Source organism: Miscanthus floridulus, chromosome 10 (assembly GCF_019320115.1).
Source record: "Miscanthus floridulus cultivar M001 chromosome 10, ASM1932011v1, whole genome shotgun sequence".
NCBI classification, from domain to species: Eukaryota; Viridiplantae; Streptophyta; class Magnoliopsida; order Poales; family Poaceae; genus Miscanthus; species Miscanthus floridulus.
Window position 1 is genome coordinate 101170239 of NC_089589.1, and position 140065 is coordinate 101310303.

At 44.6% G+C, this 140065-nt stretch overlaps 5 protein-coding genes, 1 long non-coding RNA gene, 1 other non-coding gene and 2 pseudogenes across 14 annotated transcripts; 6 read left to right on the top strand and 3 right to left on the bottom strand.

Moving 5' to 3' along the window:
• LOC136489147 (uncharacterized) overlaps positions 1-5238 on the top strand; it is a 14447-nt pseudogene extending 9209 nt beyond the window's left edge.
• A 40065-nt stretch (positions 5239-45303) lies between these two features.
• Positions 45304-45410, top strand: LOC136490324 (small nucleolar RNA R71). Its single transcript, XR_010767613.1, has one exon. It is a non-coding gene; the product is annotated as a small nucleolar RNA R71 (small nucleolar RNA).
• A 1767-nt stretch (positions 45411-47177) lies between these two features.
• On the bottom strand, positions 47178-52380 carry LOC136486912 (uncharacterized). Of its 4 annotated transcripts, XR_010767045.1 has the most exons (8): positions 52019-52377; positions 51664-51848; positions 51480-51570; positions 51034-51138; positions 50854-50931; positions 50375-50545; positions 48374-48442; positions 47338-47404 (listed from the first exon to the last, which is right to left on the bottom strand). XR_010767045.1 is itself a non-coding variant. In XM_066483979.1 (7 exons), the coding sequence occupies exons 3-7, from the start codon at positions 51546-51548 to the stop codon at positions 47363-47365; spliced, it is 363 nt and encodes a 120-aa protein (XP_066340076.1). In that variant the 5' UTR covers positions 51549-51570; positions 51664-51818; positions 52019-52380; the 3' UTR covers positions 47178-47362. The 4 variants fall into 4 exon arrangements, 3 of the variants coding, with proteins under 3 accessions (XP_066340076.1, XP_066340075.1, XP_066340074.1); XM_066483979.1 differs by lacking the exon at positions 50375-50545 and having other exon boundaries at positions 47178-47404; positions 51664-51818; positions 52019-52380; XM_066483978.1 differs by lacking the exon at positions 50375-50545 and having other exon boundaries at positions 47178-47404; positions 51664-51821; positions 52019-52380.
• Positions 52381-52434: 54 nt separating this feature from the next.
• LOC136486909 (uncharacterized) lies at positions 52435-68495 on the top strand. Of its 2 annotated transcripts, XM_066483973.1 has the most exons (16): positions 52435-52908; positions 52998-53081; positions 53872-54012; positions 54099-54169; positions 54606-54699; positions 61008-61085; positions 62383-62449; positions 62914-62999; positions 63979-64029; positions 64296-64343; positions 65303-65423; positions 66674-66854; positions 67415-67552; positions 67650-67762; positions 67847-67915; positions 67993-68495. In XM_066483973.1, the coding sequence occupies exons 1-16, from the start codon at positions 52555-52557 to the stop codon at positions 68097-68099; spliced, it is 1803 nt and encodes a 600-aa protein (XP_066340070.1). In that variant the 5' UTR covers positions 52435-52554; the 3' UTR covers positions 68100-68495. The 2 variants fall into 2 exon arrangements, with proteins under 2 accessions (XP_066340070.1, XP_066340071.1); XM_066483974.1 differs by lacking the exon at positions 64296-64343.
• A 134-nt stretch (positions 68496-68629) lies between these two features.
• LOC136486910 (uncharacterized) lies at positions 68630-71821 on the bottom strand. Of its 2 annotated transcripts, none has more exons than XM_066483976.1 (9): positions 71499-71821; positions 71303-71362; positions 71128-71196; positions 70937-71029; positions 70553-70657; positions 70375-70452; positions 69650-69775; positions 68927-69020; positions 68630-68842 (listed from the first exon to the last, which is right to left on the bottom strand). In XM_066483976.1, the coding sequence occupies exons 1-9, from the start codon at positions 71676-71678 to the stop codon at positions 68652-68654; spliced, it is 996 nt and encodes a 331-aa protein (XP_066340073.1). In that variant the 5' UTR covers positions 71679-71821; the 3' UTR covers positions 68630-68651. The 2 variants fall into 2 exon arrangements, with proteins under 2 accessions (XP_066340073.1, XP_066340072.1); XM_066483975.1 differs by having other exon boundaries at positions 68630-68857.
• A 6050-nt stretch (positions 71822-77871) lies between these two features.
• Positions 77872-80383, top strand: LOC136489148 (uncharacterized; annotated as a pseudogene).
• Positions 80384-81343: 960 nt separating this feature from the next.
• On the bottom strand, positions 81344-89718 carry LOC136486913 (uncharacterized). 3 transcript variants are annotated; one of them, XM_066483982.1, is made up of 9 exons: positions 89532-89718; positions 89374-89445; positions 89202-89276; positions 88057-88140; positions 87850-87919; positions 87685-87776; positions 82052-82093; positions 81832-81912; positions 81344-81744 (listed from the first exon to the last, which is right to left on the bottom strand). In XM_066483982.1, the coding sequence occupies exons 1-9, from the start codon at positions 89574-89576 to the stop codon at positions 81667-81669; spliced, it is 639 nt and encodes a 212-aa protein (XP_066340079.1). In that variant the 5' UTR covers positions 89577-89718; the 3' UTR covers positions 81344-81666. The 3 variants fall into 3 exon arrangements, with proteins under 3 accessions (XP_066340079.1, XP_066340078.1, XP_066340077.1); XM_066483981.1 differs by having other exon boundaries at positions 87850-87903; positions 88023-88140; XM_066483980.1 differs by having other exon boundaries at positions 87850-87930; positions 88023-88140.
• Positions 89719-108377: 18659 nt separating this feature from the next.
• Positions 108378-109988, top strand: LOC136485195 (uncharacterized). Its single transcript, XR_010766356.1, has 3 exons — positions 108378-108491; positions 108651-108744; positions 109874-109988. It is a non-coding gene; the product is annotated as an uncharacterized lncRNA (long non-coding RNA).
• A 7629-nt stretch (positions 109989-117617) lies between these two features.
• On the top strand, positions 117618-123984 carry LOC136485196 (probable protein S-acyltransferase 23). The gene is given in 14 exon segments (XM_066482123.1): positions 117618-118166; positions 118313-118327; positions 118329-118454; positions 119430-119542; positions 119898-119977; positions 120293-120456; positions 120745-120874; positions 120961-121060; positions 121423-121471; positions 121825-121902; positions 122124-122222; positions 122721-122799; positions 122875-123023; positions 123380-123984. Coding segments are annotated over 14 exon segments (1650 nt in total). The 5' UTR covers positions 117618-117893; the 3' UTR covers positions 123575-123984.
• The last annotated feature ends 16081 nt before the right edge of the window (positions 123985-140065 follow it).

Here is a 140065-nt window from a genome sequence, read left to right on the forward strand (position 1 = left end):
AAACGGCCCGAACTTGTCTAAATCGATGTCTCTGCGCCTTGTGTCACCATCCGGTTCCTGATTACGCGCACCCCCACCGATAAATCTACCATCGCGGGATACCCCTCGGTGGACTGCCGACGATATTCTGTCGACACTCTCTCTCTCTCTCTCTCTCTCTCTCTCTCTCTCTCTCTCTCTCTCTCTCTCTCTCTCTCTCTCTCTCTCTCTCTCTCTCTCTCTCTCTCTCTGTGGCATCACAGTGGCGTCACTTATGCTTTTACATGTCTGAATTTGAGTATGATGTGAACTATCTGCCTTGGCATTTTTGTGACAATAGCTAAACCTGTTGCAGCAACTGACGACCAGGGAGGTTTTGACGATGGAATTTTGTTATGGACACAAGGTAAATGATTAATCCTTATGCTAACTTATGTATACAAATACTATGTTTGTGCATCATTTATCTATCACTATTCACTAGGTTTATTGTGGAATTTATAGAATTTCATCATGCAATTGCTTGGTTGCTTACCCATCTAAACCATGTGCCAAAATATCGAAAACAAGACATATTCCATTACTTAAAAGATTATGGAGGAAAAATACAGGGAGGTCAGCCTGAAGAGAAGGAAAAGAAGAAGCAATCTGAAATTACTTACTACTCCCTTTTGTTCTTCTGTTGTGACAGGTTAATGACTTGGACTTCCTGCTGAAAACAGATATTAGTCCTACAAAGGTTTAGCTTGACTCTGACATTAATGTATTTTTATGTCATGAATCATTTGGTTGAAGGCTTTTTTGTGTGTGTATACATATACATATTATAAAGGGCGTACACAGTGCAGAGAGCTCCCGCTCTGTGCGGGGTCTTGGGAAGGGTGTTAGTGGCAAGCCTTACCCTCGCCTGTGCAATGCGAGGAGACCGTGACTTGAACCCGCGGTCTCCTCGCATTGCACAGGCGAGGGTAAGGCTTGCCACTAACATACATATTATAAATATGGCAAAAAATCTTGACGTTAATGTATTTTTCTATCTAAATGTTTTCATCAAAGGCTTTCTTGTGTGTATAGACATTACAAATTTGGCAAAAAAATATAGCCAAGTTCATAAACTCACTAGATTCAGGCTCTCTAGTCAGCCGTCATTAAATTTGTTGAGTTCACCCACCAGCACCAGCTGGTTCACCAGAAGACAGAAGCTTGACCTGCTGAGGAAAGGGCGTAGAATATGTCAACACTCTCTGTCACTAAGGTCCCTCATGCCGGTTAGACTGGGAGAAATGGTCTGCAATTGTTCCTTTTATAAAATTGTGTTAGCCAAGTACTAAACCAGGGTCTTTTCTCTAGTACCATGCACCAACCCACCCAAAATCTAAAGTTTGTTGAGGAAAGGTGTGGACTGGTGGTGCACAAATGTAAGAAATGAAATACTACTTTTTTAATTCTGTAGTTGTCCTTATCATCATTCTGATTAACTTCGGCCAGTATGTATAGCATTGATGTTGCTACCATACACTCCTTGTGATGATAACTTGTACTGCTTGTTGCTTAACCACACATTTGGTTGCATGTTTGGAACGCCATATGGATTTTCATCCTTTGTGGCATCGAAAAAGGGGGGTGCTATTTTTTTTTGTATTCTTTTACATAAGAATATTAACACTTATATCAATAAAATGCATAGTCATTAATCAGGACTGTATTACCTGAAAACATGACACCATCTAAGTTCTAAACTATGCACAGGCATTTTTTTCTTATATTTTGTCATTCATTTCTGTAACTTAATGTTACCTATGTCTCTTTGTACTTGGTACAAAAAAATTTCACCTGCCTTTGTATCTTCCAGGTAGCTAAGGCTTTGATTGAACTCTTTGGTGAAATGATATTTGTTCATGGTTTTGTTCACGGTGATCCACATCCTGGAAATATATTAGTTTCTCCTCAAGGCCATGGGAAATTTTCACTAGGTACTCATTTTGCTCCTGAACATTGTATTGTTATACTTACCTATAATCATTAGACACTTAAATATTAAAAGCAATAACACTGTACATGCTATAAACAGTAATGAAGAAATACTAGCATTGAAGAAGGTGGTTACCCCTCATTATATTTCTGCTCTTCTGGAATTAACACATGAAACTCCCTTCAAACTTTTGATTGTCATGGGACTATCTATACCCAGAAGATTTTGTCAGGGTAGTCAGTAGTGCTACTTATCCCATGCAGTCATGTGGAAATGTTTGCATAAAAATTACTTTCCTTAAATACCTATGGGAAAATTTCACCCCAGGCCCCAGTTAGGTTTCTTGTCCATGTTGCTTCTCCTGCCCGTAACGGCTAAATCAATCAGTCCAAACTGGTCAATTCATAAATAGGAGATATCAAAATATATGTTTTCTTCGATGGATTGACTCTGAAGGGCAAATTTTTATTACCACTTAGACTTGAATGTTACTAAAAATGCTGTGAGTTGGGTTTTCACTGGTTTATGTGGGCCGAAATAAAAATTGGCATCGCCTAGTTTTGCTGCACTTGTTGTCATAACCATCGTGCTGGTTCACTTATAACTGGTTTCAGAAACCTCAAATGTAATTGCCATATTAATTAATAACACTAAGATACAAAAGTAGGAAAACTAGACATAATGATAAATGTATCTGGTACAATGTTTTCAAGTCGTCTAGTCGACTCTGGTCGCCATGGGACCGACCAGACGATTAGTCGCGATTAGTCATCGACCAGAACGATAAGTCGAGTCTGGTCTAGGCAGTAGGCACACCTACCATCATTGGAGGAAGAGCTCATCTTCGTGAGCTAGGGGGGAGCAGAGGCGCAGAGCCAGGGAAGAGCTTCACCAAGAGGCGTGCTGGCTAGGGAAGAGAAGCAGAGAAGAGAGAAAGAGCAGAGCAGCAGCAGCCGTCACGCACAGGAGCAAAGAAGAGAGAAAGACCAGAGCAACAACAGCCATCACGCACAGGAGAGGAGAAGAGAGAAAGAGCAGAGCAGCAGCAGCCGTCACGCACAGGAGCAAAGAAGAGAGAAAGACCAAAGCAGCAGCAGCAGCCGTCACGCACAGGAGAGGAGAAGAGAGAAAGAGCAGAGCAGCAGCAGCCGTCACGCACCGGAGAGAATGAGAGATGGGAACCCTAGAGACTTGGCCTCCTGTATATATATTACAGACCCTAGTGGGCCAAATTGGCAATCCAACTACTCACCTGGAAGCCCAGTCAGGCAAGCCCAAAGAAGGCAGTGCCCAGCCTGATCGTGCAACCCCCTGGTCGGACGACTAATCGTGATTAGTCGTCGATAGTCGGACGACCAGGTTTCTAGTCGAGCTAATCGAGTCGAAGTCTCTAATCGAGGTCATGGTACCAACCAGACCGACTAATCGTGATTAATCGTGATTAATCGGATGACTTGAAAACATTGATCTGGTACCGTCGAATATGAATTCCACTTGTTTCTTTTGTTTCTCGTACTTCATTGATATAGTACTCATAAGGGCCTGGTCGAGCCATACATTAAAATGAACTAATTTGCCTTGACAACTAAATATTTCAAATTTGATTCTTCTGGAATCCCCAGCGATTGCAAATAACAACCTGGGCAATGAGGCATTGCTCTTTTTGGAGCAGAGCCCTCTTCCTGCTTTTGAAAAGACGCATATTTAGTTCTTGATAAATTCTTTTGAATCCTTATAAGGGGGCTGATAGGAGGCTAAGGGACTAAAGCTCCCAAAAAGCAGTACCAGGCATTTGTTCTTGTGGAAGCATCTTGTTCACCACTGGATGCTATCTTTATTATGGGGTTGGCTTTTGTAGTTCTGTTGGATCATGGAATTTATAGAGAATTGGACCAAAAGTTCAGGTTGTATTATTGTCAGCTATGGAAGGCACTGATATTGTTGGATGCGAACAAAATTCTGGAGTTAGGTGAACAGTTTGGTGTTGGCAAATATGCAAAGTACTTTCCTGTAATATTCACAGGGAGAACTATAGAAAGGTAAAGGTTTATTTCTCTTATATATACCATGACACACTAATCATTATCATTCAGCAATAAATATTAGAAAGTTTGTCTCATCAGCATTCATAGGGCATCGTTCTTGAGACAGGAATGAAAAATGATAAGCTCATGCTACACAGTTTAATTCTTATTGCTAGTGAAGCCAATGCACACATATCCAAATGGGTAGAACTTATTTTAATCAGTTGTAAACAATGTTCAAATTTAGTTTCAAATAGGACTGCATAAAGGAAAAATGAATCAGTATCGGTTATTTTTTCATTATTGTATTTAGTATTATACTGTATGTGAATGGATGGAGTCTGCACTGTCTGTTCCACTAAACTATTGAACTAGAATTAACTTCCGTAGAACTTTCTATGATTCCTAGTTTGATCCAAAAAAATTTCCTATGTATGGCTTCTGTGTGATTATTTTGATGTGAAACTTATGCATCCTCGGTGTACCTCGTGTGCTTGTAGCTGTTGTGACAATCTATTTCCTGATTCCTGAGTGAACTATGTTTGCCATGATTATCAGCAAGTCAGCTCTTGGCACACAAATGTCTGGTGACGAGCAGAGGCGTTTGAAAGAGGAATTAAACTCTCTAGGAATGGATGATATATCTTCATTTATGGAATCCTTGCCACTGGACTTTTATGTCATACTGCGAACAGAGTAAGGAAATTGTTGGCAGAGCACATCACGTTATTGCTGTTAACTTCACTCTCGGGGCACCACCAGACTATTATAAAATATTTTATCTCAATTCCAGCGGACTATTGAGGTCCATTTTAGGGAAGCTTGGGTCACCACGCCATGTTCGGCTTCTCACTTATGCAAAATGTGCTATACGCGTGGCCTTGAGAAACAGCCCAAAATGGAGTCTGGTATGTCTTAAGTCAACTGAAAATAGTATTTATCATCTTCCTATCCTAGCTTACAGCCTGTTAAAGTCTTGGAGATGTTCAATTGTGTTCAGGTGCAATCAGCCGTATGTTCTTGAGTGTCAAAACAAATGTCAGCTATCTCCGTCTGAGAGTAATTATTGGTGAGTAACGACACCATCACTACCATAATGTTTCAAGTTTGTATAGCACTCTTAACATGTTTGCTAACTAAAAACTGCTCTCAGAAATAGTGGGATTTTTAGCGAAAGCAAATGATGCCAAGCATAAGGTCGTGAACAAACTCAGACAGATGTTCCAGGAGACCAGTCAAGGTTTTCATCTCCTTATTATGTGAAATCAAGGGTTCGAGGAAGGTGGGGAAAGTTGAAAGTACGTCAGGAGTCGAATCAGAACTGTAATTGGCCTGAACAAACTCAGACAGATGTTCCAGGAGATCAGTCATCTCCTTATTATGTGAAATCAAGGGTTGAGGAAGGTGGGGAAAGTTGAAAGTACGTCAGGAGTCGAATCAGAACTGTAATTGGCCTGTTGCAACTTGTAAATTGGAGGTTGTGCTGTGTCAAGGAGTCAAATCACAACTGTAACATCCCAGATGTTAAAAAGCAGCTAAAACTTGATCATGAGCATCATCAAGCATAATCACTAAGTATCATGTCATGTATGCACTCCATGTTTCATTTATAGTATTGTTATGTTGCATATATGATGTTTCATATGTTACATGAAATGATGTCAATGTTAACGAGTAAGAAATTTGGTGAATTTATATATGTGAATTTGCTTAAACAAATAAAATTTGGTTAAAATGAACTTTGTGGTTTAAAGTATGCTCTTAAATGTGGAATCAAAAAGTGATGATGTTTCCATATCAAATATGTTTAATTTGGAGCCCCAAAGATTGGATTCAAGGTTGATTTTCTAACTTGGCCATTTTTGCCCGTCCTTCAAAATCAATTATGAAGTTCAATTTTTTGGGTATTTATTAAATAAATTTTCATAAATAAAAGTTGTTCAACTTTTGTTGCATTGCTTGGTGTGATACTTGATCTTTGTTAATGTGCTATTGCTTGTTAAGCTTCATTGATGTTTAGCCTTTAATTAATTGCTAAAAGATGCTAACTGAAACAGTTTCAAACCCTGACTGAAAAGTTCAGAGTTGTAGTTTCAATCTACCTTTGATCTCTAGCTTAGATCTTCTAATCCAGTTAGATTTAGAGGTTGGGGCTTAAAGCAATGTTGGAGATCACAACAAGATGAGCAACTTTTATTTCTGGAGATCATTGAGTTGCTATGTGGATTTCGGAGAAAATGGAAGAAGAGGGGTTGTCAGACTGCTATAGTGTTGTCGCCGGTAACAGCCTGCCTATCGCCGCAGCCGCCGAATGGTTGCGCCGCCCTCGTGCGCGTAGACACGCAGGTGCTTCCCCTGACGCGTCACAAGCAAGATCTAGAGATCCAGATGCTTCGCCCTCGCCTATACCTTGCCCAGTCGGTCGTCGTCTCATCTTTCTCTTCTTCCCGCCATCGTCGAGCACCTCCACTTCGTTGGCGATTGCTCCGTCGTCGCTCGCCCACCGCTCAATTGCTTTAGCCACCGTGTTCGCCTCATCCTCGGCCTTCGTTTGCACTTGGTTGCCAAACCGCTACCGGCCGGAATCATAGTGCCGTGATTCTCACCGTCAGTGCCAATCTCACCGCTGTGACTAAACCTCACCGTGGCCAAGCCACTCGGGTGAGCCTATCGCCGAGCCGTTTCGCGTACCAGCCCCGTCTTGTTGCCCTTTTGCTCATCGGCTCGTCGGTTTTAGCTGTAGGAGCCCAGACGCACCGGAACGCCATCGTCTTCATCTGTTCATGTCGTCGGAGCCGCCATCACCATCGACAACGCCGCCTGCTCCGTCTCTGCTTTGACTGTCAGAATGCGCAAGTCACGGTGAGCACCTCGGACGCGTAGAAGCCCTTAGCTAGGCCGATTAGAGCCAGGCTTGGCTGGAGCGCCGCCACGCTGGCGTGCTCTGCTCTGCCGTGCCGCCATGGCCGCGGGCAAGCTCGTCCCAAGCCCTAATCCACCCAACCAACCCCTTGGGCGGGTTCGTGAGGTCACGGAGAGTACGTAGGAGAAAACCCCATCACCGGAGTCATCACCGCCGGCCGTTGCCGCCTCGTCGGAGCGCCGCCGTGCCGCCAGAATCGTCGTCGTGGTTGCTGCCGTGCTCAATCCGATCGACCGTCACCGTCAGAAGATGCGCGTGGGAGAGAGGAGCACGCCGGAGTAGTCCGCGTCGCCGGGGACCTCGCCATTGGCGAGGTACCCGCTGATCAACGGCCGCCACATCGTGGTCAGCGCGAGAGTGACCCCAGGCCCGGCTGTCAGAGAGAGGGTGTAGGGAGAGGGTTGGTGGGAAAAGGATTTCAATCCTTTTTCTTTTTTCAGAAAATGCTAAATAGTGTTGATTCTTGTTTAATTCATAATAAATTATAGGAATGTAATAAAATTATGAAAATTTTTGTGTAAGCTTATCTTTGTATGTTCTATCTAGGAAAAATATGAAATGGTGAAAATCAATAGTTTTTGCATGCTTTAAAACTACATCTTTTAATTAATAAATGGGCCTTGCATGATTTTATTAGGCTTAAATATTAATCCTTTAATCATGAAACTTTTTGTCTATGATATACCTAGACCTATCTTCACAAAAAGTTTGGAACTGTTTTGATGAATGTAACTTGGTTAATTAATTCAAGTATGCTTAAATGCCTTTTCCATAATTAATAATTATTAAAATGAATTAGATAAATGCTAAAATGACTTTGGTGTGTTTTGGGCATTGAATAAAGACCTTGGAACACCCAAACCCTGCTGTTCCTTGCAACTTGATTAATTTCTTGATATGCTCATAATTAACTTATTCAAAATAATAATTAGAGTGGTCTAAGTAAATGTTGGATAACACAAGTTTGTTAATGGATGAGTGTAATTAAGTCATGTGATGCTCTTTTGCTTACACTAGCTTAAGTGGAATAGGGCTGAACTATGTTGATAATTGTTGGAGTCTTTGAGTGGCTGTTGACGGTCGTTAACATCAATCATAAACCGTCAACATAACTTGTATAAATGCATAAAATGATCACTAATATAGGTTTAGGGTTTTAAACTAATAGATTCCATAAGTTTTGGTGAATCTGTGTTTTCAGTAGGGTTTATCTAGAAACCGTCAAGGTGGACCCAAACGTCAGACTTAATCGCGCTTAACTACGACGTAAACAACTCTAGAAAGTTCCAGAGGACACCACACCGATGAAGACTGCGAGAGGCTTCTAGGTGGGGGCCTAGGCCGGCCGGCCTATGGGGCCACCTGTCAGCCTCCGCCTCGCTACGTCGGTTCTCCACCGCCTTAAAGATTGCATCTATGGCGTTTATTCAAGTCAGTTTAATCCGAGGGTCCATAATTGATGCTACCCCCTATATATATAGCCATGTATCCCCCCTCCCCGGAGACATCCTGGAAACCCTAATTCATGTCTCTCATTCAGATCAACACACACCAGGAGGAATAGGTCTAGAACTTTCCAATGTAGTAGATTAGTAGCTCGGGAGGGAGGGTCGAGTTGGGATCATACTCAAGTTTCGGATCTAGTCTTGGAGGCTCGGTAAAGCATTGTATCTTCACTTCTACATCATGTAAGACTTATTATCAATTCATCATATTCCTATCTACATGGCTATGCTTACTTTTAATATGTATCTTGCTTAGTTGAGGTTATCATTACTTTTGTGTGCGGGTTCAAAGAACCCTTAGCCTGCTAGTTTACCATGGCTGGGTTAGGTAGCACAGCCATGTGTAAGCATGGTGCTTATACGATGCTCTGCCTATGAGTACACCCTGTTCTCTGGTTGTATGGTAGCAGTGGGAGGTGACATCCCCATCTATCCTTCGTAGTCCATACCAAATTGAGCAGGTTCTTAAATTATAGGACCATAGTCGTGTCAGTAGAGTTATCTTTTGAGGATGCTCTACTACCTAAGCGGCGTCCCGAAGTGCACAAAAGTAGTGTTGGTGCAGAAAGTGACCAACACGTAAATATTTGTAGTTTTGCCGTATGTTGTGATCGAAGGTGGCCTAGCACTCAATGACACAGGGTTTATACTGGTTCAGGCAATGTGCTTACATCCAGTTTGAGTCGATCAGTGACTTTATTTCTGAGCCCAGGTGCTCGAAGTTTGCAGTGGGTTACAAACGAGAAGAAGAAAGATGGGGGTACAAGAGGTCCGGTTAGACTCTAGTCAGAGGGGCCGAGAGTGACGGGAGCTCCACTATGTTCTATGTGTTCGAGCGTGTGCTCAAGGTTTGAACCCGGTGGTTCTGTCATTGTGTACTAGTGAACTTGATCAATCTGAATCAACCTATCTGTTGGAAGAGAGCGCATCCCCTTTTATAGATGAAGGGGATGGCCTTACAAGTGAGAGGGAGAGAGTACATTTGCTGCTAAGTCTTGCTACCCATGCCAGTGGGTACAAGATGATGGTAGGCACCCACAATACTGTTGAATGTCAGATGCACGTGGGAGGTTGCGTCGTCTTCTTTAGGTATGGTAGATGTCGGTACCTGATATATTGTTGATGCCGAGAGGCATGCAAGGGGTTTTACCATGTTCGCTTGGCATGTCAAATGCCAGCACCCACAACACTATAGATGCCTCAGAGGCACGTGGGGGAGCCTTACCGTATTTGTCTGGTATGGGAGTTGATGGCACCCACAACACTGTAGGGGAAAATGTCGGTGCCTACAACACTGCTTGTGTTCTGTCATGCCAGGGAGGTCGTAGGGTACTGTCCTGCAGGTGTACATGGTATGATCCTTGGTATTGCGGTTGACTTGAGTGCGCTGCCTTACTTTCTCCATCTGTTTCCTAGTCCTTACCGAGTGGGCGTCCCCGGTCGGTTGGTCCTAGTCAGCTCTGATTGCGCTAGTTGGAGAGGAGTTGTAAGCAGGGGTTCGGCGCATCCTCGGTCGGAGAAGTAGGTCGGAGTCGGAAGTGGTGTTTGGCCAGGCCTTCTGGTCAGAGAGGCCGTTCGGAGGCGGGCTGGAGACCAAAGCGAGCTCTTTGGTCGGAGAGGTGGGCTAAAGTCGGAAGCGGGCACCGTTCCTCCTTGGCCAGGCCTTCCGATCAGATATTGGATCATCCTTCTGGCCCGTCGCCTAGGTATTTGGGTCGGCCCATGAGTTGTGCATTTGCTCGCAACATCGTCTGTTGGGCCGAGCCTTTGTTGGGAAGCCGGTCCATGAGGGACCCCAGGTTTATAAACCTGACATGAGCCCCCGAGTCCCCAGGCAATTCGGGTAGAATCATCTGGGGGATTTTTGTCTCGACGGCAGGTGCGCGCGAGCGCACCCATGGGTGTCGCCCCCGAGCCCCCAGTCGATTCAGGTAGAATCATCTGGGGGGTTTTCGTGTTGCCAGAGGGGGACATTTCATTTTGTCAGCGTGTGCGCGCAAGCGCACCCACGGGTGTAGCCCCCGAGCCCCCAGATGTTTCGGGTAGGGTCGCCTGGGGTTTTTTTTGTCAGCGGGCATGTGTGCGTGTATTTTACTCGAGGCAGAGTTGTCAACCAAGGTGCCGTGCACAGCCGAGGTGGTTTTTTAGGGATCCCCGCGCAGTCGAGGTAGTTAGTTTAGGGATCGGGCGAGACGGAGCTCGCAGATCCTAGCGTTGGTGCAGCCCGCGCAGCTAAGGCAGTTTAGTTTTAGGGATCAGACGAGACAGAGCTCGTGGATCCTAGCGTCGGTGCACGCCGTGGGATCGGGCGAGTCAGAGTCGATCCTGGCTTTGGTGTAGCCCGTGTGGCCAAGGCAGTTAGTTTAGGGATCGGGCGAGGCGGAGCTCGTGGATCCTGGCGTGGGTGCGCGCCGTGGGATCAGGCGAGTTGGAGTCATGGATCCTAGCGTCGGTGCAGCCCGCATAGCCGAGGTAGTCAGTTTAGGGATCAGGCAAGGTGGAGCTCATGGATCCTGACGTCGGTGCAGCCTGCGCAGCCGAGGAAGTTAGTTTAGGGATCGAACGAGACGGAGCTCGCGGATCCTGGCGTCGATGTGCGCTGTGGGATCGAGCGAGTCAGAGTCATGGATCCTGGCGTCGATGCAGCCTGCACAGCCGAGGCAGTTAGTTTTAGGTGTCTTGGGCCCCTGAGCCCCGTTTGAGCTTAGTAGCTGTCGATTTTGAGTTTTGTGCGTTATCCCATCCTCGGTTTCTCACAACTAGAGGGGCTGAGTTTTGTCGCTTGCCTTGATCGCTCGGGCTCGAGTGACGCGCTCGGTGAGGTCGCTAATGGGTATGATCGAGTGGAATTCGGGTCCGTCGTTCATGACGAGGTCGGCATAGCCCTCTTATGACATTTCACTGCTCCTTTACCTACAAATCGATAGATGCCTGGGTCATTCCGGAGGCTGACCCGGGTGGCCCGTTGGCCTCCCCTTGATGGAGATTCTATGGGTTTAGCTAGAGGTTTAGGATCGAACGAGAAGGTTAAGATGACCCTGTCCGCTTCGAGGCAGACTGGGCGAGGGTCGCATGGGGTTCATCCGCATTTTCTCCCCTGGCTCTATTTGATGCGAGGCGGCCTCGAGCCCTTTGTGGGCAGGCCTTTGAATCCCCGGTCGGTCATTGCTCATGTTGATTGAGGCAACTGCCGCTTCATGATGCAACATAGAGCATTGTGATGCATTTCGCCGCACGTGCGATGCCTTAGTTCCCGAGCCCCCAGGCGATTCGGGCCTGAATTGTCTGGGGGGCTCGGGCGTATGGAAGAATGCGTGTATGAACGTATGAATGATTATATAAAGAAATAGCGGAGGTCGGTAGTGTTACCTTGATGACTCGAGTGATGGGGTTTGAAGAGCTCCAATCGGAAATGTCCGACCGGGACCCGTGCTCGTCGTTCGTGACGGAGTCGGCATGGCCTACAAGGGGCATCCCTTTGCTCCTTACCTGTCTCTTGGTGTTTTCCTGAGCCGTTCGATCGACTTAGAAAGCCCGATGGTCTCTCCTGGTGGAGATCCCGTTGTTTGGGTTTTTCCAAGTCCCGCCTGGGGAGGCGGAGAGCCGCCTGTGTGTGGTGGCGCTTTGGTTCTTGCTCCCGGTGTACGGTAGTGGTGGGCCATACCTAGGCCATGTCCTGTCTGATCAGGCGTCGTTCCATCGGGCAGGACGCGTCTCATCGGTCAGGGCGCGTCCCATTGTATCCCATCTGCATTAAATGGGGAAGGGAGAGGGTTTTTTGCCCCCGTCGTTTCACCTTTCCCCGATCGTCGCGCCTTCCCCAACTACTGCGCCCTTTTCTTTAAGTAGGAGAAGGGAGAGGGCTTTCGCCCCGTTCCTTCACCTATTGTTGTCGTAGCTCCTCGTCGTGCTCCCGTGTGAGCGCGGGGGTCTCCGCATGAGGGTCTGGAGGGGTGTGATTCTGCAAGGACTCTGCTACCACCGGTGGCTGTCCCGGAGCGTCCACCATAGCGCACTCCCAGGACGGACGGTGGCTAGGCGCCACATCGCCGATGCTAGAGCCATCACTCTCAACATCATCATCCATGAGGTCGAGGAAATAGGTGGGAGCATAGCTTGCCATCCCCATGAATTTGGACGTGAGAGGGGGCGGCACCGGCATCCTTCGAAGCCCCCGGGCATATGCATTAATGGGGGATGCAAGGCCATAGGGGAACTGGTCGCATGGCGGTCGCGGCGGGGACAACAGGGTCCCTCCAGATAATCTGTGGAAAATAGAGAATAGCAAGTAAATAATAGCATGTACATTATTCACACTGGGGTTTGAGCAAAGAGTTTGCTCGTAATGAAGCGTAGGCGCCTTGTCGTTGAAGTCGTCATGTGTCCCGGAGCTGATGGAGGGTGCCCCTCCGACGGGTACCGGAATGAGTGCCTCCTCGCGGAGGTGTAGTACGCCGAGCTGGTCGGCGATGAAGTCCAGGCTTCCAAAGAGGAAGGCCTGGGATGGCTCGAAGACAGGTGGAACCCGCATCCCAACAGGTGGGAGTGCGGAAAACTCCAGTGAGCCGAAGCGAGTCGTATCACTTGAGCCTACCATTGCGAATGTGGCAAAAAAGTGGGCCATCTGATGACCAAAAGTGTTGAACGTACAGCGTCTTCCCCACGGACGGCGCCAACTGTCGGTGCAGAAAGTGACCAACACGTAAATATTTGTAGTTTTACCATACGTTATGATCGGAGGTGGCCTAGCACTCAATGACACAGGGTTTATACTGGTTCATGCAACATGCTCTACGTCCAGTTTGAGTTAGTCGGTGACTTTATTCCTGAGCCCAGGTGCTCGAAGTTTGTAGTGGGGTTACAAACGAGAAGGAGAAAGATGGGAGGTCCGGTCGGACTCTGGTTAGAGGGGCCGAGAGTGATGGGAGCTCCGCTATGTGCTATGTGTTCGAGTGTGTGCTCAAGGTTTGAACCTAGTGGTTCTGTCGTTGTGTACTAGTGAACTTGATCGATCTGAATCAACCTATCTGTTGGAAGAGAGCGCATCATCTTTTATAGATGAAGGGGATGACCTTACAAGTGAGAGGGAGAGAGTACATTTGATGCTAAGTCTTGCTGCCCACGCTGGTGGGTACAAGATGATGGTAGGTGCCCACAATACTGTTGATTGTCAGATGCACGTGGGAGGTTGCGTCGTCTTCTTCAGGTATGGCAGATGTCGATACCTGCTATACTATTGATGCCGAGAGGCATGCAAGGGGTTTTACCATGTTCGCCTACCACGATAAATGCCGGCACCCACAACACTGTCGATGCCTCAGAGGGTGGTCGTAGGGTACTATCCTACAGGTGTATAGGGTACGATCCTTGGTATTGTGGTTGACTTGAGTGCGCTGCATTACTTTCTCCGTCCGTTTCCTGGTCGTTACCGAGCGGGCGTCCCCGGTCGGTTGGTCCCAGTCGGCTCTGATTGCGCTAATTGGAGAGGAGTTGTAAGTAGGGGTTCGGCGTATCCCCGGTCGGAGAAGCGGGTTGGAGTCGGAAGTGGTGTTTGGCCAAGCCTTCCAGTCGGAGAGGCCATCCGGAGGCGGGCTAGAGACTGAAGCGAGCACTTCAGTCAGAGAGGTGGGCCGGAGTCAGAAGCGGGCGTCGTTCCTCCTCAGCTAGGCCTTTCGGTTGGAGATTGGATTATCATTCTGGCCTGTCGTCTAGGTATTTGGGTCAGCCCATGAGTTGCGCATTTGCTCGCAACGTCGTCTGTTGGGCCGAGCCTTTATTGGGAAGCCGGTCCATGAGGGACCCTGGGTTTATGAATCCGACAAGTAGAGTTAGTCTTAGCTACAGTTAGGTGTATATATATACTTCGACCATGTAATAGGAATGTCATAGGAATCTACCTCACCCGTTATTCTTCTGAGTTAACTAGTTTATAGTATCTTAGTGATCTATCCCCTGAGTGTCATTATGCTTAATTCTTATCATTACATTCACCCCTGCTTTAGCTATGCTGGTATGTTGACTAATAGACATTCCTTTGTAATCCAATAAATCTTTATTCCATTGTTTCCCTATGATAAAATATAAATAACGATACCTGGAATACTCCCGATAAAATGCTACAATAGTATTCTGTGCGCTTGCGGAATACTTCATATTCTATTTGCACTTATAAATACCAACAGTGGCATATGTAGATGCTCTCTTGTTGTTTAACCACTAGAAAGCATATGCTTATGCAAGTTTCCACCCTTTTTCTTAAGCTTTACTTGAAAGAAGGTTAAACATGTTGCGTGTTAGCTTTGACATGATGAGTAGCTATGTAATGGTGGTTTATAATCCTTGTAATTAGTTACTCATACATGATCTTGTTACTGGATCAAGTAATTACTTGGTTTCACTATTATGCTGAAATGGCGGCATGAGCAGTACCTGCTAAGTGGTTGTTTTCATAATAATAATCATGTTTTCTATGAATGTGTTGATACAAAAGTTGTAGATGACTTCCATATCTTTCTTGTCCTAGAATTTCATGATTTTAGGCCTGCTGGTTTAAGAGTAATAGATTTTACAAAATCCCTGTCAGTTTCTGTTTACTTTCTATACAGATCTGAAAGGTGTTGCTTTATGACTTAGTTAACCTTTGAATCTTCTTTTAGTAAGATTTCTAAAATGTTAAGGATCACAACTTTTGGTGGCCTAGAACTCTAGTTGTAGTTGTTTGAAGTTTAATGTCTGAATCTGTCCAAATCTGGACAGAAATGCTTGCTTATATTGTTTGACCATGCTAACTATGGAATTAGCTCTTTATGATAATAAGAAAGTTCTTGGTAATTTCATTAGATTTTCAGAAAGTCTAGGATCACCTTTGCTGGATGTCTAGGTCTTCAGTTGTGGTTGTTAGAAGTAGCTGTCGTGCTGCTGTCCTGAATCTGTGTGTACCTAGAGTTGATTGTTTAGCTCGCTCTTGCTTAAGTGTTATTGGAGTATCTTAAGGCTTCATTAGTGTTAATTTAGTACACCTAAGTTATCTTGTAATTGTTCTGTTAATGTTGAGCAAGTCATTAACTAGTGAATGGTCATGTTTGCATGATGTGTTAAAATGCTTTGTGAAGCGTAACCTTAGTTGTACCGCGAAGAAAAGTTGTAATCAACTTTCTTAGTTTGTTAAAGATCTGTTATGCACTTGTATGTCTCTCATCATGCATCATGGCATGTATTTCATCATGTTAAGCATACATCATTTATTACGTGTAGTGCATATGAGAGTGAGAAGATTTGTGTTGATCAAGTTTCGGAGAAGGTTCATCCACCAGTGGTGTTGGTGTCAAGTCTAACTACTAGATCTGTGTGTGGAAACTAACCTTCTCTGCAAACGCAGGCAAGCCCCAAAGCATAAACACTTCTCTAGTATTTACAAATCTTTATTACACCTTAAGTCTTGTGAGATGTGCATTAAGTAATTAGAAGTTGGTCGAATACCGTTGCTGCATGATTACCTTGATATTCAGGTATCCTTAGTTGTACCCTGTTAGTATGAATAGTTTGATACCTCTTATACTTAGTAATGCTTAGACGTCGGTAGAAGTTGAATGATGGTTGCATCATTTGCATGGGGTAGGTTTTACCTTGCTTTTCTCAACTCTGGTTATGGGTTGTGAAATCCCATGGATATGATAATGTTAAATTGAGACCGGGCGGGTGGCTTGCATCGAGAATGGAGTCTCAATGTAGTGCCTCCGTCTGTGTCGATTGAGGACCGTACCGTTGTAGACCTATCGTGTTTGAGACCTTGCAGTACTGGCCACATACTTCGGTAAGTTTGATACCTCGGCTATTCCATTATGTGAAAAGACAACTACACACTAGGCGTGGGAGATGGTGAGAGTAGCATGTACACATCCTATGAATCCACCAGGAGTGGCGCAGGTAGGTGGAGTACTGTGCTCTCGGGTAGCGCAGACCGGTTCACATTTTGGAGGATCCAAGTAAAGGTTGATATATGTAGGTTTGGGACCGGACCTTGACTTGCATATGTCGTGTGGTAAGGAAACCCTAGCTGGGCCTAATCGATTCGAATCTTGTTCTCCTCAGTTATGGAGACTCGATCCCCCGATCTACATCATAGTTAATCTATGAAACATGGTTACTTATGGATATGAGATGAATATGAGATGAGATGCTTAAAGAAGTGATTGAGATAGATTAGGTGTAAATTGGATACTACTAATGACTTAATACCCAGCTAAAACATTGAAAGTAAGGATCCACTTGTAGTAAGCTTTTCTAGAAAGGTTACTTCTTGCTTCAAACTTACCTTTGAGCCTTCATGCCTTGGAGTCTTTTCTTTTAGCTAGGTAAGACTTGTCGAGTACCATCAAGTACACAGGGTTTGTTAACCCCGTTGTAGGATTTGAATTGAGCTGCTAATCGAGATCATGTCAGTGAGCTCGACATGATCTGGTTGTCTCTCCTACCTTAGATGTTTTACCTAAGTTGCTTCTATAGTTCTACTCACCATTTGAACTCAAGTTAAGTTATGACTTGAACATGTTATGTAAACTATTGTTATTAGTATTCCGCACTCTAATGTAAGATATTTTTGTACCAAATATTGTAATGTTGTGGTAACTCCATGTTGATCATGTATGAGTTGTAAAACGTGGATGTTTTGGGGTTCCCCGAGGACACCCGATAGACTACCTAAATTATCTGGCTCTCGTGTGCAGCAGTTAGAGGTCTTTAAGACAATGATAGGCACATGTGGGCCATATAATTGGGTGGTTCTACCACAATGACTACTAGTATTACTAGTACATCCCATAGATCAAGGGTCAAGGTGGGCATGCAGGATCTGTTCCACGTCCACCTTCGCTAAGACGACGGGTGTACGGTGATGATCCACCTCCAAAGGGGAACTGGTGGGTGAGAGACCATGCCGATGAGAGGTCCGTCTGTCGGTGGAGGATTATCGGAGTGGAAGGCCTCTGGGCCTCCCCATCGGTAGATGACCTCGTTGGCTCCGCCATGGTCCTAGCAGGAGGCATCAGCAGCGCAGTAGGATGGAAGGCAAAAGTTTGGGATGGAATTAGGAGCTCTAGAGAGAAAAGGCAACAGGTGTATAACCTTCCCTCTCGCCCCTTGTATCTATTGCTTTAGTTTGGGGGCCGTCGACCATCCCATGACCGAGGCGTTTGCGTGGGTGGGAGGTGGGGCTTCGCCCCGTCATGTCAATGCGATGGGCCAGAAGGCGATGTCCCTTGCTGTAATAGGCTGCAGACGCCACCCACACGTGCACGCCTGTGAGGGAATGCAGGAGCACGTCATCCGGGTAGTCAAGATTTCAGACGGTCGGACCTTGTGTGATCCTATGAAGTATAAAAATTCTGAATAAAAATAATCTTTGATGCATGGTTCTTGTAAGTTCAACAAATCTTTTCAAATACACAAAAATAAGATGAGTTGGGTTCAACACAAATCAAAGCCACTCATGACTACTACTACAACTGATACAAATTGACCGAGTGCACTCCGTAGGCAATAGTTTTACTCATAGCTCTATATTGTATAGTGTCTGATGAGATGAAATGTGCCGCATTGGACTTTCTTACGAGCGCAGTAAAATATTAGAGTGAAGTGAATGCGGTAGGAAAGCTGGACACAACAAGTGAATCGAGAAAAAGAGCTTCCAACATGCTTGAGACTTGAATGCTTGGTGCAGTTGTGATAGGTCTTTTCTGTACTTATTTGATTCCAATCCAAGCAATCATAGCAGTCGAGGGGCAGACTGAAGAGTGAAGAGTGAGATGTGTCTAGCTCGGTCAGATTTGTTCTATCGGCGGTAAAGTCACCGTGAGTTAATTCCCAACTACTTGCATCACTATTACTTGCACTTCTCTATCTTCGGTTGGCCTATTTAACCCGGGTCTAGATGCACCTGTTGGGCTCAATCCACACACTCTTGAATCCACACACTCATGAGGCAATCATCTTTCTTCATCACCTAGAGGTGCTTTGTCTTCCTCCTTGCACCTCTCATGGCCTGGAGCCCGTGAGAGGTTCAAGATGGAGATAAAGCACCTCACATGGATGCTAGTGTTTGGAGAAGGCCTTCAAGATTGGGTGCTTTAGATTCCATAATCTTGTTGCATTTGAGCATTGAGATGCAGATATGCATCCCTCGATCCTCAGAGGTAGCAAGATTATGGAATATAAAGCACCTCACTGAGATGCGGGTGCAAGTTTTGCGAGGTGCTCCTTCTCCATCCTTTGCGAGGTGTTGCTGTTGAACAGGAGGTTGGCTTTTATGATTGCATATCTTCTTGTAGATCTTGTGTTAACAGAGGATCTGTAATCATCTGGTTCTCTCCTATTCGAGGGCTCCATACTCGATTGGGGGTGCTTCAAGTTTGCTAGGTGCTCGTTCTTCAAGATTGGGTGCTTAGAGCATCTCCAAGAGTACCCAATATTTTCTTCCCATAAACATGAAGATTTATAACTCCTAATAAAGTATTACAAGGAATAAAGAAGGCAATCTCCAAGAGTTTCTAATAATTAGCCAATTAGTTGTGTTATTAGTCCATACCTATTTGTATGGTAGACGTAGCATCCTGCCAGAGTTCATCCGCAAACCTTACTACCTTCCCTATGTTCCTTTGTTCTTAGAAAATTAGCAGAGGAGTAAACAAAGTCCATTTGATGTATGTCACATTGCATGGTGCACTAAAGTCCTGCCCGTGTTGTTTCTCAGCGGCCGAACAATCGTACGTGCCGACCCAGATTTAAAAATAGGGTCCAAACTTAAAATTATAAACGACACAGTAACAGACATCATAGGAAAATGAGGAAAAACAAGACTTGCTCGTATGAACTCTGTAGAAAGAAATCTACAGTGAAAAGCAACCAACATGGGCTAGACCATGCTCAACAGAGTTTAACCCACCTAATACAAAGTGCAGCAAAAGTTCACACAGACATGCAAATAAGAGTTTACATATTTGCAAGGGCGTCCCACAGATCAAACCTAGTCATGACTACTAGTACTACTAATGCGTGTAACACCCTAGGTGTAAAGCATCACTAAAACTTGGTCATGTCATCATCATGCATGTTAATCATCTATGAGTAGCTAACCATGCCTTACATTAACTAAAAATTAATATTTATTTTATAGAAATGTTATGCATGTGTGATGCTTGAGTTAAAAACTTAAAATTTCTTTTAAGGTACTTTGTGGCCTCCTACTTTCGAATTTCACTAAAATACTTGAAGTTATGCTCTAATAAACTTTGAGGTACAAAGTAGGTGCTTTACACTAGTGACAAGTATGAAGCATGAATTCAAGTTCAAACCCTTAAAAATGGAGCCCCAAATTTGGATTCAAAACATGGATTTCAGCACTTAGCCATATTTGGTTAAGTATTGAAAATCAGTATTTGATTCACTTTTGTGGGAATTATTAAAATGAATTTTATAAATAAACTGGTTCAAACAGTAGCATCATTTTGAAGTATGAAATGTGTACTTTACAATGGTGTCATTGGTTGATTTGTGTGATCACTAATTAATCACCAATTAATTCACAAACATCCCTAATCTAATAGCTTTGTAAAACCCTAACTAAAGATCCGTCAGTTTAGAGCTTGTTTCTTTTTCCCTCTATTTTTGGATCCCTATCTCTTGATCCAGATAGAATTAGGTGATGATGCCAAAAGCAAAGATGAAGATGATAGTTAGATGAACAACTTTTGTTTTTGGAGCCAATAGAGTTCATGTTTGGAATCGAGAGATCAAGGGAGAAGAAAGGGGCGGTTTCAGTCATGAATAGTGCACTGACATCACCTGCCTGTCTGTCTGCTTCACCTGCTTGCCGCCGATAACCGCTGCCCTCGCGCCGTGTCTCCACGCGTGGAAACACACCTGCTTGTGGTGGCATCATGAGGCAGCTGCTAGCCTCGCTAGGACGCTTCACCTGTTCTCACCTCACTATTTTGAACCGAGCCGGCCATCTTCTTCCTCCGTCCTCCCTTTGTTCCGCCATTCCATCGAAGGAGCTTGCCGAGCAATTCACCATGACCGACGCACCTCCGCCCAATTGCTCATGCGCGTAGCTCCACTTCATCCTTATGCACCTCCCTAAATCACTCAAGCCACCTCTTGATGCCGGAGTTGGCCGCACGACCCATCTCCACCACGGTGGCTCACCAACGCCGTCGAGGTCACCCTCATCATCGCTAGTCTATTCTAGGGCATCTCCCTCCTTTCTTTCTTTCATTTTGGGTTGCTCTTGAGGCTGTGATGCTCACTGTCCTTATATATGGGCATGCAGCCTAAGCCCATCAGCCTAGCACGAGGCCCATTTTTTTAGCCTAGCCCAAGCATGGCCTAGCCTGGTGGCCAGCAGGCCTAGGCTAACATGTCCTGAGGCAATAGGCTATGCCTGGGCCTTACCCTAGGCCGATGGGCTAGCATGGCATGGCCTGATCCATAGCGCAAGGCTCAGTGGCACTCCTTTCCACCACACTCCCATCCCCTAAACCCTAACTCTGTGTCGCACCCCCTTCCCCTCCCACCACGCCACGTGCCACACTCCCTTCCCCTCCCCTCGCGCAAACACAGCCACTCCTGATGCCGCACTCGCTCCTCCCCTCCACCACGCTAGCGTGGCCCCCGACACCATCAAGAGCTGGAGGCCACCTCCTCTGCGCCTCCTGCACCACCGGGCGCCTTCTCCATTCCTCCAGCACCAGCCTCAAGCATGCCGGCAGCCGCCCTCCTCCATGCCCTTGCATCCTCCCCTCCTCTTCCTGCCTCATGTGGGAGCAAGCTCGGCAGTGGCTCCCTTCCTACCTCGGCGATGTCTGCGGTGGTGGCTTGCCTAGGTAGAACAATGGCAAGCCGGTGACTACGCCCTGGTGACCCAACACCCATCTATCCACGCCTCCTTCCTCGGCTCTGAGGGCTATCTCATGCGGCGTTGGCCTCCTCCCAACCTCCCGTCGAGCGCGTGGCCAGCTTTGAGCAGTGGTTGTCTCCTCCTCCACGTGGTCATGGCGTCCTTTGTTTCCCTTTCCCTGCTGAAGCAGGCTGTGGGCTGGCCCGGCTAGCTAGCCCGGCCATGCTTTTTGGTCCCGCACAGCACAAAAAGCAGCCTAGAGGGCCATGCCTAGGCCATCGGCTAGGCACGAATCCTAGGGAGGCACGGCCCAGTGGCACACTGGGCCCAGCCATGCCATGTCTAGCATGGGTCCATGCCATGCCGGGCCAGCCCGTTGCCATATATAACTGTCCTCGCCATTTGCCCTATAGAGTAGCTGATGCACTAGAATGCCGCTTCGTTGCCAGCTCATGCCGCCATCATCACCATCACCATCGATGACCTAGCTCCACCACCTCCCTAGGTCAACCAGTTACCATTTTCAAGTCATGGCGAGCTTCTCATGCTAAGACCACCGTTTGTTTAGAGTCTACCAAGCCCGTGTGGCCAGAAACATTACTATGCCGGTGTGCTCTACCATGCCAAGCTGCCACGGTCACGGTCATGTGAGTAGTTAGCCCATGCATCCTCGATTGACCCCTCGGGCATGTTCGCGTGAATGTGTGGAGTGCACTGGTGGCCTTTGTGTCACTGGGGATCATGCCATTGGGCTGGTCCACCGTACCGGAGCTTCGCCATGCTGCCATGGCCAACAACGTGGATGCTACCTTGCCATAGTTGATCGACCATCACCATCAGGGAGTTCACGAGGTCAAGAGGGATGTGTAGGGCTAGTTGGTGTCATCAGAACCGCAGTCGACGACCTTAGCCACCGTGCTGGAATGCTGCCGACCCGTCGGAGTTGCCGTCGTGCTCGCCGTCGTGCACCAGATGACCAACCCGTACCACTAGGGTGTGCGCTATAGCAGAACCATCCAATTTATAAGAGCACAAGTACAATAGCAGCCCACAAGCGGTCGCACTATCATACTTGAGCCTAGATAAACCCGGTAGTAAGTCGAGTACCACAAAGGGTCTTGATTCAACCAACATACAACCAAGATCGTACATGATTCAACATACATGTCATACGTTACATAAAGTTCACAAATACAGTTCTATACATCAGAGTATGATTAAAAGTTATTACAAACCAAGTTTAGGTAAAATAGTAGCGGAAGCAAATAAAGTTTGAAACCAACATCTGTCATCACTGTTCAAATATAGTGCCAGCTCATGATCACATTTCCACAAAAGCATAAGAGAGGAATTAACGAGAGATGCCTTGCCTAGGGCCCTACTCCTTGTCCATGGCTGGACAGAAGCAATTCTTACAGTAACCATGATACATCATATTATCTTCAATAATGGGAAATAAACCCTAAGTACAAGAAGGTACTCAGCTAGACTTACCCGTCATAAACCTAAAATAAAGTGACTTCAAGGATCATGCAAGGCTTTATAAGTGGAGCTAGCTTGACAACATTTTGCATAGAAAGCCACTAATTCAACTATACCTTTTATAATTCACTCATCAAGTTAATTATAGTTATTCATCTCTAGATTAGCAACTAACATATGCCAAACATGTGGTATATTATTTAGTAGCATAACAATAATAACCATAGCCGGTGTAGTAATTCCATGTTCTTCATAACCATCATTCCATAATATAGTTACTACGATGCTGGAGCTAGCCAAGTTTCTCACTATCCGGGAGAGACGATGATTCAAATCAAGTTCAACCAGCTAGGAATTTATTCCTAACATAAACCTAGGCAGACCAGATCAACAGTCACCTTTGGTACAACTCAGGTCCACATTTCGCGGGTTCGATCAGCGCCGCACAATCAGGGATGACCAGCTGCCAGAACGTTTAGGCCCGACCTACCCTTGGGCTCACGTCTGGCTCCCCGCACATCCTTACTACCATCTAGAGTGCACACTCTTATAGAATAGGGCGCCGCCTGAGTTGAGCTACTTGGCTTTGCGGTAGGAATGAGTTATCCGGCCAGCTAAGTGAGAGGCATGCGTTCAATCTCAACAGAAGTTCCAACAACAGTACGGTCCTTAATGGGCACAGACGGAATCACATGAGCCAACCTACGCATAGACTTCATCCGACCTCCAGTTACATTACCCCATGGTTCTTTTCCATGATAGCAAATATAGCCAACCATGCTCTGGTATCCACATATATCTCATAGGTGACAGGAAATCACCCGACTTCTATCGGTCTAAGCATGGCTAAGCATATATTTGATCCTAGACCTACATAGGGTTAAAGGTATATTTATCTAGACAAGGTAGTTCTATGCATCAAGTGTTTCCAAATCAACTCTTATAACCTAATGCATCAAACATAAAGGACTCAAGTGATATTTTGTAAAACATGGGAGACTTAGAATGCTCCGGGGCTTGCCTTTGATAAAGGAAGTTGGCCTGCGATCCAGTACTCGGGTAAGAACTCAAGAGTTTGCTCCTCTCCTTTTGGAGCTACGGCCTAAGGTGCCTCCTGTTGTTTCTCTTCTTCTTCATTGAATTCCAATAGAGTGATCCCCTCGAACGATCCTATATGCATGAGCATAAAACAAGATATCACGAATGCATATATAATGGCATGTATAATATGATATGATGTGATGAATGCATCCTCATAAGTGTTCTCAGCAGCATTGCATTATGGTTATAACAATTTAGATTTTCTTTTACTGAGTAGGTACATATCTTTTCTCTAGTAACTTAAACAAACACTTATGTAAATTATTTTCTAGACTACAAGACAGCAGCCACTTGTTTTGATCGTAACTGGAGTTATACACATCTAAATAATATGGTTGTGGACATTCTGAAAATATTATCAAATTTCCTACAACTTTATTTTAATATTCTTAATGTGATTCAGCAATTATCTAGGTCAAACAATTCATTCTTTCAGATCTGTCTAGAAAGCAAGCATTTCTAACAATAGACTTCTAACAGCTATAATTCTCAAACCATAAGGCCTATGACTATGAAAATTTAACATAAAGTAGATAAGTAAGTTATCTATGACTTTGTTATTAACAAGTTTTACAGAAAAGATCATTATCATCATGAAATCATCATCACAATAGAAACGACACAGACAGTCATCTACTTGAATTATAAAGCAATAATTAACTAGTTGCCTATAAACAAATACTTCTAAGCCTCACTAATAGTATAAACAGATTATATGCATCACACACGCCACAAAAAAATCATGGTTATGCCTAACTAATTTATTTATATTTATTTATTAATTTCCTTAGATAATAAGGCGATTTACAGAGTAAATATTTCTAGTGCTCAATAAATTCCTAGAAAATTACAGTAGCTTACACATGACCCTAATAGTCTACTGTACAAATTTCATGCAATTTGGACAAGTATAGCTACCTCTACAAAAATGACAAGTTACATATACTTATTTTAGCAAAAATAGTTTAGCATAGTAAAAAGTGTCAAACAACATATTTCATATTTTTCTTACTTTCATCCTAGCATAAGAATACTGTGTAAAAATTTGCATGATCATATGTTATGTATTTTTACCCCATTTATTTTCACTAGAAACTAGCAATTAATTAAGATTAAATAGGAAGACCATATTTCCAGTATGCTTATTGTAGATTTAATATTTTCCTAGCTAGAACATATCAACACAAGACTAGCAAAATTTGAATCACAATTTTATCACTTTCCTAGCTCAAGTTATGCATTTTACAAGATATAAACTACTTTAAAAGCACTTATCTTGCTCAATTTAATTCTCCCAAAAAAATACCCTAAATAGTAGATTTCATATTTTTTATCAAATAGTACTCTTCAAGATGAATCCAACAAAATATGGTTCACCCTATTTGGATACTCCTAGCTCTAGATATAATTTTTGCAAGTTAGCAACAACTAGCTCGCCGACGAGCATGGCAGCTCGGCGGCAGCGCGCGGTGGTGCTCCGGGCATCCCCGATGATGGCATGGCCAGGCGAGCATGACTATGACATCTACAAACCCTAGGGAAGATCTATGGCATGGATTAGGTCAAGGTGGAGCGGTGACGAAGCATGGCAGCAAGCACGGTGATGTTCCGGCGGGAAAGGTGGCGCAAGCGTGCATCCATCTTCCCCACGAGCTTCGCCATTCTAAGGCTAAACCCTAATGCCTAACTACGAGAGAGAACAGCAACCAGACAGACACAACCACGGTGACATGCATGGTGGCGATGCTCTCGGCTCACGGCGATGTGGCTTGCGTTCCAGCAGTGGCCACGCGGTAGCGGCTCAATGAGCTACAGCTTTAGCTTCTAGGATCTACGATGAATATGAATCATGAATCAAGAGAGAGAGAGATTGGAGGAGCAGTGGATAGGGCTGGCCATGGTAGCTCGGAGCTCGGCGGTGCTCCGTGGCCATGGCGGCGATGGCAATGGCCCATAGACCTTTACCTTGGCTCGAACTAAGGCAATGGCAGGTCGGCGAGGTGGAGGAGGTGGTGGTGGAGCTGTGGGTGAGACGTAGTGGATGGTTGTGTGGTGGTGGCAACGAGCAAGCTCGGCGGAGGTACGGCGGCAATGGTGCGGTGCTCGGCTTACTTTGGTGAGTGAAGAAGAGGTAGAGAGTGAGTGAGTGTGGTGGCTTCACCTCCCTTTTCTCCCCCTGTTGGCCCGACCAGCTTGGCCGACGCCGGTGTGCTACTGCCATGCAACGTGCGTGGCCTAGGCATGGTCGGCCATGATGGCCGGCGATTGGAATCGGCTAAGTCTGATTTAGTTGACTGATAGCACTACTTCGTGCCTCTATATCTTCTAATCCAGTTTGAGTTAGCAAAATTGGTATTAGTGAAAGTTGTAGAGCTACATGAGTACTACAAGATTGATTAAAGGAGTTTTGTCTAAATTGCCATGGTTGTCAAACTATAAGGCTTCTACCGGTCTAAGCATGGCTAAGCATATATTCGATCCTAGACCTACACAGGGTTAAAGGTATATTTATCTAGACAAGATAGTTCTATGCATCAAGTGTTTCCAATTCAACTCTTATAACCTAATGCATCAAATATAAAGGACTCAAGTGATATTTTGTAAAACATGGGAGACTTAGAATGCTCTGGGGCTTGCCTTTGATAAAGGAAGTTGGCCTACGATCCAGTACTCGGGTAAGAATTCAAGAGTTTCCTAGCTAGAGCATGTCAACAAATGACCAGCAAAATTGGAATCACAATTTTATCACTTTCTTAGCTCAAGTTATGCATTTTACAAGATATAAACTACTTTAAAAGCATTTATCTTGCTCAATTTAATTCTCCTAAAAAAATACCCTAAATAGTATATTTCATATTTTTATCAAATAGTACTCTTCAAGATGAATCTAACAAAATTTGGTGCACTCCATTTGGATACTCCTAGCTCAAGATATAATTTTTGCAAGCTAGCAACAAAATCTATGAAAAATAAATAAAGAAAAATAAATTTCCACTCGGGCGCTACAGCTAGGTGCACCCGGTCCATACACCCACGGTGACTGACAGCGGGGGCCCATGGTCAACTTGGCCCCACACGCCAGTGAGACAGAGCAGAGCACCGGCTTGACCATCGAAAAGCTCATTGACGGCGAGGTCACCGGCGACGCGGTCGGCACCCACATGTTCCCCATCCTATTCCGCACCTACAGGTACCCTCAATTTGCTCAAAGGATCACTAGAGCTAGCTTGCCGGTGAGCATGGCGGCTCGGCGGTGGCGCGCGTTGATGCTCTGAGCATCCCCGGCGATGGCATGGCCAGGCGAGCGCGGCTATAGCATCTACAAACCCTAGCAAAGCTCTACGACATGGATTAGGTCAAGGTGGAGCAGTGGCGAAGCTTGGTCACGTGCATGGTAGCACGGCGGCACAAGCACGGCGGTGGCACGGTGATGTTCCAGCGAGAAAGGTGATGCAAGCATGCATCCATCTTACCCATGAGCCTCGCCATCCTAAGGCTAAACCCTAACGCCTAACTGCGAGAGAGAATGGTGACTGGACAGGCACGGCCACGGTGACGTGCATGGCGGCGGTGCTCTCAGCTCACGGCGGTGTGGCTCGCATTCCGGTACTAGCGATGTTGTAGCAGCTCAATGAGCTACAGTGATAGCTTCTAGGACATATGATGAAGATGAATCAAGAGATAGAGAGATTGGAGGAGCGGCGGCGCTCCGTGGCCATGGTGGCGACGGTAATGGCCCATAGACCTTTACCTTGGCTCGAACTAAGGCAATGGTGGGTCAGCGAGGTGGAGGAGGTGGTGGTGGAGCTATGGGCGAGACGTAGTGGATGGTGGTGTGGTGGTGGTAGCGAGCAAGCTCGGCGGAGGTGCGGCAGCAATGGCGCGGTGCTCGGCTTGCTATGGCGGGTGAAGGAGAGGCAGAGAGAGGGTGAGAGAGCAAGAGTGAGTGAGCGTGGTGGCTTCGCCTCCCTTTTCTCCCCCTGCTTGCCCAACCAGCTAGGCAAACGCCGGTGTGCTGCTGCCACGTGGCGCGCGCGACCTGGGCATGGTCGGCCACGAAGTTCGATTCAGTTCACTGATAGTGCTACTTCGTGTCTCTATATCTCCTAATCCAGTTCAAGTTAGCAAAATTGGTATTAGTGAAAGTTGTAGAGCTACATGACTACTAAAAGATTGATTAAAGGAGTTTTGTCTAAATCGCCATGGTTTTCAAACTATAAGGCTCCAAAGTGGGCTACATTGAAACTAAAAACAGCTTCAAGATAGCGAAATTTTAAGTTTTGAAAACAACATTTTGTTGATACTTGTGAGCTCTATTTGACCATGTTAGACACTGAATTAGATCATGACCCTTAAATAAAGTTTGTTACCCATGATGTGAACTACAACTTTTATTTAGATCTCACAGCCATGCAAATACTCTAAACTACTGTTCAACTTTGGTCCAACTAGTATCATGAAAATGGCATTCCAAATGAAACCAACACTTAGAAGCAAATTTGGTCTATGTCATGAATATAAACATTATTCCATTTACCATTCTAGATGTGTCTAAGGTGTTTTCATGACCTCACAACCATTTCATACATTGGTCATACATGATTACAAGCATATGTAAGTATATAAGCAATATCACATGTGATAAAGAGAAGGTAAATGAAATGAAACTTCATATGCTCATGCTCATGAATGCTTAGACGATGCTTGTGCTCATAAAATGCCAATGCCAAATGCAATGCTTAACACTGGGGTGTTACATGCACGATGACGAGAGGAATGTAATGGAGTAGGTCTCATCAGCGGCGAGCTCACCGTCGGCGAGCACCCGTCGGTCAACGGTCGTTAGCGCTGCGATCAGCGCGGGTGCATTGTGTGCGGTTGACCAGGCCCGGCTGTCAGTCATAGAGGGTGAGAGTGAAGCGGGTAAGGAAGGATTTTTATCCTTTTCGTTTTTTTCTAAAAATGCTAATAAACCCTAAAATTTGATTAATTCATAACTAAATAAATAAAGCTAATAAAATAATGAAAATTTGTGTGTAAGCTTGTTACCTTGTGTTTGAGCAGAGAAAAATATGAGTTGGTGGAAATCAGTATTTTTGCTAGGTTTAAAAATTACCTCTTTTAATTAATAAATGAACCTTCCATGATTTTTATAGGTTAAAAAGAATTATCCAAAAATTATGAAATTATTTATATATGCTTTACATGCTAAAATCAACCTTCACAAAAAGTTTGGTCCTATTTTGATGGAAATAATTTGTTCACTTAATTTGGATGCCTTTTTATGGATTAATAAAAATACAAAAATGATTTCCTTAAATCATTAAAATAAATTGAGTGAACTTTGAGATTGATTGTGGACCTTGGAACACTCACACTTTGTTGTTCCATGGCAATTACTTACATGATTGTGTTCTCATGATTAACATGTTAATAATAAATAACAATATTGTTTAGTGAGTAATTAATCCAATTGTTTACTGAAGCAAAGTTATACTTAAGTTAAATTAATCTTATTAATCATCTTGATGCCTATGTAGCACTTCATCATTCTAAAGCAAGCATAATTATTTATGTTTAGTGAACGAGAGTGGTGACCCTTGTGTTGAGCAAGTCCAAGAGAAGGGTTTTCACTCTGTGGAGGTTGGGTCCGAGGGCTGTGTTGTTTCAGAGATATCTAACAACCCCGACACCGCAGGCAAGCCCCGGAGCATATAACCACTTTCTTGTGTTTTACAAATGTTATTTACATAAGTCTTATGTTTGTTGCATTAAGTACTATAGGAGTTCATTGATCACCAATTGCTGCATTACCTGCCTTGTTATTCTTATACCATACCTTGTTGCCTTTTTAGTATCATAGTCTAGTTATGCTTAGTCATGCTAGACGATAAGAGCTGAGCAACAAAGTAAGTTTCACACGTTCTTACCCAGGGAATGCCCTATGGTTAGATCATAATCATGATTTTAATTTGAGACCAGGCGGAATCTTGGCTTGCGTCAAGTTTGAGGCTCAACATAGTGCCCTGCCTATGTCAATTGAGGACCGATCATTGTAGGCCCGCTTTTGATCATGACTTGTAGTACTGGCCACATGCTCTGGTAAGCCAAACACCCTAGCTATTCCATTATGTGAAAGGCCAATCGCGTACTAGGAGAGAGATGGTGAGAGTAGCGTGTACACATCCTATGAATCCACTAGGAGTGGCGCAGGGAGGTGGAGTACTATGCACTCAGGTAGCGCTGGACCCGTTCATGTTTTGGAGGATCCAAGTGAGGGTTGACATCTGTAGGTTCGGGGCTGGCCCTAAACCTACATATGTCATGTGGTAAGGAAACTCTAGCTGGGCCAAATCGATTCGAATCGCCGCTGCTTCTCAGAGAAGGAGACTCCATCAACTGCCCTGTATCATAATTAATAAATGAAACATTAGTTATCTAATCATGATATGAGATTGTTAAAGAAGTGATTGCTTTAGATTAGGTGCAAATGAGAAACTCATAATTACTTAACTGGAGCTAAAACGTTGAAAGTAAGGATCAATCATTAGTAAGCTTTTTTGCAAAAAGTTAATCTTGATTCTTGCTTCAGACTTACCTTGATTCCCCATAAGACTGCATATCCTTGGAGTCTTTCCTTTTCGTCGATTAAGCCTTGTTGAGTAACTTTGTACTCAAGGTTTGTTAAACCCTTGTTGCAGGTGAGCCTCATGAGCAGTTAGCCTTTTGCCCCTACTGCATGGCGGTTCTGGAGGAGGAGTCCCAGCAGTAGAGCTGTTGTTGTCGTGCACCCTTGGGCGGGGTGAACTTCTTTTGATTGTAGTATAAAGTGGTACATGTTTTGCTACCCCAATGCCTGCATGGCTAAAACTTATGGTTTGTAATAACTTAATAACTGGTTTGTAAACTTATGGTATTGTAAGACTTTTGCCACATACTCTGATGTAATATATTTGTATATTTGTACAACTGTTGTAATACTGCAATGCTTTCTGTAATGGATCCTGCTCGAGAGAATAAATGTGGATAATTCATGTTTCCCGAGGACACCCGACAGACTACCAGAGTTGTCTGGCTCTCATGTGTAGTAGTCAAAAGTCTAAAGGACAATGACAAGCATATGTGGACCATGTAACTTGGGTGGTTCTACCACAATACGTCCCACAGATCAAGGGTCCAGGTGGGCATGCAGGATCTGCTCCACATTCAGCTTCACTAAGATGTCGTTGGCGGCTGGTCGGAGGCTCTCAATGAGATCATCGATCTCATTGTCATCCAATCCTAGCGGAAAACCCTGCTCTACCACCTGAACGTTCACCGCTTCACAAAACTGAAGCTGGGAAGCGGCCAGCGCCATGGCAGACGCTTGACGAATGCCTTCGGACACCATAGCCGCCTTGTCTTCTCGTGCCTGGGTGGCTTCCTGCTAGGCCACGACAAGTGTGGCATGCACGCCCACCAAGTCACCGCACAGCATGTCGGCGTGTATCCTGGATGCACACAACAATGCTCGGACCTTGTGGTAATGCTTCAATAACTTATGATATTTTTTATCGCCTGAACATTCGCCCACTTTAGAACTAGAGGGCTATTCAGGGATAGACGGGCTCGGTGTCAGCGAACAGCGATGGGAAGACTCTCTGGCACCACCGATGGGAAGCCCCATGATGGGGGTGGCACCACCATGTAGGAATCGTTGCACAATGCAAGACAAGTTCAAGCCCAGATGATAAAGGGGAGAGCAATCAGATTTAGTAGGCAAACGATTAACCAATCTAACTGGTGCTGCATGGCACAGAATCACTGGTGGCTGCCCCCATCGGTGATCCAGCCCTGGTTCGTCGCCTATGCATGATGCCAGGCAATCTTCTTATCGACTGTGTATGTCCCATGTGGACGGCGGTTGGCCCAAGTGAGGACATGCTCCCTAACGACATATTGTGTCCAACCATAGGGCACACTCTCTAGGCAAAGGGGACAGACCAGCAACCCATAGCAATTGGTGTGTATCATCATCTTCCAGCGCTCGGGGATAGGAGTTGCGTACCCATGTCGATGATCGTCCTCCGAGTGCATCGTAATGCAACCCGGAGAGCACTTGGACATGTCCTTGGTGGATGCCAAGCGGGAGCACGAGGATACATGAGACCCACTCATGACGTGGGCCAGCAAGAAGAGTGGAGTCCACACAGCCTGTGACAACAACGAAGTGGAGCGCACTGGGACTGCTGATGGTGAGGGAACCACCAGTGCCACTGGCGCCAGTGTCATCATTGAGGGCGATGGGGAGAGCAATGGTAGTCTAGGAGACGACGGGTGGGATCACGACGAGAACACTGGTCTCCCACAACTGGACGTCAACGCCGCCTCCATCGACACCAAAGCAAGGCGCACCATTGGCCCCACCTCCTCCTAAGAGGGGAGAACCAGTATACTGGAGGAAGTGGGGACTAGAACTAGGCGACCCTTCGTCGAGTAGCGCTTCATGGTCACGACCTTAGTGGCAAGCTACGGGGAGGCGGAGCTCGAGACTTTGTGAGGCGAGGCGAGGGTTTTTGCACAATGCAAGGTGGAATCAAACAATGGGAGTGAGGCCAGGCTTTATGTATACACAGGGCGGAATTTCTGTATGCTGTGAAGTATATAGGCTTTATGATACATAGGGCGACACTTTACGGATCAAGATTCTTGATTAAGCTCATTGTCAGGTTCGATATAAAATGTTGTTCTATTTGCATGATTCGGTGAGATCTTTTGTGATGTTTTGGATTGTACTCGTGTGATTGCATTCGCGCAAATTAGATAAGATTATGTTCAAATTGGTGTGATCTTTTATGTCATAGTTGTTGTTACTATTTCCTTTAAAGTTAGTCAAACTTAAAATTGTAAACGACATAGTAACAAGCATAACAGGAAAAAGAGGAAAAACTACAGAGGATGTTGTCCGAAGCGTTCAAATGTACAGAGGCCCAACTTTCTTACGCGTGCAGGGGTGCATGCTCATACGGAAAAAATACGATCAGCACCAGTAGACTTTGAACAACGAAATACATATATAGTTGATGTTATTGCCAAATTAAAATAAAGTCACCAACCAGATATATATACATAGATGTTTAACCTACCACACTGATCTGAATAACTTATAGCACTCCCGTGAGATCCTACACTTCTTGCTGCAGAACCTAACCCACATGTTGTAATACCCAAAAAAAAAGGAAAGATAGGGAAGGGGAGGCCTGCTAAAGGCCCAGCCAGCCAGCCCCTCCTTCACTCATGCCCCCTCCTTCCTCCTGACCGACCCTCCCCTCTTCCTCACGTTCTTCCTCTCTCCCTCCTCCTCCCATGGCTGCCTACCTTTGAATCCAAGCTCTGCAGCGCCAAACCCTTGGGGGGATCTAGCAAAAACGGATCGGGGATGTCAAGAGGAGCAAGAAGAGGTGCGTCTTCCATGGAGATTAGTCCTTTCCCCATCTCTTCCTGCTGCCCTAGGTTTGGGGAATATCCAAGGTGAGGTGAATCCACTTTAAAACTGTTAATTGAGGTGCTTAGATGTTTCTTGGTCATGGGGATTAGTGGGTTTGTGGGGGAATCACCATTTAGATGTCAACCTAGGGTCTGTTGTCCTGGAGCTCGAGCAGTGCTGCTGTTCATGTGGTTTAGTTGACCTAAACGATTTTTCCTCAACAAGTTGATAATATGGAAGTTATAGAGGACCTTCAGATCTGTTTGCCTGTGAAATTTCATGATCTGAGCCCAGATGGTTTGAGAGAGATGAATTTTCTAAGCTAGCTGCTATTTTCTGACAAAAATCTGGACAGAGCTGGATCTAGCCGGATTTGAAGAACCTTAGAGGATTTATATGACTTTACAAATTATAGGAGACTTGTAGCATTTTTCATTAGCTTTCCATATTGGTAAAGATCATGGCTTTTGGATAAGAGGAACTCTAGATATAGATTTTTGAAGTTAGAGGTACTGTTTTCTCTGCAGAATGTTCAGTTATTCTTTGCTCATTCATTGGGCCACCTTGCTGACCCTATCTGCAAATGTGAGAAATATGAGAGTTGTAGACCATGAGATGATTTGCAATCTGGCCAAATTTCATAATTTTTGGACAAATGGATATGGAGTTATAAAAATGTGAAGTCTGCTGTCTCAATTGTTAGACAAATTCTGAAGCCTGTTTTCAACTGCCAATTAGGCCATCTTTTAAGCATGATAAAAATATAATCTCTTCATGAAAGTTGTAGGCCTTGTTGTGTAGATCCCCAAAGTGTATTTGTTTGCTATCATAGCCTTAATAGATTAAAAGATACAAAAAGATGAAGCAGCAGTGCTGCTGTTGGCTGAATTTCCAGAGTGTTGTCAGGCCTTGTTTGTGGGGGTTTTTCCGAGCATAGGAAGCATTTGTTTGCTGTTTATATACATCTTTGGTACTGCTGCAAACTGAAAAACATGTATGTTCAGGTGGAGTCACTTTGAGACGCAACTAGCGTCCGTTTTCATCGTCGGTAAAGGCAAGTGAATGTAGCTGTTGTGTTGCTACCACTTTAACATGCTATCTTTACTGCCTCCACTTATAAAATGCAGCACACATACTTATATGTGGTAATCTGAAAAACATACATGATGCTCATAGTTATGGCAGAAGTATAAATATGATGTTACTAGTACAGCTATGTAGTGGGTGTATTCCTTTTTAATTCGACATGGCTGCATAGATAAATGAAATGTTCAATGGATGATGGTTTTTGAACTCATGGTTGAGGCTGATAGTATATTGCACATGTGGCACATACTTGGTAATTTAAACTATCTCATGATTCTTTTACTATAGACGAAGTCTATGGAATCCTTAGTGGCTTAATAGCTGATGGATTTGTTATAGCATTATGTTGATCTTGGTGTTTGAAAACATCTGTGGCATTATGCTACTTTTTGTCTCCTAGGGCTAACACGTGCGGACCAAATGAAGTTTTGGGTTATGAGTAAGGTCAGAAGTAGTTTCTAGAAGTCTTTGGGTATATGTGTGTTCAAACTTAAGAATTAAGTTACGGGCTGACTAGCACTATTTTAGAAGTTCCTTTTTAAATATGATATACATGGTTTGGGCTTAGATTACAGATTTGGTGCTTTACTCCATATTTAAAAAGATAATACTTACATTCTATCCTATACCTGTTAAAATGAAGGAGACCCATAGATAACATGATATGGAGAATGATTTCGTTGATACTTGGCATACATGAGATTCTATAATTCAATCATGGTTGATACTATTTATGTTGAGTAAGCTCTTTATGCATCTCTCCGTATGTATTATCATGGCTTGTTCTCTTGTCATTATGGAGTATGTGGTATTTGGATTCTGGAGATGGCATTTATATTGTGGCATTGCATCACATTGCATTGCATGTCATTTGGAGTTATGTCGCGATCCTATGGTTGCGACCGTACCGGTACAGCATCGTCATAACGATGCAGCTTCATACCTTGTTGGGTATGAAGGCAGGAGTTCATATGCATGCATATGCATACATCATCATTTATTAGGTGCCGATACAACTTCACACCTTAATAGGTGTGAAGGCAGGAGTTCATGTGCATTGATATATAATTCGGAATGTTTTGGATGTGGGATGTGATGAAGTTACCTTGTGCCGACATACACTGGGATGTTACTTATGGGATTTCGAATATATCGTATGTGAGCTTCTTGCCATTCGCATATTTGTTATGTATGGATATTTGAAATATTGGCGTGATAGAGTTGCAATGACTAACATGATAAGCGATGCTTCTCTATGGTGATGTGTATTATGGTATGGCCTATGGACTGTGGAGATATTATATGTGTTGTTGCAGTGCATTCCTATGGGCTTCAATGCCATTGCAAATGTTATTCCATTTTTTTAGGTATATGTTCTGTATTAGGTATATGTTCTGTATTTATGCTACCTATATTTTTAGTTGTTATGGAGGCCTATATGCTATGGCTTTTGAGGGTTGTTAACTATTGTTCTACATGGACCTTATATCAATTGTTATGGTAACTATTGTACAGACTAATGTTGTTTTTGCCATTGCCATGATCGCATAATTCTTGGTATATCAAGTAGATTGGTGGAGATGTTAATACTTGTTACTTTATCGAATGATTGGTTAATCTAATGTGGTTTAAATAGCCTGTTGAAGTAGTTCGCTTGCTGATATTATTCAATCTCACTCTTGTTTTCCCCTCCCCAGGTTGTCTTTTGATGCTAGCATGGAGGGAAGTGGGTTAGTTGCACTACATACACTTTCACGGGATCCTACATAATGCTAAGATGTGTTCTTTTAAGTTTATGAGATGTGAGTATCCTTATTCATGTTTGTTTAAGTCGAGTAGTTGTTATGTTAGAGAACCACGCTTGATAATCTATCTATTTGTTGCTTCCGCGTTGGGCTGGTTTCAAGGTATTTGCTGCCGAAATTTTCTAGTTCGGCATTTTGTGGTGTAGTTGTGTAGCATCCTTGGGTTGCGTGGCACCTGGGGTGTTACAGTTGGTACCAGAGCGGGTTTTAGATTCTTAGTGAAATAAGGCTTAATTCGACACACTTGCACATGTAGGATGGGTTGGGTTTGCATAATTGCTTGTCACCTTCTTTCTTTAAGGGTATGATGAGTTTCTATCATGATACTTTACTCTTTGATATGGTTGGTTGGTATGGATTATTGTTTTGAATTCTTGGTGTAGTAGCATACACTTTTGATACATGGCATTATTATTTTGCATTGACTGTCTTATATGCCCATGACTATGGTATTATATGTTATTGGTACCTTAATTCGGAATGCATGGTTGCCACTTATATGCGTCATTGCTTTCGCTTGTAATATAATATAATTATTGTCAGTCTTGAATTTATCCTGCAGTACGTTTTTGTGGTTGTTTAACATCAATGTGTTGTCTTACTCGATGGTGGAGCGTTCTTGTGGGTTGAGAAGTTTTGTAGACCTTGTGGTTTGAAGGACCCTAGAAGTTTGAAAGATTAGAGAATGTATAGTTTGGCAATGCAGATGGGTTGAGTGGAGGGCCCCCACAATACTCTTTTCTGCATTGTTGAGTGAGGGTTGTCTGAGTGTTAGGGTTGCGATCCAACAATCCATGTTTGAAGTTAATAGTTGGGTGACGGGTGGACTGGCCCCCATGCCGTGCATTCTAACTATTTTCTTCGATATATCGGAGTGGTGGATCGTTGGTGCCTTGTCCTGTAGGTTGGAGTGACGATGTTTTAGTATGACCTTTGCATGGTGTAAGGCCTGCCAATCACAAAGTTGAATTAAGAGGATCCATGTTGAGTTTTGGGAGGTTACAAGTGTTAGATATATCTGTGATGTTGTGGAGTTTGCGCTTGTTGCCTCAAACCTAATTAGAGCATAAGAGCTTGCTTTTTAGGTGCCTTCTTGAAGTGTTTGACTGGGTCCGTGGTGGCTATGTAGTGTTCTTTAGCATGCTTGGTTACTCCTAGTGTCCTTAAAGGTCATGATTTGGTTCTATGTGTTTCTTGGGATATGTAGTCAGAGTGGTTTGCATGATATAGGAATCATGGTGGAGTTTTTTGATAATCGGGTGCTTTCTGAGGATTCCTTTTGGGATGATCTAATTGTGGGTTGATGTAGGCTTGATCTTGCCTTACAAAAAAATATATCTAAGGTGTTGTTTGGTTGGTTCCATGTTGTTTAGTTGACCTTTGTCATGTGTGCATTCTTTATGGCATTAACAATCAAGTTAGCAGGACTTATTTGTTGAGAGGGTTCTAAGGTTAAATGAGTTCATGTTTTTAGCTTATAGTCGATTGGGTCATAGTAAAGATGGTTATGGCTTCTTGTTTGAGGGTTTTCGTCATGCTATAACTCGTGATCCTTATTTTATCTTCATGTTACCTACATGGCTCTCTTAGAGCCTACAAGTGAATGTGGTGTGTGGTTTGTAGTTACCATGTTGAAGCTAGTTCATGTGGCAGAACCAAGTTGTTGCTAAGTGATGGTTAGACCAAGGAGTCTAGTTAGATCATTTGTTTCGATTGGAGTTCTGTCTTGAGTTTTGTCGCTTTAGCTAAATCAATTCTTGAGGTGCAATTATGGTGTGGTGGTATGCTATGAGTAGTTGTGCATGAGTTTGTTGGATCATGCTAAGGGGGAGAGTTAAGTGCCCTCTTAAAGTTATGCTAGAATCTGTGGGCATTTTAGCTCGTATTCTTCTTTCTTTTGGAAGTTTAAAGGAAGTATGAAAGATGGATTTGATGAAAGGGTTGCTTTGAAGTCAGTTATAATAGTAGGGGTTTACTTTCTATATGAATTTCTGTGCCCTACATGGGTTCTCATGCATTTTGGTATATTAACAGAGTTTTGGCCTTTTGAGGCTAGTGTTTGGCGTGGAATATTGTTCTTGGTGTGTTTGAGGTATTCTATCCCTATGATATTAATTCATCTTAGGAATAAGGGTGCTCGGTGCAATGTTTTGGAGTAATCATGGAATGCTTTAAAGATTTAAAGTTTTGGTAGACAATTAAGTTCAAGCATGGACCCATGTTCTTGAGTGGTGGTGCCACATGGGGTACCTTGGATGCTTTAACAATATCTTCTCTATTCACGTTTTTGAGTGGTAGAATGTCACACCCAATTTTAAGGATAAAATAGGGTGCAAATTCTTATGTGCGCCCAAAGATCAGTCACACACATAAGCCGATAAATTATGAGTAGTATCATCACCAATGTTTATTACATCACGAATAAAACAGAGTTATTACATAAGTATAGCGGAAATAATAAAAAGATCTCTCGCGGAAGCTCCAATTCACAGGGACGCCGACTAGCTGACCACAAGTCTAGTAGTCCTCAGGAAAATCATCATACCCAAAGTCATCTGTTACCCATCCGGGATTTTTATCCATATAACGAAAATGAACAAGTGTAAGTACATGTCGTACTCAACAAGAGTAACACGGGGTTCATGAGGCTAAAAAGGCTAGACACAAGCTTAACAGCGGTCAGCTTTTAGTTGTCACAATTTTAGCTTATGAGTAGCATCAAGGTGTTTCAGTCCCCAAAGTAGAACACATGATCAAATGTAAACATGAGTAATGAATAGCATAAACAGATATTACTTAGTGATCATCTATTCCATAAATGTTCCAAGGCTGCTCGTGACCGTGAGCACGGCTGATATACCAGTTTTACACTCTGCAGAGGTTGTACACTTTCACTGTGAGTCATGATTCCCATATGCCCGGGTTTATAACTCCCAAAACACTTCCAAGGTGAGCAGGCAAGGGTCACTATGAAGCCTTTCAAAGGTTCGTCTAACAAGTTAGGGCCGCTAGGTTTCTGTGGCCTACGAATGTAGAGCTCCTCTTCCGATAGGCACAATGACACGCAGCCTATACACTGACGGACAGAGGCCGCACTACATCCAACCCGGAACACACCCCTCTTGCGCCATAAAGGTAACCACTAACAAGCTAGAAAAGGTCCTCATACTGAGCCAAAGCCAGAGCCATGTAGCTCTCGCAGCTGTACTGTAAGTCCTGGATGATCACTTACAGATAAGTCCTTAGGGAGAGGAATATGAAGCATTTAGAAAGTAGCTAAACACTCCAGCCCCCTGTTTCCATGTTGCTAAAAAGTCATATTTTGTGTTTATTGCATATACCATTAGTCAAGTTACAAGATCATGGTTTAACTGAGCTCTAGCAAAGCTACCCATAGGCATTACCCATAGGTGACAAGGCAATAGTCCAATTCTAGGAAATTCCTATCAAGACGACACATGCAACATGATTTTAATGATTTAAAGTGAATAGGAAACAAGGATGATCCCATGCTATACTTGCCTTGAGCAACGTACTCCTGCTAGTCCTGCTCGTCAAAGTCATACCCTTGATCTTCCGAGAACTGCTCACCGTCTATACTCGATAACCACAGCAACATACAAGCATCCAGGAGCAATCATGCAAAGCAACCAAGGCTACAGATTAGAACAGTACACCAACAACAAAGAATCAAGATGAAAAGTTTGGAAAACGAATCTACGTCTCGCTATGAACACACAGACGCGAAGATCACAAAAATCGGATCTAAAACGGAAAAGTTATGATTTATACAAGATTTCCTATAGACAAATAATAGATTAGATCCGGAGTGAAGTACCAATTTTGAAGCTATAGGACACATCTGAGAAGAACAAGCAAAATCATGCAAAAGTGAAGTACCACCAGGCTACAGGATCTTGCTCCTATGTTGTCTAGCTACAAAAATTTGTAAGAGATGGTTGTGTTTTATTGTTAATCTTGCCTTTGTATAAATATAAACCGAAACTCATGTGCAATGTAAACAGAAGGAGAACAAGAGAAAGGCAGCAGAACATGATCAAGGACTTGAAGAAGAAAATGGTCCACCTAATGAAGATGTTAATGCTATGGAAGTCTTCAGGGACTTCCAAACCATTAGGAAAAAAGGGCCTAAGCGATGCTGCAAGAGCAGCAATTGTAAGTACCTTCTTTTGCTTCCCTTGAAATCTACTGAAGCCATTGCCATAAAAGAAGGAAACATAGTAGGAGCCTAGTGTTATGGAAATCTACTAAAATCTATTGAAGCTTATGTAATCTCTATCAGCAGTAGGCTGGGGAAGACGTACGCATTACTTGTTATGAATCAATCTCTTGGGTTTTCAATTGAAGTCCTCTTACAATATCTGTAACCTAATGTTTTACTGATTGAATTTCACAGGAAGCTATGAAAATTATGCAAGCAGAACCTATTGCTGATGGGCAGCAACCAATGACTAGTGCTAATGTTGTTTGTAAGGTCCTCTACATCTATCAGGGCAAGACCCCACCTAGGGAAGCGGCAACAACTTTTTTTGAAGAATGCTGGTATCCAAACAAGCTCCACTAGAATAGAGACATCGAAGGAGAGAATGCTTCGGGAACAACTTGCTGCTAAGCAGGAAAGTTTCGCTGCCCTCGCCGATTAAGTGGATGAACTGAATAGGAAGACAGAAAAGACTGAAAGGGAGCTTGAGGAATACAAGAAACAGCAACAGAAGGTGTACAATAATCTCTGTGAGCTACACGCTTCAGCTCTTCTGGTAACTCTCGGTCTTTAACTCCTGCAGCTTGATGCAGTGAACATTTGTGGTTTGATGTGTGGACTCATGTGCCGGCTTGATGTGTGGACTCGTATGCCGGTTTGATGTGGTGATACTTTGTCAGTGGTTCACTGCTGACGTGTGAAATGTTAATTGTTGTTATTTGATTACCAGGCCAAATAGTTGTGTAGTCAGTCTGTGCAGTAGTGATGATCTCGAATTACTTCTATGATGAATTGATTGTACTCCACACGGTAGAACCAGGACAGGCCACGTGATCAAATAAAAATGCGACACGTGGACGAACTAGTGCATGACACGTGCAATAGCCGGGACTCGACATGTGGGCTATTAAAATCTAACACGTGGAAGGAAGTCGTGAAGCCATGTGGCTGAATAAAAATACAAAATATGGACGAACAACGCCGTGACTCATGGTTGAATAAGAAATGGCCACGTGGAAAAATACAAATACGACACATGGTCCAATGAATAAGTGACACGTGATCCAACCGCAACATGACACGTGTGATAATAGAAAACTAATATGTGGAACAACATAGACCTGACGTGTGGTCTAGTAAGAACCTAATACGTGTAAGAACCAGAGATGGCCACGTTGTGCAATAAGAAGGTGACACGTACCCGAACCATCATCAATGCAACCGGCTATAGCATGTACACGTGGACTATAGCATGTACACATAGAAAGCATCTGCAACAGAAGCGTCCACAAGCGTGGTAGCCCCTGCCATGCATGCCAAAACAGTTCTATGACGGTCTATTTTCCGTCCTAGATCAAGAAACTTCTATGATGATTTTGTCATATCCATCATAGATGTGCAAGTGTGACGCGACTTCTATGACGAACCATTTTTCGTCATAAATTTGTCGTAAAACTGAAATTATGATGAATTTAGCTCCTTCAGTGACGAAATCTATTCGTCATAGAAGTGGATATTTCTAGTAGTGTCATAACTTGTATCAACTTAGAAAAGGAGCATGCATTTGCAACCCATAAGTTTTTAAGTTTTTAGGATGAGATATTTTTAGCCAGCAAACTTAAATCTTGGAAAATACTAAGTTACAGCCTAGGCACAGATAAATTATAGACAGAGCAACTATTCATCATTTCAACATAGGAGAAACTAAACATTCTTAAAACACATATGAGAGTGGAATTCATATTTTTGTTGTTTTTATAATATTTCATTTTTTTGGTTTTTTATTATTCAATTTTTTTAAACGCTAATAATTGAATAAATACAGAAAATAATTGCGAAAATTAAAAATGCGAAAAAGATACGAGGTACCTCTGCGGGGTCCTCCCCCAAGCTAGCTCATGGCCTATGGTCCGAGATTGTATCCCATGGACTGCTAGTAGGCCACCTGTGTATCATGTTGTTGCTTCAGTAGCGCATTAATTTGCACAAACTGTTGCTGTTGTTGAAGCTACCACTAAGTCGAATCCTGCACGTGAGTGTTAAGCGTGTTTTGGATCTCACCTATGCGGATCTCCAATCCTCCGAGGCAAGTGTTGATGCCGTCCAATTCCTGATGATCTAAAGTAGATTGTCATGGATGGATGGGTGGTGGTAACCCCTCGGAGTTGGACGAATGTTGCGTCCATGCTATGGTGTCGGCTTCTCGCCATCCTGACCCTCCAGCCTCTTGTTGCTATGGGGTGTGATCCTAGCCCGGCTGGTACCTAGGTGTGAACCCAGGCGTCTGCATAGCTAGGAACCACTCCGCATGATACGCCTAAGGCACAAGTGGTGTCGATATTGGCGGTGGCTGCTGAGAGCTGCCAGCTTCGTTCCTAGTCCTGCTCCTTGTTGCCCTGCGAGAAACAGAACTCCTGCGTGCTTCCTCTTGTTCGATAAGAGCGAAGGTTAGCTCTGAGGACTTATACAAAGAGACTTCCGGGTTAGGTAACGAAATCTCGTTTGTATACCCCGGGAAGAAAAACGTAAGGTTTCCTGCATCATCTTATTTCAAATGGTGCCCATGCATCAAGTAGTGCTCATTAATACTGATGCGTGGAGTAGAGATGTATGTTACATCTTGTCCATCCAATGCACCAATACTAGTGAAAATACGAGTCACAAGGAACGTGCAAGAGATAGATGTGGAAGCCTTGAATGTTTGTAACCAATATTTAAACATTTCTTTTACATGAGCAACTTTAATCTTTTTAAGCATGGCATAGAGCAGTTGCATTTTAGCATGATAAACAAATCTTATGTCTTGTCTAGCAAACAAAGCCATGGCAATCCAACGATGCATGAACCTTAAAGTAGGATGATGAATATTCATATTTTGAGGTTGAAACTTGCTAACTACATTTTAACCCGAAATTACTCTCCAAAATTCATGGTGATTAAAACCTTTGAGAGCATGATCTAAGTCAATTGAGCATTTTGTACTAAATCCTAAGTGAGAACTGAGATTTCTCCATGTAAGATAATATTCTTGCTCAAAAAGATGGAAAGTAATCCCATTCTCAATTTCTTGTAAAGAGCATAAAAACTGGATCGTCAGGAGGCGAGAACCTTGCTCCCCAATGGGAGCAACGTTCTCCCATCCAACGGCTTTCCAGACGATGGCGAATTCGGTGTCCATACCTATCTTTTTGAGGAGATCGGGGTGGTATGCCAGCGTGTGGATGAACTCGCGGTTCTTGAAGAGGTTGTATGCCTACATCTCCCGTTCTCCCTCCAAATCAAGGTGGTGATCGTCATTGCCTTCCTCCATCGGTTGCTCTTGCTCTTGCTCTTCTGTTGGCACCGTTTCTTCATCTTCATGCTTCGGGCTCTCCTTGGGCTCAGTGTAACCTGTGCTTGAGCTTCCATGGGAGCGTCTTGAGCTTGACCCCATGACGTTCTTGAGCGCGCCGGCAAGCCTCTTTTCGAACCTATCCATGGTAAAGACAGCACAACAAGCTCAAAAATGGGGTTACGTTAGCGAAAATAAATCGAGTGACCCATGAGCTTGGCTTGGTGCCGTTGAGCTAGGAAATTTTCTGCAGAGTTTCCTTGCTCTCAAAGCTTGTGGAAAATATTTTTGCAAGTGGTGAAGGAAAGAGAGTGAGAGGGAGTGAAAAAAATGAGAGTGGAGTGTGAGTGAGGGCTCACACCTGAGCTCTCTGCATTTATAGAGCAGAGCACCGGCTGAGAGGGGGAGGGTGCAACGGCTAGGAGCCATTGGCGAAGCAGCAGCGACGGCGATGCCGGGCAGGCCTGGTGTGGCCACACCAGAGGTGGGCCCGCTCAGTCCCCCCTTTGGCCGGTTGCTTTTAACGGCTAAGTGGGAGATAGCCGTTGGGGTTTTGCAAAATTTTGAACTCCCCTCCTCTTAGAAATGATTTTCCACAAAACTTTTATTATATTTTGAATTTTCATAATTATTTTAAAAATGAGAAATGATAATAGAAAAATCTAAACTATTAGAAAATGATTTTTATTTTATTTTTCTAAAAATTTTATTTTGAAGTAAAATTTTAAATTTTGAATATTGATTTTTTGAATTTTTAAAAGATAACTACCGATTTACCTTCGGCAAGGGCTCGATAGTTATAGTCCATCAGCAAGACATCTCCTCCTTTATTGCTCTACAGTTGCATGAACAAACTCGGGGGAATTCCCGGGTTGCCCCGGGATTTTCCCCGTTTTGTTGACAAGAATAGCAGCAGCTATTTGGGCTATATGCGTTTCTATCATTTTATTAAAACTCGACTGATTTTTAACGGAGGAGGATAAGCTTTCAATTTTATAATTTATATTTTAAATCATTTTATTGTTAAACATTAACTTTTTGGTGATATTTTCATTGATTTTAGCTTGACCTAGAACTAGGTCCTTCAAGCAGGGTTGATTCGAATTGAAATTTGAGTTGAAGTTCGAATTACCTCCTTGTGGGCGGGACTGGTTGTTCCACCCATTATTATTTTGCTATCGGAACCCGTTGTTGATGTATGCGGCGTCTTCATGGGTTTCGGGGTAGTCGTTCCCCAAATGTCTGACTTCTCCACAGACTTCACATGTCATATGTGAGTCCATGGCCTGGACGGTGGCCTTCATTGCCCCTTTATCCGCCTCCTTCACGGTATGCATGCCTTTTTGTTGTTTTCTTTTTCCTCCCCAACTTTGATTTGCCCCCATCTTTTCGATAAGAGCCGTGGCTCCATCGATGGTGAGGGAAAGAAATGCGCCTCCAGCAGCGGCATCTACGTGCCCCTTCGACATGGGCATCAGCCCCTCATAGAAGTTCTAGAGCACGAGCCAGTTCTCTATCCCATAGTGTGGGTAGGCTTGGATGTAATCCTGCAGCCTCTCCCATGCTTCGGGGATAGATTCCGTGGAATTCTGCTAGAAACTTGAAATTTTCCCTTTTAGGGCATTGGTTTTGACCATGGGGAAAAACTTCATGACGAACGTTGCAGAACATTTGTCCCACGTGTGGTTTGCCTGCACCATCGTGATTAGGCCAGTCCAGAGCTCAAAGTTTTCGGTGTCCGTGTTGACAATAGGCCCAATGGGCACGTTGGCAACAGTGGGGGTGTAGTCGTGGAGTGACTTGGCCATAGCGATAGTAGCAGATGGTGTAGGGTCGACTGATTCAACTGCCGACGGAGTAGCAGAAGAAGCGGTACAAGACCGACTCTTCCTTAGGAGTGCCTCTAGATTATCGGTGTAGTTTTCTGGCAGAATGAAACCGGTCATACACTATCCTATTTTCATCCACAACAAGGAGAAAACAAGCAGAGTTAGCCTGCATAAACTATGGCCACCATTCATGCATGTGATCATGATCATGTCCTACTAGATCTCCTTTAACCTATGCCTTCCCCAGCACGGTGCCAGAAATGCTTATTGGCATTTCTTAGCATCACTACCAAGTTTGGAGATAGAATCCATCCCCGGCAATGGCCCTAGAAATGCCTATTGGTATTTCTTAGCACCGTCACTAAGATTTAGTAAACCTTAGCGACGCCGCCAAGAAACACCAACTACAATAGTTCTTAATGATTATAGAAACAATATCTGCAAGCGCACAGATCTATCGTTATAACATTTCACCTGAAAGTATTTAGGGTATCGGTATTTATATTTTCCTAAAGGAAGGCATGGTGTAAAGAATCTAGCATGGATATGAACGAGATTACATACTTGCATAGTGAACCAAAGTTTATGATAGGAGTAAAAATGGTATATTTAGGATAGTGGGCACACATCTGAGCCAACCTTAAGGATAAAAGAGAAACAAAGAATAAAAGAATGTTCCTAAGTGGAGTAGGATTGTTCTAATATAGGCCGTGCAAAGAATAGTTGATCATACAAATTATATGGTTAGACCTAGATCTAAGTGTAAGATAGGTCAGGAGACCACTGAGTATTGGTCTGCCAGCAACCTCATGTGACGATTTAGACTCCTACACCCTACCTGAACATCGGGGATTACAAGGGATAGACAGGGCTATCACCACCTGCCGCCTACACCTCAACCAGAGTAGGAAATGTATTCACATGTCCCTATGTACCCCAGGCACCACGCCTGATTACATAGAAACTACCCACATCCCCCTAGGGCTCCGACCCTATGGATCGACAAGCATAGGACATAGACACACCCGAAGCTAGGCACGATGAACCGCCACCTCAACTTAGTTCTAATTCTACTCATATAAGTTATATGAATGATTAGGCATAATGTTTTACATGTTATGCTCATAACATAGAAACTATATGCTAGTTCATATGTCATGATTATAATATGAAAACTATACTCTAGTTCATAAGCACAACTATATTGATACTATGAGAGCATGACTATAGAAGAATTCTTCATATTATTCATACCAAGATTCCTTTCTTCCAAGGAACCAAACTCTCCTTGATAGCTCTTGCTAGCTCCAAAATACTACTAAAGTAAAAAGAGTACAAGAGTGGTGTGAGGTGTAGAGGCTCCAAATAAGGTGTGTGTTGAAGGGTGAACACTACCCCCTACTTATACTACTTGGTGGTCGGTTTGGGGAGATAAAATAGGAAACTATCTTGAACCGACCCCAGGTGCATTGATGGCACTGCCTGCGCAAGGTGGGGCCAGGAGGAGGGGGCGGTGCGCGTCGCACCCAATTTTGCATAGCAAAATCAAATACTCATATATGTGCGCCCAGGATGTCCAAACACACATGTAATCTCAAATTGTAATAATATCAAAGTAAAGTACTTTATTACATCGCATATCTCATCACATTGTTATCACATAGTCTTGCTCATCAGCATCATTATTACATAAAGCAGAAAACTAAACCCATGTTGCCATAGGGACTCCAACTGGTGGACTTCAACTAGTAATCCTGGACATCTTCAGGAAACTCCTCATATGACATCTATTACCCATCCGGGATTTTCATTGAATGTAAAACAAGTGTAAGCGCACCATGCTTAGCAACTATAACAAAGGGATCTATGAGGCTCAAAGGCTTGAAATGGTTTGACTGCAGTAAGCAATTTTAGTTGGTCAAGTTTTATTACACCGGAATCACTACTTTAGTGAATGAACCAACCCAAGTTATAATAATAATTAATCAAGATTAAGTCATTCCCAAACCAACCATAGTAACCACTAATCATGAAGGATCCAGGCCGCTCGTGTCCGTGAGCCCAGCTGTTATAACAAGTTAAAATAATTTTGTAGAATTTGTACAACTTTACCCCCGAGCCATGATTTCCAATGCCGGGGTTTGCAAGGCCCACAGCACCTCCGCCAACGAAGTGTGGCAGGGTTTCACTACTTAACCTTTCACTAGACAACCTAACAAGTTAGTAGCCGCTAAGGTTTTAGATTGACCAAGCAGATATAGATGCTCTCCTCCGAGAGTGGCACACTAATGACGCGTAGCCTAGCACACACCACGGCAGGACAAGAGCCATACCCGACTTGGCACCCCCCTCTTATGCCTTTCAGTAACCACTAACAAGCTAGAGACGTACTAGTTATGTGATTAAGGTCAGAGCCATGTGACACTTAGGGTTGTATGGAACCTCCTAGGTGGCCACTTTAGGATAAAGTCCTTATGGAGAGGCATTAAAGCACTCAAAACCCAGTACTCTAGCCCCCTAAATAGTTGCTAAAAAGTACAATTTTAGCATATTGCATATATCATTAGTCATGTTAATTATTTATTTTGGGTTAAGCGCCACAGCAACTATCCAAAATGCATCCCAAACAATAGGTAACAAGGATATGTGGTACAAGAGTAATCTAGATAAAGTCCTTAAAGGCGATTCAAAATTAGACACATGCATATGTATAAATTATAGAGTTCATAGGTTCAAGGGGCCTTTGTTACACTTGCCTTCCTCAAAGCAACCTTCCTGGTACTAGTCAGCAACCTGCTCCTCGGCAACCTCGAACTGATCACCCTCTAAACGTGATCCAAATCACCAATCACGAGTCCATTCCAATCATCACATGCATACAAATACATTTCTATTAGAACAGTACACCAAGCAGTAAAAACAATGACTAAAAAGCTTATAAAACTAATCTACGTACTGCTATGAGCACATGAGCGAAAGAATCACTCTAATCGGATTTAAAACATGAAAGTTATGCATAAAACAAATTTTAATGGCAGTTTTGTAAATAAACTAAACTCAATTTTGAATTTAAACGATTTAAATCTGAATTCCAACATACTCTGGACGACGCATCCTATTTTCCATAAATACAGGGGCTAAATCAGAAGAAAATAGGACTAAAAAGAAATGCTATTGAACTGGTATTGGACTGCGGGTTGATTTTGGAAAAACCGAGGGGCTAAAGCGCAAAAGGCACGCAGCGGGTCGTGGTTGACCGCGTCATCGGCTGACTGGCGGCCACATGGCGGCCGCTGGTTGGTGCGGTGCACCACGCGCGCGTGGACGCGCTGACGTGGCACTGCGGACCGAGTCCACGGTCCACGTGGTGGACCGATCCGCCCGTGGAAGATCTGACGGCACAGGATGAAAGGGGATTTTTTCACCACCAGTGCACAGTGCCAACGGCGGTGGCGCCCTTGTCGTCGGGGAGCCGAGCACGGCGGCGGATGCCGGGATGACGTTTCTGAGCATGCCGTTCGAAACGGAGAACACAATGATGATGAATGGAACATCGCGAACTCGATAAGGCACAGAAACGAAGATGGGGAGCACGTCGAGGTGACAGCCCCGCGGAGGCGCCATGGCCGGCGTGATCTGGAACTTGCTAATACGGCGTTCTAGTGCATAAAACGAGAAGGTAAAGGCATGGGATCGATGAGGGGTATACCGTGGTTCCATCGAAGGCGTTCACGGCATCCGGGAAGGCTCCAAGAGGTCTGGCGATGGGCGACGGCGGACTGGAAGAAGAGAAGGGCGTCGATGAGCACGATTGCGGGCAAAACCTTGATGAAAACGAGAAAGGAGAGCACCTATGGTCGCGTAGTTACCTAGCGAAGCTCCTGGGCACGATCATGATAACGACCGAACACCGGAACAGAGAGACTGTGAGTGCGTGCATGCAATGGTGACCAAAGAGCAGGAAGAGGGTCTCGGCTAGGGGATTTATAGGTGGACGGGGGGGGGGGGGGGGGGGGGGGGGTAGAAGGGGAAACGGGCGCTGCATTGCTTCCCGTCATCACTACAGCCTTGAAGACGCCCGCTTGATGGCCTCCATCAATCGGATTTTCAAAGCGAATGAAGATGGCGATAAAGGCCAGCTCTGGATTCCCGATGCGAGGAAGGAGAAAGGTGAGGCGCCGACAGGCGGGCCCCAGCTGCTAGAGATAGAAGAGAGGGAGAGGGCGCGGGCAAACGCGGCTGATGGGCGGGCCCCGCCGCGAGTGAGAGAGAAGAGAGTGTGGGCGCGGGTGGACGCAGGCCGCTGAGCACGCCAGCGCTGCTGGGCCAAGGCGGAGCCGATCTGGGCCTGCGCAAGCGCAAAGGGAAGGAAAGGGGGAAACGGGCCGGATGGCCGCCAACAGCCAAAGGCCGGATTTAGCTGTGGTAGAAAAAGAAAAGGAGGCTTGGGCTTGCTCTGTTGCTGGGCCAAAAAGGAGAAAGGAAGAAAGTTTTTTAAACATAAATCTTTTCCTATTTTTCAGAGCTTTGAAACTTGGTCAAATTCAAATGAGATTTGAATTCAACCTCAAACAACCTAGCCCTACACTCAACCAAAAACAAGATGCTTCAGCATAAATGCAACAAACATATTTCTAAACCTTATAGTTAATTTTAATTAACCAAAAATTATTATTTGTCCTAGGTTAAAATGCACAAAAATTAACTAAATGCCCAAATTTAATTACTAGATTGTAAATAAATTTTTAGGGTCTTACAGTGCACCCGCACCCCTGGTGCGGCCGCACCAGGGCCGGCCCACCTTGGCGCCGCCTTCGCGTTGTGGGCTACTGGCAGGGCTTGGATCATTCCCACGTCGGTGCTCGACCTAGAATTGGTAGTTGAGTGGGCTCTTCTCTTGTTCCTTTGGTGTAGGTGTATTACGCTTTCTGGATTGCACATTTTGATCATATTGCGGTAGGATATGGTCGTTAAGGACCGCCAACAACCACATTTGAACAAAAGAGTATTAAAGTTAAATACTTTGTACCATGCTACAATCCATTGTTCGTGATTGAGTTTGCAAAGGATAAGAACATGCCATTTTCAATTTAGAGAAGTACATAAATGAGTTGTTTTTGGATGTGCAAAACAGACAGGAACACCTTTGTCTTTCCGAAGAATGGTGTAATATTAAATCGATTGAAATGATCACACGTATAGAGGGAAGGTGAACATGCAGTTCTTTTGTTGATACCTTATCTTTGTCTTCTGCAAACAGCATTCTCCAATCACCCATATATGATAGACTACAAATTTGAGCGTATAGGTCGTACTGCACAAAGAGGGATAAAAAGAAGGAAGATCCGAAATTCAGAATCAACTACCAGAACAAAGAAAATAATTTCATGGCAGGAAACATCAAGTTAGCAATAACCTCGGTGAACTCTTGTGGCAAAAGGAGTAGAGAAGCTGAAGTTGCCATTTCTAGGTTAATTGAGTTGACCTTCCTTATATCCCAGTTGTCAGCAAGAACATGAACCTACCAAAATACAGAGAGCAAATCAACTAAGATAATGTCAAGCTCGCAATGCAAGATATCCATATACACACATAAAAGGTAAAGGCACTATAATTGTGCAGTGAGCTGACCCAAAATACTAGACAGCCAATGAATATAACCTCAACCAGCGAAACAAATAAAATATAGTATTTACACGAATATGGTCTATATCAGGCAAAATGTGTATCACCACCACAAAAGATAATTGGAGCCACGGTCTAAAAATCAGACAAGAACATATTAAGCACGCAATCCCAATCTAGCAAAATCAGCATTATGTGATTGTACATTTTGAAGAACAGGGCATTTCACATTCATACCGGTTTCTGCAGCCGGCCACTGAGGTAGTACCTGTCCCAGGTCAACACATCCATCGCCAGGTCCCTCATCCTCACCACCCCATACTTGATCCTTTGCACCACCAAAAGACAAATTTCTTCAGCAAGTGCTCAATTCACGCACAGACAGTGGAACACAATGCCAAGGCGCAGCCGTTCATGATACCTTGTCTCTCCACTCCACAAACGGGTTGAAGTACACCCCGACCCCAACACGAGGAAGTGTTGCCACGGAGGCGATTGCTGCCGAGGAAGTGGAGGTGGGGGACATAGAGCACCTTGATCTTGCTGACGCTGTCCCTGATCCTGCCATCCCGGGTACTGCTGGAGTTGTTGAGGAAAGTGGCGAAGCTAGAGCAAATTAGAGGGGGTGTATTTAGCTTGTGGATGCATAGACATCTTTCATGTGATGCATGTACGGTGAAATTTCAGACATAATCATTGTTTTTACAATTTTTTTTGGGGGGTGCATTTGCACCCCCTAATCTACATGTAGCTTCGCCCCTGGTTGAGGAGGATACCTCGCCTGATTCTGCTGAATGGGTCTCCGTGGTCGCGATGGAGGTGGGCGCCGTGGCTCCGGTTGCCACACCCAACGGCCGCCTTTCGCCATGGATCGCTTAAGCACCTCTGCGTAGGTCTTCCTTGCTTCCCCTTGACTCCAGATCTCCCCGAAATTGATTCTCACCGGTTGCTTATCGATACGGTCAGATCTCCGCACCGGGCGGGAAGCAATCAGCTGGTGCAAAACACTTCCGCTCAACAAGCTCTTTCCTGATAAAAAAGTTGGCTAAATTTTAAGGTGTATTTGGCGGAGGACAGAACCCTAGGTTCGCCCGGCGGCGGGGGGAGTCGATGGCCCCATAGCTGGCCAAAAAACTCGATGACGATTTCATTCTCCTCAACTGCAGGATCGCCTGGTCGAGCGGACGATCTCGCCCCTCTCTCGCTGGCTGGTGGTGGGCGCGCCCCTTTTTCCTCTGACGGGTGGACCTGACCTTAGGATGGGGCCGTGTAGTCAGCCAGGGAGGGTGCGGCCTGGGGGTGGGTAGAGGTCATGGACCTGTCAGCGACGTGGAGACGACGTGGGAGCCATTCTTCAATTTCTAATTTCTCTCGATGTGGAGACGACGTGGGAGCCATTCTTCGATTTCTAATTTCTTTCTCAAGGACATGGAGTTTCTTCCCCAACGCAACTATTTCTTCAGCAGATTCCAAATCTTCCATCCCAGAACCCAAACCCCCCACAATCCGCGCCGCGATGCTCCGCCGCCGCCGTGCTCCGCTCCTCCTGGCTGCTGCCGCGGCGGGCGCCGCGCTGGTAGCCGCCTCTCCCTCCGGCGAAAACGGGCGAAGCGTCGCCTCCGCGCTCCACCACGGCGTCGCCCGCTCCTCCCGCGCCGTCTACACGGTTCACCCTCCCCTATCTGTTGCTATTGCTACTGCTCCTGTGTTTCGGATGGTGCTTTTGCTCAATTTTATAGCCGTTGGCTGTCACAGATTGGTTTTGTGGTGGCGGATTACAAGTATTCACTGAGGGGTCTGGATGCTAGATCGGCGGACTACCGTGTTAAGCTCTCCGAGGTATGGGTTCTGCCCAGGATGTGATGCTGTGCCGTGCCAATTATATGTATGGGTGTTTGTAGGCTGGTTGAAGGCATTTGTTTTGCCACCATGTTATGAACTTATGTTTGTTGTATTGTATCATTGATAAGCTGTTTTAAAAACGATAGCTAGGTAGGTTTAGAAACAATGAGCGTGTTCGGCTGGTCACCATGGCTCCCCTTGTTCAAGTTGTCTGGTAGTGATGCATAATTATTGGAAACCGAGTTTGTTTTGAGATGATGTGAAATTCATGTTTATACAACAAGATCACCATGTGACCATGTATTCTTTCTGCGTTGTCTAATGTGTCTGTGCTGAAACACGAGAGGAATCAATTATTTCTGGTGTACTAACTATTTGGATCACAAGTTCAAAATTGTTGCTTAGGAGGAAACATCATAGAATGCTTGATTGGCCTTGATGTCAGAAGCCTCCTGGACCCAATTTTAGTTATTTCTATGCTCTGTATTGAATATATACAATTAGTATTTCATTTTAGAATGTGACAGTTGATATACCTAGAGCTTTACTCCTTTCTATGACTGAACTCATTATTCCCTAAACCAACTTGTGCAACTGAATAGACTGTATTCTGCAGGTCCTCCACTCATTTGATTGGCATGCCATAGTGTTCTTCTCTTTTAGAATGGCTGTACCCTGTGATATTACATCTAATGTTTCTCGTGCATTTAGGAGTAGACATAGTCCACAGATTATTTTAGATCAGATAAAGGCTTAAATGATACTCCTTTTTTTGGCTTGAGTATAGGTTCATCTGCGTTCAGCAAAAAAGCTACTTAAACTATGTGAAGCGAATGGAGGGTTTTATGTAAAAGCTGGTCAATATGTTTCATCACTAAGACAAGTGCCAAAGGAGTACTCATCAACTCTCTCCTGCCTGCAAGATCAGGTTCACTATTAGTGTCTACCCGAATGATATTGTATAACCATATGACATTACTTGTTATTTACTATATTTTTTTTCTAAAAGCTCAGGCAACTCCATCCAAGTTTCAAGATATCAAAGCAGTAATAGAACGGAATTTTGGCAAGGAATTGTATGACATGTAAGTATGTGAATGTTTATCCTTTTTAGATTGGCTATTTATTACTGGTACCTGTGGTTGGAATGGAATTTTTGTAGTTTGGCTATTGTGTCTTCACATACTGGTAGTTCTGTAATCCACCTCATACCTTTCATTCAGCTGCTTGTGTTGAATGTTCTTGCCAGCTTGTTCCTTGCGTGCTACCGCAATTCCCTACTAGCATACTTAATAAATCATTTGGCTATTTTTTACATTAATTCGAAATTATGGGGTAGTAAAATGAACTTTATCCCCATGTCCATGCCATTGACATCATTTGAAGTCTTAAACTTGTGAATGTACAAATTGTTGCACTTCATCTCATACTTTTGTTTGTTTTTCTGTGGATTATGTGCTATATAATTCTTTCTATAGTACCTTATAGTGTGAAAATATCATAAATGTTAATATGTATCAGATTCCTGGAATTTGACGAACAACCAATTGCTGCTGCATCAATTGCTCAGGTTCATCGAGGTCGTTTGCATAACAATCAAGATGTAGCTGTCAAGGTGAGGTTCTTGTTCAACTGCCTCAATTCCTGTTCCATTTTCGCTAAGATATATTGTTGTTTCAAGGAAGATATCATCATGATGTTGCTAACAGTCTTAAAGAGCCGACAAGAAATTTTCATTACAATGTTACATGGCATATCCAGTTATCCAAGAATTCATTGTTCTTGTTTATACCACGACACCAGTTTTTTTTCTGCGCGGATAAAATGTGACTTACCATTTTTAGAATACAATATGGCTGCTGTTTTAGTATACAATTCACCCTTTTAGAAGAGTAGGTATTTATGGAATAGCTTTTCACTTCAAGAGTGACGTATAATATTATCTTATTTCATACTTAAGTAAAACCAACAATCTAATGGTGCACATTATACCAGTTTGGACTCATTGCATTTCATAAAGACCAGAAGTAAATTTAGAAGTTGGGTCACTTTTAAATAGGTGTTAATTGTCACCTTCAGGCATAATTTAAGTGGAGCATTGGCATAAAAAGCTATATGGAATATACCCAAAGACTTAACCTTAGATAGGAGTGCTTGGAAGACAGCTATTCACGTGCCTGAACCTTGATTGCTTCTGCTGGGTTTCAACTCTAGCCTACCCCAACTTGTTTGGGACTTAAAGGCTTTGTTGTTGTTGTTGTTGTTGTTGTTGTTGGAGGGAACTGTCATGGTCGGGCGCACATATGTGAGACGGCGTCGTGCCCGTGACGTGCGCCGCGCCCTGGAACGAGCAACAGCCACGCGGGAGGAGGAGGCGCAAGGCTCAGGCTCCGTTAGTGGCTAGGAAAGAAAGTACAAGAGCTTTCTGTTATTAGTTCCTTAAATTATGGAGTTTGTTACTTCCTTTAGTTTGGGCCCTTGGCCATATAAGTTGTAATCGCACTTTGGAGAAATTAAGAAGGAATTAGTTACCTATCTTCTCTCTTCCTCTCAATCTCTCAAGCCGCCGGCCAGGGGGTATAACCCAGCCAGCGAGGACACGGCGTGGGGGTATAACCCTGCCGGCTACCACGGACCGGAGCTACGAGTTGCGTAGTCGAGGTCCGGCGACCTTGAGCGCGGAGGCCCTTGACAACTTGGTATCGGTATCCAGGTCTCGTCGTTCCTCTCCCACGCGATCCGATCAACCCACCACACCAGCCGCCGCCCAAAACCCTAACCCACCTCCTCCTCCACCCACCATGGCCGAGCCCACCATGGCCGAGCTCATGGACATGATCAAGGCGATGAACTCCGAGATGAAGTCCGAGATGAAGACACTGAAGGATGAGATGGCGGCCCTGAAGGACAAGCCGTCGCCCTCGGGTGGCGGAGGGGACGACCACCGCACCTACGCGCCGCGTGACGAGGAGTTCCACCCACGTCCCAAGAAGTGGGATTTCCCCCGCTACGATGGAACCACCGATCCGCTTCTCTTCCTCAACAAGTGTGACGCCTACTTCCGCCAACATCGCACGATGGCTGAGGAGCGCGTCTTGATCGCGTCCTATCACCTGGACGAAGCTGCGCAACAATGGTTCATGCAGCTCCAAGATGAGGAAGCCACACCTTCGTGGGGGCACTTCAAAGATCGGCTGAACCTCCGCTTCGGGCCACCCCTCCGATCCGCACCGATGTTTGAGCTCTCGGAGTGCCGCCGCACGGGCACCGTGGAGGAGTACTCCACGCGCTTCCAAGCCCTCCTCTCCCGTGCCGGGCGTCTGGAAGAAACCCAGCGGGTTCAGCTCTACACAGGTGGACTGCTGCCGCCGCTGAGCCACGCCGTTCGTCTGCATCACCCAGAGACCCTCACCGCCGCGATGAGCCTCGCCCGACAGGTCGAGTTGATGGAGTTAGATCGGCTCCACCAGGCGCCGACCCGAGCCGCGCCGCGCGCGTTCCTGCCTGCACCAGCGCCCCGCCCAGCGGCCCAGGCGCCCCTGGCTCTGCCCGCCCCGCAGCAGCAAATCGCGGCGCTTCCGGCCCCGCAGCCACTCGCGGTGCTGCCGGCTCCTCAGCCCAGGGCGAACGCCGGCCCGACCAAGCGCCTGACCACGGAGGAGCAAGCGGAACGGCGCCGGCTCGGCCTCTGCTACAACTGTAATGAGCCTTACTCCAGGGGCCACAACCGCGTCTGTCGTCGCATCTTCTACATCGACGGCGTGGACCTGGCCGAGGAAGCCGGGGAGGAGGAGGCCCCGGTGTTTTCCTTGCACGCGGTGGCAGGCGTTCCCGGCAACAAAACGATCCAGCTTCGGGTCCAGGTGGGCGCGGCTGACTTCATCGCGCTCATCGACACCGGCTCCACGCACAGTTTCATCGGGGAGGACGCCGCCCGCCGCGCCGGGCTTCCCATCGAGCCGCGCCCACGGCTGACGGCGACCGTGGCGAACGGAGGGCGCGTCTCCTGTCCGGGCGTGCTTCGCCAAGCGCCGGTGATCATCGAAGGCCTTGCTTTCCAGGTTGATCTGTTCCTCATGCCCCTTGCAGGATATGATGTGGTGTTGGGCACCAATTGGATGGCGCCACTGGGGGACATCGTGTGGAACATCAACGCCAGCACCATGGCGTTCCAACACGAAGGCCGCTCCGTCTGCTGGCACAGCGTCGGCCCCAAAGCCCCTGCTCGTCTCCACGCTGCTGAGGCCACCGAACCCCTCCTCGACGCGCTCCTGGACGGCTTCCACGACGTCTTCGCCACGCCAAGTGGCCTACCCCCGGAGCGGGGCCGTACACACCGCATCGTCCTCAAACCCGACGCGACACCGGTGGCCGTCCGCCCGTACCGCTACCCGGCCGCCCACAAGGATGAGTTGGAGAAGCAATGCGCTGACATGATCAGCCAAGGCATCGTCAGGCGCAGCGACTCCGCGTTCTCATCGCCGGTCCTCCTCGTCAAGAAGCCGGACGGCTCGTGGCGTTTCTGCGTCGACTACCGCGAGCTGAACGCCATCACAGTGAAGGACGCGTACCCGATCCCTGTCGTCGACGAACTGCTGGACGAGCTCCATGGTGCCCGGTTCTTCACCAAGCTCGACTTACGATCCGGGTACCATCAGGTGCGCATGCGGCCGGAGGACGTCCACAAGACGGCGTTCCGCACCCACGACGGCCTCTACGAGTTTCTGGTGATGCCGTTTGGGCTGTGCAACGCCCCGGCAACATTTCAGGCTCTCATGAACGACGTACTCCGCCCCTTCCTCCGTCGCTTTGTACTCGTTTTCTTTGACGACATTCTAATCTACAGCAAGTCATGGGCGGACCATCTTCGACACCTCCGCGCGGTCCTCACCGAGCTCCGCCGCCACGCCCTCTTCGTCAAGCGCTCCAAGTGTGCGTTCGGGGTTCCCTCGGTCGCCTACCTCGGCCACACTATCTCAGCGGCGGGCGTGGCCATGGACTCGGCCAAGGTCCAAGCCATCCACGAATGGCCGGTGCCTCGCTCGGCGCGGGCGGTACGCGGCTTCCTCGGCTTGGCGGGCTACTACCGCAAGTTCATCCACCACTACGGCACCATGGCGGCACCCCTCACCAGCTTGCTCAAGAAGGAGGGCTTCTCGTGGAGCTCCGAGGCCGCGAAGGCGTTCGAAGACCTCAAGATGGCCATGACCACAGCCCCGGTCCTGGCCATGCCCGACTTCACCAAGCCGTTTGTGGTCGAGTGTGACGCGTCGTCCCACGGCTTCGGGGCGGTCCTCATCCAGGACGGGCACCCACTCGCCTTCTTCAGCAGGCCCGTGGCACCACGACACCGAGCGCTGGCGGCGTATGAGCGTGAGCTCATCGGCTTGGTCCAGGCGGTGCGGCACTGGCGCCCGTACCTCTGGGGTCGCCGTTTCAGCGTCAAGACGGACCATTACTCCCTCAAGTACCTGCTGGATCAGCGCCTTGCCACCATCCCGCAACACCATTGGGTCGGCAAGCTCCTTGGGTTCGACTTCTCTGTCGAATATAAGCCGGGCACGGCGAACACGGTGGCGGACGCGCTGTCCCGCCGCGACACGGAGGACGGGGCGCTGCTCGCCCTATCAGCCCCCCGCTTCGACTTCCTCGACCGCCTGAGGCACGCGCAGCGCGACGACCCCGCCCTCGTCGCTCTCCGCGATGGGATCACGTCCGGGAACCGCCAGGTGCCCTGGACGCTCGTGGACGGCATGGTCCACTTCGACGGCAGGCTCTACATTCCGCCCAACTCCCCGCTGCTCCAAGAGATCATGGGGGCGATACATGAGGATGGACATGAGGGCGTTCAACGCACCCTGCATCGTCTACGGCGTGACTTCCACTTCCCTAATATGAAGCAGCTCGTCCAAGGCATGGTCCGCGAATGCACGGTGTGTCAGCAGTATAAGTCCGAGCACCTCCAGCCGGCCGGTCTACTTCTTCCTCTACCGGTGCCACAGGGTGTCTGGACTGACATCGCCCTTGATTTTGTGGAGGCTCTTCCTCGCGTCCGTGGCAAGTCAGTGATCCTCACCGTGGTGGACAGATTCAGCAAGTACTGTCATTTCATCCCGTTGGCGCACCCATACTCTGCTGAATCAGTCGCCCAGGCCTTCTTCACCGACATCGTTCGTCTGCATGGCGTTCCCCAGTCCATTGTCTCGGATCGGGACGCGGTTTTCACGTCCTCCTTTTGGCGGGAGCTCATGCGCTTGATGGGCACCAAGCTCCACATGACGACGGCCTTTCACCCTCAGTCCGATGGGCAGTCCGAGTCGGCCAACCGCGTCATTGTCATGTATTTGAGGTGTTTGACAGGGGACCGACCTCGCCAGTGGGTCAGGTGGCTTCCGTGGGCGGAGTATCTCTTCAACACGGCGTTTCAGTCTTCCTTGCGCGACACCCCTTTCCGTGTGGTGTACGGGCGCGACCCGCCCTCGATCAGGTCCTATGAGCCGGGCGACACCAGGGTGCACGCGGTTGCTAAAACAATGGCGGAACGCGAAGAGTTCCTGGCCGATGTCCGTTATCGCCTGGAGCAGGCGCAGTCCGTGCAGAAGCTGCAATATGATCGCCACCACCGTCAAGTGAGCTACCAGGTGGGCGACTGGGCGCTTCTGCGTCTTCGCCAACGAGCAGCGTCCTCGCTGCCGCAAGCTACAGGGGGCAAGCTAAAGCCTCGCTTCGTCGGGCCGTACCGCGTCGTCGAGCTCATCAATGAGGTGGCTGTGCGTCTTGCTCTACCGGCAGGTGCCCGCATCCACGATGTCTTCCATGTGGGCCTCCTCAAGAAGTTCCATGGCAACCCGCCCGCTGCTGTGCCACCGCTACCGCCCCTTCGTCATGGCGCCGTCGACCCAGAGCCGGAACGCGCGGTGCGCTACCGTCTCGCCCGGGGCGTTCCACAGGTGCTCATCAAGTGGAAGGACTGCTCCGCCGCATCGTCGACATGGGAGGACACCGGCACGTTCCGCACCAGGTTTCCCTCCTTCCAGCTCGAGGACGAGCTGACTCTCGACGGAGAGGGAGATGTCATGGTCGGGCGCACATATGTGAGACGGCGTCGTGCCCGTGACGTGCGCCGCGCCCTGGAACGAGCAACAGCCACGCGGGAGGAGGAGGCGCAAGGCTCAGGCTCCGTTAGTGGCTAGGAAAGAAAGTACAAGAGCTTTCTGTTATTAGTTCCTTAAATTATGGAGTTTGTTACTTCCTTTAGTTTGGGCCCTTGGCCATATAAGTTGTAATCGCACTTTGGAGAAATTAAGAAGGAATTAGTTACCTATCTTCTCTCTTCCTCTCAATCTCTCAAGCCGCCGGCCAGGGGGTATAACCCAGCCAGCGAGGACACGGCGTGGGGGTATAACCCTGCCGGCTACCACGGACCGGAGCTACGAGTTGCGTAGTCGAGGTCCGGCGACCTTGAGCGCGGAGGCCCTTGACAACTGGTTTGAAACTGAAGCAACTGAGCTGAACATGAATATTTCATCAGAATTGCCTTGAGTTGAAACTTTATTAAGGTTATTTTAAGTATAGTGGTATACCTAACTTGGCCCTTATTGTTTAGTTCTGTCTTGTATATATAATATATGTTTAGCCTAACGTTGAATGAAGTGTAGAATTGTTAGTAAACAAGGTAGAAGCATGGCTCTGCTGCATATATTGTTCTTTCCATATTGTCGTTTTTAGTGGTGCAGTGAGCACAACATCATCACTTAGTTCATTCAGAATATAGAAAACACCTGCAGCAAATGTCCTCTTTAACATATGCATAAATAATAGATCTATACATATCCTGCCATGTACACATGTAAATTTGCTTGAGTTTGTGCTAAATCTATTAAAATCGTAGCGAGCTTTCATACCAATTTTTGTTACATCTAGGTTCAATATCCTGGATTGGAGCAGCGAATGAAGATAGACATCATGACATTGTCATTCTTGTCAAAAACGGTCTCTTGGGTATGAACAGCAAAATTTTGTTTCCTTTTTATTGTGCAATGCTAATAATTTACCAGTTGGTACATCTAATTCATCTTGTATGCTAAAATCATTGGACACAGTTCATTCACTTTTACTTCAATATACTTTAAGAAGATCAGTAAATGACCCCATTTCATTAAGACTAGTAGTTTGGGTATCATATTTTTTGCATTAGGTTTAGCTAAAGGAAATCGTAGTCTAAGTATATACTTTCATGTGGCAACATTGATTGCTAATTGATACAATTCTAAAAAGACTTTATTTGTGCTGAATGAAATGATGCCAACATTGAGTGTTGAAAATGGGTGCACTGGCCTTTTACATGGCAGTTTCCATTATTGGGTAGCTTTGGATAGGCTGTGGTTCAGTGACCACCATTGTTCCCATCATCTTGTACTCCATTGTGGTCATTGTTTTAATTCATATTTTTGAAAAAAAAAAACATATTTGTGTGGTCCTTTTTCTTTATTGAATGAATTTTGTGACACTTGACACTTTGACATGCACCATAATGCTGTTGCCATGTGCTTTATCCTCTTTTTTTTTACATGAAATACAGCAGGGGAGGCCCCCACTGTATGATTTTATTAAAAGAAACAGAGTTGTACAGAAAAACCTTCAAAGGGAGGAGAAACAACAGAGTAAAAGAAAAAACCCAAGGGAGGGACAGCAAAACAAAAACTAAACTAAGGAAGCTATACAATCTAGGAAGACAGATGCCGATTGCCATGACTGTATGACTGGGATTTAGTGGCAACTGGTCCCATCCTTCGCCCTCCACTGTGGTGATCTTATCTTTTTTTAGATTGACATGTTTCAATGGTCCTTATGGTGAACTGAATTTTGCTGATTTAAAATCTGACATGTACACACTGAACAATGCATTTATAAACAAGTTAATTTTAATGTGTGCCTTGGTGCTAGTACTTTATTAAACTTGACCTGCGGGGGGTAAGACGGCCCCCGGGCATTGCTTGGTAGAGAAGATCTCTCACGCAGATCAAGAAAACCCCCGAATGAATGGAAGTCACCATGAATGGAAGTCACCATAAGTCGATTGCTTTGAGCAAGCAGGACTCAGTGCAATAGTACCCACTGTATGATCATCTTGTCTGCTGTGTTATTGTTATAATTTGTAGGGCATGCTTTCATGATTGTTGTGCTAATTAATTTTCTTCCAATCAAAACCTTTACATGAATCACCTTCTGTTCTAGCATAGTTTCATGATGTTCTTTTGGCTGGCACAATGAAAATGCTTTGTCTTTTTCTCTGCAGGTTTATCCTGATTATAAATTTGACAGAATACTAATTGAATTCGAGAAATCCATGACAATGGAACTTGGTAAGTGCATCCAGTTTCTTTTATTATAAACAGCAGATAACTCTTTTTTTTCTTGAACAAGGTAACTTTTATTTAAATAAATGATCTCTGAGAGATTTCCTATTTAGTATATCTGTTTGATTATTTCTTTTTTATACTCTGTAGTCATAACCAAAGGCCATTTAATTTTTTTCATTGAACAAATTTTGCATATTCAATGCTAGCTTCTGTTGTCTACTAATTTTCTCATAATCCAATCAGAAAATAAAAGAACAATAGCCTTGTGAGCAGATAAATAGGTCCACGCCTATAAAAAGAAAATTTAAATATTAGGTTCTTTTTTGTGCACTTATTTACGCTTTTCACATGGATTAAACTTTTTTTGTTGGGTGTCATTCATTTAGATGGTTTGTTGATATGCTCATTAATGATTCACTTAATATGTTTTTGTATTATTGAAATAACTGTACCTTGTTCATTTACAGATTTTACATGGGAGGCTAAGAATTCTGAGAGAACAGCCAGCTGCTTCAGGAAAAATAGTGTTGTTAAAGTGCCTTATGTGTTCTGGGTATGAGCCTAATGAAAATTGTGGAGTTGAGGTTGAAGCAGTATCTTAAAAATTAGAAGAATAAACAGATTGTGGTTAAATCAAGTATTTTAAAGTCAAATCTTTAATTTCATCTGTTTTACAGTGCTGTATTGTGCAACACATACACCCACCACATATGCACGCACAACACACGGTCAACAAGAACATAAAACTTGTTCTTAATGACTGTTCAGTTGTGTCACTTTTATTTTTCTCAAACATGCAGGAGAGCTGAATATCAGTTCATTAAAACTTAAAAGAAGAGGTAACGTTCTTAGGATATACTCCCTCCATTCCAAATTATAAGACGTTTTGGTATTTCTAGGTATATAGTTTTTACTATGCACTATGTCTCGAGTCGCGGTCTCCTCGCATTGCACAGGCGAGGGTAAGGCTTGCCACTGACACCCTTCCCCAGACCCCGCACAGAGCGGGAGCTCTCTGCACTGGGTACGCCCTTTTTTTTATGGCTAGATACATAGTAAAAGCAATGTATCTAGAAAAGCCAAAATGTCTTATAATTTGGAATGGAGGGAGTAGATCCTAACTGCCGAAACTTACCCCTGTAGCACTAGTAACAAAATGAGAGATGACCCAGCTACCTAAACCTACCCCAGCAGCAGTAGCGTCTGGAGATCCCTCGTGCCAGCTGTACGCCACAAAGATCCTTCATTGATCACACTTGAAACGCTCTATTGAGTTCTGCGGACACACCATTGAAAACACAATTGTTCTGGTGTTTCCACAGCTCCCAAGCGACCAATTGGACCAGACTATTGAAACCTTTATGATGTGTCGATGTCTCTTATCCAGCCTTTTTTAGAACACAGTACTACTAGCTAGAAAAAGATCTCCTCTCATCACAGTGGCGTCACTTACGCTTTTACATGTATGAATTTGACTATGATGTGAACTATCTGCCTTGGCATTTTTGTGACAATAGCTAAACCTGTTGCAGCAACTGACGACCAGGGAGGTTTTGACGATGGAATTTTGTTATGGACACAAGGTAAATGATTAATCCTTGTGCTAACTTATGTATACAAAGATTATGTTTGTGCATCATTTATCGATCAGTAGGTTTGTGTGCAGTTCCTAGAATTTCATCATGCAATTGGTTGGTTGCTTAACCACCTAAACCATGTGCCAAAATATCGAAAACAAGACATATTCCATTACTTAAAAGATTATGGAGGAAAAATAAAGGGAGGTCAGCCTGAAGAGAAGGAAAAGAAGAAGCAATCTGAAATCACTTTTGTTCTTCTGTTGTGACAGGTTAATGACTTGGACTTCCTGCGGAAAACAGATATTAGTCCTACAAAGGTTTAGCTTGACTCTGACATTAATGTATTTTTATGTCATGAATCATTTGGTTGAAGGCTTCTTTGTGTTTATATACATATACATATTATATGGCAAAAATTCTTGACGTTAATGTATTTTTCTATCTAAATGATTTCATCAAAGGCTTTCTTGTGTGTATACACATTACAAATTTGGGAAAAAAAATCTTCAGCCTAATTCATGAACTCACTAGATTCAGGCTCTCTACTCAGCCCTCATTAAATTGTTAAGTTCACCCACCAGCACCAGCTGGTTCACCAGAAGACAGAAGCTTGACCTGCTGAAGGAAGGGCACACAATATATTTCAATACTCTCTGTCACTAAGGTCCCTCATGCCTTTGCCATAGACTGGGATAGAAATGGTCTGCAATTGTTCCTTTTATAAAATTGTGTTAGCCAAGTACTAAACCAGGGTCTTTTCTCTAGTACCATGTTGATTCATGAACCGACCACCAAAAACCTAAATTTTGTTGAGGAAAGGTGTGGACTGGTGGTGCACAAATGTAAGAAATGAAATACTAGTTTATTAATTCTCTAGTCCTTATCTTCATTCTGATGAACTTCAGCCAGTATGTATAGCATTGATGTTGCTACCATACACGCCTTGTGATGGTAACTTGTACTACTTGTTGCTTAACCACACATTTGGTTGCATGTTTGGAACGGCATATGGATTTTCATCCTTTTGTAGCATCAAAAAAGGGGGGTGTTATTTTTTTTTTTGTATTCTTTTACATAAGAATACTTAACACATATCAATAAAATGCATAGTCATTAATCAGGACTGTATTACCTGAAAGTATGACACCATCTAAAGTTCTAAACTATGCACAGGCATTTTTTTCTTATATTTTGTCATTTATTTCTGTAACTTAATGTTACCTATGTCTCTTTGTACTTGGTACAAAAAAAATTCACCTGCCTTTGTATCTTCCAGGTAGCTAAGGCTTTGATTGAACTCTTTGGTGAAATGATATTTGTACATGGTTTTGTTCATGGTGATCCACATCCTGGAAATATATTAGTTTCTCCTCAAGGCCATGGGAAATTTTCACTAGGTACTCATTTTGCTCCTGAACATGGTATTGTTATACTTACCTATAATCATTAGACACTGAAATATTACAAGCAATAACACTGTACATGCTTACTTTCAAAAAAAAAAATAACACTGTACATGCTATAAACAGTAGTGAAGAAATACTACTTGCATTGAAGAAGGTGGTTACCCCTCATTATATTTCTGCTCTTCAGGAATTAACACATGAAACTCCCTTCAAACTTTTGATTGTCACAGGACTCTCTTTAGCCAGTAGAGGGTAGTCAGTAGTGCTACTTATCCCGTGCACTCATGTGGAAATGTTTGCATAAAAATTACTTTCCTTAAATACCTATGGGTAAATTTCACCCCAGGCCCCAGTTAGGTTTCTTTTCCACGTCGCATCTCCTGCCAGTAAACGGCTAAATCAATCAGTCCTGAGACAAACTGGTCAATTCATAAATAGGAGATATCAAAATATATGTTTTCTTGGATGGATTGACTCTGAAGGACAAATCTTTATTATCACTTGGACTTGAATGTTACTTAAAGTGCTGTGAGTTGGGTTTTCACTGGTTTATGTTGGCTGAAATAAAAACTGGCATCACCTAGTTTTGCTGCACTTGTTGTCATAACCATCGTGCAGGTTCACTTATAACTGGTTTCAGAAACCTCAAATGTAATTTGTGCCATATTAATTAACAACACAAGATACAAAAGTAGGAAAACTGAAAGTGTATCTGGTATCGTCAAATATGAATTCCACTTGTTTCTTTTGTTTCTCGTACTTCATTGATATAGTACTCATAAGGGCCTGGTGGAGCCATACATTAAAATGAACTAATTTGCGTTGACAACTAAATATTTCAAATTTGATTCTTCTGGAATCCCCAGCGATTGCAAATGACAACCTGTGCAATGAGGCATTGCTCTTTTTGGAGCAGAGCTCTCTTCCTGCTTTTGAAAAGGCACATATTTAGTTCTTGATAAAATCTTTTGAATCCTTATAAGGGGGTTGATAGGAGGCTAAAGGACTAAAGCTCCCAAAAAGCAGTACCAGGCATTTGTTCTTGTGGGAGCATCTTGTTCTCCACTGGATGCTATCTTGTTCTTGTGGGAGCATCTTGTTCTCCACTGGATGCTATCTTTACTATGGGGTTGTAGGGCTTGGAGGGAGCTAATGGGAGCACTCACCATTGTGTGGAATATGAGTTCACCTCTTCTATTTTGTAGAATCTGTACATCTAAAATGGTGTATGGCTTTTGCAGTTCTGTTGGATCATGGAATTTATAGAGAATTGGACCAAAAGTTCAGATTGGACTATTGTCAGCTATGGAAAGCACTGATATTGTTGGATGCAAACAAAATTCTGGAATTAGGTGAACAGTTTGGTGTTGGCAAATACGCAAAGTACTTCCCTGTAATATTCACAGGGAGAACTATAGAAAGGTAAATGTTTATTTCTCTTATATATACCATGACACAGTAATCATTATCATTGAGCAATATAAAGCTTGTCTCAACAGCGTTCATAGGGCATCGTTCTTGAGACAAGAATAAAAAATGATAAGCTCATGCTACACAGTTTAATTCTTCTCGCAAGTGAAGCCAATGCACACATATCCAAATGGGTAGGAATTACTTTAATCAGTTGTGAACAATGTTCAAATTTAGTTTCAAATAGGACTGCATAAAGGAAAAAGATGAATCAGTATCGGTTATTTTTTTATTAATATATTTAGTATTTACTGTATGTGAATTGGATGGAGCCTGCATTGTCTGTTTGTTCCACTGAAGTTTTGAACTAGAATTAACTTTCATAGAACTTTCTATGTTTCCTAGTTTGATCCAAAAAATTTGCCTAACCATGGATGGCTTCCGTGTGATTATTTTGATGCGAAACTAATGCATCCTTGGTGTACCTCATGTGCTTGTAGCTGATGTCACAATCTATTTCCTGATTCCTGAGTAAACTATGTTTGTATAACTCATTCTGTCATAATTATCAGCAAGTCAGCTCTTGGCACACAAATGCCTGGCGAAGAGCAGAGGCGTTTAAAAGAGGAATTACACTCTTTAAGAATGGATGGTATATCTTCATTTATGGAATCCTTGCCACCGGACTTTTATGTCATACTGCGAACAGAGTAAGGAAATTGTTGTCAGAGCACATCACGTTATTATTGTTAACTTCACTCTTGGGGCACCACCGGACTTTTATAAAATATTCGATCTCAATTCCAGCGGACTATTGAGGTCCATTTTAGGCAACCTTGGGGCACCACGCCATGTTCGGCTTCTCACTTATGCAAAATGTGCTGTACATGGCCTTGAGAAACAGCCCAAAATGGAGTCTGGTATGTCTCAAGTCAACTGGAAATACATCTTCCTATCCTAACTTACAGCCTCTTAATGTCTTGGAGATGTTCAATTCTATTCAGGTGCAATCAGCCTTATGTTCTTGAATGTCAAAACAAATGTCAGCTATCTCCGCCTGAGAGTAATTATTGGTGAGTAAAACCATCACTGCCCTAATGTTTCAAGTTTGTATAGCACAACATGTTTGCTAACTAAAAACTGCTCTCAGAAATAGTGGGATTGTTAGCGAAAGCAAATGGTGCCAAGTGGAAGGTCGTCAACAAACTCAGACAGATGTTACAGGAGATCAGTCAAGGATTTCATCTCCATATGTGATGCCCAGAAGTCAGGGACGTGGTGAATTAAGGGTACGAGAAAGGTGGGGGAAGTTGGAAGTACGTATCATAACTGTGATTGTTCTATTGCAATTTGCAACTTGTAAATTGGAGGTTGTGTTGTGTCAAGGAGTCAAATCATAACTGTGATTGCTCTGTTGTAATTTGTAAATTGTACGTTGGAGTCGCTGGCTCCGGAGTCCGGGTGGCACTTTTTATTTTTTGGGTTGGACCATGTACAGTTCATTCTCAAAGTGTTAGAGGCGGTAAAAAAATTGCTGCCCCAGGAACCAAACTTACGCTAAAGAAAGTGCATGGAACGCTGAGTGAAGACGGATTTGCCTGGAAACTGCACCGCAGATAATAGTTAATATATATGCGTGGTGTTGAATCTGGAGCATTGACGTTTCTGGTCCTACAAAATTTCAGCCGGTCTCAGGCTTTCAGCAGCGGAAAACATATACGATACTGATTGCCATACACTGCATGAAACCCTGAACTCGAACTAGCAAAAGCCTAGCATACACCAATGTGGAAAAAAGAAGGCATTGGCTTAAGCTACTCTAGATTGCCAAGCCTTAGCCATCTTCTTCCCGAGGTATTGAGCAGCAACTGCACCACCAGAGGCGAGCAGACCAGACATTGCTTGCCGCATGCTTGAAACCATTACTCGGCGCCTCAGGGCCCTCCGTACACAGTTTGCTGCCATGTCCTTTGAAGAAACTATGGTGCGTGGTGGTATTTCTACAGAAAAATTGTCTGCACTGAGAATGTGTTATAGAATGATCAAGGCTACAAGATTGATGAGACCATCACGTGCATTCCAACCTTTTCCATGCAATGTGTGTCTTCCTTGCATTTGCCTTTGGATCGTCCACGGAAGAACATAGAACAGTTCATTTGTTGTTGATGGACCACAATCCTGTAGACACGCGACTCTAATAGTTAGACATTCAAACCAAGCATACAAGTACACTTACTGAAGTGATGCAATTTATACAGGCTCCAAATTTATACTCGCTTCGATTCCATATAAATCCATAAGGACATTGACATGATCTCTAGTGTTGCACCGACTAGTTATATCTTTAAGAATATATCATTTTATTAAATCGAAAGAGTGATATATTATCATTTTATTAAATCGAAAGAGTGATATATTATCATTTTATTAAATCAAAAGAGTGATATATTATGAAAGTATGTTTCATGATAAATCTAGTAACATTAATCTCATGTTATTAATTTATATAACTGTTTAGTTACTGCTAATCAAAGTTAAAATAGTTTGACTTAGGAAAAAGTTGAATGGACTTATATTTGGGATCAGGTGTAGTTACAATTGCTACTAGGATGGGAATCCATACGAATTTTCCAGAGTGGTAAAAAAAGTCGGGATAGCAAAGGTAAGAAAAATAAAGCAGTAAGGCAAGTGCAAGAGAACATTTGCATGTTGTGTGGTCCACAAAGAATCGTGAAAGCCAGAGGCAAAGCACTTCTATAGTTTTATCTCTTTGAACAAACTATGAGTATGAGCAGAAGGTAACAAACCTGCCGGAAAGTCTTATACTGTCCATGGGATGATGTCTTCAATAGCCCTTCAGCAATATACTCTTGCAAGAGGGGTCTGTACATCAATTGAAACGACTGAAAACTACCCTCAACAATCTTCTTCACCTGATTTATAGTAGGAATTGGGTATGAAATTATAAACCAAATAGAAATCCCATTAACACACTATCTTATCCTAAACTTGCAGACAACAAAAAGTAACCACAAAACAATAATAATTTATACAATCTTCGAACCCAGTATGCAGATCCAATAAAAGCAACAGAATTTAGAGGCTAAGATCTCAAAGGACTAAATTGTCAATTGTCTTATCAGTCCCTCCCATGAAATAAATAACTACCAACCAGTGTATTTTGCTCATCACAGTGAAACCAGTAATAAACTGGTATGCAGTACCTAGATGTATGTTCCATTTTGCCACAGTTTAGGGCACCACAAATATATATGGCGATATGGTCAAATGGGCCTAATTTGAACAGAAGAATATTGAAGTTAAATACTGTGTACCATGCTACAATCCATTTGTTCGTGGTTGAGTTTGCCATAAGAACATGCCATTTTCAATTTAGAGAAGTACATAAATGAATTGCTTTTGGATGTGCCAAACAGACAGGACACCTTTGTGAAGAATGATGTAATATTAAATTGAATTGAAATGATCACAAGTATAGAGCAAAGATGAACATGATTTATTTTGTTGATACCTTATCTTTGTCTTCTGCAAACAGCATTCTCAAATCACCCATATATGATAGACTACAAATTTGAGCGTATAGGTCGTACTGCACAAAGAGGGATAAAAGGAAGATCAGAAATTTAGAATCAACCCAACCAAAACAAAAAAAATAATTTCATGGAAGGAAGCATCAAGTTAGCAATAACCTCGGTGAACTCTTCTGGCAAAAGGAGTAGAGAAGCTGAAGTTGCCATTTCTAGGTTAATTGAGTTGACCTTCCTTATATCCCAGTTGTCAACAAGAACATGAACCTACCAAAATACGCATAAAAGGCACTACAATTGTGCAGTGAGCGACCCAAAATACTAGACAGCCAATGAATATAACCTCAACCAGTAAAACAAATAAATAAAGTAGTCACACGAATACGGTCCATATCAGGCAAAATGTGTATCACCACAGCCACAAAAGATAATTGGAGCCACGGTCTAAAAATGAGACAAGAAAATATAAAGCACACAATCCCAATCTAGCAAAATCAGCATTATGTGGTTGTACATTTTGAAGAACAGGGCATTTCGCATTCATACCGGTTTCTGCAGCCGGCCACTGAGGTAGAACCTGTCCCAGGTCAACACATCCATCGCCAGGTCCCTCATCCTCACCACCCCATACTTTATCCTCTGCACCACCAAAAGACAAATTTCTTCAGCAAGTACTCAATTCACACAGCCAGTGGAACACAATGCCATCGAACACAAGGCTCAGCCATTCATGGTACCTTGTCTCTCCATTCCACAAACGGGTTGAAGTACACCCCGACCCCAACACGATCCGCCAGCCCAGTGATCTGAGCTCCAACAAAAACCAAGAAACAGCCGACCATTCACACAGTTAGCCAACAGCCAACCAGAAAGATTGTGGTGATGTTGCTCTGAGCCTATGATGAAGCTTACGGCGCCTGCACCGAAGCCTGCCATCCAGCGGGAGTAGTGCGCGGGGTTCCTTTCCAGGTTCTGCACCGACCAAGAAACAATTCCGTCAGGATAACATCAATTTAAGAATATGAACCCCAATTTGACAGGGATTGGTTGACCAAACTGAGAGGAGGGAGGTGAGGCGAGGCGAGAGAGATGGTTAGGTTCCTAGCACCTCGGAGTGCCATTGGAGGGGGTCAGCGACGCCGAGGATGTAATCGACCATGGACGTCCCGTCGGGGCGCGCGTGGAGGAGCGTGGAGCCGTACGCGCAGCAGAAGTCCACCGGCGGGAGGAGGTCGCGGAGCGGGCCGGCCAGCTCCGCCGCCCTCTCCTCCTCCGCCGCCACATTCATTTAGGCGCGCGCGCTGGTTGCTAAGAGGCGAGAATTTATACCAGGGGACGGGGGCGTGGCGGTCCCCGGAGCAAGGAGGGAGACGGCCGCCGTCGGCGCGGCGGCGGGGGTTCAGAACGGGGGATGGAGATGGGGAAGGTGGTGCTGAATCTGGGCCGTTGGTGAGAGGGTCGACGGTCTGCATTGGACGCCCCGCAACAAACGGCCCAGGTAGATAAGCATTTTTGTTTTTGTTTTTCTTTTTTATTTATTATATTATATTATATTATATTATATGCTGAATTGTTGATCTTATTTTTATCGCTCCATTCAGAATTACATTTCTGAAAGGTTCATAATTGTTTAATTTTGACCAGAAATTATTTGAATTATAAGTATTTTAGTATTAAAAAATTATGCAACTAGATTCATTTAAAAATATTTTCACAAGTTTTTATATGCATTCTTAAAAAACAACAATGGTCACAAGGCTGAAGTACAAATTTGAGATAAAATAAAATGCGGGTGAAATGATAACCTAATTCGCTGCCACATGTTGCATCGGTAATGTTCTATCAGGGCGGTCCGGACGGGATGGACCCACCTCGTGTCGTGCACCCCTGTGCCTCGCGCCTCGCCCGGTCGCATCCGACCCGCTTCGCGTTGTGCTCGCCTCGTGCCTCGTGCTACGCATCTTGCCTGTGCCTCACGCTATGCGTCGTCCACACCTTGCGCCCCGCTCGTACCTCGCGCTATGCTCCCAACGTTGCGTCAACCATCCTCCATTGGGCAGCAGCAAGTACAAGAGCACATGTTGCAACCGTATGTTTCAGATGTATGTTGCATTGTTTCACCTGGATGTTGCGAAAGTAGATCTAGTGTTGCAAATGTTGCAATGGCTATACATGTATGTTTCAAGTGTATGTTTCAGCAGTTTGAAACGTATATTGCAAATGTTTTATCTGGATGTGCTTGTGTTGCAGTGGATATACATGTATGTTGCAAGTGAATGTTCTAAATGTTTCACCTATTTCAGACCTATGTTGCAAGTGCTTCATCTGTATGTTGCATATGTTTCAGATATGTTGCAAGCGTCTATTCAAAATGTTTCATCTGTTTCAGACGTATGTTGCAAGTGTGTTTATCTGGATGTTGTAGTTACTATACACATATGTTGCAAATGTATGTTTGTAAATGTTTTACTTGTTTTAGACGTATGTTGCAGGAGTGGTTCATGTTGCAACATTAGCAGGCGTAGGAAGCGAGCGCATGCAGAGGCTGTCCCCACGTGCGCGGGGAGCAAAGCGGGCGTGGGTGGTCCCCACCTGCATGCGCATCAACAGGCATGTGGCGCACAGCTAATGCGTACATGCACGGCATGTGTAGGCGCAGCAGTTCCATGTGGCATGCGAGGGCGAGCGTGCAGGCACAACAGTTGCATGCAGGGCAGGCGTCATTCCATTTGTTCATGAGTGGAGCAGATAAAATTTGCATGGGAACCATGCATGTAGAGAAAAAATTGATGCGTAGTTGCATGCAATAGAGAGAGGGCGCTGCTGGCGCATGCGAGACTGAGGGAGCAGGGCGCGTAGGTGGGTGCTCGGTGCTGGGGAAGGCACGCAGGAGGAGGTGAGGAGCAACAGTCAGGGCGAACAGCACGACGGGACAAGCGCGGGCGTTTAGAACAAACAAGTTCTACTTTTCTAAGTTGGATATTTCTCTACGTTTAAGAATACTGAATACATATCAAGTAGAGATGGATATAATTGGAGAATATAGACATGATCTAGGAGGAAAGAGGAATGAACTTGCTGTACTAGACATGATCTAGGAGGAAAGAGAATACCCGTTTGTGATATCTTTATGAAAACCCTGTAAATATATTATTTTCCATAGGAAGCGCCATTGAGTTCCTTAGTTCCTATATTATAAATTAGCATCTGTTAAATCTGTAAATACCAAAAAAAACATGGGTAGCACACATCATTAGTAGTGATAGTCTGACACCCAACACCTTCAGTCACATTTTGTTCAGTAGTACAGTACGTATACATGCTGTTAAGGGGCCTTTTTGTTCCCATCATTTCCATAGATTAAGTATATGCCTCTGCATGTCTGTATGCAGCAACCATTTTCTTCTTCAATGCCCATCACATGAAGATGGATTCAAGGTAGGTTCTATTTTCCACTTAGCTAGAAAGAATTCATTCACATTTGATTTCAGGAAATATGTTGTGAAGGAAGCAATGCAAATCTAAGGTAGTTCAATAACTGCCTTGACCTCTCTTTCTTCATGTTTGTTGTATGGTATAAGACTAATTCTAATGACTCATTCAGGTGAATAACTGTGCAGGAGTTGGTTTCATCAGGGCGCCCACCCTTTTGCCAAATTCCCTTTTGGCTGCGCAAACAAAGTCATAGGAGTTGCACTTGTTGTGGTGAGGATCATGAGAGAATATATTTTTGGGTTGATGAGGACAGTAAGGCCCAAGTACATGTTTGATCCATGTTCTTAAACTTTGCTTCGAGAGATATTGGAATTACTCAGTTACTCCTAATCGGCAAAGGCTTACCTTTCGTTTTTGTTTAAACAAACACACCAAACAAACCCCCCCCCCCCCCCCCCCCCCCCCCCCCCCCCCCGCTTCAAGTTTTGACTGAACAATAGCAGCTTGACAAGCGCCTATTTTTAAAATGTATATATTTGTGTACTTCACAATGACTGCCTCTATGTTTCTCAAAAAAAAAATATGTACTTCAATGACTCTATTTCTCAAAAGAAAAAGAAATCTCTTTACTTCAATGATTGTCTCTATTTCTCAAGAAAATCAAGAGATCTAGAATCCTTCAAGCTACAGATGTTGTGTTGTGCTCAATAGCAGATGTTGTTTCAGTGTTCTTTTTTTAATATGCTATATATATTCTCTTATGAATGTTCAATAGCATACCATAGCATTATTCTTATCTCAATGTCTGTGTTCTGTGTAGGTTCTCCTCTTCTTTGTCTCATGCTGCATCTCCTGTACCACATTTGGTCTTAGGTGACTTTAATTCATGGTGATTTTTGATTCACTCAGACCAATCCCGGTGATCAAGTAATTCAGCCGTGCACTCAGACCATTCATAGTTTCGAACTCAGTTTGGTTTTAGGCTGCATTTTTTCAGTTTGGTATACCAGTATTAAATTTTCTTTCTTATTATTTGGCTTTCAGGTTAGGACTAAATGCATGTTCCTGCAGACCAGGCTTTCAGTTTTGGGTCATGCAAACTGATTTTGTCATAATAGCTTGCATATAGGAGTGATTGGTGTTCATTGCTATACGAAATAATTCGCTAGCTGCTGGGATCTAGGTTGATTTGTGGAGTGTCGCTTAGCAGCGGTAAGTGACTAATTAGTTTCAGTATATATATGACTCAAAAATATTATACAATACCGTGGACCTTTTCAGTACTGCATTTTGACAGTACACCTATTGCACCAAAATGAATGATTAATATCTTAATGGTACTGAACTATTATCATTTGCCTTCTTGTAAAAATAAATTGCAGTTTAGTACAAGGAAACACCCACCTAGCACAGTCATACTTTCAGGCTTGTTCTTGAAAAAATTTTGCAGAGCAGTTTTTCTCCTTTTCATCATTCAGTTTTGCTCTTGAATCTTCAGTATTTAGCATTGGGAAGTAGAACATCTTTCTTTAGAGGCTTCAGGGCTTATTGATAATACCACCTTATGATTTGTATTCTAATCATTAAGCTAGACTTACGTAAGATGCTTAAATGTAGCAAATATTGTCATCATCATGGATCATATTGATATTTTGTTGACACATCGCTCCCCAAAAAAATCAGACTTCAGATATTACTACAATTGAGGATATTTGTATATTTGGGCCTTGAGTTGAGGATCTTTTGATGAATGATTCATTTTATTAGAGAAGAAACAAAATGATCTTCTGCTGATTTGCACACATCGTCAAATTGCTCTCTTTTTTTGGGGAACAAGGCTGTTAGTATTTGCATTATTAATGTATACTATCTGATAATCGAGGGCAACAATTTAACCCAGTCTCATTCTTCATGCAGGTTCAAGTTGTTGATGTAAACCCTTCATGTCGTTGGGATCTCACACGGCAAATTCAAAATCCCCAACCAGCCAAAGCTGGCCTCCATTGTTACTTCACCTGAGAATAAAGTGAAGGGGAAGGGCATTTAGTTCCCGCGTGGTGCTGCAATGTGCCAGTTGTTTGTCAACGGCTGCCTTGGCTAGAGTGACATTGCTGCAGGATTACCTGCCTCAGGATAGACTCAAGTGTAGGACGTCTCCAGTGCAGTGCGTTCAGGTGAACATTTTTCTCGTGTGGATGATAGCGGTGAGAATGGGAGTTGTAGCTGAGAATTAGAACTTGATGCTCCCTTGATTACTAGAACGGAAGCGATGATCAGTTGTAGCTATATATGTGAGGACAATGTTGTTTACTTGGCAAATGTGATCTGTGAGTTGTTGGCACTGCTATATGTTTATGAACATAGCATTAGCTACTTTGTCATATATCATGTTATTCTTTGTTATATTATCTCGGGTTTTTAGGCACATACACAAGACCCATGCTTGACATGTGTGGCTATGTGCCGGCAGTGCCAGATTGTGCGTAGGTTTTATCTTTTGTTTTAGCCCTTAATCATGTTTGCCTTCAATGCATGTCATCTTGTGTTGGTTTTCTACGAAGAAGGTTTCTTTGATACACGACAAAGCTATTGCACGTAAGAAAGGACGTAATCCTTGGAGTGTCGGGTAACGATTATTTTCTAATCGATTAAATTATTGTGCAACAGAAAAAAAAAATAATACCACGATAATGCATGTAAACAATCCTACATTATTCTACGGTATATGTCTGCGTGGAATAATAGACCTAAAGCCACACACATATATATATGGTGAGTATAACATACTTTATTTTAAGGTTTGTGAGAGATTTTTCAAGACACGCAGTATTGTCCATGTGACAGGTATTAATATTTACATATATACTTGAACCTGTGTATAGGATGGTACGGAGATACGGCGGAACTTATTCGTAGATTTATTGGCGCACGAAAGAAATGGATATCGGATTTATTGGCTCACGAAAGAAATGGATATCAGAGATTTCTTCCTACCGATATAAAACATTATCTTAGCCACATCACGAAAAAGTCTATAAAGTAGAGTTTGTGAGCATGCGACGCCGCGTTCTCCGTGACTGTGTTGATTTCACAAACTTTGTTTTTTGAATTAAATGTCATTTTAACGTTGGTATTTAATTTTTACAATACTATTATTTTATCATGTGATCCATATGTTTTTAGTACAAATTGTTAGCTATCCCATAGCAATATACGGGCACGCTACCTAGTAAAATAAATAAAAACACAAGCATCGCATGCCAAATTGAGAACTTGAACTCATATAGACAAGTCACTACCATAATAAACCTAACCAACTAATTTAAAAAGTTAGTTCCCAAATAAAAGAGAAAACTTTACTACAAAGTGTTCATCTCCTACAACTAAAAAGAATAAATTGTGGACATCGTTTTGGTGCGACAATTGTCTTGATTCGTCCATCTTCCACCTTATGCGATCGATCCCACCTCCATGCGACAATCACGACAGTTGTTGATTTTCCTTGCATGCAGTTACTGATTTTCCTTGCATGAGACCCACATGCGGTGGCAATCATGGCAGTTTCCTTCCATGCAAAAGGAAGTGCTCCCTCGCACGACCATCACGCCTGTTGTGATATAACTTTCTTGCATGCAAAAGAAAACTAATATCAATCAATCAAATCAAATCAAATAAGAAATTATTCTCATCAAGAGGTTATGATTTTTCTTCATACAAAACAACCGAACATGATTATCTACCACGTTGCGGTGGTGGTCGATCACTGCGGTGGCGGTCGCGTCGCCGGCTGACGGGAGGTGGCCGTTCACTGGCCTTAGCTAGCAAGAGGACAATCTCGCCCTCGCCCGCGTCGTCCAGGAGCTAGCAAGAGGCCAATCTCGTGGGGTCAATTGCGCCCAGGCCGGGCACTTCGTTGATCGCTGCTGATTCATCCTGCTTTTTGCAGGAACGGACATACATGATGCTGTCGGTGGCGAGTACGTGATCTCGAGGCCTTCGCGTGCCCCCTGTAGGACACCAAGGAGCTCAACGTTGTCGACAGGCTGATGGCGCTCGTTGAAATCGGTGATTGTGAGTGTACAGACCAGTGTCAAAATTCAGTCAACCTTGATAATCTTTTTTCCTATTTTTGTATGGTGCTTAATCTGTCGCTGTACCATGGCGAGCCATTGAGCAGGATGATGCTGGGGACGATGATGAGGAAGAAGATTGATATTTTCTATCTAATCTTTGCATGACTCGATTATCACGTGTAATTTTGTACCTTCGGATAGTTTCATAAAAAAATACTAAGATTATTGCTGGTAATAATACAAACAGGGACTGTTTAAGGTAGTGAAATATCTTACCACATCATTTCTCTGAGCTCTAGAATTAATAAGGTGGTAGTATATACTACTAAATCATAATCTTGAGCTGGTAGCCATAATTGGCTTCTTGCTAGAAAGAGATAGAATGCTAATCGAATTTACATAATCCTGTGATGATGTTCCCACCTCTGTGAACAAGCAGGCATGACAGTTTGGAAGGAACTAGCAGTGACTTGATATTTATCTTCTGTTGGTGAAGTAAAAACAGCAGCAACTGTTGGATTGTTAAGACAAGCAAGGGAAATGGTTGTTTTTGTCTCCCTGTTTTCTTTAGGTCAACAGACTTAATTTATGACTATGGTGCTGGTTATTTATGCATTCCATTAGACATCAATGATTCATTCATGATTTGTTGCCTGTAGATGTAAAATAACAATCATACTAATATCCATTGCTTTAATATTTGTCTGATCTTTTCATGTTTAAATGGTGTAAGTTTTGTTTATTTTTTCTTTGAGATGGATTTTTTTCTTTTTTTACTAATAACCTGCAGATGATAAAGCAGTTGAGGGCAGAATCAAGGATGATAGCACTGTTGAAGGCAAAGCCACCGATGACAAAGCTGTTGAGGCAGAGCAAAGAATGATGAGGACATTGAGGACAGAATAAAGGATGATAAGGCCGTTGAATGTCAAGTCACTAATGATAAACCTATTCAGAGTAAAGTAACTAATGGTAATGCCATTGAGGACAGAGAGATTGAAGGTAAAGCCACTGAAGAGGCAAAGAAAATCGATATTTGGATGAAACTCCGAAATGTGATCAGATTTGGGGCACTGACTATGGAATTGTTAATACTGAAGAAAACCTAGCTGATAATGGCAACTAAGTTTCGTATGAAAATAATGAGGCTGCTCTTGAGGTTTCTCTCTACTTTGTGGTGCTAGAGCATGGTTGTTCATCACATAAGTTTCATACGCTAGCTCTCCATTTATCTAGGATTTACATTCATGCATCAAAATTTTGGTCCTCAGATAGGAAAGCTTCGGTTGCAAAAAATTTAGTTTCTGGGCTTCTGCTTGTTTCAAAATCTCGTGGCAATGATGTTTCAAGGTAAATTATGACTACGCTCTACCGCTTATTTCCCTTATTATTGTTAGCATCAATTCTTTCATATCAAAATTTAAGAAGTAAGAACCTAATTTTGATGTAGGCTGACATTTTGGCTATCGAACACATTTGTCCTGAGAGATCATTGCACAAACATTTGGTACTTCACGGCACTCAAGTCCATTTAAGGTTTTCAGCACAAATGGTGCAAAGAAGCCTGAGAGGAGTTTCGCTACACCACGATGGAAAAGTAACTACAATGGCAAGTATACCCAATATCATGAAGATGCTAGATGATTGGCGTAAAACTAGCACATTGTAGATGCATTGGAGAAGATGTGGTGGCATATAAAGGTTAACCCTATTACTGTCTTGGCACTTTCCAAAAAGCTGAGTATGGCTCTTGTAAAACAGTGATGAGTAAAACCTACTGCAAACTAATTCATTTTTTAGTTTTTTTAAGGATTTTCATTTCACATGCAATGACACCCCACATGCAAACCCCTGTAGAAGATTTGTCAACTCCAAAGATTGAGAGGTTGTTAGGGCTTTCTGGGTGATCAGCAACATAGGAGTTTTTCTATTGATCTCTGGAAAACTACATTTGATGATGCATTCAGCAGAAGTTGTCCTCTTCGTGCTGGTGGACATGAGTGTAGATGTTTACCAGTGTTGGCAAAATTGGTATGCTTTCAGATGCTGATTTTTGTTTCTTTGGTAATAGTATCTTTTATGTGAAGTCATGAAATTTTTTATGTTTCTATCAGGTGATGCAGCATTATGTAGCTGATTTAGATATTGCTATGTTTAATGTTATCCTTCGTGAATCAGAGAATGAGATACCCACGGATACTATATCTGACCCAATTGTGGACTCAAGAGTTCTGCCGATTCTAGCTGACGACTTAAGCTTTGGATCATGCACACAGCTTAAGAACTTTGTATGTGCTTAAATTATGAAATGCTTGCAATTGCATGATGAACAAACAAACAACCTAGAATAGGGACTATGCATGACACCTCCCTTGCACTATTGATTGTTAACACATGATATATACTTCTGTAGGTTGGGAATTGGTCCAGATAGTTGTCCGATACGTTTATAGTTACCTGTCCAAATTTAATTATCTTGTTCTGAAAGATATTACCTTTGTCTTTTTTCATGCATGCTAGGGCCCTTAAACTGATGGTTTATAGTCAAGTTAGAAGGTAAAATACTAATAATTTCTTGAACTTTATAATGGTCTATACAACATGAAGACTTATGTAATATTGGTGTTATGTACATCATACTTATAGGTAATAGTACAACACATGTTCATACATATGTTATCGTAACATTGTTTTTTCCCGTTGCAATGCACGAGCATTTACCTATATTTACATATATACTCGAACATATGTATATGATGGTATGGAGATGCGACGGAACTTATTCGTGGATTTATTGGGGCACAAAAGAAATGAATATCGGAGATTTTTTTCTGTCGATATAAAACATTATCTTAACCGCATCACAGAATGATCTATACAGTAGAGCCTGTGAGCCTGCGACGTCGCGCTCTCTGTGATTGTGTTAAATTCATAAACTTTGCTTTTTGGATTAAATATCACTTTAACGTTGGTATTTAATTTTTACAGTATTGTTATCTTACAGTGCGATCCGTGTATTTTTAGTATAGAATGTTAGCTATCCCGTAGCAACGCACGGGTACGCTACCTAGTTTTACCTAAAAGTTACTCTTTTTTTTTGTGCATCCATGTTAAATGACCCTGGTTTCGTCATGAAATTGTAGCCCCCGCCCTTTTCTGAAATTGTGACCTACTAGGACATAACTTCAGAACATATATGGCTCACCGCTACCTAGAATGTAGAAATTGAAATCAACAACAGCTACAATCCGTATCTTAATCCAAACATTCAATATCCCATATCATATTCAAATCTAAACACTCAAAGTTGGATATCTACCGCTATCTAACACTTAATGCCCACGGTCATGTATTCGTATCCGTACATAGCAGTTCATATCCGATTCATTTTCATCCCTACACTTGTGCTCTGTATAACAATTGCAAAGAGGCAAAGAGCACAGCATCACAAATCAGAAACGAGATTATATATATCAGTATATTACAAATCATACAAATTGCCCCACTTATAGAAGCATCAATATATCCTTCCAAGTGAAACAGGCTGTAAGTACAACCTGATCACAATTTGCAATGGCAGGTCATGGGATTGGAGCGTCCTTGCTCACTCCACAGGTGTGCCTGTCTTCGATTAACATTTAAATAAAGAAAAATACAAGAATAACTGATTCACTATGAGGTATCCCCAGATATGCTTTCTGTGTGATGTCATCTCCGGGCGAGTGCAGTAAGAATTTGATCAGAAACAATAGCTCCAAAATTGCTATGCTAAGTAGACAGTGCGTCGTGAATTAGCTTGTTTGCGATCTCCTTTGAGAGCCCCATGACGCTATCACTAGAACCAACCTGCACAAGTCAAGGCTAGTTCACATTTGTATGAATGGAAACAAAAACCCTATAAGACAACCAAGATAAGGTGAATGAGACACTGACCACTGCTTCGACAAATGGAAGGGTCAATGGATGTTCAAGTAGCAAGCCACCTGCGACCCTAAATACTACTCCCTCATCGATCTAGCAAACAGGGAAGAGAAAAGCACAGTGACATAACATGACAAATATGAAAATATTGAACCTCGTGATGGTAATCCAGCAATTATTTTGGCTGCTGCTATTTATAAAAGGCATGGAAGTAGAATAAATGAGCATGTACCAAGTTCTCGATGACCTCATCTGGTATATCGTGGAAATAAACCTGCGGTGTGTAGAATGACAATGCAAAACTTCCTTGGTCAATTATCATCCACAAATATCACATTTAAGACAAAAAAAATCCTTTTGACACAATAAATTTGAAGAATCTCATATACCAAATACACCCCCCCGCCCTTAACAACCCAGGTGTAAGCCACATGCTAAGCAGTGGGTTTGAGCTCAAACATGACAGGATAAGTGGTAATCAGGAGCTTTAGTTCCTTATCTCGGAAGTGGTGATGAAGGTGTTAAGGTCAAATCTATGAAAATGAACTCCAACTTAAACTTGGACAACACACCTTTTCTTATATGTTGACCCTTTTCAAATGTATGCTTAAGTAGTGTTAACCATGGCTCTTTCATGAGCATCACCTTAATATCTAGTTATCTTGACCATTGGAAAAGTTTCATAAAGTTTGGAGCCAAGAAGTCACATGAAATGATAAGTTATAACCTTTCTAGAATTGCTTCATGGGGTAAATGGAAACATGGGATGTCGACCAAACCTTGCAACCTTTCTCAAACAGTCCTAATTCAACTCATGAACAAAAGTTATGAAAGGTTCGTGTTGAGCAAATATCAAGAAAATGCTTCAATGGACCAAAAAGCATAATTTAAAGCTTTATTGAGATACTGCTTTGACCGAAGTGGAATGATAGCTTCTGTACCAGATCTGAGGTTTAACCTTTAAGAAAAGTTGCAGATCATATGTGTACAACAAACTTTGTTTAAAGACCCAAGTCTAAATCTTCCTCTAAGCTTGTCAAATAAAGGCTTCAAACCTGAACCAGCTGCTGTTTTCTGGGCTCTAAATAATTCTAAGTCCGGAATTCATCGTCGTTGACATTTGCATCTCGCGTTCTCGAATTTTTGTTAAGCAACATGATTTGATCCAAAAATAAAATTTGGAGTTTACATCTTGAAGAAGGGCATACAAAAGGTTGGGATCAGTTTGACCAAGTTTGACCTCCCAAAACTAACAAAAACCGAGCTCTTCCTTAATCCTCGTTTTCTCGCTGACACTCTAGTTTGGTGCTGATTATCTCCGAATCCGTGGCTCTAATGACTTGACATCTTAAATAAGGTTTGTAGAGCAGCCCGAGATAAGCAACTTTGCTTCAAGGCCCGTTCGCCAAATCGGCCTGTAGCTGGCCTAAAATCGGCGCCCACCATACCCACACCGTCGCCCGCCACGTGCTCGACAAAATGCCGACGTGGCCGTCATGCACGAGTTCGCGCCCAACCATTGCCGACGCGTGCCCTGCCTCTCTCTGCGCCTTCCAGAAGTGGACGCCCGAGCTTCCCCCTCTCCCTCACTAGCTCTCACTCTCCTTGGCTCTCCCGTTCGCCCTATAGCGCGTGCGCGCGGGCATGCCGAGCTCCGCCGAGCAGAGTTGTGCTGCCGCCACTCCCTTCTCTGTCCACGCAGCCAACCACCGCACAACCGAGTAAGGCAGCGCCTCCACCGCAGCACGCCACCCCCGGGCGCCCCCTTTTCCCGGCCCCATCCCCACTGCAGACGGCCACCGCCCGAGCTACGCCTCCGTGCGCTGCGCACACACGTGGCCAAGATGCCTGGGCCCGTCCCTGGCCCAGCTGGTGCCACCCTCGGGCACGGTGGACAACCCCCATGCTCCCCCGCCACTCGCCTCCGCCGAGGACCGCCGCGACCAGCCGAAATGGGCTCCGCACGCCGTGCTATGCTCCGTTCCGGTGAAGGAGAGAGGGAATAAAATGGAAATAGAAGCTTTTTCTTGGGTCCAGATGCAAAATCCATGACTCCTATGAATAGTGCCTTAAAGGACCTTTTTGCTGGAATCTATTTAGTGGAAAGTTTAGGGTCCTCAGTGCAAATGTGTTTTTCTTTTTTCTTTTCCTTTATTGCATTTAATCGGCTGAAACTTTGAAAAATCATAGGAAATCGTAGAAAAATCGTAAAATAGCAAATGAAGATGTTTTGGAATTCTTGAGAGTATATCTATGCAGTAGAGTCAAAATATGGCATGCTTTAGTAGAAAGTTTCTGCTGTTTTTATTTATTTTTGTAAATTAGGGTTTTCTAGGAATAAATTCATATCTAAAGTTATGGTGCTCCAATGACTAAAATTTTTATGGTAGGCTACTGATGTCATATGTGTGCTGTGGTAAAATTGTCATGTTCATTGGATGCAGTATGATTGAGTTATGGATTTAGCATGCTTAATGTTTGATAAATAGTTTTAAATAAGTTATAATTATTATGAAGGTGTAAAAATGGAAAATGTACCTTGGTCTGATGTGGTTATGTCATGTTGATACATAATATGGCTAGATGTTTACAGCAAATGTTGAGTTTTAGATTTATCTTGCTCTCATGTGTCTTTTTGTAATTAAAACTTGTTTTGATTATAATGATCGATTTATAAATCATGAGCATGTAATATTTCTACAGTAGCCATGTTTTGATATCACCTTTCACCTGTAAAAATTTCAACTCTCAACTCTATGTTTAAAATATCACCTAAAAATAATATATATGTTGCATTATATAAGTAGAGGATGAAAGTTTGTTAATAGATGCATGTGTTTATGCCATGTAATATTTCTAATAATTGGTGTTAAGTAATGAGATTGGTTGGTTATGATTAGGAGCTACATATAAAGCAACAAAATGTTAGTTGTTAACAACATAAATGATAAATGCATATAGTTGTATCTCTGCTGTTATGGCTGCATATACATTTTCTGTGGTGGTGATATTTTTGTGATGCAAATGATGTTTTCTGTAAATGTGGTGAATACCAAAGTTGTAGATAATTTTCTTATATTGCTTGTCCTAAAATTTTATGATTTTAGGCCTGCTGGTTTAGGAGTTATAGATTTTAGAAGTTTGCTATCAGGTTTTGCATATCCTCTGAACAGATCTGAATGGTTGTTGTTTTTTTTGCTTATTTAAACATGTAATCATGTATTGGTGATAATAGAAGAATTGTAGTGTTTTTGTTAAGCTTTCCAAAATGTCTAAGAGCACCACTTTTGTTGGTCTAGAACTCTGATTATAGCTGTTTAAAGTGGAATGGCATGTTCTGTCCAAAATGTCTTCATTGTGTTGTCATGACCTTGTTGGTTGTTAAACCATCTTAATATGATAATAAGAAAGTTATAAATAACTTAATAAGCTTTCTAGAATGTTAAGAGCCATGTTTGTTGGATTATTAGAACTCCAGTTATGCATTTCTGAAGTTCATGTCAGTTTTCTGTTCTAGTTTGTGCAGATCTGTTTGTTAGTGTTTTTCAACCTTGTTAACCTTTGAATTAGCTCTAGGTGTAAATAACAAAGTTGTGGACAACTTCCTAACCTTTTCAGAAAGTCTAGGATAACCTTTGTTTGATGCCTATAACTCCAGTTATGGTTGCAACAAGTGCCTTCTGTGTTGCTGACCAGATTCTAGGCATGTGCTAAGTTAATTGCTTTAGCTTGCTCTTGTTTTGGCTAAACATGTTTAGTTAATTCTTGATTGATGAATGCTTGTAATAGCTAAACTTAAGTTAACTTGTGTGTCATGCTTGATGTGCTTACTATCTTTCAATAATAGATTGTGTGATATTTAGTTAAACAACTCTAGATGCTATGCCTTCTTGTGTAACCTTGAGCTTGTTTTGAATGCTTTTATGTGATGCATCCCTTGCAGCCATTCTTTGCATTCATATCTCTGCATTGTGCATCTCATTTAGGTACGCTAGATGAACCACGTGAAGGGTGGAAGGACATGATGTTGAAGTCGAACCAGAAGACGGTGTTGGCGGATAAGTCCCGAAGATGATGTGTTGATGGACGGATCCAGAAGATGGAAGGACCCCGAGAGTTCATGCCTGAACTGGAGATGCTCGCCAAGCGAGTGTCATCTAACAAACACTGACCTAGTGTTGGATCCCAGGCAAGCCCCAGAACATTCTAAGTCTCCTACCCTCTCTTTTTACAAATGCACATAAGTATAACTTTTGTATGCTGCATTAGGTGATAGGAGTCGAATGAAGCCGTTGGTGCATATTTCCTACCTTGTCCACTATATATATAAATGCTGGTACCCTTACTAGATGAATAGGCCGACCTATGCTTCGCCATGCTTAGACCGATAGAAGTGGGTGATTTTCTGTCACCTGCAAGATAGGTGGATACCTGATCACGGTTGGCTATATTTGCTATCGTGAAAAATAATCATATGGTGATGAATAAATGGAGACCGGACGGGATCTGGTGATTGAGAGGCAGCAAGACATAGAGGTCTTGGGTGCATGTTTTATCCCGTCTGTGTCGGTTAAGGACCGCATCGTTGTTGGTCCTCGATCATTTTGAACACAGCCTCTCACTTAGCTGGCTGGATAACTTGTTCTGACCGCGAAGCCGAGTAGCTCAACTCAGGCCGGGAGTCGTTCTGTCCGAGGGTGCACACTGGAGGTAGTAAGGATGTGCGGGGAGCCGAGGCTAGGCCTCAGCGTCCTGGCAGCTGGTTAGTCCCTGAGTGTGTGATGCTGATCGAACCCGCGAAATGAGTCTTGAGTTGTACCAAAGGTGACCTAAGGCTACCTTCGCGCGGTACGCCTGGGTTTGTGTTAGGATTTCTGCCCAGCTGGTTGCAATCGATTCGAATCGCCGTCTCTCCCGGATAGTGAGAAACTTGACCGGGCTTCCTTCATTCGTAGTAACACTAGATGTAATATGATGGTTATGATAATTATATGATAAACCGGGTATGGTTGCTATTGTGATGCTTATTAATTAAGTGATTGCTCTAGAATAGGTGCAAAGTTAGCCATAATAAGCTTCACTAAACTTGATGCTAAAATATTGACTAAAATATTGGAAGTAAAGACTCATGATAGTAATGCTCTTTTTGCAAAGTTATGCTATCCATCCGGCTCCACGAAATAAGTCTTGCATGTCCTTGAGAGTTTTTTTATTTTTCTCCTGACGGGTAAGTCTAGCTGAGTACATTCGAATACTCAGGGTTTATCCCACCATGTTGCAGGTGAAGTTCTCGGCCTGCGGAAGATGGTGGCTAACCGCCGGTGAACTCAACGACTCTATATTTATTTCTCGTCTATATACTATTGTTGGAGGATGTTACTTATACTAGCAGTGTATTTGGAACTTATGTTATTGTAACCATTTTAAAGCTATGTTGTTTTAGCTATCATATTTATAAACTTGGCAACATATTATTATTTGTGAACTCAATTGTAAACATTATTTTCGCTGCAACTCCGTGTATGTGATGTGTATTTGCTTAATCTATTACGGTCTTGGTTGTGATGTGGATTTACAGAAGTCCTTTGTGACACTCGGCGGACTACCGGGTTCATATAAGTGAAAGTATGTGCGCGTCAACATGTTAAACAGGGACAGCCGTACTTGATCTTGTATAAATTGAGCGGTTCTGTCACCCCCCCCTACATTGGTGAATTCATTTCTATTAAATAACTATATTGATATATCAATTACGCATCTAAATTGGACCATCTATCCTTCTGAACTAGTAAATCTGATTTGAATGGCAACATAACAAGAGTAGCGTCAATGAAAGAGTCCTTTTGGCTAAAAAGATAAAATTACCTCAGCTTTGTCCAAACTTCCAAGTCTCTTCTCAGTTGTAAGATTAGTTACAACTACAGACCCAACAGTTGATACATGACCTCCAGAATAGCCTGAAGATAATGATTCACTTAATAAACAAATGCATTAAAACAATGTGAGTCAGACGTTTAGTGGACAACAAACCTTTCAGGAATTGGCGTGCTTCTTCCTTGGTGATTGGCTTTTCTCTAATAATCCCTTCATGGACGACCACCTCAAAGTCAACTACAATTCAGTATGTAATCATACAAATGATAACATACTAGCAAAAAAATAGAGGAGAAGACACATCCACAACTGTGGCATACAAATTCTACCTAAATTAGGACTGCAGAGGTAATCGAGACATACTATGTCAGAAGTGATCAGGAGTGTTGGTTGATTGCCTTCTTTCTGGTAATCAGCAAGGTTTAGTCTGGACATGATAGCATCAGCCTGAAAGATGCTTAAAGTGGTTAACTCCATGCTGGGGGAGAAAAAATAGTTGGTGCTAAAAAAACAACCAAGGCCCAATTTGGTTGGACATTTCTTTAGCCTCCTTGTCCTCCCACAGAAAGAAGTATTAGTTTTCATGTACCTTTAAAAAGGATATGAATGGTATGTTGAGAAACCAAATTGTATCCTAGAAGCTCTTAGAAAATTTATAAAACGAGTTGACTTTATTTAAAAGCATGCATGGTAATATGGTAAAAACTAATGGTTTGAAATCAACTTAGTTATGCAAATCCAGAACAACTTCAGAAGCCAACTGAAGAAGTGAGTAGGAAAATACAAAGCCGAAAAAAATTCAGAAAAATATGATGATTCATCCAAGACTTCGTAATCATCATCTGCAAACACAAAAGTATAATTATATGATCGATGCCTTCAGCAGTCTTAAGAACAGGATAACTTTCTTTGTTGCTGGATGGCCAGGTTCAGCACATGACCATGTATATTGACTGATTACTTTGGTCGAGCATTCAAATAAGTTTCCACTACCCCTGAACCTGAAGTATACTTTATTTGTTCTCAAACCGATTTATGTACAAAATTCCTGCATTCATTGCTGAACAATATTTCTATATATTCAGAGAAATATTATCTTGTTGATGAGGGTTATTCCAACAGAAAGGCCTTTTTATAGGTCCTTGCAAACAACAAAGGTACCAACTACTGAACTTTCATGTGTGTTCTCGTGCAGATTGAAGAAAATACAGGCATCACATAGTATCGTTATAACACAAAATGAAAAAAACAATATTTTATTTTAAACTCCCAATACAACGCACAAAGGGACTACTGTCTTACTACAAGTAGAACATTACAGCAAAAACTTGCAGCACCCAGCAACGCATTTTCAATTGAGCCATACAAATCATCACATTGGCAACTGGATGTAACTGCAGAACTCCCGAGTCTGTAATACTGAAGGTCTGAAGCTACAACTTAGCACAACCCAGAGCATTGTCTCACCAAAGGGGGGCGAAAAAAGCAGGGCATTTTTTTGTGCCTACCTTGGCCTCCGCGAGGACCATGACCAGGTCATCAGGATTCTCCCTCCTGATGCTCTTCTCGTCGATGTCCGCAGTCTGAAACCACAGAAAGACAAACAGGTCCCATAAGCATTTCATCGGCAGAATCAGGGCGGTTGGGGAGCAAGCCAAGCATCAGAGCAGCACGACCCACCATGACCTGGAACTCCAGCCCCATCTCCTCGAGGATGTTCTTTCGCGCCACCGACGACGACCCCAGGATTAGCTGCGACGCGAGGAAGCCGCCGGCGGTCAGGACAAGGTGAAGAAGAGGGACGGGTTGTCATTGGATTGAAATTGGTGAGGGCGAACCTGGAAGGTCTGCTGGCTGGCGGCGGGTGAGGAGCCCGTGTCCATGGGGCTCTTGCGCGCGGTGAGGCGAGGAGGGCGGGGGGAGGGGCGCGTCGGCGGGGTTCCGGGAAGACGAAGGCGGCGCTGCTGGGGACAGAGTGCCGCAGCCGCAAAACCTGTGGGAGAGGATATGGCCCCTGGGGCGAAAATTGCAATTACGTCCACGGACAAGAGTTTTGGAAAAAGTCTACTTCATCTAGCGCATACCAAATCAAGCCAGCCGGGTATCATAGGAGACAGGGGAAAAAGCACTTTCAAATGGACCCCACCTATTAATCATGGTCTACTTCACACCCCAAACTATGAAACCGTCTATTTTACCTCCTGAAGTTTTTAAAACCGTCTATTTTACCCCTCTGGCGGTTTTCGACGGTGGTTTTGCTACAGTAACAGTGGTTTTGCTATACTGATGGTGGTTTTGTCTTTTTCTTTTTTATTTATTTCTGGTGAATCTTTAAAAAATCATAGTAAATCACAGAAAAATTATAAAATGGAAAATCTAATTTTGTTGGACTCCACATGAGTAGATCTATACAATGAACATATAATATGATATGCTTTAGTACAAAATTTTTGCTGTAGTTTTAGATTAATTAGAAAATCCAATTTTGTCTGTAATTAATTGGAACAATTCATAGCTGCAGCTTCTGTAGTTCAATTATGGTGAAATTTTTATGGTAGGCTAATTATTGTATGTTTGAACTATAGTAAAAATTTCGTACTCATTGGACCATGTATAACTTAGTTATAGATAAATTCTAATTAATTACAGACAAAATTAGATTTTCCAATTAATCTAAAGGTACAGCAAAACATTTGTACTAAAGCATACCACATTATATGTTAACTATGTAGATCTACTCATGTGGAGTCCAACAAAATTAGATTTTCTATTTTATGATTTTCTATGATTTACTATGATTTTTCAAAGATTCAGCGAAAATAAATAAAAAAAGAAAAAGGTGAAACCACAGGTACTGTAGCAAACCACTGTTACTGTAGCAAACCACCGTCGAAAACCGCCGGAGGGGGTAAAATAGACGGTTTTGAAAAGTTCAGGGGGTAAAATAGACGGTTTCATAGTTTAGGGTGTGAAGTAGACCATGGTTAATAGATGTGGGGTTAAGTAGACTTTTTCCAAAGAGTTTACGTGACACTGTCACACTGAGTTGAAAATATAATCAGTACTATAGGCAAATTATTATTAGTAGAATAGTAGAAGTAGAAAAAGACTAAACATTACGGGTTGTTCGGCTAATGATTTTTGTGGTTGTTTTGCTGTGAGTAGGGATGAAAACGGATCGGATACGGACGGATATCACCGATATTATATTTGTTTTCATATTTCTATCCGGATTCGGATTCGAATACGGATAATGTCAACTATGTCGGATAGGATACGATTAGATATCGACATCATAAATATGCAATTTGAGTATTCGGATACGGATACGGTATCGGATGTTGGATATCTGGACTCGGATACGGACAGATCTCAACCCCTCTAAACGGATTCGGTTTTGAATACGGTCGGAAAATATCCGTACCATTTTCATCCATGGCTGTGAGAGAGAAATATTGTACTATAGCTGATAAACCGGGCGGATAAATCCAAGCGAAGAGACGATACTTTTGACTAACGTTGAACCAAATATGCACATGTTTCATATAACAAAAGGGCGAGCGTCCTCATGCCGCACCCGCGCCCATCCCGTGCTCCATCAGCCCATCTCGCGCCCCGTGCCCATCCCTAGGACCCACATGGGTTCCAGTCACCTATCTCGCTTGTAGATGCGTGCTGCGGAGGTAGATGTCGGCCTCAGGTGCCCACACAGTGACCTACGGCGACGCCCCCAGTTGCAGCAGCAGGGTGGTTGCGTCAGATGAAACATGTGCTATCACAGATCTACTTTTAAAACATCCAGATGAAACACTTTGCAACATACGTTTGAAACAGATAAAACACTTAAAACATACGCTTGAAACATACGTGTAAAGTCATAACAACATATGCAACATCGAGATCTACTTTTGCAACATCCAGATGAAACACTTGCAAAATAAGTCTGAAACATATGAATCACTTGAAACATACCCTTGAAACATGCGTATAGAGCCATAGTAACATATGCAATATTCAGATTAAACACACATACGTCTAAAACACTTGAAACACTTGAAACATAGGCTTCCAACATATACAACATCTAAGATCTATTTGCAACATTCAGATGAAATACTTGAAACATAAGTCCAAAACGCATGAAACAATTGAAACACAATGTCGCTGGTAGCCACAGCCTACTTATTGGGGAACTCCGATAGTCAGCAAGCTCATGTCCGGGGGACGTCGAGAGCAATGGTCTAGCGTACACCCCAAGCGTGGTGCGAAGGCCTCTACTTCATACTGACGGGCACGCTGGATGGGGGCGCAGGCATAGGCCTCCCTTGCCTCTCCTTCTACGACAGGCGAAGTGGACAGGGGCATGGCGCGGGGTGTGGAGCAGCGCGGGATGTGGCCGGGCGCGGCGGCGGAGAGGAAGATGGGCGGGAGGCGCGACGGAGCGCGGTCGCGGAGCGATCACAACGCTGAGACGTTTTTTAAGAAGTTATGGTGCTTGAAGGGGAGCAGATATAGGAGCGGATAAGAGAGCCACATGGGCATCGCGGCCCACCAATGGGGTCGTTTGTCCGGACAGACGTCCTGGACAGAGCATTACCGTTTGTGTAAAGGTACATGTGTCGTTACATTCATGTTGAAAAATGTTTCTATCAAGATTTGGTCAAAGTTGCGGAAAAGATGTTAAGTGAAAGAAAAACAGAACAAAATACGTCTTTATAACTTACGTCTTCTAAAAGGAAAAGTACAATTGTTTTTTTAAAGGAAAAGTACAATAGGTGATGTAATATGTAAGTAAATCTCAATTAAGAGGTCTATAACATGTCCTCTAAACAAGTATATATAGCATAACACAATGGTTAGATAAATGTGAAGTTGCATTTGAGATGGGATGGCTAAGAAGAATTATATATAGTTGAGGATTCTGAGAGTGTTTTTTAGTTGGCTATAGTAGCCAAGAGAGCCACGATGGTAGGTCTAGAGTTGTATGGCTATATTTTTGGACATCTACTTTTAATTATATAAAGCAAAGAAAAGCATTACCATAGATATGTGATAAATGTGAGATGTCATATAGTCCTCTATCGCAATTCACTGGTAGAGAATAGAGCTTTACTCCCGGTGAGGAACCCCCTCTAGTCCCGGTTCCCCACCCGGGAGCAAGCATCCGGAACTAAAGGGTGGTCCTTTAGTCCCGGGTCAGGAACCGAGACTAAAAGGGGACCTTTAGTCCCGGTGGGTAACACCAACCGGGACTAAAGGTGCCTCCTAACATGCCACGATGGCCGGCACCCTTTAGTTCCGGTTGGTAATACGAACCGAGACTAAAGGTTTTTTTCTTTTTTCTTTTCTTTTCATTTTTTTGTTTTCTTTTCAAAATAGGTTTTCGAAGTCGTATTGTACGCTGCTAATTATACATTTATACGCGCGTATAGTATGTTTCGGTTCAAGCACAATGAACGTATTAAATCACACAATTCAAGCATAGAAATATATATATATATATATGTATATATATATATGCATGCATGCATCATATATATATTTACATGCATGCATGCATATGTGTATTTTACATTATATTATTTTATGTGCATATATTACAAAAGATTGCATTACAGTTGTTGTGATATAACAAGTTTCCTCTCATCCTCTAGCTTGGCTTCCATGGCAGTGTTGGGTCGAAGTAGAACTCGTCCTTAGAATCGATGACCTGCTCATTAAAAAATCCGGCTATAGACTCTTGAATTGCTTTGATTTGGTCTTGCCGTATGACCTTTTCCTCCAACCATCGAGCCTACATGTTTGAATTAAAGGAAAATAAATTAATATAAGTACATACATATATATATAAAGACATAGTAACACAATCAATAATAATAATTAAATGAATATATAGTGTATTTTTAACGTACTTTGAGTCTCTCTGTAGGAGTTCTTTGGGAGACCACCTTGATAAACTTGCAAACATAGTAACCACAGTAGTTGTTCCCCTGTTCCTGCCTCAGACACCACTTTACGAGAAAAAGATTTGTCATCCAATCTGGTGATCCGGTGAAAGCTATATGTTTAATTAATAAAGATGATGCGATTTAGGGGACTTACTTTCAAAGGGATTACATTCAGTGGCGCTTTGCATTTTCCCATGTGTTGCTTCTCAATAAAGGTTTTCCAAACACTGCCCAATAAAAAATTTGCCACGTCATCAGATATAGTTAATCATCATGTTTGTATGTATATATAGTTGCTAGAGATACCGAAATTACCTCTGGATAATATCTATCATATCTTGGTAGTCTTGTTGTGGTTTTCTCATTGAGTCATAGATTATCAAGTGACTTTTCACCAGATCGATGTCCATCAATATCCAGTGATTGCTGCATGTGTTTATAGGATATAACGCATAACACTCATTAATTAACTAGAATCAACATATGAGCCATTAAGGATGATCGACATTATTAACACTCACTTGAAGTTGTAGAAAAAGAGTATATCCTTCTTGTGGCATTGGTTCACTAAGAAGTTCATGAGGTTACTCTCTGACTCAGACTTCCAATTAGTCTTTGGAGTAACTGGGTCTTTGAATACTATATGGGGATCAACAAAACCAATTTCATTGTAGCCTTCCTTTCTGAGCTCTATCATTGTAAATCTACATATATATAGTACTTGTTAGGATAATTTATATGCATATACACACATATGATGAGTTTAATAATAGATCGAAAGAATTATTACTTACAGGCAATAGCAGCTAATGATAACTTTGTCCAGAGAGGTCAGGTGGCATAGTTGATGAAATTCTGCAAAGTCAACATACATAACATCATCGCCACGGAACCAATGTTCGTCTCTAATTCTGACACCAATGCAGAAGTCTCCACCGGTAGACGTCTGCATGTACCACTTGTTTAGCAGGTATATTTGCGTCCCCAGATCACATAAGGCTTGAGGGTTGTATAGACTCTGGCCTAGTACAAATTTTTTCTTCCAAATATCAACCTCCGCCGCACTCTCAATGTTTCCATCACTAAACATCTGGTAAAGGTCGAGACCAGTCTCATCAATAAATTCACCAAGGTGATCCAAATCGACATCCGGAGGTATGTTTGCGTGATGCATTAATCCTAAATTCGAACCATATTCATTACCAACAACTAGCGGGGGGACTGATTGGTGCGATTGTTGTCCGAGTTGTGCAACTCCTTTCTCTGCCCGCTTCTTTTTCTGTGCCGCCTCAATTGACTTGGTGAGAGTGCGGTCATAGTCCGTTAACGTTGATTTGGACGGCTTACGAGATTCCCGCTGTTGTTGCTGGTAAGAAGCCACCTTTTTTCTTAGAATATCTGGAGCTACGAAGAAGTACGGTTTCTCCGGGTTTCTCCTTGCTTCTTGATTCTTTTTAAGTTTGTCATAGAATCTGGATATATCTTTTTTATATGCATCAGTTCCTTCTTCCTTCTCTTCAGATATTATTTTGGAAATAGCCCTTGGTTTCACGGTGGCTTTCTTTGCCGGCGGGGACTTGTTCTTCGTTTGCGGGGCTGACCTCTTGCTAGTACTTGGCTTCTTGGTAGGCGGGGGCGGGGGAGGCGTTGGAGACCTCCTTAGAGGTGGTGGCAGCGGCGTTGGAGACCTCCTTGGAGGTGGCAGCTGCGGCATTGGAGACCTCCTTGGAGATGGTGTGGATGCAGCCTCGCCTTCCAACACATTGTCATCGTACAGAGCACTATGATGATCTGGCGATTGAACAATTGGATTTAGGTTTGGGGAGGATCTGCTACAAAAAAAATGAATGATATATTATTATGAGCAGATTGTTAATTATTTAAGCCAATATAAATTAATGATGTAGTGTTTTCATCCGCACCTATGGTGAGGTAGTTCAGGAGGAGGTGGAGGCGACATCCCGGGAATGATGATGTAGCGCTTGCGCCATAGAATGAATGTCTTCTCTGCTTCTCCGAGAGTCTTTTCGCCATCACCTCTAGGAATGTCAAGAGGCAAATTACTAAAACCTTTTTCAGCTTTATCTACCGAGATGGTAGCATATCCTTCTTGGATTATATTCCCATGAATCCTTGGTGTCTTGGTTCGGTCGATAGGATTAACAAGACCGATAGCCACCTTGATTGTGGAATTCCCCTTCGGAATGTGTAGCTCACACGATGTACAAGGTTCAGTGACGTTATCCACATGGAAGCGTAGTCCTATGTACCCTTGATTTGGTATCTCTGTGGAAGTGCAGCTGCTTTTCAACTGAATAGATTGGCTAATGTTGATTCCTGGCTCTGATGTCTGCTTACTTGCACTCACTGCTATTTGCACTTGCCTTCTGATTTCCTCCTGCATTCTCGCTTCAAGGTTTTTTTCCCGCTCCTGTGCTTCACGCACCGCTTTCTCCAACCTCTGGAGCCGTTGTGCCTCTTCTTCCTTCTTTCTCTGACGGCTTCTGTAGGAAGGTCTATCCTGAGGGAATCCATGCTCCCACGAGACACTTCATTTGCCTCTAGTTTGGCCACCGTGTTCAATAGTCCCGATGGCGTATGTCAGTTCATACTTCTCTCTGTTGGGCCTGAACGCACCACTAGCAGTAGCTCTCTGAGCATAAAACAATCTTTCTGCTACTTCTTGCAGTCTTGCGCCATAAACGCACTTCCCTGTCTCCTGGTCCAGTATTCCCCCATGAGAGAAAAACCAATTCTTTGCACGCTCTCCCCACTCGAGTGATTCTGGTGTGATGCCCTTGGCAAGAAGGTCTGCTTCCATTTTGTTCCACTTCTTAATGGCAGTCGGGTAGCCACCTGATCCCAAGTTATGGTGGTATGTCTTCTGTTGGGCATTACGTTGGTTCTTTATCACCCGACTCACACCCTCTTTCGACGTCTTGTACTGTACAAACTCATCCCAATAGGGCCTCTGCTTTGAGATCGGGCTTGGGACAGTAAAATCTGGTGCTATGTTCTTCTTGACATACGTCGTGTATAGGTGTTTCTTCCAAGTCTGAAACTAGGTGGCCATCTTCTTCATTGCCCAATCCCTAACTCGCTCCTTCAATTCATCACCATCTATTATATCATCATAACCATCTGTTTGGAGCGTGAAATGTTCTAAGACATCATTCCAAATTAACGTCTTGTCATGATCGGAGACAAAACTGATATGAGGAGCATTGGTCTTCTTCTTCCATTCGTGGGTACTGATCGGGAGCCAATCCCGTACAAGGTAACCACAGTGGTGCACGAATTTCATTTTATTTGCCCCCCCCCGGTTCGCCTGTATCCACATTGAACTCCGAGATGATGAAGCGGCCCTCCAATGGCTTTTTGGGACCTCGAACATTTTTACTCTTTGTTGTAGTTGTTGATGTCGATCCAGAGGGCTACAAAACATAAACATTATTTTAATGTCATGAGCACACATAAGACATATGATAATATATATAGCTAATAATAAAAAATATATACTTGGCCAATATGTTGTTGCTCATTTTGTTCAAGAGCTAAGTACTGACTCCCGTCATCTGCATCCTCTTGCACGTTATTTTTAGCACCATCATCGCCGGCAACTTGAGTGCCAGTGTTGATCAAATTCATCATCAACTCCTCCTCATCCATGTTTCTCAGGTCGGCCATCTAGCTTCAAAAAACAAAACCAATATATAGTACGTCAAATCTTTGCTTACATGCGTAAAATCTACGAACAATATGCATTATTAAATCTTGCCCCTCGGTCACAGACGCAATTCGCCACACTAGGGCGAACTGCGTCGGTACTAGGGCGAATTAGGGCTATACATAAACGGCCGAGGGCGAATTGCGTCGGTGACTAGGGTGAACCACGTCGGTGACATCAACAACGCGGTTCGCCCTAGTCACCGACGCAATTCGCCCTGGTGTGATTGTTTAGCGTTAACGATAATGATAATACGAATGTTGATCGACTAGGCCGCGAGAGAGGGCAGTGTGACAAGAGTGGCGGTGCTCCACTCCGCCGTATATATGTTTGTACACATGGGTGAACGAGGGCGGCGGTGCTCCGCCGTATACATAGAAACGCATGGGCGAACGAGGGCGGCGGTGCTCCGCGACGTATATATACATGCATATGAATACAAATGACGTATATATACGTGTCGGCGCGGTGGCTGGTGTGCTGACGACGACGATGTGAGGCGGGCCGTCGTGCTGACGACGACGACGTGAGGCGGGCCGAGGCGGTGTCGGTGCGTGATGTTGTGATCCTATGTACCATGTGAACCATGTAGTCATTCATCATATATCTTAAACTAAACATAGTCACTTTATTAACTACAATATATCTTATGCCGACACGTAATACGAATGTTGATCGACTAGGCCGAGGGCGGTGTGACGAGAGTGGCGGTGCTCCACTTCGCCGTATATATATGTTTGTACACATGGGTGAACAAGGGCGGCGGTGCTCCGCCGTATACATAGAAACGCATAGGCGAACGAGGGCGGTGGTGCTCCGCGATGTATATATACATGCATATGAATACAAATGACGTATATATACGTGTCGGCGCGGTGGCCGGTGTGCTGACGACGACGACGTGAGGTGGGCCGGTGTGCTGACGACGACGAGACTCTCTTGTGCATCCTCTCCACACGCGTTGCCGCGCTCGCCGATGACACTCTTGTGCATCCTCTCTATGGCTACGGCAAGATGGAGTTCCGCTTGCTCCTCGAACCCCCCGTACCCTGTCCAGGGCAGGGTCTACGACGGTTGTGGCGAGCCCACGCTCCCTAGCTACCAACAGAAAGCTTGAACCTTGAAGGCTTGAAAGGTACGGTAGATTGCTCCGTCGTTGCTAGCGTTGTCTTCTCACTGGTTTTTGGAACCCAGCCAGTGGCCATGACAGCCACGCGCCATTGCCACGAAAGCTGAGAGACGAACTCACCTCAGGCGTGCGCGGTGGAGGGCCACGGGCGTGCGCGGTGGAGGGCCGCACGAGGTCATCGGCGCGAGGTCGTCGGCGATGGAGGGCCGCACGAGGCGAGGCGCGGGCTCCGGTGTCATGGAAGACGAATCGGCGACGGCGCGAGGAAGAAGAGAGAAAGGGCGGCGGTGTTCGACGAGGAAGAAGAGGAGGGGATCAATCTGCGCCAGGCACTGGCGGTTATATACCAGGGAGATTTACTCCTGGTGCCAGCCACCAGCCGAGAGTAAAGGTCCTTTACTCCCGGTGCGTATTACCAACCAGGAGTAAAGGTCCCTTTACTCTCGGTGCGTGTTACCAACCGGGAGTAAAGGTGGTTGGTAACACGCACCGGGAGTAAAGGGTTTTTTTTGGCGGGCCACGAAACTGCAACCCACCTTTACTCCCGGGTGGGCTTCCCACCCGGGAGTAAAGGTGGCCTGCAGTTTCGTTTCCCGCCTATTTTGAGCAAATTGTTTTAATAGAAATATGGATTTTCTTGTTAAATACATAGTAAATTAAATAAAAGGCATAAAATTATTTTGTTAAAAATATGGATTTTCTTTTTCTTTATTGCACATAGGAAAAATGTATAACCTAACTTTTTTATTTTTTGTTATAATAATAAAACATAATGTAACTAATATTTATTATTTCGTTAATGAAAAAATGTAGTGTTTAATTAAAATTATTAAAACTATTGGTTTTGGACAGGAAATTTGTTTTCATATCATTTTAACGTTAATATTTTAATTTTTCATCACTCAATATCCTAATTTAACTTTTCGAGAGAGAAATCCCACCAAATCAAACATTGATTTAATTTGAAACACGACATAATAAACATCTGAATTCACAATTATTACATAATATCTCAAACACACACTACTTTAAATCACTATATCATCAAGTGGGCACAGCAGTGAACTTCTTCTTTATGTATGTCCCTTGGTTATGATCGCGTCGTAACCATGGAGTGTCCTCATCATTTACCAAGATGCTAGGATCTTTGTTCACTTTAAAGGGCGGAATTCGGTCATACTTTTCATAATCTTCTGACATGTCCGACTTGTCCTCAATTCCCACGATGACTCTTTTCCCTGAAAGAACTATGTGGCGCTTTGGCTCTTTGGTTGAGTCATTATCGTTTTTTCCCTCTTTTTGGTTTGGTAGACATATCATTGACATAGAACACCTGATTCACATCCTTGGCAAGGACGAATGGTTCGTCTTTATACCCAATATTACTAAGGTCTACTGTTGTCTTTCCATACTCGTTGTCTACTGTTACCCCGCCTCCGGTCACCTTGACCCATTGACACTTGAACAATGGGATCTTCAAAGTAGGTGCATATTCTAGTTCCCATATTTTATCTATGCAGCCATAATATGTCTGCTTATTCCTATTCGGGTCTGTGGCATCTATGCGGACACCACTGTTTTGGTTGGTACTCCTTTTATCTTGAGCTACTGTGTAGAATATGTTCCCATTTATCTCGTACCCTTTGTATGTTACGATATGCCATGATGGTTGCATAGCCAATAAATACAGTTGCTCATGGATGCTCTCATCACCTTGACATTTTTTTTGTAACCAACCGCCAAAAGTTTTCATATGCTTACGCGTAATCCAAGCTTCAGTCTTCCCTAGAAACTCGGATCGTAAGAGATCCTTGTGTGTTTCAATATACGGATCTACCAAAGAGGAGTTCTGTAGAACTGTGTAGTGCGCTTTATTGAAATAATCATCCTCCGTACCAATATATGTTTTCCTCCCTAGTGTCCCCTTTCCACTTAGTCTCCCCTCATGTCTCGATTCAGGAACACCAATCGAGTCAAGGTCGGGAATAAAGTCAACACAGAACTCAATGACCTATTCTGTTCCATAGCCCTTGGCGATGCTTCCTTCTGGGCGAGCATGATTGTGAACATATTTCTTCAGGACTCCCATGAATCTCTCTAAGGGGAACATGTTGTGTAGGAACACAGGACCGAGAATGAAAATCTCCTTGACTAGGTGAACTAGGAGGTGTGTCATGATATCAAAGAAGGAAGGAGGGAACACCAAGTCAAAGCTGATGAGATATTGAACCACATCATTCTGTAGTTTAGCTAGTTCAGTTGGATCAATTGCCTTCTGAGAAATTGCATTGAGGAATGCACATAGCTTCACGGTGGCTAGACGTACATTTGGAGGTAGAATTCCTCTTAATGCAACTGGAAGTAATTGCGTCATGAGAACGTGACAGTCATGGGACTTTAAGTTACAGAATTTCTTCTCTGGCACATTTATAATACCCTTTATATTCGAGGAGAATCCAGATGGTACCTTGATGTTGTTTAAGCATTCAAACATGATTTCCTTCTCCTCTTTGCTTAGAGTGTAGCTGGCAGGACGTAAGTAATGGCGTCCATCATCTATCTTCTCTGGATGTAGGTTGTCTCTTTCTCTCAAACAACGCAGGTCCTATCGTGCTTCAAATGTGTCCTTAGGCTTTCCATACACACCCATAAAGCCTAGCAGGTTCACACAAAGATTCTTCGTCAGGTGCATCACGTCGATTGAGCTATGGACCTCTAGGACTTGCCAATAGGGTAGGTCCCAAAATATAGACTTCTTCCACATGGGTGCGTGACCGTTAGCGTCGTTCGGAATAGGTTGGCTGCCATGTCCTTTTCTAAAGACGACTTTCACATCATTGACCATATTGAGTACATCCTCACCGGTTCGGTTGCGAGGCTTGGTCAGGTGGTCTGCCTTCCCTTTAAAATGCTTGCCTTTCTTTCTTACGGGGTGATTTGTAGGAAGAAATCGACGATGACCAAGGTACACGACCTTTCGACATTTTTTTCAAGAATACACCTCTAATATCACCGAAGCAGTGTGTGCATGCATTATATCCCTTGTTTGACTGTCCTAAAAGATTACTTAGAGCAGGCCAATCATTGATTGTTATGAACAACAATGCTCGCAGATCAAAGTGTTCCTGTTTGTACTCATCCCCACACGTACACCTTCTTTATTCCACAAAATGAGAAGTTCGTCAATAAGTGGTCTCAGGTACACATCGATGTCATTGTCAGGTTTCTTCGGGCCTTGGATAAGCACAGGCATCATAATGAACTTTCGCTTTATGCATAACCAAGGAGGAAGGTTGTAGATACTTAGAGTAACAGGCCAAGTGCTATGCCTACTGTTCTGTTCTCCAAAAGGATTGATACCATCTGTACTTAAAGCAAACCTTAAGTTTCTTGCGTCATTTACAAACTCCGGGAATTCTCTGTCGATTGCTCTCCATTGGGACCCATTAGCAGGGTGTCTCAACATATTGTCTATCTTACGGTCTTCTTTGTGCCATCGCAACAATTTTGCATGTTCTTTATTTCTGAACAGACGTTTCAAGCGTGGTATTATAGGAGCATACCACATAACCTTGGCAGGGATTTTCTTCCGCGGACGTTCGCCCTCAACATCACCAGGGTCATCTCGCCTGATCTTATACCGCGATGCATGGCATACCGGGCACGCATCCAATTTCTCGTACTCTTTGCCACGGTACAGGATGCAGTCATTAGGACATGCATGTATCTTCTCGATTTCTAGCCCCATAGGACAGACAACTTGTTTTGCTTCGTAGGTAGTGGCGGGTAATTCATTGTCCTTCGGAAGCATCTTCTTTTGGATTTTTAGTAACTCTCCAAATCCCTTGTCAGATACACCATTCTTTGCCTTCCATTGCAGCAATTCTAGTGTGGTTCCCAACTTTTTCTGCCCTGCATCACAAGTTGGGTACAACAATTTGTTGTGATCTTCTAGCATCCGCTCGAACTTGATCTTTTCCTTTTCACTTTCACATTCTCTTTGTGCATCACGAATGACCTGACAAAGATCATCAGCAGGCTCATCTTCTGTGGCTACCTCTTCTTCAGCTTCTCCCATTGCAGTATCATTGAAGCACGCACCATCGAGAATAATATCATTGTCGTCCTATTGTTCTTCTTCACCTTCTTCCATTACAACACTGGTTTCTCCGTGCTTCGTCCAACAAATATAGTTTGGCATGAAACCCGACTTGAACAAGTGTGAATGAAGAGTCCTTGAGTAAGGATATTCCACCATATTCTTACATATGGCACATGGACAGCATATGAAACCGTCGCGTTTGTTTGCCTCGGCTGCACGTAACAAAGAATGCACGCCGTCAATGAACTCTTGGGAGCGGCGATCAGCATTGTACATCCAATGCTGGCTCATCTGCATTACATGATATAAATACCATATTAAAACCTAGATCATAATTAATTATTTATACAACATGCGTGCCACCACAAAAGGTACAAATTTATGAAAGCATCGCTACAATGTAGACAATCCCAACTACCACTAAAAGAACTAAAGCTAAAATACATTTCAGGAGCACAATGATTTCGCGACCAATCTCAACTAAAACAAACAGATCCCCCGATTGTGCAACATCTTTGGGGTTCTTCGGCTGGATCATTGCCTCATTAGCCGCTGTATCTGCCTGTTGTGCAAGATATTTTTGCACGAGTTCAACATACTCTCCCTCCCAGTAGAAGCCTGAACATCGTCCACTGCCATCCCACTGAAATTAAAACAAAAAAATTAGAACTTTAATCACAACCATCATGAAAATAGATATAAACTAACCATAATCATTAAATACGATAAAATAACTCACATTGCGATCCGGACACTTGTAGAAGATACGATCCTTGTTGGGACCCTCCTTCTTCACTCGGTACTCCATCACAATCTTCGTCTCATCACGACACTTGCCGCATGGAATGAGAGGGAGGCCTGGCCTAAGTCGCTTTGGAAACCCATGAGAGGCTGAGGACCCGGAAGCAGTTGCCATCTACTCTCTATACTCATTTTTTAATACACTATAAATTTCTTATTTTATAAACAAATAAAATTAAGAAACTATAAAATTATCTATATCTCTAAACAATGATATTTTAATGGTCATTGTGTTCTCGTCTTTTACTGTGGCAGGTAAGTAATTCACATGATATTTCCGCAAATTAACAGAAGAATGGGAGTGTACACACATAACAATCGATTATCGTTTATATTTATATATATACTACGTTTGGGTACGGTGATTGACAGACTACTGCGGCGATATCGGGACGTGTGAATAAATAACCATCCGTACTAGTTGACCTTGCTTACGTGATCATCTCGGCGAGCATTTCTCCACCGGACGGCACCGTACTTGGCCACGGAAGAGCTCCGATTCTACGAGGAAGGGAACACGGTCTTCCACGACCGTTGCCGCTCTCCCTCGTAGAATTAAAGCTCCTCCTTGACGTCCGTTACCGCTCGGCAGAGAACATGCTCGCCGACATGAACACGGTCTGCTAGTTCAACTAGCTACTTTAACCTTCCTTCATGTAAATATGCAAGCTTGAAGTGATTTTGAGCTCAAATTGCTTACAAATGAAAAAAACCACAATAAAGAACCATATATATATATATAGTGAATAAAATGGGATAAGATAATGATGAAACATGAGAGTATAAAGTTGGTAACCTTTAGAACCGAAGAATCGACGGAGGAATCGAAGAAATCGATGGAGGAATCGAAGAATGGATGGAGAAAGAGCAAGAACACTGCTTAAATTTGAACTTAAGCTCTCGGACGGGCTCGGCAAGGAAGAAGACGGCCAGCATGATTTATAGCTCAAAAACATGTTTTAATAAATAACCATCCGTACTAGTTGACCTTGCTTACGTGATCATCTCGGCGAGCATTTCTCCACCGGACGGCACTGTACTTGGTCAAGGAAGAGCTCCGATTCTACGAGGAAGGGAACACGGTCTTCCACGACCGTTGCCGCTCTTCCTCGTAGAATCAAAGCTCCTCCTTGATGTCCGTTACCGCTCGACAGAGAACATGCTCGCCGAGCTGAACACGGTCCGCAAGTTCAACTAGTACGGATTTTCTATAATTTTCTAACTATTTTCTAAGTTTTTCATTTCATAAAAAGTTAAAATAAAATGTTTAGTCACGGAGTCCATAGAAATGACCATATTTTGACCTAGCAACGCATTGTCAATTGTCATTGCGTTGCATTGCACCCCGGACCGGACTCCGGACAATAAAATACTATGGTCGATCGATGCCGTTCTTTGTCGTACAGTCGCACGGCGACGGCCGACGGACCCGTTCAACCACCAAATCTGTCAGGCCCGGCTGTTCGGGCGTATCGTCAAAAGAGAACGGATTTGCTCTCTATTACACGGCCTTGCATTGCATCTGTCATACCAGTCGGAGGCACTAGTCCCAATACTCATTTTTTAATACACTATAAATTTCTCATTTTATAAACAAATAAAATTAAAAAACTCTAAAATTCTCTATATCTCTAAACAATGAAGTGTGCTATGCATGCTACAAATGAACGGTGAATACTAGTTTTTAATAGCTACTTTAACCTTCCTTCATGTAAATATGCAAGCTTGAAGTGATTTTGAGCTCAAATTGCTTACAAATGAAAAAAACCACAATAAAGAACCATATATATATAGTGAACAAAATAAGATAAGACAATGATGAAAAATGAGAGTATGAGATTGGTAACCTTTACAACTGAAGAATCGACGAATGAATCGAAGAAATCAACGGAGGAATCGAAGAATGAATGGAGGAACAATAGAGGGAGGAAGAACACTAGTGCAGTGAGCTTCAAAATGTGCTGAGCTCGGGCTCGGGGAGGAAGAAGGAGATGGCCGATATATAAAGGGGGGACATTTAGTCCTGGTTGGTGGCTCCAACCGGGACTAAAGGTCTCTCCCAACGGCTCCTGCGGTGGCAGAGACCTTTAGTCCCGGTTGGAGCCACCAACCGGGAGTAAAAGTCTACCTTTAGTCCCGGTTGGCGCAGTAGCCGTTGGGAGGGACCTTTAGTCCTGGTTGGAGCCACCAACCGGGACTAAAGGTATCTTTAGTCCCGAGCGCAAAAAATGCCGGGACTAGAGTCCATTTTGGCCGAGGACCAAAGGTCTGTTCTCTACTAGTGATTGTAATAGGCTAAGGTGATTGCCCCTCTCTATGATAATAGCGACAAATATATTCTAAAAAATATTACAAAAATAAGAACTCATGTACACCTTACTAATCTTCCACAACTAAAAAAACTAAAGAGTAAACATTTTTTGGTGTCACGTTCCAAACGTGGGGCCATGGTTCTGTCTGCTGCTATACCTTCCCCGCGCGGTCCCTAGCTTCCTCGCTTGCGATCCCTTCCCCAACATGCGATCCTCCACCCAGCAGAACGATCTTCTCCGCGTCCCCGCTCCCCCAATCACCGTCAATCACCGCCGCCTCCCCGCTCCCCCAATCGGCGCCCTTCAGGTCACTCCATCTCCATCTTTCCGTCCATCCATGAGCGCTGCGCCCCTCTGCTGCTCGGACCGCTTAGGGTGTACGAGCCCACGTCCGACACGCCCTCCACCTTCTACTACGGCGATCCGCTCCCCGATGGAGTTTGGAGCACCTGACGCCTAGGTGGCGACAGGCGAGGGACGGCCGTGCGTGCCATGTGCGGCCACCCTCTCCCTCTCACACATCTGCTACCATCATTCCTCTTCCCGTGCCTGCTGCCATCCACCGCTTCGTCTCCCACGACGCCAGCCGTCCCACCCTTCCTCTTCCCGTGACGGCCTCCATTGATGGCGGCGCCCAATCCGGCGTCATGGCGCCCTGATCCGGTGGAGATGAGGCAGATCCGGCATGGATGACGGTGAATCAGGTCTTGAGGTGGGGGTCGGGGTGGTCCCCCACATGGTGATGGCAGTGATGCGAGGGGATGTTGTAGGCGTTGTCACCGCCGACCTTGTCCTCGGAGTCGCGGACATGAAGCATAGCATGGACGACGACGTCATCGTGCGTCTGGCACCATCCTTCGTGCTGTCGATGCCGGCAGCCCCGTCGTTGCAACAACCACCATCACCAACTGCCGAGGTACGGCAACGGCGCCGACGCTGGCGCGGCCACCGGCGTGGCGCGGGCGTCGAAGAAGAGCAAGCCCAAGAAGATCCCGCAGCGTGGCCTCGACGTGGTGCAGCTCGAGCAGCTGCGGATCAAGGAGCAGAAGATGGAGGGAGTCGCTGCCATGTCGATGTCGAGGGCCGCGCACCTCGGCGGTGGCGGTGGATCCGGCCACCTCCTCTCGATGCACCCTCCGACGCTGCCACTCTCACTTAGCGCCCTGCCCAGGCCTGGTGCGGACGCCGGCGTGCCGTGTACCCGCGGGTGCTCTGGGACCCGTCGGCGGACCCCATGAAGCTTCCGTACAAGAGGAGCCTGTGCCCGCAGCCTCCACTTCCAACGGTGCGTCCTCTTCTTCTGTTCTTAACTCGGCCATGCGTGCAGCGTGCATGGGTTGACAAGGCATCAGTGGCATGGGCAGGTGAGCACGGGCTTGTCGCTGATGGCGTCGTTGAGCCACCCAACGCTGTCCTGACCTGAGCACTTGAGCATATACGAGTTTAGGGCCACAAACTATTTTAGGTTAAGTTCATAGAGCTAACTCACATGTTTCAGTGTGGACTTTGTCAACTGTGGTTTCATCCGAGTTCGATTCTGCGTAAAGTAAATCATAACCAATAATCAAGATAGAAGAACAGTGCATAGCTTCTTGGCCTTTACAGTTATAGTAACCGTTCCTCTTGTTTCGTGTAGTCAAAGGTAATGTAGAAAAATGGGGAGGGAATATGTTACATTTCTTTCTATGCATTTTTCTGAACTTGATTTCAGTACTCCAAACATTTCCCGAGGTCAAAATATAGCCTGATTTTAGTTCAAGCTCTGTTCTGCAGCTCGAACACGAGTTATTCAGACTGGTCATCAGAGTTTGCCCACTGCAAGAGCAGCAAGGAGAACGAGTCTGCCTACCTCACCTTGAATACACAGCATGTGCCACGCATGAAGTAGCCTCCTGCTCTCCCCTTGATACACAGACAAACATAACTCATCCACCATTTCACATGTATTTGCATTGCAAAACAGTACAATTTTACATAGTTCAGGTCGCAAACCAAGTCCCTGCACTTAGTGTGGTAAATTGGCAGGATTTTACAAGCCGCTGAAGATCTAAGGGTGGCAGGCTGCACCAAAACCTCACCACCTTACTGCTACTGAACCATAGAACACAACCCTGGAATGTCACATGTTAATGGCTATGAATATTATTAGCTGTTAATTGTAACTTCCTGTGTAACTTGTCCTCCCAAAGAAACCCCATTGTGTGCTTTTCAGCAAGAGAAAATATTTAAGAATAGTTGTTCTTTTAGAATGCATCAAAATTTGATGTTTTACCAACCTCTTGCATGTGAGATGCTTGATAACATGCGATGCTTTCCCAGTGGGCCTGTTCTACATTTCTGTTGCGTTATCCAAATCTGATCTTTGTCATTATTGTGCACTGAAGTTTCTTCATATTTTTTTTCTGCATACAGTTGTGCATGCACTGTTATCTTATAAACTGCACCCACGTGAATATTTGCATCTGTTAACAGTAGATCAAATAGAAATTTGAACTATCATTTTTCTATCTATTTTTATAATTTTTTTGCTCCCTATAAGGATTTTGTTAATATTTTCCTTATCTCAGGGATAACTTTTACACCCCCATACCTTTTTATGTACTGAAGAAAGAAAAAGGCATTAATCATTTTTCTTTGAGACATCTTTGAGTAGTACTCATAGAAGCAAGAAATGAGTCTGATTCTGAATCTCTTCTCTCTGATATGTCTTTCGGCATCCTTGTTTATGAAGAACGTGGCAAGGCATTCTCAGGGAAGAAATCTCTAGATTGGTTCTGAGGTATGTTAAATCACTTTGTTCTTTTGCTTCTTTTGTTGCTTGTGGAGTAGAGCACAAGAAGCAGATTACTTTTTTGCTTAAATAATTATTTGTTTCAATTATTTGGGAAAAGAAGTGTCTAACCTTGTGTTACTTCTGGTGCCAACTATTTTTTTGCAGTACCAAAAGTCGGTTGGAGAAAATTTTGAGAAGATATCTGCAGTTTCACATTTTTTCAGCACCAAAACTCAGTTGAAGACATTCTTCAGAAGAGGTATGGCCATGATTTGATTCTCTACAATTAACTTTCTCCATATGTAGCTTCTTCTGCTACCAAACAAGCCTTAAGTTGACTTTGGCCATCACTATTCTGTTTGAAATTTCTTACACTGAAAATTGCAGCTTTGCCACCGAGATTAAAATAAAAAAGATAGTGGTTGACATATTAGTAAGTTAAAGCCAATGTGACTCCCACTGTGTAGAGACCAGGTTGTGATGATTCTTATTTAGGTAATTGTAATAATGCACACATATGCTATGCATGTATTGTGTGGAGATTGATTGAATATTGGACCTTTGTAAAATATTCATTTGGTCCTTTTTAAATAAAGTTCTATTCTGTCCTGTTTTAAATGCTCACTAATAGAATGTGAAGAGGAAAGCAACATGTCGCTTCAATATAGCAAGATAAATTTTGTCCATGCACATCTCTAATCCCCTTCTGTTGTATGCTAACCTACTTTGTTTAATCTGGAAAGGTTCTTCTCTAATCTGTTTGGTTCCAAGTGCTTCTTGTATCTTGCATTCATTTATACTCTGAAGAAATGGCATGTGTTGCTTGCAATGTTTTATGTTGGCAAAATTAACTAGCCACCGATCCAAAAAAAATTGTCTGCACCTTTGCCAAAAACAGATGTTTCAACTAGAGTGAGCCTCTAATGCAAATCAATATCATTGCTGATAAATAGGGTCTATTTCTGCTTAGGCTATCAATAGATAATGGACTGCAGTTCCCATCCTTCTGCTTTGTTTTGCTGTGTTCTTTTTTGAAACTACTACACCCTAATTTTAGAGCATGAGCAACTGGTTGATTTCTTTTTGCCATTTTGGTTTTTTGTTGATACAAGACTACTCTTATCTTGTATATTTTTTGGTTAAAATTTGAATGGTATGCATGCTTTTGAAACCAAGTTTGTGTTTTAAATTAATTAAGACACTGAAAAAAAATCTATTGGTAGTTAAATTGCTTCTGTTATGGTTGCCAATCTACAATTGTTCAGATTGCACTTTTGTATGCTATAACACTGCAACTACAGTAGGTGCCTCTCTATTTGTTATTAGATCACGTCCTCAATATCACATTTGAAGTTGCTGCCCCTCGCTATTGCTCTTATTGCCGCCAGGACAAGCCTACCAGGCCACCAACCCACTAGCGCCCTACCTCGCCCTGGCGCTACCTTGTGCTTCTCTTAGGTGATGATGTATCTCTTCTCTGTTCTCCACTTATCTCTATTATTTGAACCTATAATGCTCTATTGTCTATTGCTCAGTCTGAACCTATGACAGTTACTCATTGTTGTCACCCAAAGAGCAAGGCCTGGAAGTAAACATTTGTGAAGCTGCTGCTAAAGATTGATCAAGTACAACTACCAGCATTCCTAAAATGCTTGTGCAAACTGTAGCACTTAAGCTGCATTCTGCATACGACACCGAAGCGTGTTGTGTCAAGGGTGTCGAACCCCCGACTGGCCGGACCGCGGCTACGCAGTTCGTAGCCATCGGCCGTCTTCTCCGGTGAGGTTATTCCCCTCCACTGCAGGCTTAACAGAGAGAGAGAGAGATTAGGGATATAATTCTTCTTATTCTTCATTGTCCAGCGATTACAAATATATATGGCCAATGGCCCAACCGAATGGAGAAAGCTTTCCTTGATTCTAGGAATTTCCAAAACAACTTATTAATTTCTATCTTTAGCCCTTAGAGGGCAACCCATGCTGCGCCTGCCCAGCGCGCTCAGCCGCGCGGCGTACGTCGCGGGCGCGCCTGCGCCTGGCATATGTGCGCCCGCACATGACATCTCTCCCCGCCTCGACGGCCAGCTCGTCCTCGAGCTGAAAGGAAGGGAACCGAGCACGGAGGTCGTCCAGATCCTCCCATGTAGCCGAGACAGGTGGTTCTCCCTGCCATTCAACGAGCACCTGGCGCACTCCCCGGGCCAGCCGAGCTCGAGTCACCCGTGCGGGAGCAGGCACGATAGCACCGTGCAGGAGCGGAGGCAGCAGCGGTGGAACAGCCGGCGGGGTACCGACAAACTTCTTGAGGACGCCGATGTGGAACACATCATGAAGACGAGCGCCGGGAGGAAGCTGTAGCCGCACAGCCACCTCGTTGATGAGCTCCGCCACCTGGTACGGCCCGACGTATCGCGGCTTGAGCTTCCCTGTTGCCGAGCGTGGGAGGGACGCTGCTGCCCGCTGCCGAAGGCGAAGAAGAGCCCAATCGCCGACCTGGAAGGACACCGGCCTGTGGTGCTGGTCGTAGACGCGCTTCTGGACCGCCTGAGCCTGTTCAAGGCGATAGCGGATGTCGTCGAGGAAGGCAGCGCGCTCCTCCATCTCCTGGGCGACCGCTGCGACGCGGGTCTCGCCGGGCTCATAGGAGCGGATGGTCGGGGGGTCCCGGCCATAGACTACACGAAACGGAGTTTCACGGAGCGATGACTGATAGGCGGTGTTGTAGGTGTACTCCGCCCATGGCAGCCAACGGAGCCACTGTCGGGGACGGTCGCCGGTGAAGCAGCGCAAGTACATGACGATGACCCGGTTGGCGGCCTCGGTCTGGCCGTCCGTCTGCGGGTGAAAGGCGGAGGACATGTAGAGCTTCGTCCCAGTGAGCCGCATGAGCTCCTGCCAGAACGCCGAGGTGAACACTGGATCGCGGTCCGAGACGATGGACTGCGGAACGCCATGGAGGCGAACGATGTCGGCGAAGAAGGCGTGAGCGACGGACTCGGCAGTGTAGGGGTGCGCCAGGGGGATGAAATGGCAGTACTTGCTGAAGCGATCCACGACGGAGAGGATGACCGTCTTGCCTTGCACCCTGGGCAACGCCTCGATGAAGTCGATGCCGATGTCCGCCCAAACAGCCGACGGAACCGGCAGCGGCTGCAGCAGACCGGCCGGCCTGAGGTGGTCGGACTTGTACTGCTGACAGGTGACGCAGGCCTTCACGAAATCCTGCACCAAACGACGCATGTTGGGAAAATGAAAATCCCGCCGGAGCCTGTGGAGGGTGCGGTGGATGCCCTCATGGCCGTCGTTGTGGACCACGGCCAAGATCTCCTGTAGTAGCGGCGATGCCGGGGGGATGTATAGGCGGCCGTCGAAGGCGACCATGCTGTCCACCAGCGCCCATGGTGCGGTGCGGGTGCCAGCCCGGACCTCATCATGTATGGCGACCAGGGCCGGATCAGTGGCCTGGGCGTGGCGGAGGCGCTCGATGATGTCAAAGCGGGGCGCCGAGATAGCCAGCACCTCCCCTTCGTCATTGTCGCGACGGGAGAGGGCATCGGCGACGACGTTCATGGCGCCCGACCGGTACTCCACCGAGAAATCGAAGCCCAGGAGCTTGCCGACCCAGTGATGCTGAGGGATCGTGGCGAGGCGCTGATCGAGGAGATACTTCAGGCTGTAGTGGTCGGTCTTGACGATGAAGGGCCGCCCCCAGAGATACGGGCGCCAGTGCCGTACCGCCTGGATGAGGCCGATGAGCTCACGCTCGTAGGCGGCTAGCGAGCGGTGGCGAGGCGCCACAGGCCTGCTGAAGAAGGCGACCGGATGGCCCTCCTGGACCAGGACCGCGCCGAAGCCGAACGTCGACGCATCACACTCGACAGTGAACAGCTTGGCGAAGTCGGGCATGGCGAGGACGAGGGCGGATGTGACGGCGGTCTTGAGCGCTGTGAATGCCGTGGCCGCCGCGTCGTCCCAGGAGAAACCCTCCTTCTTGAGTAGGGTCATCAGTGGTGCAGCGATCGCCCTGAAGTTGTGGACAAACTTGCGGTAATACCCAGCGAGGCCGAGGAAACCGCGCACAGCCCGGGCCGAACGTGGAGCCGGCCAATCGTGGATCGCCTGCACCTTGGCCGGGTCCATGGCCACACCCGCCGCGGATATGACATGGCCGAGGTAGGCGACGGATGAAGCACCAAAAGAACACTTGGTGCGCTTGACGAAGAGTTGGTGGCGGCGTAGTTCATCGAGGACGGCCCGGAGGTGGCGAAGATGATCAGCCCACGATTTGCTGTAAATCAGAATATCGTCAAAAAATACCAGGACGAAGCGGCACAGGAACGGGCGGAGCACGTCGTTCATCAAGGCCTGGAATGTTGCCGGTGCGTTGCACAGCCCGAACGCCATCACCAGGAACTCGTACAGGCCGTCGTGGGTGCGGAACGCTGTCTTGTGCACGTCCTCCGGGCGCATGCGCACCTGGTGGTACCCGGACTGGAGGTCCAGCTTGGTGAAGAACTTGGCGCCATGGAGCTCGTCGAGTAGCTCGTCGACCACCGGGATCGGGAAAGCATCCTTGACGGTGAGCGCGTTCAGCGCCCGGTAGTCGACGCAGAAGCGCCACGAACCATCGGGCTTCTTGACAAGGAAGACGGGCGACGAGAACGGCGAGTCGCTGCGGCGGACGATCCCTTGATCAATCATGGCAGCACACTGCCGCTCCAGCTCGTCCTTGTGCGCCGCGGGGTACCGGTAAGGGCGGACGGCGACCGGTTGGGCGTCGGGCTTGAGAATAATGCGGTGATCGTGCGCACGCTTGGGGGGCAGACCGACGGGGTCCGCGAAGAGCCCCCCAAACGAGAGCAACAGCGCCTCCAGGAGGGAACCGGCCTCTGTTGTGGTGCCCAGGGCCGGCACAGAGGGGCTGGCCACGCCGGTCCAGGAGACGGGGCGCCCCTGGCGCTGGAAGGACATGCGCTGGCGGCTAAGGTCCCAAACAATGGGCCCCAACTCGCGATGGTGGGATCGCTCATGGCTGCTGGCTACGGTGCGGAAGCGGCGGAGGACTGCGGCGATGGAGGAGGGCTAGGGTAGTGGGCGGCGGCTGTGGAAGAATGGGTGGAGCGGGTGGGAGAGGACCGACGTGACCGTGATACCAGGTTGTCAAGGGTGTCGAACCCCCGACTGGCCGGACCGCGGCTACGCAGTTCGTAGCCGTCGGCCGTCTTCTCCGATGAGGTTATCCCCCTCCACCGCAGGCTTAACAGAGAGAGAGATTAGGGATATAATTCTTCTTATTCTTCATTGTCCAGCGATTACAAATATATATGGCCAATGGCCCAACCGAATGGAGAAAGCTTTCCTTGATTCTAGGAATTTCCAAAACAATTTATTAATTTCTATCTTTAGCCCTTAGAGGGCAACCCATGCTGCGCCTGCCCAGCGCGCTCAGCCGCGCGGCGTACGTCGCGGGCGCGCCTGCGCCTGGCATATGTGCGACCGCACATGACATGTTGCCTACGGCGTGATGAGAATGGTGAGGAAGAAGGATACCATGGTGTACATGAAATTATTTTTATAAGGGCATAGCTTGAGAAAACTGTATGCAGTTGTAGCTATGCATGGATCAAACAATATAGGGTCTCATGGATCAAATAATTTGAAGGGAGGTCATAAAGAACATAACTATCATGACCACGTCCTTTAATTTGAACTCCGTGCTTGTATTATGGTGTTTAGTGTCCTTTCTTCGAGCAAGCTTGCTTTGATACTTTCATGTAAAATTGGTGCTTATACATCTAAAATGTGGCTCAAAACAACATGTTGCTAAGATCGAGTATATATTATAGTGTTTCATGAGAATATGTAATTTTCTGGGCACCACCTACAATATGCACATTGCAGTATTGATCATCGTCGACAGTTCGGTTTTGGTGGTGCGATCCGTGTGTTTTTAGTATAAAAGTTTAGTTATCTAGTAGCAACGAAAGTTTAATTATCTCGTAGCAATGTACGGACACACTACCTAGTTGTTAGGAATAAAAAGTTAGAAACAAAGTACAGTGCCAAGCTTCGTCTCTTCTAGTACAATTATGGTATATATTCGTTGAGATTCTTTTGGGTGTAGTCACTAAATCATTCCCTGTTATTTCATTGGATGACGACAATATTTTATATCTAGCTAATACAGCAGTGGATCACATAACGGTCCAGCGCGTCAAGGGACAAGTGGAAGATACTCGATGGAGTAAATCAGATCAAACGATTTTTTTATAAAAAATACAATTTTTTTTTGCAAGTGCCTCTTCAACGAAATTCTTCACCAAAAATACATGCATAATCTTGACTTAAGATAATCGCACTATGCTCCATAATTTGTACTCCCTCCGTTCCAAATTATAAGCCGTTCAGACTTCTTTAGGTACGTAGCTTTTACTATGCACGTAGATATACATTGTATCTACAAAAGATAGAACGACTTACAATTTAAAATTGAGAGAGTACTACTCACTTCTCATCATTTTTAAAGGTAGAGTCAAACTTTCTCAATCCCTAAAAGAATACATATCTTGTTTTTTTGAAGACTCTGTTTTAAAGTTTAATTGGATTTATAGAAAACAATATCAATATTTATATCTCAAAAAATTTATTTATAAAAATATATTTATTAATAATGTAATGGTACTTATTACATAGCATAAATATCAGTATTTTTATTTTATTTTATCAAATTTTAAGGAAAAAACTTTGACTTGGTGAAAAAAATGTGAAATCCGACGGAGGGGGTACCTCTAGGTACGTCTCCTGGTCTGATTCTAATGCATCGCAAACTCGGATCAGCCTAGTGCCCGGACATTCGGAGCAGACACCTTGCGCATGCTACTGCCCCAGTCTGCCTGCCCGCGCCTGCTACTGCGCCGTATCGCTGCTGCACGTGCACGTCCTTCCCCCGTCTGCCTCGCCCCACCCTGCATGCGCACCCTGGCTATGCCCGCCACTCCTCCCCCTGACCTCCTACTCTCTCGATGTGGGCGAGCCCCGGGAGTCCGGATGAGGACGAGCATGCCCTGTTCGCAGGACCCTAGGTGCGTCGTGCGCCCCATTTGCCAGCCCCCGGCTAGGCTGCGTCCGCCACTCCTTCACCCTGACCCTCCTCTCTTGGCGTGGGTGGGACCCGAGAGCTCGGATGAGGACAAGCACGCCCCATCCGCAGGACCCAGGCGCGCTGTGTGCCCCATCTGTCGGCCCTTGGCTCGCCTCGCCTCTTTCCCTAGCGCTTGGGCTATGCCCCCAGGACTCTCTGAACATACCTCTGAAACACGAAATATTTGCAACATGAAACACTTGAATGCAACATAAGTCTGAACCAGATGAAACATTTAGAACATACACTTGCAACATATGTAACATCTAGATAAAACACTTGCACCATGAAAATACTTATTGCAACGTAAGAATAAAATGCCTGAAATATTTGGAACATACTCTTGCGATATATGTGTGAAACGTATGTAATATGCAGATCTAAACGCTTGCAACATACGTCTGTAGCAGAAGAAACAGTTTGAACAAACGCTTACAATATTCCTCTGAAACACTTGCAGCATATGCAAAATCTCGATTTATTTTTGCAACATCCATACAAACACACTTGCAACGTACCTCTGAAACATCTAAAACATACGCTTGCAACATGCGCTTTCAGCGCAACATCTCTTTGTTGCATGGGAATGGAGGCTCATCGGCGCGTGAAGTTCATTGGTGTAGAGCTCACCGGTGGCGCGGAACTCGCTGCTCCGGTGGAGAAGGCCACGATAGGTCATGTGGAGAAGGCTGCGGGTGGTCCGTGCGCTGGAGAAGCCCGCGGCAGGCGGGAGGCGCGATGGAGAGGGAGGAAGATAGGCTGCTGTGCTCTGGCGCGGAGGAGATGCTGGCCAGTTGAGAGGAGGCGCGATGGATAGGGAGGCGCGGTGGAGAACGTTGTTGCTAAGGCGTCGTAGCGAAGCACGGTCATGGAAAGCTGTCACGGCGCTGTGGTAAGGTGAGTAATTTTTAGAACAGTTGGAGACGAGTGGATGAACATATAAGATACGGTTGTTGTGCTACATCGCAGCCCACCATCGTTAGCGTCGGGCGGACGGACGCCCTATACCCAACGTTACCGCTAAAACAAAGGTCCACACAAGAAGTAAAAAAAAGTCCACACAAACCGGCCATGACCCACGGAGCTCCTCATGAGGGATGAAAACAAAGGTCTTGTTCGCTTCTCTTATAATCCATACTTTTTAGCTTGTTTTTTCAGCCAGAACAGTGTTTTTCTCTCACAACAAATCAACGGGAACAGTGTTTCGACTTATTTTTTCAGCGAAACGAACGAGGCCAAAAATGATAACTTCCGATTTTTGGAAATCGTTTTCTTGTTTTTCCGGTTTTCAAGCCTAAGCGGAAATGGTGATATAGTAAAAATGAAAATGAAAACGATAAAAATATTCGGAAACGAAAGCGAAAACAATTTTGCACTCTTCCGACTGTTTTCGAAGATTGCCGTATTTAGCCGGTAATTTACCGTCGATAGTTACCGATTCAAAGGCCTTAAATCCTAAGTTATTTATAGACTATATAATGCATATACTTTAGGTTCAGTTGGCCTACATTTAAGCATCCCATCTGCACACGCAAGCACATAAAGCAAATATTTTTTTTGAGAAACTATACGACAAATATTTCATCCATGTATGAACAAGAAGGCAATAAGTCAATCAAGTACTGCACCATAACTCTGAGGTTTAGCTTGTTTGAGATTTAAGATGGTGCGAACTGTGGTTTTAGCTTTTGTGGCTTTATTTATTACTACTGTCATGTGAGATAGGTCGAGTTTTATGGCTCTTCTCATATGCTACAGTTTGACGTGTCTATCGTTTTTGAGGATATCGTTCTCATGGGTTCCGATTATTATCGATGTATCGTTTTCGAAATTACTGAAATATCGGTGCCGTATTCATTTCTAACACTATCGTATCGATTTTGTTTTCAAAAAAAAATGAAAATAAAAGTGATTCGGTCCCGATCGTTTTCATCCCCAGTTCCGTTCCGTTCCAATTTCCACCTGAGAACCCACGGCGTCCGACGGGCGACGGCTCCCAACCACCGCTCACGTGCCACCGCGTCACTCCTCTGACTCTTCTGACCATCCCCCTCTTCCTCCTCGAGTCACCCCCCTCCGCCCGCCCCGAGCCACTCCGGTCCGCGGTGGCTGTCCGTCGCTTTGTTGGCGGTCGCTGTTCCCAACCAAATCCTCCTCCCCCTCGTCAGCCCGCGCCGCCTCGAAGGAACCGCGGCTGATCCTGCTCCAAGCCTCCAACCCTAGCCCCCCGCTCCCCACCTTCCTCCGCCAGGGCCCATCCGCGCATCCATGGCGGAGATCGAGGTGGTGTCCGAAGGCGGCAGGCGGGACGAGGACGAGGAGCGGCGGCGGCAGGAAGGTGCGGGGGAGCCGCCGGCGGACCCCGTGGTGGACGTGTACTCGGCGGCGGCGTACGGGGACCTGGAGCGGCTCCGCGGCTTCGTCGAGCAGGGGGGAGCCGCCGCCGCCGCCGCGCTCAGGGAGCCCGACGGCAACGGCTACCACGCGCTCCAGTGGGCCGCGCTCAACAACTACCCCCACGTCGCGCTCTACATCATCGAGGTCGGGCTCGGACTCGGCTTCCCCTCCGTCCTTACCCCTATCCTGCTTCCTCGCCGGCTTCGAATCTGCGCTTATCCATTCCTGCGACTCGGTGCTCACCTCACCTTATAGCTTCGCTGATGATGGGATTGTTCGGTTTGCTGCAGCACGGGGGCGACGTGCAATGCGACGGACCACGCGAGGCAGACGGCGCTGCACTGGGCGGCGGTGCGTGGGTCCACTTCCGTGGCAGACGTGCTGATGGAGCACGGCGCCAGGGTCGAGGCCGCCGACGTCAATGGCTACCGGGTAATGTGGCACCCTGTCTTTCTGGATGTACAATTCGAATTTATATATTTTGTTGCCCCTATGTTTGTGATTGGTTTAGTACCTGATTGGTGAGGGTACCATGAAACCAACTGCCTTCTGGGATAGTCTGCGGGGGTGGTTTTAGAGGTTTACGAAGTTTGTTTGAATCAGTAAAAAATGTAGGGTCTGCCTCAATTCTCATCTGGTTTGCCAAATCAGCTGTATGGTTAGTGTGTTTCAGGCTTTCAGCATTGATGACAATAGGAAATCTATCTAGTAGAAGAATACAGAACTTACTCTGTTAGTCTTAACTTCCAAATACATAACTTACTCTATTGGTCCAACTTCCAAACTAAGCATTATCTCAGTGAAGTACTCCCCGCATTCCAATTGTATGTCGTTTTGGCTTTTCTGGATACATAGATTTTAGTCCTGGAAACAGCCTCTTGCAGAAATGCAGGGAAAGGCTGCGTACAAAATACCCAAGTGGTCGGACCCTTCCCCTGACCCTGCTCAAGCGGGAGCTACGTGCACTGGGGCTGCCCTTTTTTTTATAGATTTTACTATGTATCTAGACAATATCTAAGTGCATAACAAAAGCTATGTATCTAGAAAAAACAAAACGACTTGCAATTTGGTACAGAGGGAGTAGCAGCCATTGTGCTAGTGCCATTTTGTTTAGAATAAATCATTTGCAACAGGTGCAATTGCAGATTAATTCTGCTGTTTGCTGATAGGCAAGACAATGGACTGAATAGCAAAATAATAAATGTATCTTACATATTTACAGCACACCATTTGGAAATTTGCTTTTAGGCTGGATAGCTTATCTTTGGAGCAGCCTTTCATCTTTCCTTTATTGCTGATGCTGATGAAAAAGATTATATGTTCAGTTCCTGATGACAGCTTAAGTCATTTATATGGTTCAAGCGGAATCTTCTGTCTGACTGTTCCCTGCTTTGATTATTATGTCAGGCAGTCCATGTTGCATCTCAGTATGGCCAAACATCATTCTTGCATCACATTATCTCAAAGTACGGTGCAGATTTTGATGCTTTGGACAATGATGGGAGGAGCGCGCTGCACTGGTACATGATTATTGACAAGACTCTACTTTCAGAATGCATGCTTTCCCTTGTTTAGGTATCAATGTCACCTAAAAAATGCAGTATACAGTTTAATATGGTTTTGTATATTCTGTTCAAATTGTGTCTCAATCACGGTAAATGATTCATTCAGAATTGTCTTTGCACTGCTGTGCATGTATATGATATGGTGCTGTGCACTCAATTGTACGATTGAAGGACTGTAACCACAGTCCTGAAGAGTCAGTTAATTTACTGTCTACCTGACTTCTCTGTCAAGACTTCCATTCATTGGATACTTTTATCTACATTTCCATGTTTGGCGTAATGTAACCTTATATATTCTATAACATCACAGGGCTGCCTACAAAGGAAATGCAGATACAATCAGATTACTGCTATTTATGGATGCTAATCAAGTAAGGCAAGACAAAAATGGTACCTGCCTCTTTTCTGTGGTATTTAATTACATCTTTTGGCTACTTCATATGTTTCTTCTTTCCACAATTTTTCTTATTCTATGAACAAAAACAATGGCATATTTGGCAAGGTTCAGTGCTTGTCAGAATATTTTTAAAAACATCTACTTTTTCAATTGTCTGTAGTATGCTCCCAACCCTATGGAAAAAATTAGGATGAATAATTAATTTCCCTTAAAATTATGGATGACTGCGAATGTGGCCCTGTTATTTTATTTCTCTTAGGGCAGCTAGGTGGGTATAGTATTTAAGCTCTTTTTGTGATGCCGTGCAGGTTGTACCGCTTTACACTGGGCTGCTATAAGAGGGAATTTGGAGGTTTGCACAGTTCTTGTACATACTGGTACGAAGGAAGAACTCACACTTAAGGATAGTGGTGGCTTAACTCCTGTGCAACTTGCAGCAGAAAAAGGTCATCGGCATCTTTCCAATATCCTTGTACGTTTCCGCTGGCATTCTATTTTCCTATTAATAATTAACCTCTTTCTCCTCCTGAGAAATTATGCTGCATGCCACCATTCAATCTGCTCATACACCAGTATATCTAGGTGCTTGTGCTGTTGTAAATGATTGCAATGGCATGTATTCAATGATGTATGCTTTCCCCTGTTCTATCCATTTCTTTCCTCCCCTGTTTTGAAGTTTGTTCTCCAAATATTTGTTTGGTGTGTGTTTTAGGTACTGACCTTTTCAACTCCACTAACAAAATAATTTCTCTGCTTGTAGTCTAATGCTACAAAAGTAAGCTTTGAAGACAAGTTCTTCCCTGGGAAATCGAGGAAAATTGGATACGCCCCTTTCTTGTTTGCTTATCTTGTCGTCTGCCTCATCCTTTTCCTAAACTCGATTGTATTTGGTGAGCATTGCTTCAGAGTTTTTGTTGTTTATATCAGAATTAGGGATCTTTGTTTTTCATCAGACCTGATCATAAAATCTCTGCAGCACCTAATTTTTCTAGGATCACTGCTACTGCTGGTCTTTGGTCTTGGGCTGCTGTATCACTTTTCTTTGCATCTCAAGTAATGTTCTACAGAGTTAGCAGGTAGCTTATGTTTCATATTTGTTTATCGTCTGGTCGTACCATTTATGTGCACCTTTGGCTATTTCCTGATTAGCTATGTTTTTTTAGTCTTTGTACATTAAGTAGCTATAATAATACCTTGATGTATGTAGCCATTAAAAAGATGACTGACTGTTGGGTAAAATGAATTTGTGATGAGAGTATGAGACTCATGGGAAGAGATTCGATCATGCATTTGATGCATTCTTGCTAGTGTGGAAATCTCCATTTTAAAGTTTTAATCTCAACATATGAACATATACTTTTATAAGATCAGCAGATTATTTTGTTCTCATATTGTCCCTGTTCCATGCTTAACGTTTGTGTTCTTTTGCTGTTGACAGAAAAAATCCTGGCTACATCAAGGCAAATTCCAAGCGATCTGATCCGAAGGTAAAAAAAATGTTCTACCACTGTTATTCAAAGACAATGTTTCTACAAATGTGCTTGAAGGAACTGCCTTGGATCAATATTTATAGAATCTTGCTATGTGTCATTTCAAGGAACAGATAAAACATGTTCCTTCAGTTTGTAGTTGATACCATATTATCATACTACAGTACATGGAAGCTAGGAGTTTATGGGCCTATTTTCACCTATCTTTTGGCATTGCGACCAACTGAAGTTCTGTAGTCAACATTTTGAAGACTGACTAAACATCATTTGGTCTGCCAAACCATAGAAAGTTGTTTGCACAGTTTTTTTTTGTCAGTAGGTAAATATGACAATTAGCGCTTTATTTACAGGAGCCACTTATGGAAATTGATCTTACCAACTCCTCTACTTGGACAGGCAATTGGTCTCAGTTATGCCCTACTTGCAAGGTACTAGAGAAAAACTCTTCATTACTATTCTCACTTCTGTGATCCCCCCTCCCCCTTGTGTCTTCGTATTATTTTAGTATATCTCTTGTGGCGATGGCACTTTGTGTCGGAAGCAAAAGATGAAACCATATGTATGTGTGCTTGTCTTGTTACCTGCTCTTGTTTTGGCTATAAACCCCAACTATGTTTATTTTTACTGAATGGGTAACCTTACTTACCAGATAATTCGACCTATGCGCTCCAAACATTGTCCAACTTGTAAGCATTGTGTTGAGCAGTTTGACCATCACTGCCCATGGATATCAAACTGTGTTGGAAAGGTATAAACATTAATTTGTACATCTCGAATTTTCTATTGTTGTGACTTTAACTGCCTGTTCTGCTGTTCCAATTGTTTTAGGAAACATGTTCTGGCTAGGCACTAATATTGGATACTAATTTTGTTCTTTGGATCGCTAATGGGAATACACAGTTGCTTGATGCTTAGTATTCACGTAATAATGTGTGCACTTGGATTTTTTTCATTATGAAATCTGACTGTAATAAGTATTCAGACTGTCAACTTGAACCTCATCGTGATGCCATACATACATGTTCGTATTCAATTGTATTCTGCATGCAGCTCTTTGAGACTTTGACAGATTTTCCATATTGCGTTGTTTATGACTATATGATTAAGATCATAGGAAAGTATGTCGTTCAAAATTAACGGTATCAATTTTGTACTGTAAGAATAAAACTTCAATGTTTTGTTTATTACGTGTGCGCCTTATAAACTGGGACAGAGGGAATTACTAAATATATATTTTTTCTTGCAGCGAAATAAGTGGGACTTTTTCGTGTTTCTTTGGATGGGGATAGCTACATCCTTCCTGGGTGCTGCTGTTGGATTCCACAGTAAGGACGTCTTTAAACAGTACTTTTTCTTTGCTTCAAGATGTACTAACAAGTCAAGGACATTTAATGCCTCAGGACTTTGGACAGAGCCCGTTATACTCTCATCTTCAGAATCGTGGATGCATTTCATGGTGACAGAGCATCCTGGTGCTGTATTGTTCATGTTTCTGGATGTCTTTTTGTTAACTGGAGCTCTGATTCTGACTGGAGCACAAGCAGTACAGGTAAATTTTCGCCTGTTTGTTAGTATTTGCATTTTTTGGAGCAAACACTCCGGGGTTATCAGAGCAGCATTATATTTGTCTCTATGCTGTATGATCAAATTGTGGTCTCATGCTCTGTGCTACTTTGGACATTGGGAATAGCAAAAGAGCATACAGTTTCTATTTTGTGCCTCATAAGATTTGTAGCTAGGCTGTTTAGAGAGTATGTTTCTATCATTGTGAAACCGAACAGCACAATTTCATTGAACTCAGTTTGCTAGAAGTAGCAAAATGGAAGTTCGGCCACATACCCGCACGGCATATTCGCTTCAATGGGTGCATTTTCATAACGTGTATGCTTCACCCATTCATTGCAGATAGCACGGAACATGACAACTAATGAGGTAGCGAATCGATCTCGCTACACATATCTTCGAGGGCCTGATGGGCGTTTCAGAAATCCTTACAGTCGAGGTTGCCAGAGGAACTGCACTGATTTTCTTATCAATGGATACAGCAATGATGAGGAGGTCGCATGGCCAACACTTCAACAAACAGTACAGGGAAGATAGAGGTACCGATCGAGGAAACAAAAGTTTAGTGACAGATTATATGCCCAAGACCCCTTAAAAGCATCTGCTTTCATCTTAGTGCTGGGAATATTTCAGTTTGTTCAGACAATGGTTTGACAATGGTGCGAAGAGCGACTTACTTGGGGTCACATTCTGAGTGGCTGGCACCCCTTCATACATGTCTTTAGACGGTGCTGTGGATCATGGAATTGTTTGATTATTTATGTTGTCGATATGAGATCTGATAGTGATAGATGTGAATGCAGGTTTTATGATTTCTGTAGTAAATTGGATTCACAATCTTACTCCATTCACGAAATATACAGGGGGCAACAGGGCATGTATAAGCATGCACCATATTGTGGATTTTGTCTTGTATTATATTGGCCCAATAGCTGACTTCTGCTGTAGTTGCACACTGGTTTACCAATGACGTTTAACAATACGGCGAAGGATGTCCTGGCAACAGGAGACATGAAACTGCAAAAATCAAATGACACATCTTACTGCTTTTGATGTGAGATAAAGCCAGATTACCTCAGTACTTATATAGCATCACAAAATAACATGCTTCCTTTTATAGCATCCGAAGATTAAAATTTTCTAATATAGCATTGGGTTTGTTTTTGTCCCCTATTTAGCACTACCGGCAGATCTTATAGGGTATACCGTTTTGTGCTTGTCAAATAATCGAAGGATAGACCAAAATACCCTTACGAACAGGTCACGGTCCTGAGCTGCCGGTCCTTTCTCTTCTCCTGAACCCTATCGTGACGCCCACCGCACCAAAGCGATGGCCGGCGGCGGTGGCTTGCCTCTCAGCAAGGAGCCCTTTCCCGTGGATCCGGGGGGCATTGATCCGGGCGGGGGTGACCCGAGCGGCGTTGGCGCGTGCGGCGGGGCCGGCCCGAGCGGTGGTGGCCCAAGCAGGAGCGCCTGCGGCGGCAGCCCATGCGCAGCCTGCCGCAGCCCTGGCGGAGGCGCGTGCGCATCCCCGCACTGCCCCGGTGGTGGCACGTGCGCAGCCCCGCACAGCCCCAGCGGAGGCGCGTGTGCAACCTTGCACGGCCCAAGCACACGAGCAGAGGTGCCACCCGGCGGCGCTCGAAGGTGTGGCATGGCCACATTGTTGGACGAGTGAGTTCCCATCATCTGCTCATTGTGTTCTTGCTGTTGATGCCCTTTCAATTGTTGGTATAATTACTCATAGTTTAAGATGTTTTTATTTGGTTCACAGGTTTCATCCATCTTTTGATCCAAATTCAACTTATATCCTACAAATGAAACACCTTGGTAACCCTAAGAAAGCTAGGAAAGATGCCATATGCTTTTGTTTTGAGAAAGTTGTTGATTCTGATCTCACTAATTTCAAGATTTAGTTGAATCAATCGTAGATCAGTACCCTCTTGGCTATATGGAAATTGCACATCTTCTGTACCATGACCATGATTCAAAAACCTTCCCAGAAGTTAAAACTGACCAAGATTTGATGTTAATGTTTGAAAAACACAAGAAAACAAAGGCTGTGGACATGTTCATAGCATATTTTCATCCATCTGAACCATATGAGCCTCTCACTCACTGGCATTACGAGGACCAAGGGCAGCCCATGCAGAATCCTTCTGCTGAACCAGAGGACACATATTTAGATAATCCATCGCCCGAGAATGAACATGTAGGGTCGATGAGGAGGCTATGTACCTGGCAAGCAATGAACCTATACATGCTCTAAATGTGATCCTTTATTCTGGGCGCAAAAGAATGGAAAAGGATTCTGGTCCTGATGAGGAGGGTACGGAGGATGAGGAGGATCTTGACTCACAGTCTGAATCTGAAACTGAGGTTGCTGATGAGCTGGTGGACACAGACTATGAGGAAGATCATGTCCCAGATATAGAACATGACAAAGAAGACCCTCCAATGACCACCTTTGGGCAGCAGCTTATTCATGGAACCAATGTATATTTGAGAAGCATTGGTTTGATATGAAGAAAGCAAAACCAGCAGCAACTGCATATCTTAGGAATTGGCATAAGAAGTTGTGGACTAGGAGTCAATTTTCAACCAATTCCAAGGTGGATTATGTAACTAACAACTTGGCAGAGTCTTTTAACAATTGGATTAAGCAATATAAGTCCATGAACTTAGATGACTTTATGGATAAGATTAGACAATTGATTATGATCAAGTGGAACCAAAGGAGGAAAGTGTCAAAGAAGTTAGAAGGTTTGATTCTACCCCACATAATCAAAAGGTTGAATGAAAGGAGTAGAGAACTTGTAACACCCAGGTGTTACGCTCCGTTTTAGCGCCGTGATTTAGGCCTCAGTAAAACTTTCAAAACGAGTTTCTCGAAATTTTGATTTAAAATATACGGGAAACGATAAGCGAAGCTTGCGTAAATTAGTAAACCGTGTAAAAGTTACGACAGATGACCGTGCTCCAAAGCAAAGTGCTGTTACGACTATATATATATAAGAGTGCCTGAGTCAGAAGCACGTGGTCCTGTTTCTGAGTCAACTCGTGTCAATTTCACCACGCTGTCTCTGCACTGATGGAGTTGGCCGAACCCTCACGTTGTTTGCTTGCTCTGTCTCTGATCATCCTTGCCTGTCGCTGGCTGTCTATGTGTTCAGCTCCCGACGTGTCCGTAGTGCCGGTGTGTATACGACGTGCACGATCCGCATACTGCTGTCTGCCCTGTCCTTGTCATGTCCTTTCGCGTTCCGTGTGCATGCAGGCGAGCAGCTGACGGCCACGCTACGATGTCCTCCCACTGTCCCCCAGTCACGTCTATGAAGACAGAGGCAGACGGACAAGCCAGCGAGCAGTCTCCATCGCTTTTCCTTTCTTGTCTGCTTGCCTCGCTGCCTTGTCCGTCTGCCTCTGTCTCTATGGATTTTGCAAGCCGAGCGCTGCTTTTCCCCCACCCCCTCTCCTCTTTCTCTCAGCGGCGAAATCCGTGCGTAGGCCATGAGCGCTGCTCCTCTTCCCCGTGCGCCGACTCGCTCTCTGCCGCCAGGGCGCACGCGCGAGCCCGTAGCACCGGCTTAGGCCACGCCCCGCCGTTTCCCCTCCCGGGCGCCCGTAGTCGCCCAAGCCCCGAGCCCCGCCGGTCCGCTGCCGCCGAAGCCGCGCCCCCGGTCCCGCGCTGGAACCCCACCATCTCCGACTCGCCTCTGTTTCCCCCATCGCTTGCCATCCTTCGCGAGCACCCGCGGTTCCCCCCGCGTCCATGCCGTAGCGCTCGGCCGTCACCACGGCGCCACTCCCCAGCTCACCCATCCGAGCAACCGACCAAGGTCGCGCATCGCCGGCTGATTCGTCGTGCCTCCTCCGTCGGCGCTATGTCACGCGGAGCGGGCCACCGTGCGCCACCTCCGGTGCAGCGAGGCCGCTGCCGTTGCCACCTCGAGCTCCCGCCACCGCAGCCGCAGTGCCTCGCCGGCGTCCGCGCCCCTACCCGCATGACCACGCGCGAGTGCCGCTGCACCAGGTCTCCCCGTCGACATCCGCACGCGGCTTTGCATCGTCCTCGCCATGCCATCCTGGAGCGCCGTCCCGCGCCGAGCCCTGTGCGCCCATGCCGAACGTGGCCGTGTCCTCGCTGCCCGTGCCCGAGCCGCGAAGCACCTCCCCGCTCCTTGGCCGCTCGCGCTCGGCCATGGCGCAGCGTCCCGCCATGGCTGCCCGCCGGTGCCTGCTCTCTCCCGTGCGCGCGAGTTCCTTGCCACGCGCCGAGCCGCCGCGGGGTACCTGCTGCCTCGCCGGGACCCATGCCGTCGCGACCACATCGTCTCCATTGCCGGTCGGAGCTCCTCAGCTCCTCGGCTCTGAGCGCTTCCGCTCCTGAAAAAGATGAAGCATGGTGAGCAGGGGTATAAATCCAAGAAGATTTTTTTATGGGGGTTCTCGATGCAAAATACTAGACTCATTTAAATAGTACATGAGTACCGCGGAGTGATTTAGAGAAAGTTCGGGGGCTTTTACGCAATTTGCCATCGCGCTGGGCCCAACCGTGCATAGGCTGATCGCTTCCGGTCACTGGGCCGTTGGCCGCGCGCCTTGCCTGGGCCTGGTGCCGCGCGCCCCGCTGGGTCGGCCTGCTCGGCGCCCGACTGGGCCGTGCGGTGCTCTGGGCCGCTTGTCCGGGTGAGCTGGCCGCTCTTGGCTGCTGGGCCGCTGCCGCTCAGCCGCACGCTGGGCCGCCAGTCCGGCGAGTTGGGTTGCCGCTGGCCCCTTTTCAATTTATAAATGTTTTTCTAATATAAGTTTCTAGATAACTTGTAAAATCAATATAAAATTATGTAGGTGTCCAAAAATAGTGAAACCAGTTTGGTTGAGTTCCTAAAATCGTAATCTACGTAATAGTGTATTTTATTCGCATAGGTTCGGTATGTTTTTAGGGTTGCTCTAATTATTTTAAAATGCTTAATATTGCTAAAAAGAGAACTTGTAGGAATTATTGTGATGAATTGGTAATATTGCTTAATCTGAAATTTGTACAGTAGGCTCCTAGCAATATTAGGTGTTCGCTGTAAGTTTTGTAGCTCCGGAATAATTCGTTTGCTAAATAGATAATGATGTCCTATTGCGAATAATGATTAAATCAATAGGCTAGAAATAAAGAAACAACTTTGGTTTATATCACTAAAATTATTGTTGGGAAGTAACGCCTTATCCGACAACGTGTACATGTAGCCTAAGTACGGTCGTCGTAGAACTAGCCCGTTAACTCGAGAGGCATACACCATATTTTACGAGTCACGAATGCAGTTGATTAATTACATCTTTGCATTGCATCGCATGCATATCATATAGGTACGATGATGGATCAACGGATCGATCGAAGGATGATTGGGAATCCAAAGATGATGCAACGGGCTTTCTATCCAGTTGATGGTGGATGATCGGAAGATGCAGATACTAACTTTAATATATATCTTACCCAGGCAAGCCCCGGTGCATAACCCCTACTTTTCTGCAGTTTAAATTATATTTGTGCATTAAGTTTTAAGGAGTTGAATGAAACCGTGTAGAATGCTATGCTACAGGACTCCGGTAGAAGTCGAGTGATTGCCTGTCACTCGCGAGCTATAGGAAATATGTTACTATATCATTATCACTTGGAAAATATAAATGGTGGAAAGGAAAATGGTGACCGGGCAGGGATATTGTTTGGGTATTGGTGGGTGTAAGAAGTTGTGTCGCCGTGGACACGGGGCATAGCTTGGTTACACTGCTTTCCCTGTCTGGTCGGTTAAGGACCGATCGTTGCATGAGTCTAGGCAGGTCACAGACTTATTATCCCGAGCACATACTTGTGTATGGCGCTTGGAAGACTTATTGCTCTCTTGTCGTAGATCCAGCTCTTTCCGAACCGACTGTCAGGGTTGTGTTTTTGGTGGAGGAGGACCTTGCACTGCACTGAGTCCGAGACTCAGGGGCGGGGGCTTGGAGTCCCAGTTTGGACGGGGACCTGAACACCTGGGACAGGAGAGTGATGGGTTGGTCCTGCTTGTGCCTGGGGTACAAGCGGGGCGTGTGTTTTCGGGGTACCCAGCTGGGGGCATTGATTCGCGAATCGCCGGGCGATCCGGTACGGCTTGTCTACGGTTTAGCATCGTAGTAAGAACTGAAAGATGAAAGATGGAAGATGGACAAAGGAAATCTAATTGCTTACCACCTGCTTGAAAGTAGCACAGGTGCTTACATAGAATGGTTAGTTAATGAACCAATGCGGCTATTAATAAAAATCGAACATAAGGACGTACGCTTAGTAATGCTTCTTGCAAATGCAATAGACCCACAAGCCAGATAGCCTTGCATATCCTTGGAGTCTTTTCTTTTCTCCTATCGAGTAAGTCTTGCTGAGTACAATTGAGTACTCGGGATTTTATTCCCCCTGTTGCAGGTGACAGGTGGATGATAAAGCTGACTCTTGTGTGTGGATTCCTCCTGGTGGGCTCAGCGAGGATTTCCTTTACGCTGCGATCGTAGTTGTTATTTATAACCCTCACCAAATGTTTTTATGAATGAAAGTACTACAACTGTTGTCATAATTTACATATCAATAATTCATCATGCCATGATTAGATATTTATTTCCGCTGTAATTCTGATCACATGTTTATATTCTGCTGTATATTAAATTGTTCATAACTCTAATAATATGATTACATTCCGCTGTTATAATAATAAATGTTATACTCTGATGTACATGTAAAGTGATGTAAGAAATGGTTAAGAATGATGTAAGCTTTATTCTCTCATTTGTGATCCTGATGACAAAAATGTGGATTTTCGGGTTCTCCCCTGGGGTGTGTTCGACGGAACCGAGTAATTTAGTGTTCTCCCTCGAGTGCTTAGTGTCTAATGGAAGACGAGCACTCCTGTGAGGCATTAGATTAGGCGGTTCTGCCATAGGTGGTATCAGAGCACAAATGACAACAAATTTCTTTCAAAAAGTTAGGACATTTGCATACGATGTTATATAAGTAGCCCTATTACTGTGGTTATGTATCCAGGACAGATGGCACTCTGCTGACTTAGGTAGGCTTAATCAAGTTTTCTGCAGGTACACTGACTCAAGCATAGTCCGATAGTATCGACTAGTTACAGGGAGAGAACGATGTGCCAAAAATCTAAGAACGGTTGCCCTATATGTTGGCAACAGTGAAAGGACGTATAGGATGTGCATTCATGCATATCCCGTTTGTGCATTATAGCACTCGTATTGCTGGTAGATATGCCATCCATAGGTGTCACGCGCGTCGTATTGTGTACGACTAACTCGTTCCTATTCTAGAGTTAGGTCTGCACTATGGCTTCGTGTTTCGCGCCGGTCGTGACCCACGTCTCCCCATACCCCTTTCTGCGCTCTTGTCGGACCCTTGCCCTGTAGTCATACTAGTCAGTAATGGCATCGCATGTCGCTTGCCTTGAACGCACGGAATTTGGTCGATCCGCCTTAGTGATCTCGCGCGGGAACCCTGGTGAACCGCGCCAGGACCACTAAACGCTCCGCCTTTATAAGCAGAGCCTGACTTAGTCATTGGCATCACCACTCGGCGTACTTTAGCTCGCTTAGCTTTTCCTTTGAGCCAACTTTTCGCTCAGCCTTCCTTGCAACCACCGCCAAAGATGGCAGGAGCCTGGGTTAGTACCTACTGCATGAACGTTGAGGGTTTTCCCAGAATCCTGCATGCCACCCTACAAAAGCTCGGAGTCAATGATCGCCCTGAGTATGAGGGCCGTGAGTATGAGGAGCCTGGCACTGAGTGGTGTGAGGTTACCGTCTACATCGGGAAGAGTGAGGAGTTCCCCGACCTCACTGAAGCCTGGAGTGTGACCACGACCGGGTTTCGCTTCGTCGATACCTACCAGGTTGTGGCCCGCAAAGCCTTATGGTACCTCTGCTAGATCTATGAGGAGCCCATTGCCCGTACCCCCATGCGGTTCTTTCCTCCTTTGGACAAGAATCGGCGGGCATGGAGGCTTTGCAAGGACGAGATGTGCAAGAGGATAGTCCCACCATGGTACACTTGACCACGTACCTGCTCGCTTTGGATGAGCAGTACGGCCGTCAAGCCTTGGAGCTGAGGGCATGCCTTCGGCGTGCCGAGGAAGCTGAGATCTTCAACCGGATGCTCCAGGTGCAGCTCGCCGAAGCGCATGCCAGCGCTACAGCTGCTGAGAGCCGAGAGGCTGCCATGGAGGAAGTTCTAAAGGAGGCCGAAGATCGGCATGTTCATCAGCTGCGGGTGGCCTATCTTGTCACCAGGGCCGAGCAGAGGACGCTAGCTGCTGAAAGGCAGGATGCTCCGATTTTGGAAGGGATCCCTATCCACCCACCAGCAAGAAGAAGAACAAGTGTTGCAGCACCGCCCGCACCTCCATCCTCGAAAGTGTCAGAAGAAGAACCCTTGGTTCCTCTCACTCAGCCATTGCCATGAGAGGATGTAGATTAGTTGCCTTGGGATGCTGTACCCGTAGTAGTAGTGCTTGTTGTCGTTGTCCCCTGTATGGTACTCTTGCCATTGTTGTTATCCGTAGTTGTTGAGATCGTTCGACCGTAGGTGGATGTTGTGTGTGAATGGGAGCCTGAATGCCTGTATGATGTACCCGTATCAGATCGTTGGAACATGCATTTTGTTATTTTGCTATGTTTATTGCGTTTATCTACCTTAAGTTCGTTAGATGTGCTTAAGTTTTCTAGGGTGGTATTAAGTGGGTTACAAGAGAAGTTGCCATTCAGATACCAGCAGATCAGCCGTGATTGGATAATATAGGACACTGTATCGACTAATGGTGGATGCCCCAACAGAACACTTGAATCTCTTTAAACCAAATCCGCCGTTGGATTTGAATTCCTTGTCCCTTGTTGTGAAGGGAACCCTTGTTGTTTGAATTTTCCATTGCAATGCTCCCCTTATTCTATGGTCTACGACCCCACTGCCTTCATGGCGTGTAAATTGGTAGTAGTTGCCTGGTTAAAAGCTTGGTGCCGTGATGAAACCGAGGGCTCCCTGTGGAACAGCTGCCACATGGTGACGCTGCTCGGTACGCGCTGGTATCGAGGTTGTTGACCAAGTACCTTTACCAAGTTACACCGCCGTACCATTTTGTTTTAAAAAAAATTCTCCTTGGAAATGTTCAGGTGTTCAAACGGGAAATCCACAACGGGGTGATGCAGAAGTGTTCTCTCAAGGTACACAAGAGATGGTTTGGAGAAAGAAAGTATGACATGATCTGGGTTTACAGAAAAGACGGATGTGGTCAAGGAAGGAAAGCAAAAGAAGAGTAGTAAAGGAAGGTTAGCAGTGGATAGTCGGGAGTAATTGCAAAAGTCAGAGTGGACGTCTTGTCCCAAACCCTATTTTTAGTTGACCGTGCTTCGCATGCTGGGTCATTTCGCTACGTGTCCTACGAACATTGTCTGTATCGGGTCTTTAGCTCCCCATTTTCGCGTGGCCGCGGCATCGTGCAGTGCTCTCCGTCTTTGTGCACTGTGCGTTGCTCCTTTTCCCCAGCATCCGGTCGGCTCTCGACTCTCATGCCTCGTCCTTCGTACCGGACCCCCCTTTCCCTCTCCTTTCTTTCTTCTTTTGGGGACACGATCGCCCGCACGCCTGCCTCATCGAGCGGACCCCTCCCCCTCTCCTCTCCTTTATTTCCCCCTCCGCTGCTCGCGCAGGAAGCACACCATGTTTCTGACCTTATCTCCACAGCATGCACCGTCTATATATCCCATCCCCGCCGCATCCGCCTCCGGTGTGTTGCTCCCCTCTCCGTTCTCCTCTATAAAGTCCCCTTGGACCTTGCTCTTCTTCTTCATCCCATTCCCTTGCATTCGGAGTAGAGCTATGAGATCCAGTCGTCACTCGTGGAGTTAGGCTTGTCAGTCTAAGGTGATGGTGTAATCTGAGGAGGAGAAAGGGATTTTGTTCTTTGAAGAAGTTCGAGTTCCCTTTGGTTAGTTGGTCTTAGGGTTCCCCATGTTTGAGTTCTGGGAGTCCTGTTTCTGGACCATATGGTGCTACGCCATGTTTTGTATAATCATTATCTTGTTGTTTCTCCATCGTCCTCGTCTATCTCGACTTCTGGATTAGATCTCGGTTGTATCAAGTTGCTCCTAACCATGTATCTCTAGCTCCTGTGTGGTTTAGTATTCGAAGTCATGTAATCTTTCGTGTAGTCTCTGATCTACGGAATGTAATCGCGTTTCCCCTTTTCTGCTTCCAGTTTCGAATCTTGAGACGAGATTCTTTTTAAGGGGGGTTGGTTGTAACACCCTGGTGTTACGATCCATTTTAGCGCCGCGATTTAGGCCTCAGTAAAACTTTCAAAATGAGTTTCTCGAAATTTTGATTTAAAATATACGGGAAACGATAAGCGAAGCTTGCGTAAATTAGTAAACCATGTAAAAGTTACGACGGATGAACGTGCTCCAAAGCAAAGTGCTGTTACGACTATATATATATAAGAGTGCCTGAGTCAGAAGCACGTGGTCCTGTTTCTGAGTCAACTCGTGTCAATTTCGCCGCGCTGTCTCTGCACTGATGGAGTTGGCCGAACCCTCACGTTGTTTGCTTGCTCTGTCTCTGATCGTCCTTGCCTATCGCTGGCTATCTATGTGTTTAGCTCCCGACGTGTCCGTAGTGCCAGTGTGTATACGACGTGCACGATCCGCATACTGCTGTCTGCCCTGTCCTCGTCATGTCCTTTCGTGTTCCGTGTGCATGCAGGCGAGCAGCTGACGGCCACGCTACGATGTCCTCCCACTATCCCCCAGTCACGTCTATGAAATTGGGGTGAGCTAGCAAGCAGTCTCCATCGCTTTTCCTTTTCTTGCCTGCTTGCTTCGCTGCCTTGTCCGTCTGCCTCTGTCTCTATGGATTTTGCAAGTCGAGCGCTGCTTTTCCCCCACCCCCTCTCCTCTTTCTCTCCGCGGCTAAATCCGTGCGTAGGCCGCGGGCGCTGCTCCTCCTCCCCGTGCGCCGGCTTGCTCTCCGCCGCTAGGGCGCACGCGCGAGCCCGTAGCACCGGCTTAGGCCGTGCCCCGCCGTTTCCCCTCCCGAGCGCCCGCAGTCGCCCAAGCCCTGAGCCCCACCGGTCCGCTGCCGCCGAAGCCACGCCCCCGGTCCCACGCTGGAACCCTGCCAGCTCCGACTCGCCTCTGTTTTCCCCATCGCCTGCCGTCCTTCGTGAGCACCCGTGGCTCCCCCGGCGTCCATGCCGTAGCGCTCGGCCGTCACCATGGCGCCATTCCCCAGCTCACCCATCCGAGCAACCGGCCAAGGTCACGCATCGTCGGCTGATTCGTCGTGCCTCCTCCGTCGGTGCTGTGTCACGCGGAGCGGGCCACCGTGCGCCACCTCCGGCGCAGCGAGGCCGTTGCCGTTGCCGCCTCGAGCTCCTGCCGCAGCGCCTCGCCATAGTCCGCGCCCCTACCCGCGTGACCGTGCGCGAGTGCCGCTGCACCAGGTTGCCCCGTCGACATCCGCACGTGGCTCCGCATCGTCCTCACCACGCCATCCTGGAGCGCCGTCCCACGCCGAGCCCTGTGCGCCCATGCCGAATGTGGCCGTGTCCTCGCTGCCCGTGCCCGAGCCGCGAAGCACCTCCCCGCTCCTTGGCCGCTCGCGCTCGGCCATGCAACAGCGTCCCACCATGGTTGCCCGCCGGTGCCTGCTCTCTCCTGTGCGCGCGAGTTCCTTGCCACGCGTCGAGCCGCCACGGTACCTGCTGCCCCACCGGGACCCGCGCCGTCACGACCACATCGTCTCCATTGTCGGTCGGAGCTCCTCAGCTCCTCGGCTCCGAGCGCCTCCGCTCCAAGAAAAGATGAAGCATGGTGAGCAGGGGTATAAATCCAAGAAGATTTTTGTTTGGGGGTTCTCTGTGCAAAATACTAGACTCATTTAAATAGTACATTAGTACCGCGGATTGATTTAGAGAAAGTTTGAGGGCTTTTACGCAATTTGCCATCGCGCTGGGCTCAACCGCGCACAGGCCGACCGCTTTCGGTCACTGGGCTGTTGGCCGTGCGCCTTGCCTGGGCCTGGTGCCGCGCGCCCCGCTGGGTCGGCCTGCTCGGCGCCCGACTGGGCCGTGCGGTGCTCTGGGCCGCTTGTTCGAGTGATCTGGCCGCTCTTGGCTGCTGGGCCGCTGCCGCTCAGCCGCGCGCTGGGCCGGCCTGCTCCGCGCCCGCCTGGGCCGCCAGTCCGGCGAGTTGGGTTGCCGCCGGCCCCTTTTCAATTTATAAATGTTTTTCTAATATAAGTTTCTAGATAACTTGTAAAATCAATATAAAATTATGTAGGTGTCCAAAAATAGTGAAACCAGTTTGGTTGAGTTCCTAAAATCGTAATCTACGTAATAGTGTATTTTATTCGCATAGGTTCAGTATGTTTTTAGGGTTGCTCTAATTATTTTAAAATGCTTAATATTGCTAAAAAGAGAACTTGTAGGAATTATTGTGATGAATTGGTAATATTGCTTAATCTGAAATTTGTACAGTAGGCTCCTAGCAATATTAGGTGTTCGCTGTAAGTTTTGTAGCTCTGGAATAATTCGTTTGCTAAATAGATAATGATGTCCTATTGCGAATAATGATTAAATCAATAGGCTAGAAATAAAGAAACAACTTTGGTTTATATCACTAAAATTATTGTTGGGAAGTAACGCCTTATCCGACAACGTGTACATGTAGCCTAAGTACTGTCGTCGTAGAACTAGCCCGTTAACTCGAGAGGCATACGTCATATTTTACGAGTCACGATTACAGTTGATTAATTACATCTTTGCATTGCATCGCATGCATATCATATAGGTACGATGATGGATCAACGGATCGATCGAAGGATGATTGGGAATCCGAAGATGATGCAATGGGCTTTCTATCCAGTTGATGGTGGATGATCGGAAGATGCAGATACTAACTTTAATATATATCTTACCCAGGCAAGCCCTGGTGCATAACCCCTACTTTTCTGCAGTTTAAATTATATTTGTGCATTAAGTTTTAAGGAGTTGAATGAAACCCACTGGCATATATATCTTTATCCTATGAGTCTTACTAGTATGACAGGATCGTGTAGAATGCTATGCTACAGGACTCCGGTAGAAGTCGAGTGATTGCCTGTCACTCTCGAGCTATAGGAAATATGTTACTATATCATTACCACTTGGAAAATATAAATGGTGGAAAGGAAAATGGTGACCGGGCAGGGATATGGTTTGGGTATTGGTGGGTGTAAGAAGTTGTGTTGCCGTGGACACGGGGCATAGCTTGGTTATACTCTTTCCCTGTTTGGTCGGTTAAGGACCGATCATTGCATATGACTCTAGGCAGGTCACAGACTTATTATCCCGAGCACATACTTGTGTATGGGCGCTTGGAAGACTTGTTGCTCTCTTGTCGCGGATCCGGCTCTTTCCGGACCGACTGTCAGGGTTTGTTTTTGGTGGAGGAGGTCCTTGCACTGCACTGTGTCCGGGACTCAGGGGCGGGGGCTTGGAGTCCCAGTTTGGACGGGGACCTAGACACCCGGGACAGGAGAGTGATGGGTTGGTCCTGCTTGTGCCTTGGGTACAAGCAGGGCGTGTGTTTTCGGGGTACCCAGCTGGGGGCATTGATTCGTGAATCACCGGGCGATCCGGTACGGCTTGTCTACGGTTTAGCATCGTAGTAAGAACTGAAAGATGAAAGATGGACAAAGGAAATCTGATTGCTTATCACCTGCTTGAAAGTAGCACAGGTGCTTACATAGAATGGTTAGTTAATGAACCAATGCGGCTATTAATAAACATCGAACATAAGGACGCACGCTTAGTAATGCTTCTTGCAAATGCAATAGACCCACAAGCTAGATAGCCTTGCATATCCTTGGAGTCTTTTCTTTTCTCCTGTCGGGTAAGTATTGCTGAGTACAATTGAGTACTCAGGATTTTATTCCCCCTGTTGCAGGTGACAGGTGGATGATAAAGCTGACTCTTGTGTGTGGATTCTCCTGGTGGGCTCAGCGAGGATTTTCTTTACGCTGCGATCGTAGTTGTTATTTATAACCCTCACCAAATGTTTTTATGAATGAAAGTACTACAACTGTTGTCATAATTTACATATCAATAATTCATCATGCCATGATTAGATATTTATTTCCGCTGTAATTATGATCACATGTTTATATTCCGCTGTATATTAAATTGTTCATAACTCTGATAATATGATTACATTCCGCTGTTATAATAATAAATGTTATACTCTGATGTACATGTAAAGTGATGTAAGAAATGGTTAAGAATGATGTAAGCTTTATTCTCTCATTTGTGATCCTGATGGCAAAAATGTGGATTTTCGGGTTCTCCCCTGGGGTGTGTCCGACGGAACCGAGTAATTTAGTGTTCTCCCTCGAGTGCTTAGTGTCTAATGGAAGACGAGCACTCCTATGAGGCATTAGATTAGGCGGTTCTGCCACAGAACTAGAGCTGGAAGTGCTTGAATGCTCAGAACACGTTGGTGAAGTTACTGCATTAGGAGGTACTTGTTTTAGATTTGTTGTGAATTTAGAGGATAGGACATGCTCTTGCAGACAATGGCAAGTTTCTGGTATTCCATGTAAACATGCTATAGCATTCATCACATCACTATGTAGTGCCTCTCTTGAGAATTATGTGGACTTGTATTACTCCATTGAGAAATTTAGAGTAGCTTATTGTGAACTAATCCCTGCCATGCCTGACAAGTCTCAGTGGCCTAAAGGGACCCATGATTTTTTCCTACATCCGCCACTATTGAAACCTACATCTGGTAGGAGAAAGAATGTGAGGTTCAAAGGTTGTACCGAGAAAAAAATGAAAAAGGCCCTACACAAGTGCCCTATTTGTAAGGATTACGGGCATCACTGGCATAATTGCAAAAAATAGCAGCAAAGAGGACATGGAAGCTATGAGAGAATTGAGGTAACAAATTGTCTAATATGTTCACATTTTGTTGCATGATCATTATAAGAAGATGTAAAATGCTGACTTTAACTTTGCTCCTTATATGGGACCACCCAAAAAGAAGAAAAGACGCAGAAAGCAGCTATAGAAGCTGGCCTTTTGGCTTTAGAGGATGACACACTAGCAGCTTGCATGTCTTTCCCACCATGGTTAGCATTTTTTATGCTTGTACATGCCTAAGTTTTTTTTTCTCAGTACCTTTCTTCATTGCCACAGTCAAATTTTGGAGCCTGCAACTAGTAAAAAGGAAAAACGCAGCAGCTCATGTTCCAGAGGCTCAACAAGGTAATTATATGCTCCTTCTTGTACTTTATAGTAGATGGTTTGATTCACCAAAATTTTACTTGTATACTTTTGAAAACAGCCCCGGTGTCGAACATACAACTAAGAAGAAGGGAAAACGCAACACCTCATCTTCCGGAGCTTCAGCAAGGTATTTCTGTTGTCCTTGTATTTTTTTAGTCAATGCATTCATTTCTTCACAGCTAAAGTTTTCCACTTTTGAAAACAGCCAAAGTGTTGAACCTACAACTATGAAGAAAGGAAAACGCAGCACCTCATCTTCTGCAGGCTCAACAAGGTAAACTCTGATTTGTATTCTGTTTTATGAGCATTTTAGTACAGACCACCTTGTACCATAAATTTTTTTGTCAAACTTAACTCATTAGAGAGGGTGACCACTTGTACATGCACAATTGTAGGTAAAAAAAAGGGTCCAATGAACCTGAGCCCATGAGCATAGAGGGTGACCACACTAACTCAGTTGCAGGACATGCATCCAAGACAACGTACGTCAAGTCCAAACCAAAGGCAAAGGGGAAAATGAAGAATGACATGCAAAAAAATTCTCATGAAATCACTTGACAGCCCTGCAATGGGCACAAGAAGCAAAAGCAAAATGGTTGTCCCTCCTAGCCCGGCAATGAGCACTAGGAACAAAAGAAGGCTCAGTCTTACCATGTAATATGTATAGTTTTCTGTGGTCTTCTTTATGTGAACTTGGATACTTGATATATATGCGACCTATGTGGTTTGTGTGGCTTAAGCAATCTATAGTTGCTAATGTATATAGAGATCTCATGTAAGCTGCTGCTGTTGCAATACATTGGTCAAAAAACATGTTGTTAAAAATTGTTTATTGTTGAAAACAAATAATCTGGCAAAAAAAGGGGCTGATGTTCACATTGCAAATGTCCTGCTTCTATACAGATGAAACATCCATTGCAAATGATCTGTACAGAGTGAAATACGGGTATAATGGACTTTTCCGCTGCCAATTAACGGTGTTAGTGGTCTGTACTAATGGTAGTACTAGATAGGGGACCAAAAATAAACCCAGTGCTATATTGGGAAAATTTAATCTTTGGATGCTATATAGGGAAGCAGTGGCGGATCCAGGGGGGGCTGCCCGTGCTGCAGCCCCCTCGGGAGCCTTAAATCACATGTAAAATACTGTTCATTAGCATCTAAATCATCATTATTTTCTTAACTCTAGCCCTAATCTTCATTATTTAGCCCCCCTCCCCCCCCCCCCCCCCCCCCCCCCCCCCCCCCCCCCGCGAGGAGCTTATCCTGGATCCGCCCCTGTAGGGAAGCATGTCATTCTGTGATGCTAAATAGGGAATTTTCTCTACTTAATATATGATGGACTGGAGCATTCAATTTTTTTTGCTCGAATACATGGATTCAAGCTCATTCATTCAATAAACCCCCTGGTAGAAAGCGTGTGGGCACTACTGAAATGAGTCACGGTCACATGCCTCTTTGGCACTGTCATTAAGACCCTCTTTTGGTAGGGTTTTTAGTTTCTCTAAAAACGCCTTTGGTTCTAACTTTTTTAATATAAAAGCAGTTTTTTCTGGTGAATCTAAAACTATTTTGAAAAAAGTTTGAAAAAACAATTCTTCTATTTTTTGAGGAATAGGTGGGAGACATCAAATGTGCAAAATGCCCTTTTATTCGACTTCTATACACAAGTTGTCAGTGG

Bases quoted from the DNA above. Each gene is read 5' to 3' on its own strand.
- LOC136486912 (XM_066483979.1), bottom strand. From the start codon at position 51,548: ATGAGGGACCTGGCGATGGATGTGTTGACCTGGGACAGGTACTACCTC. The intron at 51,139-51,479 runs GTATGAATGTGA...GTATTTTGGTAG, and splicing joins GTGGCCGGCTGCAGAAACCG to GTTCATGTTCTTGCTGACAA. The intron at 48,443-50,853 runs GTATCAACAAAA...GATCACGTTTAG, and splicing joins TTGCAGAAGACAAAGATAAG to AGGGTGATCAGTTCGAGGTT.
- LOC136486909 (XM_066483973.1), top strand. From the start codon at position 52,555: ATGGACCTGTCAGCGACGTGGAGACGACGTGGGAGCCATTCTTCAATT. The intron at 54,170-54,605 runs GTAAGTATGTGA...AATATGTATCAG, and splicing joins GGCAAGGAATTGTATGACAT to ATTCCTGGAATTTGACGAAC. The intron at 61,086-62,382 runs GTATGAACAGCA...TTTTCTCTGCAG, and splicing joins TGTCAAAAACGGTCTCTTGG to GTTTATCCTGATTATAAATT.
- LOC136486910 (XM_066483975.1), bottom strand. From the start codon at position 71,678: ATGAATGTGGCGGCGGAGGAGGAGAGGGCGGCGGAGCTGGCCGGCCCG. The intron at 69,776-70,374 runs GTATCAACAAAA...ACTATAAATCAG, and splicing joins TTGCAGAAGACAAAGATAAG to GTGAAGAAGATTGTTGAGGG. The intron at 69,021-69,649 runs GTTTGTTACCTT...GCGTGTCTACAG, and splicing joins AGTATAAGACTTTCCGGCAG to GATTGTGGTCCATCAACAAC.
- LOC136486913 (XM_066483980.1), bottom strand. From the start codon at position 89,576: ATGGACACGGGCTCCTCACCCGCCGCCAGCCAGCAGACCTTCCAG. The intron at 87,777-87,849 runs GTTTGTTGTCCA...CATTATCTTCAG, and splicing joins AGCACGCCAATTCCTGAAAG to GCTATTCTGGAGGTCATGTA. The intron at 81,913-82,051 runs GTACATGCTCAT...CCTGTTTGCTAG, and splicing joins ATGAGGTCATCGAGAACTTG to ATCGATGAGGGAGTAGTATT.